The sequence below is a fragment of the Acanthaster planci genome, linkage group LG03 (assembly GCF_054643075.1).
Source record: "Acanthaster planci isolate LZ-2023a linkage group LG03, COTS_SCS, whole genome shotgun sequence".
NCBI classification, from domain to species: Eukaryota; Metazoa; Echinodermata; class Asteroidea; order Valvatida; family Acanthasteridae; genus Acanthaster; species Acanthaster planci.
This window is the reverse complement of record NC_141779.1, coordinates 10,580,803-10,724,981: the sequence shown is the minus strand read 5'-3', so window position 1 is coordinate 10,724,981 and position 144,179 is coordinate 10,580,803. Positions and strand designations below refer to the sequence as shown.

Sequence of the window (144,179 nt, the reverse complement as noted above, 5' to 3'; positions counted from 1 at the left end):
AAGAGCAAATTCACACCAGGCCAATTTACCACACGCCTTGAATATTGAAAACTGAAGTACATGTATACAGTACAAGTCTTACATGCATCCTTCAGTTCACGACAAACATGTACATGTACATGTAACTTGTCTTGTTCCAAAGCACATTATGATAAGCCTTTTTATAAAAAAATGTGTTATCACGTGCCAAAGGTTCAACTTTGGAGTTGACAACCCCCCCCAGTTTCTGGTCAGGCAACGGGCCTGCAACCTGGGAAAAAGATGCCAACAAGAAAGCCATCTATATGTACATGTAGATGTACATACATGTACAGTAATAAGGCAATTCCTTGGTAACAGAATTACATTTCAGAACAAAATTGACTGTTATATGTGTATTTTCCCTGTTATGAATTAGTTGTGTGACCTTCCTGATTGCAAACACTTCAATAAGGTCATGTTATAGTCCTACCATCAAATATTAAAATATTGAAACATCCTACATGAAGAAAAGTCCAAGGCCAAGAATGTTTCAGTAGCGGAATTACGTTAGTAAATATGAAGCATTTTTTTCTAACATAATTTTTAAAACAAATTCTATGAAATCTGTAACATAGAGGCCACAGGTACCCATTTATCTTTTTCCACTGTACCTACAGTATAGCTCCAACTTTATTGTAGCAACAGTTTTAGGGTATTATACTTACAAATATTCCATACTCTGTCATTTTTCAAAAAAGGCAGTGGTAACGGGATTACAAAAAATGGTAAGGGAATTACACAAGTGAAATGTACATGTACCTTGAAAAGTGCCAATTCTTGAACAACAATCTTTCTTTTTTTAACAATTTTTACACCGGTACATGAAGCAACAAGGGTGTATTGGAAAAGAGCATGAAATTTCCAACTTCTGAACCCCGAGTTGTGATCAGAAACAAGGCAGTTGCTTCAAATTACATCTGTCAGCTTCAAACTGCTTAATCTTGCTTTAGTTTGTGGGGTAGGACTTGTTCCATGTATCCAACAGCATACATTAAACATGGTCACAGAATTACACAAACCAGGAACACTGAATAACCTAATGTGCTGTGAAATCACAATATAATTGTCCATACATGTACATGTATACAAGTAACATGTATGCATGTACATGTACATGTAGAACTGTAATGCAGTGAACTACAATGCAGACATCTAGAGTGATTTGATCTCAACCATATTTAGCTACATGTACGTGTACAATGTACATGTACATGTAAGTCATTGTAAGTGTAGTTAACAACAGTTGGACTGAACATATTCAAATGCAATGTAGTTGACCATTTCTAGGTCAACCTTGTGGCACCAACATCTGGGCATGGTCCAAAGGTAAAATTTCAGTAGTTGAAATATAAGACTTCCAAAAGTAAACCAAAAAATTGCCTCAAATGTTTTTAATCAATCTTCCCATGTTTATGGAAAAACACAAACACGTTTTTATTTATAGCTTGGCGTGTACACTTGTAGATTTTGAGAGTTGACATTTGGTGCTTGATTTTATCTGTAAAATTACTCATCCAAAATAAATCTTGACTTTTGGCTGTTAAAGCAAATGCATCTAAACCTGTACATTGTACACCAATACAACACTAAACGACACTGTAAATATGTTCAGTTCTTTTGTCCAACTAGTCTTTCATTTTAACATGTCTTTGAACAGTGGAAACACTGGCGGGAAATTTTAAAATGGCGGCCATCTTGAAAAACATGTTCTTTTTACTTTGCCTTACTTTCAAAAACATTTTTGGCTCTGTGCCATTTGCACGTTTATTGACAACGTACAGTAAACTTTATTTTTATTCTATCAGCTTTAAATTTGCCATTTTTCTCAACTCCCATACGGAATTGCCCAAAAGACTTTGCCTAGGTACATGTACATGTCTCTGTAAAGTATTCAAAATTCCTCCATAACAAATACCCTGATAACAGCATTTGTGATTCATGCGGTACAATGGAAGATTTCATGCTGGAGTGTAAAAAGTTCACTCTTCATACACAGTCTCTCCAAAAGACACTTGGCTTGACAGATAATCAAATGACCCTCAAACATTTACTGTGAAAATATTACACAAGTTTCTTCAAATCCAAAGTTCTGTTCAGTCAAGTGCTGATGAAATGAAATCTGAATGTGTTGATGACACGTTGTACTTTGAGTTGATTGGTTTAATTGGTTTAAACGGAGATACCGCTCTTTACAAAAGAGTGCTTTAAATAAGTGATTATTGTTCAAATAAGTCATTGGATTGAAACTGTGATTAAAATCAGTGCTCAGGTGATTTTAACCAACATGGTTGGTTGAGATGCACAAGCCAAAAAAGACCATCCCTCTGAGGTAATTTGAACTGTTATCCACACATTTCTCAAGATGAGAAAGACAAGTTTGATGAATGGGGAACAAAGGAAAATTTGTGCAACTGACCAAAAATATATAAACTAAAACTTTTCCCTCTTATTTTCGTGACTGACATGACTGAGACAAAGGGAAAATAAACTTTCAGGATTCATGAATGAAACTCAAGAACTTTTCACTGATGAACTGTAATGAAAATCCTATACTGCTCAGGAATGGAAATAAACTTACCAATTTTTGGATGCATACATTGTAGCTCTTCTCTTATTCAATTAGTGATGTCGTCTTGAAAGGTTGATGGCAAAGAGATGAATAAGTAAGCACAGGCTTGATGTTAACTTCTTAACAGCTGTCTAGGTAGAAAATGGCAAATTACAGTGGATTCAATTATTTACTAAAAAAAAGATCATTTACCAAGATTTTGTAATCTAATTCTTTCTGAATACATCACCTGTACCGACTAGAATTGGATTTTGATGCGTTGTATTACAAATGTATCTCCTGCCTGTCAGTGTTTGTCCGTGTGTATCATTGCCAAAACACATTTTCATGTCTTGTATTGTCCTATGTTATAATATGTATGTCTGTCAATAGCTTAGGGTACAAAGGAAAATTTATGCTTCACCCTTTACCTACATGTGCATGTAAATGTTGTTCTTTAACGTGTGCTTTATCTTTCTGCTTGACATTGTACATTTTAAGGCAAACTACTGTAAAACTTAATTCATCTTCTACTCTGTAACCATGGTATGAACAACATTAAATAAACATCAATCAAACTATAAAACAAAGGCTAATCAATAAAGACCACTGGTTGTAACAGAAGTCTGAAGACCAAATACATGTAGTTGGCAACCAAGTCAAGACTCAACCCAAAAGACTGCAGGAATCACAGAATTTTTCTCAAAGATACCAATTTGTCGGTGTCTGCACTTCCTACATGTATATCTCGCCAACCCCTAAATGGTGGCAACACCATGACCTACATGTACTTGGTGAATGTCAGAAGTAGTTTAATAGAGGCAACATGGTCCTCTTGTTACATCACTGACGATTGTAACAAACCACAAGAATCCAAAAAGATGTTGTTCTGTGAGGGATGTCTCAATTGGCTCCATATTGAGTGTGTTTCAAAGGTTGGAATATGAAGTCAGCTGCTGAATGCCAGTCACTGGATGTGTCTGCAATGCAAGAGCTGTGAGACTTGGCCTTTGAAACCTTATGGTCCAGTGATAGGAATTCCTGCATGTACATGTACAGTAGATCAATGGGCATCACAAGAACTTCCTCTGGGAAATCGCCCTTTTTTAAGGAAGAAGGGGGCAGCAATCATCTTGCCCCCTCTGCGACGCAAATGCCCAGACTTGATGTTGTCGATGTCGGAAGGATTTAAAGCAAATTCAGTGGGGTACATCTGCACTGACTGAACTCTGTTTTCGAGCTCAATGCAGGAGCTGAATTTGTTAGTTCTTTTGTTCAAAAGAAGTTACAAAGAACTAATTGTTAAAATGTTGATGTGACATTTAAAATGACAGGCAATTCAATTTTCATGTAAACAGTTGTTAACGTACTGAAAGATCCTTCAAAGATGCTTCTGTTATCTCACAGGCTAATTCCCTAGTCACCCCCGGTGTCATGTAACTACTAATTAATTGCCTCTGCCGCCAATACGAATAATTCAACAGCGTACTTTAACATTAAGACTTACATGTATTTGTAAAATGAAATCACTTTTAAAATAACAGTTACATGTATCAAGTAGAAAGTTTCCTTATTTCTCTTCAGAGAGAAAAAAAGTTAAAATTTGCCAAGTGTGTATCTTGAATTGTGAACATTAGATTCTTTATCATACATTATCTTTTGGAATCCTCCAATGACCAACACTGATTGACAAGGAGCTCCATAGCAAGCTTCACGTTCAGTTTTATACATGTACAGTAGCTATAAGCTAACAAAATTCACTCTGTTTTGAGCAAGAATTCTAATGAAAGAAATAAATGAGGTTAATATCACATGAACAGCTTTTTAGTACTTCCTGAGTCTCTCATCTTTATGGCTCCCCAGTTTAACCACTTTACATCTCTACCCCCGTCTCCTTTATCCTATCCTTCACTGCCTCTCCTTTTCACCTACCTACCCAAAAAGTGTAACGTTTTACAATGTACAACAACTCAAAGTTACCTGTTGCAATGACCCTGTGACCCCCTGCCAGCCTGCCTCGATACATGGTTATTTTTATACCTTTTTAGCGCTGCCATGCACTGGACATGTACATACAGAAAACAACTGCCCTAAAATTTAATGAAGAAATGAAACAATGATTTCTTCTGTAAGAATTCATCCTGAATATTGTCATATTTGATAGTTTTTCAAGTTACAGTAGTTGGAATTCCATGTACATGTACATGTACTTTAAATAAAGTTCCAGGTCGTCCCATACATGTACATGCCAGAAATTGAGTTACATGTACATGTACCATATCATAGTTTTACATGTATATTACACAACATGTATTACCTTCCGCCTGACATGCTATGCCATAGAGAACATTTTACGGATATTTTGGTCGATAAATAAAGAGAAAAACACTTGTGACATTCATTTCAGACATTTTGTAATTTTGGATAATTTTTCAAGTACCGCATGTTTGAACTACATGTACATGTACTTTTACTCAACCTCCGGGTTGACCCATACAAGTGCAGAAATCGAGTGAAGAGTTGGTTGATTGCTAACTCCGGCCTGGCGTATTATGCCATTTAGGATGATTTACGGTTGTCAGGGTGGGTAAATACATGTAAGGAAACAAAATAACATGCACTTGATACATACATGTAGGCATTAATTACATGTAAAGAAATTCTTTGTCATTATCATAAGTTTTCGAGTAAAATCATGTGAATACTGTTGCAGGCGCAGTTGATTATACAATGTACCTCCATTCTGACACGCTATACAAATGAGGATATTTTATAATCGTTATTGTTAATCATTAATGAAGAAATAAAGTAACTTCTTTCTGTACATGTACCTCCGACTACCTCTGGCTACCTCCGACTTTTACCAACACCCTGTTTTTACAGTGGTGCATAACATCAGTGTAGTGCTATATATATACCCATTTGAATGACATTTTTTGCTAAGGTAGGTCTTGTATGATATTTTGTCTGTAAGGGCAGTATGGGTAAAAAAAGCCAGTCTAAGTAATCAGAAATAAAGGAGAGCACCCTAAATATTAGACTGTTAACATTTCAAATCATGGAAACGTACATGTACATGTAGTCAAATAGGCCCAGGCTACAGTAGCTGTTTAACCAAGACACTTGTAAGGTTACACATTGAAAATAAACAAAAGTTGCCATGATTGGTTGGTTCGGTTTTTCTTCCAATTAATGCATTTTGTATGGGTAGTCTTTAGCTCAGCCTCAGGTAGGATGTTGTCTTCATTTACCATTTACACTACTTCCAGAACTGCAAGGTTTATACAAATCTTGAGGAAGGTACATGTACATGTATAACACTCACATCCATTTCCTATTTTGCCGTCACACAAAACTGTCCTTTTTCGATTGAATATTGCTCTGTCCCAAAAAGCTATTCCAGCTCTTAATCAATTTGAGGCAAAATAAATTGCAGCTTCATATAATTTATCACCGTGGGACATTGGAGGATCCTTGTCACTACATGTAAGTGGGTCAGTAGTGGTCACTCACGGTTGTTTGCACAGTGATTTAATGCCTTGAACTAGTTACTGGTGTGACCTTAAGATGTTAGTAGCTCTGGAGAGAACTCCTGGTCACTTTTGCTTGAATAGCCGTGGCCTTTGGTTGGCGAAGAAAAAATCTGTCTGTTTTTGCAAAAGCAACCCTCCTCCAACCTGTTCAGTGCCACCACCTGTCAGCCGTAGCTTACTTCAATGCCTCTTTTGTTGCTTTGCAAAAGATGTTGATGCACTTTCCGTCGGAAGTCCACTCTGCTGATTCAAGAGTACCGGTAATCGACAGCAATCCGTTAATTCCTGTACTCGGTTGCCAGTTTTAAGAAGCTAGAAGGGAATTTCCCCCCTTTTTCCTTAACCCTAACAGTCCTCAATTCCCCAATTTTAATATAATTTGTACATACCCCAGGGAGTTAGGGTTGATGGATTTAGGGGGGTTTTTCCGCCCTCCTTAGAATTGGCAAAGTCACCGACCGGTGGATGTTGGTGCGAATTTCATTCAGGGACCTCAAAATTGACCTCAGTTTTTAAGTCACTGTATTATTATTAACGACGCTTCGGGGGATGTGCCGAAAGGAAACGCCTGACCCCTTCCTTTGTTAGGGGAAGCACTAGATTATTAGGGGCCAAATTACAAAAAAAAGCCATTTGGGGCTCACCATTTTCTGTCGTTTGACATAATAGTTGTTAGTGGTTTTTGAAAATGCTTATTTGTTGACTGATATTCCAGCAAGCCAGTGCAGGCCCAAGTCACGCCGCACTTCATGGAAATTGCTGTCCAATCACAGTGTTTGATATTGATGACTTAGGATGGTTGGCCCAAAAGGTATTGTATATTGGACTGGATCCTTGTTAATTTGTTCATGAGAATTGGGTAATTTTGTGCTCTGTAATTTGTAATTGCTGTTTGAATTTGCATATCGAAGGCTTTGTACTGCACAGGAACACTCCAAAAATGATTTACCACTCTATCTGCTTTGGGTGGAAACAAATGCTGATGATTGCTTTTTCGTACATTTTTCTGATAGCTTTATACATTTTGCTGATGTGAGTTGCTCCACGTCACCAGTTTCAGGAGGGAACAATCTCTGTACATTTTGCTGAATATCTATACTTTACCTAACGCATGTAAGATATTTGCAGTTCCGCTTCACCAGCTTTGGGTAAGAACCTGAAATGTGTCAAGTTCAATAAATGGCTGCTCAGGCCAATCAACAAAGTTAGAATGCGAGTGTCCACCTGTCCCTGAGTTCAGTTCCCCCGGTCTTGTTCATGTGGGGATAATTACTCTTAAATGTTCATAAGTCTTTCTTTCATTAAATGTTGAGATAATTTCAAAAATGTAGCTCCCTTCTTGCAAAAGCAGACAAAATCAGACCAACCAAATCCGCTGACCGTGGTGCGCGCTGCCATATTCACTTAAATGGCGCTAGATGCAGCAACTGGTACAATTTTGGTTTGCCTGCCCTCACTTGACAAACCAAGTCAAAAAATGCTGCCATCTACATGTATTGACGAGCAAGATTACATGTAAGTTGTACCACTCAGGCTTTTAAATTGTTAAGATCGGTGGCGGAAAAGGGTTTCTAAGGTAATTTTTGTCCTTTGTTTTTGCAAATGTTGACCAAATTCCTCAAAAATTTTATTTTTTCACAAACAGAACTTGCAGAAACGTCTTTAAATGCTGCATTCATGAACTTTTTGTTCTCTTTTACCAATATTTCCAGTTTTCCTTCTTCTGCAAGATCTCACACCGGGGAAAATAAAGCTTTGAAAAGAAGGCTGATGTGATGTGAAGCAGGCAAAAGTCGCCATTGCGGTTGTTTTAACAACCTTGATGTATGTTTTTTACATTCACTTTTATAAGTTTACAGCTACTTTCATCACATTTGTTCTTTTCCATAAGGCTTGAATTCCATAAGGCTTTTAAATGTCTTTTTATTCTTTCTGAATGTGTTTCTATACAAGTTTTTTAGATAACTTCTACTGACATAATATTGTATTGTTCAGCTTTGTATTTTCCAGTTTGTTTTTCTTTTTGCATGAACCATTTTTACATTTATGTGTTGTACAGTATCACGCTTGCTTTGGGGGTTTATTGCTTAAAATTGCAAAAATAATGGTAGACCCTACAAAAACTGACATCAAAAAGATTGCTTTGTTAATTTACTTTTTTTAAGTCGTTACAATGAAGCTATACAGAGTGTACATGTATAATTCTGCACAAAACGACACCAAAATAGTGAACACTCGGCCTTGAACACCAAAGCTACAGACTTTGAAAGTTTCATATCAAGTGATAACAAGTCCATATCAAGTGATATTGGAGGCATTGGTCCAGGATTGAGTTCAATGTCTCCACAAACTCGAAGTGGTTCATAACGAATTGGCATACAACTGAAGGCTGCCTTTCCCATAGATACACTCAGGAGAATTACCAGAAAGGTTCTGCAACCAGTACCTACACTAAAGGTACATGTACTCCCTGTCGCTTCACTTGAAGAATGTTGACATCGAGCTTTGGATGAATGTGCTGAGAAGAGGCCAACTCCGAGACGCCATACTTCTAAATTCACTCCCATTTTGATGGATGGTACCCAGCCCTGGATGGCAGTCAAAGTCTGTAATGGTAAAATAATTGAATCATACTGGTAAAATAATAAAATACAAAAATAATTAAATTGATTAAAAAATAGAACATTCCCATTTGCACAAGAAAACACAACCCCTGTCACTAAGAGTTCCTTCAGCCCAAACCAAGTGTTTTTAACAATCGTTCTTTCCCACAAGAGCCAGGGATTGGAATTACAATAATTGACCAAGTATAACAAAGTTATGTCATGGCGGAATGAAAATGATAGGAAAATGTACGCCTGTACCTATCAGAAAATATTTCTAGAGTAAAACAATTACTTCCAAAGATTTTGGAACTAATTCAAAAACAAACAAAAATAATTTTAAAATGTTTAATAAACAAAGCAAATAACTCCATTCAATAAGCAGGGAGTGAGCATACATAATGGAACAGCCTCAACTATGATGTTGGTGGGGTCTTACTAATGAGTGATCACCAATATTTTTAAATGAGTAACTACCACTTGCACAACATATCCATCAGGCCATGATAATCGAAAGTTGAAGCAACATAAAAAGAAACATAAAAATGAAGAAACATAAAAATCGATTGGGATCGCCTGCGATGTACATGTACTATACCCACGTGAGGTAAGCTGTTTCAAGTAGTTTCAATGCCGTTCTATTGATTCAAAATGCATTCATCGACATTCACACCACCCCTTTACCCTAAAACCAAGAAAAATCTAGTTCCTTACCTGAACATTGGCGTTTTTGGCTCAAAAATCAGCCGATTTTCATGCGGATTTCGATGTTGAACAGCTATCATCAATGTACATGTAGGACAAAAATACACCGCCACGCAGCGGGGGAACATCAAGCAATCCCAGAATGCAACAACGGAAACACGAGACCGCGAGCGCCAACATTTGTGAACGGGGAAATACATGCGCGCAGTTGTGATGCACAGTATTACAACAGTCCCTACAACAACAAATGTCCTGTATTGTCAGACATGTAGGCTAGCTATTCTTTCCAGTAGAAATAAAGTATTTTTAGTGTACCATTTGTGAACTGCATTTTAAACAATGCATGTGTACGTGGGTCTGCCTGTCACAGCAAAATGCCCAGCAGAAGGCTCTGATGACTTTGAAACTTCAAAGGGTTGTAACTTCCCATATAAACATTGTATGGCCTTACACTTACAGTTTGTACCACTGAATTTCTCTGGTTTCAAACTTTATCTAATTTTATACATTTTAATTTCTGGGTATCATACATGTCATACCTACTGGAAGTACATTTCCACTGTATTGTAATTTGTAGACATCCGCTGGGCTAGGTAACGTTAGTCCTACACTTTTACAAATGACTGGGATCAGGTCAACTCGGACCCAAACCAACTCGGACCCAAACCAACTCGGACCCAAACCAACTCGGACCCATTCCAACTCGGACCCATGCCAACTCGGACCCGCGCCAACTCGGACCCACCCTGAGTCAACTCGGACCCAACCCCAGGACTCCTGGCGTGATTAACTTGTTGAAAATTTTTATTTTGTCCACTTATACATTTTAGCAGTTTGGCATGGGTCCGAGTTGGTTTGGGTCCGAGTTGACTCGAAACCAAATGACTGACACCACACATTGTTTGCTCAATGGTTAACATGTACATGTATGTGCCTTATTCCGGTGCGCAGTAAACAGTAGGCATGCATGGTGGGCCTCAGCACCGACTAGCGACTAGGCAGAGTGCACCATGCTACCGGTACATTGTATCAATGCATGTCAAAACGTTAGCAAGTCCTGAAAACAAAAAGTGGTTTTTAACTTACCTGCATCAATTGACCATCTTTTGAGTTGTTTATGTGGAAATATGGTACCATAGGCTGTCCAACACTTCACCAATGACGTCCTTTTTGTGGTGAAAATCATGAAGTTTTTACAAAACGCGAAAAGTAAACCTTTGAACGCCGTACAATCATGGCGGGACTTAACTATGCACAGCGCCCTCAATCGGAATAGGCCAGTTGCGCCAACTAGACTACTTGAGCTTCAAGAACGTCCGGTCCAAGCATTTTCTCCTCCAGGTCTATGGTCCAAGTCACTACCCACGGCGTACATGTACACAGAGCAGTGACTTGGAGGTCAAGTAGTACAAGAGGCGCGCTCTCAAGTTCGTGCATGTGCACATGTTACAAGAGGGAGGGGTGTTCCCCATCTGCTCCTCGGGAAAGAAAGAAAAAGTGGGTGAAAATCGCAAATAGGATTTGGGACCGCTGTTTTGAAACTGTTTTGCGTTATCCCTGCTTTTGCCTCTGACCGGGGTTTCTTTGAACATTTTTCCAAATCAGAGAGCCCTCTATCTCATTTTGTTTCTATATCACAGTTTTTACACTGGGAAAAGTGAGTAAATCAAATTAAATTGCTTGAAAATACCTCAGCGTTAACACCCCTCTACCATTAATATTTTTTTAGTTTAATGCTGATGAATGCAGTGACCTCCCCATCCCGTTTCAAGAACCGTTTCAGAAAATGAAATATTTCTACAATATAATTCGATGTAAATCAGAGACTTATTTCTTTATCTTATTCTCTCATTCAGGAAAAACAATTTGAGCTATACCTTCTAAAAAACTTCATATTAGTTGGGGTGTCCTCATTAAATCATTTTTCCTTTAATAGCTTCTTAAATTTCTGGAGCACTTCTCAATGATGAGAGTAATCCATAAGGCATAACTTCCAGGTTTCTTACATATATACAAGTAACTTAAGAGGAACAGAAAGTTGAAAAAAAGGAGCAATAAAGTGCAGTTCACATCATGGACATATTATTTATGTCTCAGGCTACATATTTTATTTCATTCAATTAAAATCCTCCGACTATTACACTGATTACAGGAATTACAAAAAGTACATGGAGTACTCATCTAGACTTCAAAATCATTTTGTGCACAAAAATTCCCTTGGTTTGCCTCAAGTGTATTGACCTTGAGTGGCATAGAACAGGCCATACAAGATGAACTCTGTACTCTTTAACCCATATTTCTCCAAAATGTCTAAAAGGCAAAGGGCTTGTATTTATTTTACATAAGCCTGACACATAAACAAGCCCATTTTTGATTGGTGGACCAGTTTGGAATACAAAATGCTTAGACCAAAGGCACTTAGAAGTTTCCTGAAGGAGACTGGACCTGTTCAGTACTAAAGCCATAAGCTTTCTATTTTATTCTTCTATCGCAAGGTGTTGCCATCTTAAGACTCAAATCTGTGGCTTTCACGACCAGGTATGGCACATCGGATAGTGAATCTTCTGTTTATGGAAAAAAATCAAACTAGTGAAAATGAAGAAACATGAATAGCAATTTTCTTCTCAAATCTTCCACCCCTTTCCTCTTGTCCACTTGCAGGTAGGTATAATTTTTGGCCAAAAATTTCAACTCTTGAAAAAGGTAAGATATGGCCACCAACACAGCCAAATACCATTAATAGTGATTTACACCAGTCATTTGAAGAGTATTTGTACCACATATCTTACCACAACCTCATACTTTTCAACAATATGGGACATGCCCATGGAGTGGTACATACTACAACAGGGACATATATGCACTGCTGCCAAGTTCAAATTCAACACACAGTGTACCTTCACAGACTTCTCAGACTTTGTGTGTGCTTGAAAAACAAACAGAGCATTGACATGTTTAAATGTCAGTCGAGTTGATCGAGTCAAGGTATGCTTGAAGTTTGAAACCATTAGCTTGTAGGCCTACCTGTGTATATAGATGGCCAGATCATGGTTACATCCAAATTTAAGTGGATTTAGAAAAAAAGAGAGCATATCTTGTTTAAATACAGACATTCAAGAAAAAGGGACCTTCAAGTTTAAGAGTTGCTGTTGAACCTCCCCCTTCCCATTTCATTTGATTTCCCTTTGGCAAGCAGCGACCATATCAACATACATGTAAATATTCATTAGTCTGTTTTCCAAATTAGTAGTCTCATTTATTTTGGCAAAAGCTTTGTTCAAGTCATGATAGAGACAATAGGCAGGGACAGTTGTGTGCAGAAAAAAAAGATTTTTTCCAGAAGCACCTGAAATGAAGCTCCTATCAGAAATACAATTTTAAGCTTGAACTAGTTACATTTACATGTACAGTTGACGTCTTCATTCCGCATACCGAGATATGGAATGTTTTTCAAAACATAAAATTCACATTTGCATTACACTTTTATTTGTTGTTTGCTTCGTACAATTTTTGTTTTACATCTGCATTTTGTACACACTCCGAGTCAATTCATCTGCAGTCATAAAAATTGAACGATGATCTATGGGTGACACCACTGTTGAAATATGAAGTAAAATAAAAGCCTTCAGAAAACTACAAATAAAGAAAAGGTCTTGATTATTCAGTGATAACTTAAAAAGTTACAGATGCTTGGAATTGAAATAAAACTGTAAGTAGAAATCACACACCAAATTCATGTTAACCTGTGCACAGACTTCCAGTGAACCACAAATGATCAGTCTGTAATATGACCACATTTAGAAATACACTGAAGGAAACCTGGCCCTGCTACCATAAACAATACCATTTCCCCTGTGTAATTCCAACAATAACAATAAAAATTTTCAGCTTTATTTACTGATGATAGCAATATAATCTCCAGGATGGTTTTCAAATGGCTGCCAGTAACCACTTGAGAAATGTGACAATCTACAACTTCAAATTACAACTGCAAATATAAGGATAGTGTTCAGTTTAAGAAGTGGAAGGAAAAACTCCCCAGGATTATTATAGAGATGAGAAAAACCCACAAAGTTAAGTAAAGACTAAAAAATCCACAAATTAAACCTGGGCTGGATTCACAGAAGTGGAAGGTGACAAAAGTGTCACTATGCCAACCTGACGCCCCATTCTACCAGTCCACTTTTCATTGCTGAGCCAAAGCAACACTGACACCAAAATAACCCTTCAAGACCATATACATTTCGTAATGTACAGCATGATTCTGATATAATTTGGTTCAAAGAGCTACATTTTCCCAATGGACAGGTCTGGGCAGTTAGTGGGGAGGCTGTGGCTGGGACAGCTGCGCTGTTGCCATCGTGAGGATGCCTCCAGCGGCAGCATCAGTACCTCCTGAATCCTGCATCCTCTTCTGTCGCTTCTGCTGCAGCTCCTTCTGGATCTTGTAGATCTTGTCAACCAAAAGGTGATAGTACTCCTCCTGTGACAAGACCAGGCAGTAAAAAACGAATGAATTAAAAAGTGAGCAAGGGTGAATGGTTTGCCAGGTGATTTTCCTGCGATGGACACTGGTCTTCCTAAGGAGCCACTCAAAATTGTCAGTGTTTTTTTCAAATTTTGACTTTTTTTTAAAATAATGGGTGGATGGGTCAAGGAAATAAATTGAAAATCGAAATTTAATTTTCATATTAAAATCCAGAAAAATTTATTTCTCTGAAATATGTCTAGCGTGCACGCCACACATATATAGCTCAGCCACACCAGCATTCCAAAAATGCTATCTTTTTCACCTTCGTTTCCATATACAGACAGGTGGACCTTTCCATTACATTATTATGCAAGTGTAAAACATCATGGAAGGACTGAGGTGGTTTTTACTGTTAGACTTGGAAGCCGGGCGCTTGCAGTGGTGATCAACCACAAATGTAGCAGGGTACCAGAAGCATTATATAAACCTAATGATATACACAGTGAACGTTGAACACCAGTTGCTAATAATAGTGAAACATTCATCACCTTGAATCTAAGGCCAGACAGCAGCAAAATGCATCCAAATCTGTTGGCTAGAGCTAGGTCTACGTCTCTGTTTCAATAGAAATACATATGCATGTGCGTGGAGACGTGGTAATTGACTGTAGGTGTAGCCGTACCTCGGGAGATCCATTTTTGAGTGGATTGGACATGGCATGCTGTTGCGTGCACGATCGATCACGATCAGCTATTGCAATTCCAGCCATCATCTTGTCATACTGTGTTGCATTATAGATTTTCACTTGTATATGAATTTATGTCAAATGCATGTATAATGTACACGTACTGGATGAAAATTCAATTTTTTTAATCGGAATTTTAAAAACATTGAAAATTTTAAGTGGCCCCTAGTCCTTACACGAACCGTCAGTGGAAAGACTGATGAGAGCCTTGGCAAACACCTGCACTTTTCTAAGAGTAGGAAGTGTCCTTGTACATCATACAGAGTTACATGTAGTTGTTTGTGAGGCTAAGTTCAACCTTCCATAAAGTCAAATATTAAGTTTTATTCCAATTTCCAACAAACAGCAGCAACCAAACATTTCTGTTTGTTCATCTGAGTGGTTTTTCCCTCCAAGTTTCAGCAGAGGGATTTGTCTCCTACTTAAAGAGGTTCGGTCCTAATTGGTGATTTATTCCCTTAGTAACAGCAAGATCAGAAATCATGAGAAAAGGAGCACTGCAAGTCAGAGTAATTCGGCCTTATTGCTGGACATATGCACAGCTACTACGATGTATACCTGTATTAGTTTACACAAAGAAACTAGCCATGAAGTCAGAGCATGTTTATGCGCCTTGGAGCTTTAATTATGTCAAAATTGAGAGGGGAAAGATATGAATGCTACAAATGTGATCAGGTGAAATATGTAGAGCAACGAAAAGACTCAATACCTCTCATACTAAATGGCTGAATATCTAAATACCTACACGATTTGAATCATTGATTACTTACCAACTGATTTCTTGGAAAATTTAGAATTTTCGGACCTTCACTGTTAGAATTCAGATGGGAAAACATCATAATGCCCCAAATCAGATGGGGTGAAACATGTACGAATTTTCAAAGTTAAGGGTAGAGATGTGAAAAGACTCAATACCTCTCAAATTAAAAGGCCAAATTTCTAAATACCTCCTTGATTTGAATAATGGAATATTGAGGAACTGATTTCTTGAAAAATTTAGAGTGTCGGAGCTTTAGTTATGTCGGTATTGAGAGGGGAAAAAATTGGAATGCTGCACATGCGATTAGGTGAAATATGTACAAATTTTCAAGGTTAAGGGTAGAGCAACGAAAAGACTCAACACCTCTCAAACTAAAAGTCCAAATATCTAAATATCTCCTTGATTTACAATGTGGACTGTTCAGCACAGATTTCTTTAGAAATTGGAGCTTTAGTTATGTCAGAATTGAGAGGGGAAAAGATTGGAATGCTTCAAATGTGATAAGGTGAAATACATACAAATTTTCAAAGTCAAGGGTAGAGCAACGAAAAGACTCAATACCTCTTAAACTAAATGGCTGAATATCTAAATACCTGCACAATTTGAATTATGGACTTGGAAATTTCTTGGAAAATTTAGACTGTTGGAGCTTTAGTTGAACATTGTGAATTTTTGGACCTTCCACTATGTTAGAATTCCGAGGTGAAAACATCAGAATGCAGCAAATGAGTTAGGGCTGAATATGTACTTTTTAGGGGTAGAGGAGAGAAATGACTCAGTACCTCTCTAATTAAATGTCCACATTTATAAATGCCTGCTTGATTTGAATCATGGACTATTCAAGAATTCATTTCCTTTACAATTTTTGGAGGTTTAGTCATGTTAGAGAGATTCAGAGGGGAAATCATTGGAATGCAGCAAATGAGATGGGGTGAAATATGAACAAATTTTCAAAGGGAGGAGAGAGAAGAGTCAATATCTCTTGAACTAAACAGTCAAATTCAGAAAATTTAGATTTTTGGAGCTTTAAGTATGCTAAAATTCAGACGGCAAAAAGACCAGAATATAGCAAATAAGACAAGGTGAAATAAGTTTGAATTGATGAAATTAAGGGTAGAGCAATGAAATGACTCAATATCTCTCATTTGGTAATATCAAAATGAAATATTCTTCATTGGATATGTAAAACAAGACGAAAAATCAGGTCAGTTGATTTTCACTAACCACATAGTCACAGACAAAATGCTTAATTAGGATTAGTCCTTATACAGAGCCAACTTTGCTGCACAACCCTCCAATTATAAGATCAACTTACAAAGGAGAAATAAAAAACATGCAGAAACTGCCCTAAGCATTCACCTTTATTACATAAGCATTGAAGCTTTACGTAGTGGAGACTAAAACCAAGGCTTGTGGTAATACATTATGTGGACAGATCTCTCTTGGAAGAGGTAGGGTTCCGATAAGAACCGTTGAGCATGTACTTAACGTTTCAACCAACTGCTCTCATCATCTTCATGAGTGGAGTCCAAGCCATGCTCCAGATTTTACAGAACAACTGTACATTTACACAACTCAGGTACAGCTGCTTTTTTTTTCAAAAGCTGGAACATGGCTTTTATTATGAGGCTGAAATCAGAATACGATATAAAGTGCTTACCAAGTGAGTAGTGTTGGCAGTAGCAAATCCAGAAAACTGTCTCCCAGGGGTCTGGTCTTGTCTCTTCATCAATGCTACAACCAACAAAATCAAAGAAACTGTTTCAATCACAGACTGTATGACTACTCACCAAGGAGCCACCACAGAATTTTAGGCAACATTGAAAACAGAGTCAAATCAACAAAGATCAGGGTCAAATAACATTCAAGTAGACATCACTGGGACGTCATTTTCGTCTTTTCCTTTGTTTCAACTCTCGGCAATTGTTGGTTTGTCAGCAACCAATTCCTGAAAAGTCTTACCTCTCGTGCCTAGAAGAAGCCATTTACAACTCACACCCTTCTTCATTCTTGGGCTCTTTTAACAATCCCATAGAGTACAAAAAGGTCTGATTAAAGTCATCCCAAATCCTCTGATTCCAATATGATTTTGCACACACCCAAGGGCTTTAGCCAACCACTCTCAGCTATTTCACGTTTTACCTGCCATCCCCAATTACTATACAGGGATCACAGATTGTGCATAAACCATTTCCAAAGTTATCAATGGTATTAAATCATGGCTCTCCATTTGCATGTGTGTCACCCAGTTTTTGGCACAAATTAAATTTATCCACCGAGAAGGTCCTCCATCTCTGGCAACTTTGGGAAAAGCCAATAGACCTGTAACATAACATACACTAAAGCTGAGCCAAAGGTGGTAGTTTCTCCTGACAGCGAAGTGCTGATAGGATTGGACAGGGTGGCCACGTGTGTAATCAACAGAGCATCCTATCATGACATCCACTCAAAGGTGGCAGGCCCTATAAAGGAGTTGGTACTGAAGCTATTGTTAAAGTTGTGTACAGAAAAGAAGCTTGCCAGGAGTAATTATCATGGGGGGAAGTAGTCTGCAAAGGGGGGGTTGTTCTCCATAAGGTTTCTCTGAAGCAAAATGTAGAGCTCCAGGCTGTACTACCTCAAGCATGACGAGAGTTTCCCAAAGCCACAGTAGGGGACGTGTACACAAAAGCCCACACTGATGCTGTCAATGGCAAATGTTGTAAACTTGAAACCAAATTAGGCATGTAATTGTAAATTCTGAAGCGTCCTTGCCACATTTACTGTACATTGATGACAGCAAACCTGTTTGATACATTTTTGCCTTTGATTTTTACCAGCCTGTTTTATTAGTTTACTCACTGTACTTCCAGTTGTATCAAGTTATCCGGGCAGATGTAGAAAAGAAACTATAAAATGACTGACTGAACTGAATATGAAAATGATGCAGGTGCAGTTTTTTTATGTCAAATGATATTCTACTTTGAATTCTTAAACTTATTTTTGAGGAGTAAAACAATAAATTTGTAGAGCTAATTAAGGAAACCATAAGGCAAAGTATAAATATATTTTGGGATATAAACTCTCCAGGAACACGTCAGACCTTAATTATTATAGCTACCAAAGTTACGATTTTTCGCCAAAATCCCAGCAGGAAACGTTACTCTCAAGACAGCTCTCATTTTCAGTGTATTTTGGAAACTCTCAAAATGGCCCCGTGTGTGTTCCAAGCAATAAGGCGGTTATTGAATGCACTGAATAACCTTCCAATGGGTATGAGTATTGGGTCAAAATGCCCGGAAGAAAAGCAAACTGACTCGTGATCCATGGAAATGCAGTTTGTGATTTAATTTTAATGCACATATTTTATGGTTTTAAAAAGAAGTTTTTATTCAGCGAAATAAAAATTCTTTGGAAGCACAAAAAATGGCAGCAGAGTACGTTGGAAAATGGTTGAAATTACACGAAAGTCTTCGTCAGTGTCAAGGCGCAGGACGTATAACTCCTACATGTATACAACTGACATGTCTAGTTCCCGCCTTGATATGTATTGTACAATGCAAAGAATGGAGACTGTGAACCAGACAAATGCCTGAGATTCCCCCGCAGCCACAGAAAATGGGCAGCACTGTAATACAGGTACCAGTACATAAAACTTTTCTGAACGCCAGGTCGATGTCAGGAACACAAGGTAAATATACATTGTATTTTAAAAGGGGGACAACGCTGACAAGAAAGATGGGACACATTGTCAAACATAGCCACTGAAACTTCCCTGTTCCCCCCCCCCAAAAAAAACAGAGTTTAACTGTGGTTCAATGTCAGGTCAGTGGTCTTTTGTTGTTGAATGAATGTCAGTGAATGAGGTAATCTTTTCGGGTGGACAAGTCGCACCGACAACTAATCTTCAAAGCCCGCTGCAGTGAGCTGAGCGGCTTACACCCAGGACGCTTTATTAATATAACAATGCCGCGAACACAATAGCTTATCCTTAATGAGCTGTGACCTGGGCTACACCGCCTCACCACACTGCGCTCACCTAGATTATCCACCCCTAAGGCCTTGTATTTGGCACAGATGGCCGCTGATGGCTTCATTGACAAATAAGTTAGCTTATAAAATGAAATAACAGTCCAGATGTTTTATATGACACCTGTGGAACGTGTACACTCATCCTTGAATATGATTTGGATCCAGGAATGAGGACATTTATCCCTCTATAATCTCCACCCATCCCCTTTATTATTTCAGTACAACTCCCCATTCACTGCAAGCAGCCGGTGGATCCAGCTTCTGTCCAATTTCTGTTCAGTTTGTCACAAATCTTACAACCACACCTAACAATTTCATCTTCGAATTTGTTTCATTAAGTTCAACCCAGCCCAAAAGGCCGGAGATTCTCATTAGTTGAAAAGCTTATGAGACAAAGCCTGAGTTCCAGATTTACTAAACTGGGCATGTTATTATTACCATTAAGATGGACTAATATAAAAATATAGTGTAAGCTGTTTCCATACCTACATGTAGCTGTCAAGCATTGTCGAGAGTGATGAGATATCTCTGATCTGTTACACTTCAGAACACTTTGTCCTGCCACTAAAAAGCTTGTTCTTGTCTCACCATCACTGTTGAAACTAGGGAAACTAAACAAAGAGAATAGAGAGGGGAAAACGTCAGTATGCAGCAAAAGAGGTAAAATATGTACACATTTTCCAAGTTGAGGGTTGAGCAACGAAAAGACTCAATACTTATCTAACTAAATGGCCAAATATCTAAATACCTGCAAGAATTGAATCATTGACGATTGAGGAACTGATTTCTTCGAAAATCTAGAATTTTGGTTTTTTTGTTTATGTTAGAATTCAGTGGGGAAAAGATCAGAATGCAGCAAATGAGATGAGGTGAAATATATACAAACTTTCAAAGTTAAGGGTTGAGCAATGAAAAGACTCAGTACCTCTCTAACTTAATGGTCATATATCTAAATACCTAGACAATTTCAATTGTGGACTATTTAGCAAATGATTCGTTGGAAAATTTAGAGTTTTTGGACCTTGTACTTTTTATGGGTGGAGGAGAGAAAAAGCTCAATACCTCTCTAACTAAATGGCGACATTTGTAAATACCTGCTTGATTTGAATCACAGAGTATTCAAGAATTGATTTCCTTTACAATTTAGATTTTTGGAGATTCAGTGATGTTAGAATTCAGAGGGGAAAACATCAGAATGCAGCAAATGAGTCAGGGTGAAATATGTACCTTTTAGGGGAAGTGGGGAGAAAAGACTCAGTACCTCTCTAACTAAAACACCAAATATCTAAATACCTTCTCAACTGGAAGCATGGACTTTTTAGGAACAGATTTCTTTGAAAATTTAGACTGTTGGAGATTTTAGCAATGTCAGAATTGAGAGGGGAAAAGATCAGAATGTTGCAAATGAGATGGGGTTACATATGTATGTATTTTCGTAGTTAAGGGTTGAGCAACAAAAAGAATCAACACCTCTCTAAATAAATGGCCACATTTCTAGATACCGGATTAATTTGAATCATGGACTATTCATGAATTGATCCTTTACAACTGTAGTCATGTTAGAATTCAGAAAAAAAAAACATCGGAATGCAGCAAATGAGACGGGGCTAACACATTTTACCGCAGAGCAGAGCAGGTAAGATTTATTATACTATAATATTATACTATATTATTATATACAGAAAGGCCAGTGGTGAGTCACCTGAAGGGCTAACCTGCAGGATCGGCACAGAGTGCGTGTAGCACTATCATACGGTTGAGGTATACATATGGGAAGCATCATTGGTGTGCTGTGTGCCAAATTTTAGACCTTACAGATATTGCTGATGCGGTAGGAGCAATCAAACTTGTAAAAAAGATTAGTCGAGGCCGAGGAGGATCCTTCGGCAGCCAATCAAAGCAAGAGTCTTCGGTCACGGCGGGAAATAGAAACCACACCATGCAAACAGTTCAGGTAGCCTCATTTTACGTCACAGCTTCAATCAAGAAAATCAATGTTGAATTATTGCTCTAAATTTTCACATTATATCAGAGTTGTATGATATCTGTGCTTCCTCTTTCACTTTGTGTTGCCCACCAATGACTCATGGTGGAATCGAATCCAGTTGCTTGGTGTTCACCCCGGTATTTTTTGAAGGAGGCATTGTTGCTGCTCAGCAATATTGGGAAGGGCGTTGGTGCGTCTGGCAGTGCGGGAACCTATTGGTGTTACTGCTGGGAGTCACTGAGAATGATAAAACGTTCTTGCACCCGCATCAGCTCAAGTCCAGCTGTCAACATACGCTCGATTCTTGGGATAAATGGGTTACAGCATTCCATAAGTTCATGGCAATCTATTTGGTGAAGTTTCCTGCCCGCATTTATTAATTCCTCAAGTACACCAAAATTGTACGCACGACTTCAGTCCAGTTTCTGGGTTGTAGCTGGCGATTATACGATGAGCAATTTCGGCTTCTGCTAGAAGGTCAGCCTACTCGGTCATGGGGTGAAATCAATGTCAAGTTGTGGCTTACAGTTGCATCCTACGCTTGTGCACCTGCCAGGACTGCAGGTCAGCTCCCATAGCGCCCAGGGACCATTACTGGTTTGTGCTTCGCATTCAACGGTCCAACTGGTTGCAAGTTTTTTGGCTGTAAAGTATCAACATAAATGCGCAAAGTGTGCTCATTTGGGACACAGTGTTCAAGTGTGCTGAGTTCAAGGCGGTCACAAAAATTCCCAAATAATCAGGTCAAAGTTTAGTAAAGGAAAGTCGCACACCGACGCGGGTCCTAGCTATCCATCACTTGGCAACCTCGAAGGACCCCAAGGGATGCCAAAGCATAGTTTTCGTTCTCCCAACTTCAGTTAAGCTTTCGGTTTTAAGTACCTTACTTAGCGAGTATGATAATGAGGTTGACAAAGAAGTTTTGATTCAGGGGTGTTCCAAGGGATTTTCTCTGGGGTACACAGGTCTCCGGATTCGCAGGGATGCGGGCTACCAGTGGTCAGCCTCATCATAACCCACAATAGTCAAAGCGAAACTACAAAAGGAGATTCAAGGGGGCAGGATCGCCAGGTGTTTTACCCTCCCACCGTTTGAGAACTTGCGATGTTCGCCCATTGGGTTAGTGCCGAAGAAAGACCCAGGTACTTAAAGATTGATACACCATCTTTCCTTCCCTTCTAGTCTTTAATGATTTGATTGATGAGGAGCAATGTAAGGTTAGGTATGCCTCATTCGATATAGCAGTAGGATAAGTTCTTCGGGTGCAAGGGCACTTGGTTTAAAGTCAGACGTAAAGTCAGCATTTCGTCTGTTGCCAATATCAAAGCAAGATTACAAGTTGCTTAGTTTTTTGTTTGATAAAGAATATTACTTTGACAAGTGTCTTCCCATTTGTTGGGATGTTCCATTTTATGTGCTTTATTCAAAAAATTCAGCACCTTTCTTCAATTTAGACTAAACAAAATGGCAGTCGGTGGTTATGTAATGCATTATTTGGCATTCTTCAGTTTCTTAAGTTTTAGTGAGGCTGCAGTGCATTCTCGGTCCAATGTGCAGGACTCGGTATTGCACATTTCAGATCTATGTTTTCCTGCAGGGTGGAGAGGGAGTATTTCTCTCCTTGCATAGACAAACCAGCATAGCCCCCTGCAGCTTGTCCATGTGGGCAGATGGACTGATGCTTCTCTTCGTCCTGTTCAAGCGCTCCACATGTACCTATAGTGTCGCCCACCAACACTTGGTCCACTTTTTTGTCATATGGACAACCAGTCCCTAACACGCTATCAATTTAATAAGGTGTTGCAAATGGCATTATTAGGCTGCTGTGTTACCAATGCGCACTACCGATCCCACTCATTCCGCATGGGGGCAGCTTCAACGGCTTTGGAAGTTGGCGTTCCCTTTGCCGATATACAGTGCATGGGTCGATGGCGTTTGGATGCACTGGCCACCTACCCGTCCCTTTCCACCGGCAAACTTCATTGAGTGTTGAGCATTTAAGCTATGTCCATGTATTTGGTTTTTAGGTCTGGCCCCATAAGTGCGAGCGTGTGCCTGGATTGTCGGAGACTCGCTGGTTTGATAGGCTGCCAATAACATGGGTGTCCCATTTCCTGTTCAATGTCTGGGAAGGAGTGGAGCATGCATACACAAATTACCACAATTATTGGACACTATCGGGGAAGCGCGCATCATCATCATACATATTGGGACCAATGATTTAGTGCAGCTAAACTGTTTTGCGCTCCGGCAGACAATGGCTATAATGCTGGCGGAATGCAGGGAGAAGTTTATGAATGCAAATTTGGTCTAGTCATGCATATTGCCGTGGCTCTTTTACTATGGTGCTCAGTCCCACAAATTGATGGAACATGTACGGTGGGCAACAAACTGCTGGGCACGGTCGTAATGTCGCAAGCTAGGGATCAGTGTGTTTGAGCACCCCCAATTTCATTCATTGGGACAGGCAAAAAAATAATGTTGATTGAAGTGATCACCATGGGACATTTTGTGGATACCATGGGCACACCATGAGGCTTTTGTGATCAGCATGGGAACACCATGGGGTTTTTATACTCTACATGGGAATACAATGTGATTTGTATGTGGACACCACGGAAACACCACACAAACACTATTTAAATTTTTGCAGTCATCAAGAGAACACTGGGATTTGCATGGATATGGCATCTACGCAGGTACACATAGAGGCTTTGTTGTATTGTAAACCACATTAGCTGCTGCCATTAAAATGCATTGGCATGAACTACAGTACACAGTTTGGAATGGAATGTTGATTTGATGACTGCAACTTTGCCCGTCACCATGAGATGCACAGGACACTCACCATGGGATGCATGGGACAATCGGAATGGGACAAATGGGGCAACCACCATAGGACAAATGTGGCAACCACCATAGGACAAATGGGAAAATCACCATTATTTTGGGAGTTCTTGACGCAAGATACATTTATGGGGGTGAGTTTTGGTCCGCGTCTGTCTTTGTACTGGTCTGTTCTTCGGGGGGGGGGGGTGAATAGGAAGAGAGGTATTCTTTCTGGCCGAGTACGATGCCCTACAAAATGGGAGTCTGGGTTGGGTTGACTTGGTTCGAAGTCAAGCGTTGGGTAGACGGAACATGGGGAACATGGTTTGAGTACAAGGTGCCCTTACCTCCAGTTACATGCAGATCGTCCAAGGATTTGCCCTGCTGGGAAGACAGGTTACCCCTCTCCAAACTCAGGAAAAGTCTGGACAGTTTGGTGACCCGCTGTACAGTATCTGGCAACTGGTAGTATTCGCGATGTACCCGCAGATCGTTGCCCATGAAGTTGGCTAGAGTTTCAAGCTGATGTTCCTTTAATGCTAGAATTTACGATGCAGTTGCTACATGTTTACAGAGTTTGGTGGACCAGATGCTGGATGCATTGTCAAGGCCAGCCTTATCTGCATATGCCCTTAAACAGTCACTCCCTCGTATGTGGCCTCTCCCGCCATAACAACACAGTGCAAACAAGAAGTTGTTGTCTTGGGCTACTCCAGCTTCATGTCTCTTGCCGACAAGGGCACTCAACCACGCTACTGCCTCATTGCTTAGGAGCAAGGGAACAGTTATGCCTCTCTTGCCAACTATTTCGACAACACGGAACATCTTGCACAGCTGGCGCTCTGAATCACTCAACAGGCATTCCCCCTCCAGTTTCATCTTTGAAACCTCCCCCTGCCTTCTTCGGTTGAACATGATGAGGTGGCACAGACTGACCTCATTCAATTTCTGCCAAACTGGCCTGATTTGTCTGCCCCGAGCACCCTGCAGGAGTTGAAGTTCCCAGTTGCCAGCTTCATGAAGGAACGACGACAGGTGGACTACATCGGCATTTGTCGGGAGAATGGTAACTTTGGTGAAGCTGGCAATATCGTGGATGGCCTTCACAGTATCAGAAAGGTGGTGCGGATGGACAAATGATTTGAGTGATACATTCAACACAGCATCACAACGTACTTATAAGCACTTTCAGGTTCATGTGCAGCTCGGGGGCGACGTTCAAATTAAGGCCCTTGTCATGCAAAAATTTTGAGTCTCAATTGGAGAAGGATGCCACAGTAGCAAACCTGTGTCCCATGGGATAAGTTCATCGAATTAAAGCAATATGGGACAAACCTCTAAAAAAACAAACAAAACAAATAACCCCTCCCCCCAAAAAACAAACAACCCAACAAACAAACCAAAAACACACACGCACACACGTATACATGTAGACATGTAGACACTGCAGATGGAGGGCATACTTTCCAAACTAATAATACCCAATAATGAGCACACAACGACCTTCCCAAAGAACCTGACAATTGTACCTGTGATTATATATATTGCAAATTTTCAACAGAAGTTTCTTACACACACTAGCGTTGGGCTCACCGGCGATCTCGATGACTTCTCTTTGTTCCTTGTGACATGACTGGAGATGACGGGGGAGCTTGGCCTGAGGTACATAGCAGTAAAAGCAGAAGTGTTTCTTGTCCCATTTCCTGCAGCCAACCTCATTACTGGTTTGCATTATGGTCACACTACAGTTCTCCTGGACGTCAGACGTGTCATCACTTGGAGCAACAGATGTAGTAGGCATACTGCTGGAACCGGTGGACGAATCAGCCATACTGTCCAAACTCTCCACTTACGGTGGACGGGCCAGCTGGCAAGAAAACCAATTGAACATTATTTTCATTACACAGCCTGTCTTCTTTTAATTTGGTATGGACTGGTGGTGGTAGTGGGGGGGGGGAAAACAGATATCCGGGCTCCAAAGAGACACATCCACCCAAAACCCCCTTCAAAAAAACCCATTTTGAACACAATTAGGCCTAGAACCACCACATACTGACAACAGAAAAGTCTTGACTTGTGGCTGGAAAAATGTGCTGCAGGAACCTGTTCAACTGGATTATGTGACTGACCTTTTTGGACTGCATGCGTATACCTATTCCACTGGCACATTCACTCTAACAGGGGTATAAGATCTACATTAGCCTGTCAACAACATGGGGGGGGGTGATAGCAGCCATACTTTAACCACGTTTTAACTAGTAGTATGGTTCTAGCCAGCACTGGGACCATGAATTTAATGATGTAGTAAACCGTACCAAGATAGGGTCTGGTCATGCTCAACATTCTACTTCAAATTAAATCGTTTTTACTCACCATATTTTCCACTCGAAGAAATCTACATCTCAGAACGGCTACAGAAGTCCACAGGTGTGATGGCAAAGTGACGCTATGATGCTTTTGGACAGTTTGGAGGCTTTTAAATTTGTTAGGGTTATGCGTCCCCTGCACTTGACGACATTTATTGTGCTCAGCAATCCGGATTGGACAGGGTAGCAAGAGAGCTGCTAGAGAGGGCGCTATTCCATCCAGGGATGTGCCGAAACTGTCCATTTAGAGCAGGTGTTTTCAAACACCCGGCATGTTAAATGCGTACACCTTAAATACACTTAAATTGCCAGACATTTGTTTCTTTCAAATCTAATTCACCAATAACAGACTTTTTGGGGCACTATTGCATCATTCGGTAAGGGGAGGGGGAGGATGTGGGAAGATCAACGCTTCAGGCCTGATGCATAATAATTTAGGGGGCACCCAGTAAATAAAGTCCCACTGTGGCAGGTGATAAATTCCTCTACTTCAAACATCTTTTAATAAAGCTCACAACTCTAACAGGTGTTCAGTCTGCAGAGAAAAATGCTGATCAACGTGTCATGTTTCAGTTTTCTTTCAATTTTCAGTTGGTTAATGACCTTTTCAGAAATTCTCACCCGGAGCAGACCACCCCTAAAATGGAGGATATTTTTTTAAAAAGAATCCTTCTGCAAAACGGCTAAACAGTGCCACATCCAAATTGCTCAGCAAAGGAAGCTCTAATTCCAGGTAAGAGGTTCAGTGCCTTATTTCTTCAACTCCGTAACTGATGACGGATGAAAACTAGTTACGCGAGCTAACCTCAGGATTCGTCTTTGAACATCTGGAGGAGTTGTTCAAAAGTCCAGACTTGACCCCAGTCCTAGACACCATAGTGAGTGGTGGAGATAGGCAGTGCGAAATAGCTAACCTTCAGGAGAATCCACCTCGGATTTAGGTACACTTTCACCGGAAATATAAAGAAACAGCTTGGCAAAAACTTTTACTTCATGTATGGGGCCTGTGAATGTCCTCAGTGCACTGACCAAGATTGTACCTTCAAACCATAGATACAAGAATATTCTTATTCCAACATCTACAATTGAAACACAAATAGGTCACGTGTGCATAAAAATGCATATGAGCCTGTGTGCACATTTGTGAGTGGTAAATTCCCATCAAAGGGACCATCGTTGCTGAGTACACCCTCTCTTGTTCCTGATTGGCATGGATTGACTTCATGTGTGAACAAAAGTATCTTAAGACAGGTGAGGGAACAGTATTCTGAGTACATGTATTTCTTTCGGAAGATGTTTAAAGTGATCAGACAAATACATGAGTTTTGACTTTCACTCCAACTTATACATTACCATTCATCTGTGAGTATAAAAATGCATTGGTTCGCCAATGTCAATAAATCCTTGTGTCAACAAACCCAGCCTTGTTAATGTTTATTAAACAGGGTCTGTGCTTATCAAAGTTTAGCCAGGCTTCCCTCCTATGAACACAAAATGCATTAAGAACCCACAGGGAAGGTGAAGAAACCAATCTTAAAAGTTTAACCAGTCTAGCGGTGACTGCACTTTACTGCTGGGGACGTTCCAATCTCGGCTTCACCTCTGACTTTGTTTCAAACATGATTAGTGACATTGCAGGCCTGTTACAAAGTTAAAATAGCTCTAAAAATAGCGCAAAAGTGCACAGTTCAATATTGCTCAAGAAAAGTACAACTGTTTCAGAGCTGAACTCACAAAAATCAGGGGTAAAAGTAAAGGACTAAATGGCAATTTCAAACTCACCCAGTATAGCAAAATTTTATAGCTACTGCACAAAAGGTCACTTACTACCATGTATACATGTATACAGCTATTGTTTTGTACTACATTCATTACTTTTGCATAATAAGCAACCATTCACTCACTTTTTCAAAGGAAAAACAAAGTTGAAAGAAAATCAAAAGTTTATTTGTTTAATCAGTGTTTATTAGCAGAGCACAAATATTAAACCCATTTTTTGTAATATGTGAGGATCTATTTCAGAGAATAATCCCAAATGGGAGAAAGAAACAGAAAGATACATTTCTTACCATCATGACCTATTCCATAGAAATGTGTACACGTACACATACAAAGAAATATGTACATGTATATGTTTTAACTGCCAACTTTTTCATTTTAGATTTCATTTAATGCAATCATATTACATCAGGTACCTGCACTTGGAAAATTTGTGAAGAATCCCAAAAAATAGGTCCTTGGGCTGTGTTCAATAATTTGGTCATAGTTTGCATAAGAAAAAAAAAACAAGGTGAACTCTTTGTTTTAATGTGTCAATCAGTTTGGCATCCTGATGAAAAACAACAGTCAGTGTGGGTGTGACTCTAACAACTTGCGCTGAGTTTGTTGGGTTGGGTCACATGAATACTGTAAATATGTTTTTCCTTCACAGACGACCTACATTTTGTATTGCTGACCACACTTCTCCTTCATTAACACAATCTGATTCAGTTTGTCAGTGTGTGTGGGAAATATACAAGTACTGAATTTCAAACATCAGTGAAAACAATCTCATTATTAAAACTGGAAACAAAGCTTGAGTCAATACTCCCTTTCCATTTTATACTTGCCCAAATAAATATTGGAACTGGACAGGGCCAGTCAAACATATTACTAAGTTTACGAAAAATATTACAAAAGCAAGATATGAATTTTCTTTCAATACTAAAAAACTGACTAATACATGTATTTCAGAGAATGTTTCAGAAAAACCAACATACATCTCTTCTCTTCTGATTTAAAATCAGATTTACCCAGTACAGGACAGAGGTCATAAACATTATATTTGTTTAATTTGTTAGAACAGTAGCAAGTGCATCTTAAAACAAAGTCATCCCCTATTATGTGTCAAGTATTCATTCAGATCGACCTTTGAATGCAATAAAATACACAATACATTTATCTGTATATGTACATAATTAATACAGGTGATTCACAGTAGTCCCCCTCCAAGTGTTTGCAATGCCTCGGAAAATCATAATGAAAGCGCGAAATCTGTCAACCCTTTCAAAATGTGCATTGGGTCAACAGATTTCATGCATTACTATTGGCCAACGCGTTGCAAACTCTTGGAGGCATGCTCTTGTGAAACACCCATATTCAGGATACATTTCCAGAGGACTTTCAGGCAGCTGTTTTAAGCACACAGATTTGGAAAGCACTGACTTTTTTTCCCCTTTTTACTGGTCAAAGTCATATTCATGCACATGTTTATGTACGTAAAGTGGGCACTGAATACAAAGTAGAGAATAGTGCTAACTACAGTGTACCTTATGCACCAGGCTTTAGTACATCATCAATAATTTTTCTGATTTAAATTTCAGATATGTGTGATCATTGTTCATTGTGATTAAACAAGCAATACGTTGATGAAACAAAGAGTCAGGGGACTAGAACTACGAGGCCAGATTTGAACCACCATCATGCCCAAGGTCAAAAGCTCTGTCTTGAGCTGTGACTATGAGACTGCTGACGTCTCAGACTGCATCTTAGTGAAACTGCTTGATCTGTACTCTTCATGTCACAGAATCCCAGCAAAGCCCAGAAACGCCACTGCCCCTGCCAAAGTTGAATGGCTGGGACGGCCCACAGTTACCAGTACTTGCACCAGTGATGAGTGGACTTTACTTCCTAAGACGATTGGACAAATACGCAACAGCAACTCAAATCGCCAGCGAGGACAAAATCATGCAGTTGTTGGAATGCTGTGATGACGGCTTTCATAACATGCATAAATATGTCACACGCCCTGCTGGGGACATCTTAACAGATAAGGATGAAGCACAAGTCCTTGCAACTATGAGAAAGCTGGCTGTACATGAGGAGAACCCAATGGTTTGCTCACATAGCACTAGGACAGAGACGAACCAATCAGATCAGTAGCTGCCAGAATCTGAGGTCAAGCCAGTATATGCCACTTCTCAGAGGCAAGCCCTAATTGCAACACAAGAGTAGACTACACAGATTCCATCCTCAGACATGTTCTGTCCCCCAACTGGCTGACCCGGAAATCCAACTGAACTTCCTTGGAGATCCAAACCAGGCCATGACCCTCGAACAGGTAGTCCAGTTTGTCGAATCCAAGGAGACAGGCAAATGGTCCGCCCTACACCTCCATCAACCGCAGACATCCCAAACTGCCAGCAGTGCCTACAGGAAGGCATGGAGACTTGAACACAAGCGCAGCGACACAGAAGTATGTGGCTATTGTGGCAACAATGACCATGGAGTGAAAGCATCACCATGAGTAAGGAAGTCTGAATGCCCCACTTACAACCACACCTGTACCCACTGCAAGTGCCTGTACCACTTTGACTACATGTGCTGAAGTAAAGACAAACTGAAATGGCGGCAACCCCAAAAGACATCCCAATCACCAAATACCCTGAAGATTGAAGATGAGGTCCAGATATACAACAAAACAAAGCCTACTTACCTTGCAACTGATTGGTCAAACTCAGGAATTGGTTTCTGATTACTGCAAAAGCACTGTGACTGCTGGAGCACAATGCCATTTTGTTGCCGCACGGGATAGAAGATTACCTTAATAGCTGGCAGCCAGTTTACTCATGCAGCTGAGTCACGCCATTTCTCAATAGAGGGTGAAGCCCTTGCAGTTGCAGATGCCCTGGACATGGCGATATTCTTTGCAGTGGGCTTTCATGACCAGATAGTAGGTGCAGATCACAAGCCTCTTGAAAATCTTCATGAACCGCTCACTAGATGCCATCTCCAACACTAGACTCTGCCACATCAAGGAACAGACACTATGTTACTGCTTCCACATTGTACATGTCCCAGGTGTGACGCACAAGGCTTCAGATGCTGTGTCCTGCCATCCAGTTAGCCCCAACTTCCAGACATGCTACATCTGCACGTACATGTAGCAATGCTGGCCAACTTCCGACAGCTCCCCCAATTGGTGACAAATGCATTTTATTCTTCAACAAGACATCAGATCCTCAAACATAGCCTCCCTTGACCAGCTTCAGTCCAACACTTGAGATCAGATGCATTTGCTTACATCTTTCATCAAGTCTGGCTTCCCATGGCGCCACCATGAACTGCTTCCTCTGCTATGTGAATATTACCAGTTCCGTGGGCACTTATACATAGTCAATGGTGTCAATCTTTACAAGGATCAGGTAGTGACACCACCCAGCCTTCGTGCTGATGTCCTCTCAGCCCTCCACACTGCCCACCAATGGGCAGCTGCTATGATGGCAAGAGCTGAATCATCTGTGCTCTGGCCTTGCATCACCATGGCGATCACTGAGACTCACCCATCTTGTAATCACTGCAACCACATGGTACCATCACAACCTACCGGTAGTGCCCCTGCAACCCCTCCAGTACTACCCATGTACCCTTTCCAGAGCATATGCTCTAATGTCTTCAGCTACCAAGGTCCCAACTATCTAGTCATTGTCAACAGGGTATTCTAATTGGCCCATAGTAAAGAGGAGCTCCAATGGTACAAAAGGCCTCATTGACATTCTCCACTGAACCTTTATGATATATGGTGTTGGGTTGGGTCACATGAATACTAGTAAATATGTTTTTCCTTCACAGACGACCTATTCCTGACCACACTTCTCCTTCATTAACACAATCTGATTCAGTTTGTCAATATAACATGTGTGTGGGAAATATACAAGTACTAAATTTCAAACATCAGTGAAAACAATCTCATTATTAAAACTGGAAACAAAGCTTGAGTCAATACTCCCTTTCCATTTCATACTTGCCCAAATAAATATTGGAACTGGACAGAGCCAGTCAAACATATTACTAAGTTTATGAAAAATATTACAAAAGCAAGATATAAATTTTCTTTCAATACTAAAAAACTGACTAAAACTTGTATTTCAGAGAATGTTTCAGAGAAACCAACATACATCTCTTCTCTTCTGATTTAAAATCAGATTTACCCAATACAGGACAGAGGTCATAAACATTATATTTGTTTAATTTGTTTGAACAGTAGCAAGTGAATCTTGAAACAAAGTCATCCCCTATTATGTGTCAAGTATTCATTCAGATCGACCTTTGAATGCAATAAAATACACAATACATTTATCTATGTACATAATTAATACAGGTGATTCACAGTAGTCCCCCTCCAAGTGTTTGCAATGCCTCGGACAATCATAATGAAAGCGCGAAATCTGTCAACCCTTTCAAAATGTGCATTGGGTCAACAGATTTCATGCATTGCAATAGGCCAACGCGTTGCAAACTCTTGGAGGCATGCTCTTGTGAAACACCCATATTCAGGATACATTTCCAGAGGACTTTCAGGCAGCTGTTTTAAGCACACAGATTTGGAAAGCACTGACTTTTTTTTCCCTTTTTACTGGTCAAAGTCATGTTCATGCACATGTTTATGTACGTAAAGTGGGCACTGAATACAAAGTAGAGAATAGTGCTAACTACAGTGTACCTTATGCACCAGGCTTTAGTACATCATCAATAATTTTTCTGATTTAAATTTCAGATATGTGTGATCATTGTTCATTGTGATTAAACAAGCAATACGTTGATGAAACAAAGAGTCAGGGGACTAGAACTACGAGGCCAGATTTGAACCACCATCATGCCCAAGGTCAAAAGCTCTGTCTTGAGCTGTGACTATGAGACTGCTGACGTCTCAGACTGCATCTTAGTGAAACTGCTTGATCTGTACTCTTCATGTCACAGAATCCCAGCAAAGCCCAGAAACGCCACTGCCCCTGCCAAAGTTGAATGGCTGGGACGGCCCACAGTTACCAGTACTTGCACCAGTGATGAGTGGACTTTACTTCCTAAGACGATTGGACAAATACGCAACAGCAACTCAAATCGCCAGCGAGGACAAAATCATGCAGTTGTTGGAATGCTGTGATGACGGCTTTCATAACATGCATAAATATGTCACACGCCCTGCTGGGGACATCTTAACAGATAAGGATGAAGCACAAGTCCTTGCAACTATGAGAAAGCTGGCTGTACATGAGGAGAACCCAATGGTTTGCTCACATAGCACTAGGACAGAGACGAACCAATCAGATCAGTAGCTGCCAGAATCTGAGGTCAAGCCAGTATATGCCACTTCTCAGAGGCAAGCCCTAATTGCAACACAAGAGTAGACTACACAGATTCCATCCTCAGACATGTTCTGTCCCCCAACTGGCTGACCCGGAAATCCAACTGAACTTCCTTGGAGATCCAAACCAGGCCATGACCCTCGAACAGGTAGTCCAGTTTGTCGAATCCAAGGAGACAGGCAAATGGTCCGCCCAACACCTCCATCAACCGCAGACATCCCAAACTGCCAGCAGTGCCTACAGGAAGGCATGGAGACGTGAACACAAGCGCAGCGACACAGAAGTATGTGGCTATTGTGGCAACAATGACCATGGAGTGAAAGCATCACCATGAGTAAGGAAGTCTGAATGCCCCACTTACAACCACACCTGTACCCACTGCAAGTGCCTGTACCACTTTGACTACATGTGCTGAAGTAAAGACAAACTGAAATGGCGGCAACCCCAAAAGACATCCCAATCACCAAATACCCTGAAGATTGAAGATGAGGTCCAGATATACAACAAAACAAAGCCTACTTACCTTGCAACTGATTGGTCAAACTCAGGAATTGGTTTCTGATTACTGCAAAAGCACTGTGACTGCTGGAGCACAATGCCATTTTGTTGCCGCACGGGATAGAAGATTACCTTAATAGCTGGCAGCCAGTTTACTCATGCAGCTGAGTCACGCCATTTCTCAATAGAGGGTGAAGCCCTTGCAGTTGCAGATGCCCTGGACATGGCGATATTCTTTGCAGTGGGCTTTCATGACCAGATAGTAGGTGCAGATCACAAGCCTCTTGAAAATCTTCATGAACCGCTCACTAGATGCCATCTCCAACACTAGACTCTGCCACATCAAGGAACAGACACTATGTTACTGCTTCCACATTGTACATGTCCCAGGTGTGACGCACAAGGCTTCAGATGCTGTGTCCTGCCATCCAGTTAGCCCCAACTTCCAGACATGCTACATCTGCACGTACATGTAGCAATGCTGGCCAACTTCCGACAGCTCCCCCAATTGGTGACAAATGCATTTTATTCTTCAACAAGACATCAGATCCTCAAACATAGCCTCCCTTGACCAGCTTCAGTCCAACACTTGAGATCAGATGCATTTGCTTACATCTTTCATCAAGTCTGGCTTCCCATGGCGCCACCATGAACTGCTTCCTCTGCTATGTGAATATTACCAGTTCCGTGGGCACTTATACATAGTCAATGGTGTCAATCTTTACAAGGATCAGGTAGTGACACCACCCAGCCTTCGTGCTGATGTCCTCTCAGCCCTCCACACTGCCCACCAATGGGCAGCTGCTATGATGGCAAGAGCTGAATCATCTGTGCTCTGGCCTTGCATCACCATGGCGATCACCGAGACTCACCCATCTTGTAATCACTGCAACCACATGGTACCATCACAACCTACCGGTAGTGCCCCTGCAACCCCTCCAGTACTACCCATGTACCCTTTCCAGAGCATATGCTCTAATGTCTTCAGCTACCAAGGTCCCAACTATCTAGTCATTGTCAACAGGGTATTCTAATTGGCCCATAGTAAAGAGGAGCTCCAATGGTACAAAAGGCCTCATTGACATTCTCCACTGAACCTTTATGATATATGGTGATCCTCCCTGATGAGCTGTCATCTGACGGTGGTCCTGAATTCACCTCCTGTTCCTGAAAGCTTGGGGTGTGGCATCAGCCTCGAACTCTTCTGTTGCCTTTCCACAGAGCAACTGCACGACAGAAGCAGGGGTAAAGACAGTCAAGCACTTACTGACAGACAACACAGGCTCCACAAGACAACTACACACTGTCACTCCAATGTGCCATCCTTTCATACAGAAACACCCCTGACCCAGACACGAAAATCTCTCTAGCTACGTGTGTGTTCGGCAGACCAATTAGGGATTTCATTACCATCCCTCCAGGAAGGTACCTTCCTTACGTCAAATGGAGGAAAATGTTGGCAACCAGGGAAAAGGCACCGTCTCCCACCCTTGATCATGAAAATTCAGAACCAAACTGGCCATCACCCAAACAAGTCGGACAAAACTGTCACTGAGGTTTGTCAATTTGATCAATATGTCATTTCTGTCAATGGTTCTGGCCTTTGTAATTGCAAATTCCTCAGGAAGTTCACTCCATACCAGAGCCTCCCACCTCGATGCACCCTGATGGACGATAGATGACGCCAGCCCAACATACCCTCAGTGGCACCACGTCCACCCTTGGTCTAAGTTCCCACCGATGCCTCAGCGCAGCCTACTGTGGGACACTGCGGTGACCAACCTACCCCACCCCCTATGCCTCAGCCAACCACACCGACTCATTCTCCTTCATTCCCCTACACCACCAATGCTGCAGTGCCCTCCACCTACAGCACCACACTCTAGGGGTTCCCCCAGCCCTACACCTGGCATGTCATCAGAAGATACAGGAAAGCATGGAAACATGGAGAGGTCACTATGCCCAGAGCTGCCTTGTGATGATGGATCCCGTGATCGACCACTTCCTCGGATGCTGGCTAGGCTTCAACAAACCTGGGCACAATGAGGCACCTGCCAATTCATCAACAGCAGACCCTGAACCTTTTCCAGCTTTTCACCCTGCAACTCAAACTTCACAGCACCATTCCACAAGGCACAAGTGAAAAGGACACTACATCAATGCAATGTAATGACAATGCAAACGCGTGCATTTAGGTGTTCTGCATTTTGAAGAGTTGTTTAACGTTTTATCAGTGTTTTGGCATTCTAAATACTTTTTTGAATTTTACGAGTTGTTTTGCATTTTGTGATTAATTCTACTTTTGGACAGCTAACACCAGATCTACCATTGGTACATCCTTCAAAACCATCATCATGGAGTACTAACTTTATGTTATCAGTCTCCTCAGCCTTTTGCTCTTCCGATAAGTGTCTACTTGGACCGGTGGACACAATATATGAAGGCTTCCATAAACTTGGGGGGGATAGAAAACAGTGCCAACCACAGCGTACCTTTTTCACTGGGCTTTAGTATAGCATGGTTTTGATTTATTTTTAGATATGTGTGATCATATTGTTAATTGTGATTAAACAAGTGATCCATTGATGAAACAAAGAGTCACAAACATTGAAACACAAACCGCATTAATACAAATTCTGGTTTAAAGCAACTATGGCCTCAACTTTGCTATATATGTAGATGTACATTTATAGTATGTGCACAGTGTATGAGACTGGCTGTCCTGATACAAAATTTTGGTACAAGTAACATTCTGGAGAGCAATATTTTCGCTTGTTCTAGCAGTGTTCATGTTAAGGACAGTCAACTGTATTTGGTCAGTGCCAACCTCATTGCAAAGTACACAAATTTGTGAAGCAATGTTCCAAATGTCAGCAGCTCCACAACACTGGCACATGCTCTCCGTCCAGATAGAAGGTAGTGCAAACAATACTGTTTTTTAAACTGAACAATTACGTTTGAAGGTTGTCCTTCAGTAATATTTCATTGCTGCTGAGTGTTTCACCTTATTTTGAGTAAAAATATGTCTAGAGCAGTATGTGGCTGTTTTATTCACAATGGTTAAATTAAAAAACATATTAACATAATCCAGGTATATTGGTTGTACAAGCACACCCCTGGTGACCTAATTATTAAATCTGAAAGTCAGAACATCAGTGACAGGTAACATTTATAGATACAAACAAAACCCAATACGGCATGAGATCATGAAATAATACTTGACATGTTGACATTAAACATACTGTTCCACTGATATCTATTCTGAATTTTTATTTCAATGGCTGTCAAGTTTTCTCTTGAGATTTCAACAACATTTTCACATGTGCTCCTTAATCTTGCAAGTCTAGAACTTGCTAGTCTTCCTTGGACATACCTGAAAACCATTCCAATTTAATCAGAACTGTTTCGATATTTAAGTTTTAATACAGCGAAAAAAAGAGGGTGCTATCTGCTTCATAAAAATGGCAGTTATTATGTGTGTACATGAACATACACTGTCAATACATGTAGCTTTTTTCGCACAGCTGCATATTTTGCCATTTAAAAAAATGGGCCCTTGGTTTGTGATATGGTCATTTCAATTTCCGACCACCTAATGTTCGCAGGTACAATAAGTCTTTTAAACACAAATGGCGAAGACAAATCCGTCAAAGTGCTGTTTTAATTTTCAATAAATAGTCACTGTGGAACAGAAATCAAGTTCTGCTCAGTTGAGAGTCGAAAGACTGAATGCTTAGAATTAACAGGTAAGACCTGAAAAGATAAAGGAAAATCAGGTTACCTAATCTGGTTGCTGGCTGGTCATGTATCGAAGACTGATTCATCTTCAGAATCAGTGCCCACATGACCCAGGAGTCGGAAACTGATTGGCTGCATACGACGTGCCTTCAGCAGCAGTTTTCTCCGCCGGGTACCGATGAAAAGGACGATGACCATGGCAATAGCAATGACGACCGCAAGCAGTGAGGCACACACAACCAAAATCCAGCCTAATACAAAGTAAATATTAGTGAAAAGACGTATAAAACAACAAACTCTTGATTTTGAAACACAGTGATTCTTCAAAAATGGGCCCTTGGTTTGTGCATTCATTCATGCTCTGAAACTATTTTCTGTGCCAACCCTTTACAGATTCCACTTTGCCATTGTTTGAGGTAAATGCGCAAATCCATATGCTGTCTTGAGGTCTCTGGTATATGTAATCGGTCTGATATTTGGGATGGATCACTGTAAGAAAATAGACAAATTATGTTTTCCACACAATTGTCAGTGAGCAAGGGAAACTGAAGTCAGGTGCAAACATGGAAAACAAATGCTCCAGTAGACCTTAAACGTAATTGCTCATGCTTTGTTTACTTTCCTATGGATGGCGTCCCACCTCACTGCTACAGGAACATGTACACAAAGTGTGACATCATACAAGTCTAGTTGAAATGGTTGTTCTGTAGTGAAGCCTTTGATGAGGAATGGAAATGAGTGCAAGCGGAAAGTCATTTTCAGAGTTCCTTGGGTGGAAAGATATGGTAGATTGCGGGCATTTTACAGTGAAATAAGAGCCTTTATTACAAATGACTAGAAATGAAGGCAAATGGTATTTGGAAGTGGTGCAGAAACTACGGGTAGGTTGGAATGAAAAAAAAAACCTTGAAAAATAACACCACTCTCTTTCTCTGTTGGGCTTAACCCCTCAGCACCGGGGAGCCCAGTGCTGGAGCCGCTGGCAGTATATACATGGCAAAGGTGCCTGAAATCGGATAAAAGGAACTGGGCCTTTTAACAAAAGACCTAGCTCAGAACAGCACAGAGTGCTGGCATTAATGGAGGTAATCAGTCATTGTTTTGAAACAGCATATCACTGTTTGCGGCTTTCAGCGCCCATGGATTATCAGAGGGGACATAAGTGCTCCAGCACTCCAGCAATGAACAATATAATACCACTGCATGCTAATCTGGCCGCATCTGTAAAGACACCAATGCCATTCAGCAATGCACTGGGCCGATTTCGGAAACAAAGGAAATTACACAACACTGCCCAACTGTGGGCTCTCTTATTGGGTGGCAGACCTGGCTGCAATACCTGGGTATCAATGAAGGTTACCTGTCACATTATAGTAGCCATCAGACAGTCATTTGTGTGGGTGTAAGTGTCCAGTAAATGAGGTTATGAATTTTCGGAAGAATTTTGAAAACAGAAATCATGAAAAATCAATCAGCAAGTCATCCCACAGGTGCAAACTCCACTCGGCAGGAAGTGGTTAATCAAGTTCACGTTCATTTTTGGGGTGGGGGCAGTGCTGGTGAATTGAGAAAATTTTCGAGACAGTAGGCGAACCATGCTGGAATCGGGTAGAATCATAGCAGCACCGTGCAGTACTCTGACCCATTTGTCTGCAGCACATCAATGGCCCACTGTTGGCCGTATGCCAATTGTGACTCCTTAACATGTTGAGCATTTGGGTCCTACATTGTGAGAGATGATAAATACACCAGAGTTTTCCCATCTGCCAAATTCCTTGCAATGAAATTTCTTGTCGTTAATTACCCTCTATTTCTTATTGGAAACTCAATTGTAACATCTGAAGGATCAACACCGATTAGAAACTCCTTCCGTGGAGTGTTTATTTCTTCTTCCAAAAAGTCTTCCGCCTGACCAATGTCGCATTTTAATCTTCAAGATCAAAGCAAACAGTGGTGGAAAAAATAGGCCTACTTCATCACATATTACAAAAATTTGCTAACCTAAACAATGCAGCCCTTAGCCCGACATTAATTCTTCCTTTACCAAAACTCAAAATGCAAATAACTGTCGAAGCATCTGAAAATTCCCATTAGCCAGCTTTTAAAAAATTCCCCAAATCCCACAAACCTTGGCAGTGTAAACTCCCATAAAATCAGTGATACGAAGTTATTTAAAGTCAAACATTTCCGGGGTTTGCCAACTTAACTTGCTGGCAAGATCGGCAATGGCATCAGAACAGGAGGAGATCGGTGCTCATGCATGTTTCTAATAGTCCTGCATGCATCGAGATGAGTAATAGTCCTGAATGCATCGACCGCTCTCCACTGGTGCACGGACATGTGGCTGTGGGCAGACTGCAAGCATTTCTTTGCGGATGCTTCATGTTCAAATCTGTGAGATATGCACTATTTGCTCTACCAAACAGAAATCTTTGACTACTTTCATCCCTCATTTCTGCCATAAAGGAAAGAAATTCTACTCAACCTGTTGAGTGAATTGGAGGTCAAATGAGCATTCTCAAAGGAACAAAGTAGCTTTAGATTTGTTCAACAGCGAACAGGCACAAATGCTGCGAATATGTGGCACGCGAGCAGTCCAACTTTTGATGAAATTTACAATCAAAAGATTGAGAAAACTATAATAGTTCAACGGAAAAATTGAAAGTCGGCGGGCTACGTAGATTGATAATCTTTTCCCATAAATGGTGTGCTTCCACGAAGTTCAATTTCCAATTTAAAAATCTGTAATGATAATGAATCTTTTATGTTTCCGATGCAATAAAAGGGGATAATTTTTAATGAAACATGTGTTTAGGAAACAACTTACAAGTGCATTGTGCAAGTAATCTCCGGCATGCTGAACATGGCATTTGCACATGTAAAAATTGAAATCGATTCCGAGTGGAATCGCAATTCCTGGACAGAATCGGAATTGATTTCCAAAAATGCCAGAATCACCCAACAATACAAGATAGGCTTAATCATTCGAGGGCAAGGTATTCAATTTTTTCAGGTTTGCTTTTAATAATCCAGGTTCAGAAAATTCACATTCTTTCCTCTTTGGCATCAGGTATGCCATCATGGCAACATGCAGAAAATCTAACACCACCACATGAATGCAGAAAATCTAACACCACCACATGCACCACTTTGTTACACATTAGTATAACTAGTGCAAAAAGAGGATGATTAATACAGTGAATGTGAGCAAACAAGATGCAGTTAAAGCTTACTGTGTTCTACATTAAAATCGTTAGTTTTCAGATGAAAAAACCCAACAGCAATCATGCTCCTGTTTTTTTTTTTTTTTATAGCAAGTTTTTGCATTTCCACTCCGCAATGGCAAAATGAGACTGAGAACAGAAAGGTTGGATCGACAGAAAATAGACTCTCACATGAGCTGGCTACACGTTGGGACCGGTGGGGGTGGCAAACACACGGAGCTTGAAGTTGTTGTTAAGGTTACGCAGGAATTTACAGCCCTTCCGAATGCTGGCCAGAAGGACAACAATTGTGAGCAAGGACAGGACCAACAACCACTGGAAAGCCCGGCCACTGGCCGAGAAAGTTAAAAAGCCTGCAAAAGATTGACACAAAATGCGTGTAATTGTCACGATAAATTCTTTGCCATCTCTACCCTTTCCCATTTTCCCTTCTACCCTTTAAGAAAGTGTTAAATTGCAGAGAATAGGAACAGTTCACGATAGCGTGCACCGCAAAAATTAATCAAATCAAGTAAAAAATCTAACCAAAATCAGGTTCCAAATCGATGGTTGATACCGATTACATACACTGGATATTTTTGGTGAGCTGTAAATACAAATTTCTGTCTGTCAGGCCATTCGACCACCTGTCTGCTATTGAAGTTTTTGCTTGTGGGTGTTAATATGGGTAACAGTATGCCTAAATTGTACTTGTTTCTTTCAATCTTGAGTTTTGTTAGTATCAGAACTTTATAATGTGGGATTACAGAAATTGAACTCCCAAATGTTAAAGTTGATTGCTACATGTAAAAACTGTACCCTTCGATTTGTACTGAATGCACACATGTACAATGCACGTAGGTCTGTGTGCAATGATGGGGTTGGGGGAAGAGAGGAAAATACATGAGATGATGGGGTACGGGTGGAGTGGAAGATGCATGGGATGATGAGGTGAAGGGCTGGAGTGGAAAATTGATGAGATGAGGGGCTAAAGTGGAAGATGAATGGTGAAATGGGAGTGTAATAGGAGATGGATGGGACAAGATGGGAGGGGGGGTGGAGTAGGAGATGAATGGGATGATGAGATGGAAGGGGGTGGAGGAGGTGGGTGGTTTGATGGTATGGGGATGGAGTAACAGATGAATGGGATGATGAGATGGAAAGGGGTGGAGGAGGAGGGTGGTTTGATGGTATGGGGGTGGATAGGAGATGAATGGGATGATGAGATGGAAGGGGGTGGAGGAGGTGGGTGGTTTGATGGTATGGGGGTGGAGTAACAGATGGATGGGATGATGAGATGGAAGGGGGTGGAGGAAATGGGTGGGTTGATAGTATGGAGGTGGAGTAAGAGATGGATGGGATGATGAGATGGAAGGGAGTGGAGGAGGTGGGTGGTTTGTTGGTATGGGGGTGGATAGGAGATGAATGGGACGATGAGATGGAAGGGGGTGGAGGAAATGGGTGGGTTGATAGTATGGAGGTGGAGTAAGAGATGGATGGGATGATGAGATGGAAGGGGGTGGAGGAGATTGGTGGGTGGGTTACGTACTTGAGAAAAATCAACTAAAATAAACACATAAAATGTGCTTAAATTCTTTAAATTAATAACTTCCAAATATGGATCCAATTAGTGTTGCTCTTTAACTAGACTGTATTTCAATGTATACATGCTTGAAGCCAAGCCTTTTGAAGCATGCTTTAATTGACCTGACAGATACATTAATACAATCGTAGTTTTATAAAAGGCTTGCGGATAAGTATGGACTTGGATGTTAAGGCTAATACTCATGTCAGTAATTCACATTGAAATGAGTACATTAGTTAAAGAAAACATATTTTCCAGCTCGTTTAAACAAAGCAAACAATCTGTACCTGCAATAATGATCATTTACTTCATTCCAAGGGCTACACGCAACACTTTATGAACTGATATTTCATGTTCATTTCCATAATTATATCAGTTAGGCAATTTATTTTGATGGACACAGAATTATAAAAATATTTTAATTAAAACTGAGAGGGAGAAATCTCAAACATCACATGGCTGTGGTAACGTATCTGGCAATCAGCATAAAGCATTTACGTGCAGCGAGTAGCGGGCAGCAACAAAACAAAGCAGCAAACAGCACTATCAGCCAGACAACATGAATTCCAATAACTGTTAAAGTTTCAAAAATGCATCCTAGTAATATTAACGTTCAAGTTTATACGAAGTGCAAATGCTGTATAATGCTAACAAACGCTAACAATTTAAATACAAGGCATATCTTCACAACTGCAAGCAACAGAGTTACTAGCAATCGGCATACTGCATGTATGATAAAATGCCGATTAGTGATACCCTCACCTGTCTTGTTGACAGGAAATATAACACTAAACCCGAAAGTCTTCGGATGTACCATTAAAACGTCATGTATCTGGCGAAAACACTGAAAGCATGTTATAGTCATCAGCATTACTGCCAAATATTACGTATCATGCAATATTTACTTGCACCCGTAATGTTGACTAGAGTTGTGGAACATGCCATTTGAATTAAGATCATGTCTATTTTACGTCTTTCTCTCACCAGATCCATTATTTGAAGAATTGTCTCTTTCTTTATCTCAAAGAATCTCTCTGATTTTCCAACTGGCTCGGGGTTGGTACTTTAATAAGAACGTCTTGAAACGGAACCCATATTTCATCTGAAGGATGGGGCCATTAAACTTACAACCTTGTTACCACGAAAGTTATCTTTGTATCTTGATCTTCTTCATCAACCTCCCAAACCTGCCTATGTACCAGTCATTCAACTACATTGCAGCGACATGGTAATCAATAGCTGGCATGATCACACCGTTCCGCACTTGGCTCTCCTGCTGACTTGGTTGGAACGAAGTAGCATCGGTATTGGCTATTACTTCGATAGGTTCGGTCATCTTCAGGTTTAGAGTTCGTTTCACCCATCCGTTACACCTTTCAGACGCTTCAAGACATTGGTCACAATAACATGAAACACTCCTTGTAAGCAGATGTGTTGTGTCGACGGCAATCACGGCATGTGTCTTCATTGTCCCAGGGATCGGTTGGCAGTCCAGTGTAGGTAACGATCAAGATGCCTTGTTGTACTCCTTAGAATACATTATGTACATGTATGTAATTTCCTCCTCATGCGAAGATGCCCATGAGAAGAAATCATCCGCATCTTGAATGACAACCTTCCCTTGCTTTTCAGCTGCCTGACGTTTCACAGTGCCGCTGATACTGTCACACACACTTTTACCGTGACTACATTCAAAGTAGTTCCAGCAAGCGTTTACGCCCAACAGGTCATTTTGCCAACAGATCATGTTAAATATGAAGCAATTGCGGTACTGAGAAGAGGAGCTGTCGGTTCAGTAATGGATGGTTTCCAAGTTAGGGACCTGAGCTTTGAGAATGAGGAACCAATTTGTTGACAACAGTGATGACAGCCTTTGCACTATGGTCCCAAAGGTCAAACACAAATGCAAAGCGCTTGTGCTGCATCTGACCATCGGCATGGTTGTAGTATGCCTATTCGGGATGTAGGGTTACACTGGTGCTATTCCAGTGGGTGCTCTGGATTTCTTCAGCATTTTGGCATGTGAATTTTTCAGAAAAGTCCATCTGAACTAAAGGATGATTTGCAGGTAGGCACTTTTTCAAATCTGCCAGTGCCGTGTGTTGCTGATGAACTCTCTTGACATGAGCTAGAAAGGCACAGTAATCGCGTTTCATTGTCTCAATAAATTCTGCTCGACTTTTCTGCACCTTCACAACTTGTGTCTTTTTCATCTCGTTTATTTCGACCTTTTACCAGGCCTCATACTCCACTACATCTTCATAGATCTTTGGTAGCAGCTCCTTCATTTGGTCCTCCGTTAGTTTTACAGACTGTTTCAGGGTTTGCTTGCACGTTAATTCCCATGGATCGCAAATAGCTGATTTTTAATGCCATATTTTGATGAGTGATGCATAAGCATGTACTTCTGGAGAGCAACAATGTAAGTTTGACATACACTGGTCTCATTTTGCAGAACTGAGAGAAGGAGAGATGAATATCTTCATTTTTCACTACAAAACTCTGTGTGCAAATTACTGAGGTAGTCATTCAGGATGCGTGCCTGTGTTTTCTCGTTCCCTTGCTTTGTAGCATCTCGTTTGCTAGGCATACATCGGCTGACATCATCTTTCTTGTAGAAGGACACGACTCTGTTGAATAGCAATGTCCATGACCGTCGTCCAATGATTTTAAAGGAGCATCTCCTGATGCCAGCACCTTTGTGAAGTGCACTAAAGAATCTGTACTTCTTCACAACTCTTCCCGAAACCAACTTTATGAACTCCCTCTGTTTATCTTGAACACCTGCTTTTCTATCAGTCTCCTTAATTTGAGACAAAAGTATGTTTGCAAGCTCTTTTTTTTTTCCGAATTGATGTTGGAAAGGCAATCTCAGCAGTAGTTTTGGTTTTAGGTGTCATTTCCGAAATGGGCTCACTAGCAGACGGGACATGTCTTGTCGTACGAGCGAGTCTCTCGTTTCGTTTTTGAACTGTTTTCAAGCACCTTTTCAGTTGCCTATTCTGGTGGGACAACTTGGTCACCTTAGTGTTGGCTTTTCTTAGGGCTTTCAATCTTTTCTTGCCTGTTGTGTTTCTTTGTGGAAAGTTAAATCGCACAAGTAGTGGTGTTGAGGTTCTGGTTGAGCGCGATGTGCTTGGCTGAGTGTCAACTAAACTGGAAACTTCTACTGACTGAATCTCATTGTCAGGGGGAGGTTTTGCCACATTTTGTCCGTTTATATTTTTCTTCCTTTCTTTGTACTTTTGACAGTGTATTTTGCTTTGTTGTTGCCTCTTCTTCAAATCTTTTCTACTCAGCAGCAGGAAGACAATAATGAGATAGCAGTCGTCATTCTCTTTCCAAGAATGTTGGGTCATTTCTTTTCTTTTCTTTCTTTCTCGGTACTCTCTCTGTATCTCAGCCCATGTTTTCCCAATTTTTCTAAAAAAGACGAGAAATGCCGAAAACCAACGTTTCAATTGAATCGGCTGCATGATGAAACAATGAATTCATGGACGACTAGTGATCATGTTTCTAAATTATGAGTAAAGCAGCATAGACGAAAAAGAGATAAAAATATGATCCTAGTGTACATAGTGTCCTACAATGTCCCAGTCCCCCCCCCATCAATCGCCCATACCTCTCCAAACCATCACTGAAGCATCTCTATTGGCCAGAGGTATCTGCATGAACGATACATTTAAATGTACTTTCCATATTCCACATGTAAATGTAGCTCAAAGACACATATTGAAACAGATACGTTACTGAGTTGATCAGATATTTTACCAAACTTAACTCAGCTATTCAACTTAACCAGTTGTGATTTTCAGTCATCAAGATTTCTCACTGAATAAAACTCCTTTTTTTCTAAAATTCTGATCAACAGATTCCACAAAGTAATGATACTATGACAATAAACACTGTGTAATGTTACTCACCGCAAGTTCACAACTCTCCATGAGAATTTGAACACTGAAATTGGCAGTCAGATCACCTCTAAAACATAGCACCCTGGTGTGTTGTGTGTTAAAATGTATAAACATGTGTAGAAAGTGCAGGTATTTATCACGTGTCTCGTTTCCATGCACGTCAGCATACAATTTATACATGTACGTGAATATGTAACAGGTAATGTATCTGATGTAACGTATATGGGTGGCATCTATTATTAAAAAATGCTCATCTTGAAAACCTGCGTAACCATATCTACACATCACGTGCATTAAACAATCATCAACCAGCACAGCCTTCGCTAGTAGGCTGTACAAGGTCTGCTAATGTTACGTTTCTCTAGAGAATACAGTTACATAGGAAACGTGTCTGGTGCGGAACATACATAACACATGGCTTTTTATAAGTTGTTAGTTCTGTATTTCCTTTAAGCCAAATCCATTTACATCTATGTGGTACGAATAATTTCATTTCTGGTCGGCATGATGTTTTAATGTCTTCAGTAGAAATTTAACTACCAGCTGTGAAGATTTTTATCGTTGATTAAAAATGGTAACGTATCTGATAATGAAATTGGCGACGTGCTTTTAGTGAGCTCAAGTAATATTCATGCACCATTTTCCCCCGATTTGCATTTATACATAAATAGCACTTTCTGGGTTAATAATATAGAAGGGTAATAACCAATGGGGGCACGATGAAAGAACGAACGGGGGTTCTACATGACAACTCTGGCTGGCAACATGGGGAAATCACATAAAGTACCAACTTTTGGTCACAATGTCAAAACTTTTCAAAGTGTACAGACCCTCATGTCCAATGGCTTTTCAAACAAAACAAATTTACAAATGCAAGTGTTAAAGACAACTTTTCAACTTTTGAACAATTCAGCGGAGAATGGCCCTGTTTGATAGTATGGGGGTGAAGTAGGAGATGGATGGGGTGATGAGATGAGGGGGGGAGGAGATGGGTGGGATGATGGTACAGGGGCAGACTGGTAGATGAATGGGATGATATTAAGATGGGGGCACCTTGGAAAATGGGTGGGACGATGGTATTTGGGGCAGAGTAGAGGATGAATGGGATGAGGTGGATTAGAAAATGGATGAGATGATGGAATGACGCAGACTAGGATATTTGATGGGATGGGAAGTAGGAGATAAAATGGATGACAGAGTGTACAAGACCTGTGATGTAGCAAGTATAACTAGTGGTATGGTGGGGCTAAAGAGTGTCAGAGTTACAAAAATGAAGTTAGGGTAAGAAAAGTCATACAAATCTTACACAAATGACTCACAAAGGCTACCTGTAAAGTCCGCCAAAATACTTCACTGTTGCTAATACACAGTATTTACTGAGCTGAATCTTCATAAGGATTATTCTTCGGTACCCTTCTATGAATAGAATATGAGTAGTTCTTTATCCTCAAAGGAGCATAATGTGTAAATGACAAATGATGGACTGCACCTTTCAAAATGAATATAATGAAAAGGAGAGCGTTTGTTGTATATGTTGTTGGTTTTTTTTTTTTTACACCAATATTCTTGAAGTAAATATTTAGAGAAAGTGATAATTTGATCTTGTTGATGCTGTCAATGAATTTTTTGAGTACCCACAGACCTACATACCTGTGTTCCATGTCTTTGGAAGGAATCCTGATCTACCATATGATGACTTCTGGGCCTTGCAGGCTGCTGAGACGTCGGTGAGTAAAAAGCGCTGTGTAATATTGAAGAAATGATCCACAGTGCACTGCCCACTGGTACCTGGCAGTCGCAACTTTAGCGGCTCTTCTTTTGTGTTGTTTTTAAACAAAACGTCCACCGTGTAAGATCTATTGGGGTAGAACACATGACAACATAATGCAGTGTGAAACAAAGGTATGCGATGCACAAACACAGACACCAGCCAAGTTGTAGATGCATCAGTCATGAGTCATATCACTAGTTGGTCAGAAGTCTGGTTAGAAGCAGCCCAAAATAAGCAGTGACAAAAGAATGACACTGTCAGGGTTCGTCTTCGTAGCTTATAACTTGATTTGATACAGGATGACGTGTATAAATCAAGATGTCTCTGTGCAGTTTCCACAATTATACAGTAGATGGCAGCTGGTAGATCATGAGTGCAAGACAGACTATATGTGCATGTACATGTACATGTACTTCTTACAACACTTTCCTATAATAGCGTCTAAAGGATTACTTCAGAAACAAAGTTAGTCAGCAGCTTGTTTTAAACTGCCAGTTTCCTCTCCCACATTAGTGTGGGCCAGGTCTCCCTGTGATACTTACCCCTGCTTAGCCTACATATACAAATTTCCTATGTGCCTATTAAAATTTGCTGAAAAGACTTGATTATGCACACTGCCCCTTGACTTTCCACAATGCACTGCGATGTTTGTCCTTCTTTTTGAAGCAGTGAAATTTAAACCACTGGAGCCAAAGTGGGGAAGGGCAGGTGGGAGCGGCTGGGCAGGGGTAAGTATCACTAGGAGACCTGACCCACACTAATGTGGGAGAGGAGTCTCTTGCGTTCACTTACCCCTGCCCAGCCTACATACCCAGAGTGGCACTTTACCCTGGAGGTGGGTCAGTGACGGGAGTGTAGTTATTAATAGAACATAGGTGGGCGTCACCCCAGCGAACACTCAGCGGAAGAAAAAATCCTTAGGTTGAAGAATCCACTGTCCATCCCAGAACAGTGCTGGACATTGTCCAGACCGCCACAGGCTGTTACGTTCTACAGAACATCCTTCAAGTAGCCTCGGTGAAGTTGGAGGGAGATCTCCAGCAAGCCGCCTGGCAGATTTCCGCTAGAGGAGCTCCTCTGAAGTATGACCAGGATGCAGAGGCGGCCTGATCATCGTGGGCTCTGATGTGAGATCTGGTCGTCTCGTCATGTTGTGCCAGCCAGTCTCGGTTTGCAAAGACAATGGCCGAGACCATCCATCGGGCAATAGTGTCCTTTGATGCCTGGGTGTCGTAGTGATGAAGAACCGGGATTCTCGGCGACGCTTGGTCCTCGCAAGATACCACTTGAGAGTCCGAACCGGACACCATCTCTTGTCAGAGTCATCTCCCGAAAGTGTCAGGAACGAATATGTCTGGAAGTCGGAAGGTAAGCGTCTGGTTTTTCATCAAAAACTCAATGGCTGGGATAAGGCGAAACCCGTGCGGCTCCCAGCAGATGTGACCCTTGGCAATCAATAGTTAATAATTCGCTACTGCATCTTGATGTAACGACCTCAAGGAGGAACGCCAGTTTGATGCTGAGATAGAGATCAGATGCATCAGAAAGAGGTCCAAATGGGGGACCGGCAAGAACACGTAAGATGCTTCCAAGGTCCCAGGATAGAATGAGGTGTTTGACGTGGGGACGCATGACAAACATTTCTCAAAGGAGATGGTGGATGGCAGCATTGTCAGAGACTGTCAATCCATCGCTGAAGCCCGAATAAACAGCTGCCAAGGCCGACTGGTATTTGCGGATGGTGGCAATCTGGAGAATTGTGTGATACAGATACATGAAGAAAGCTATGACGGAACTCACAGGAGCTTCTGTAGGAGAAACACTGTGTCACACAGGCTCAATAAGTTGGGTGATAAATTGAAGAGAGACTATTACAATAAGATCATTTACAGAAATATGCAGAATGCCAAGAAAATGCAGTCTGCAAATTAAAGATGTGTTGCCAGGTACTAAATCTGTACTGAATTTTGTTAGTTAAAACGAGCAACAGAAAGTCGATATGGCTAACCGTTTTAATAAACAGCTTGCTGATGTGGGAATAGCTCACGATAACTTGTTTAAATAGGGTTGTGATTTCACTGTTGACAGTAGTAATACGATTGATCAAAGGTTTGTTTTTAGCACAGTATCTTCATATAAAGTACTCAAGTTATTGCAAAAAATTCCTATTGGAAAAGCTTATGGTTTGGATGGTATTTATAGCCACTTTTTGAAAGCTGGGGCAACAGTTTTAGCTGAACCCTTGGCTTATATTTTTCAATTAAGCTTGTCAAGTGCAGTTGTTCTGGATGACTGGAAACTGGCCAAAGTATTAAACTCCCATTCATAAAGGTGGCAGTACACTGGATTGCAATAATTATCGCCGAAATTCTATTATTTCAATTGTCATGAAGATCTTTGAACAAGTAGTTTACAACCAGCTTTCTCATTTCTTACTTGACAATAATGGTTTAGCTTTTCAACAGTCTGGTTTTAGACGCCGCCAATCAACTACCACTACTTTAATCAATGTTTCTGATTTTATGTTAAAAGCTCTTGATTCTGGCATGTTAACAGGGGCTGTTTTTAAGGATCTGCGTAAAGCTTTCGATACAATTTTTTCAATTATTCTATTTTACTCAAAAAAAATGAAATCCATGGGCCTGGATGGAGTGGAACTTCCTTGGTTCACCTCCTACCTTTCTATGACAAAACAGGTCCCAAAATTGGTGATGTCACTTCTGATACACAACTTGTTCAATTTGGAGTTCCACGAGGCACTATAGGTCTGTTGCTTTTTCTTATTTATGTTAATGATTTACCTACTGTGATTCAGCATTCCAAGGTTGTCCTTTATGCTAAATATTTGCCTGTAAGGACACTTACAATGTAACTTTCTTGCCAAATCACTTATTTTTACTCAACTTGACTACTGTGACCCTGTGTGGTGTAATGCAGCCAATACCTTAGTGCAACATCTCAATGTTTTGTTCAATCGAACAAGAAGGGTCATCTCGAAGGTTCCACCAAGAACACCTCGTGATTTGTTTATAACAAGTTGGGATGGGATAGCTTACATGCCAGACATGTACGCCATCTTAATATAATGGTTTATAAATGCTTAATTTGCCTTGATCCAGATTACCTTAGCACTTTATTTCTTACGTGAGCGATCAACGCTCTGATCGTACAAGGCATTGTGTGGAGGATAATCTTTGTCTCCCTCACCCAAGGACAGAGTTTGGGAAGAGAACATTCCAATTTCAAGGCATGAAGGCTTGGAACAAACTGTCAGTGGCGTTAAAGCACCCCATCCCAACAAGTTTAAGTATTTTTAAGAATCAGCTCCCTTGAATGTTTTATCGTAATATTCATAATTGATACTCTGCTTACTTTTTATTTCTAGGTTTCTTTCTTCATATTATTTTAATTATTCTTTGTATTTTATCTATAGACATGTAGTTTCATCTGCTTCAATTTTAGCTCTCTTGTTATTTCTTTTCTTATGACTGTCCACTGGGACTCATGGGAAAACAGTTTTTTTTTACGAACTGAATGAGTTACCCAGTATTAATAAGAAATAAATAAATAGATAAGAAATCACTCTTTATTTCGTAAACAGAAATCAAGTCAATTCACAAATGCAAAAGGTACAAGAACTCTACACTCCGAAAATGCCATAAAAGACACATCCGTAAACGATAGGTGCTGAAAAAAGGAGGACGAATACAGGGGCAGAATCGCAGTGCATTGTGGAGGGTCAAGCGGCAGTATGCGTAATCAAGTCTTTTCAGTAAATTGTGATAGGCACATGGGAAATTTGCATATGTAAACTGGGCAGGGGAATGTAAACGCAGGAGACTGCAGTATTTCCCAGAATGCTTTTGGAGCCTGCATGCATTCCTAACTACCCACATCGTACACAGCAGAGGGAAGGGCTCATTTCTAGGGGTTGCATGATGAATTTTTTTCAAGGCCCTCACCTGCTGCACAGGTCCACATTTCTGTATGTGTATGAAAAATGTACACAAATTGAGGCAGATAAAGGGTCATAGATATTTTACTGGGAACATAATTTATGCAAATCTCTACTCCTCCTAAATGTAGGAAAACTGTTTGAACTCCTTCACTCTCATTGAAATTTAAAATTATCAATGCTTTTCTGACAAATGAGGGAGCTATTAATGGGATGATGTCAATACAGGAAGATACGTGTACCAACCAAAATTGGCTTACTGAAAATATTTATATGAAAACTTTGTTGAGAAGCCTCCTGTTACTGGTAACACAGAATTACTGGAGTACATGATTATTTTAACCCCTTGACAGTGGGAATTTCTTGCCGAAAACCGACTCCAAGAATTTCAGCCTTGCTTGGCCACGAAGGCTACCTGCCGAACCACAAATTCTCTGTTTGTGGCCCTGCGTGCTCTGCACGCTTTGAATTACACGGTGAAAAGGCTGATTGTGTCGGACCATAATTATACGTAAACATTGTCATGTTCACATGTGCATAAACACGTGTTGGTTTGTCGTTTTTCTATTTTGACATTTTTCTATTTTTGTCACAGCATGACAACTAAATATCGCTAGACATGAAATAAACCCGGTCTTACTTATCTCCTTCCTGGTACAGTTCAATCAAAAGACAGCTCGCTGTAGGAGGCATGAGATTGTTGAATACATTCAGACATCGGAGCGCCCATGCCACATTATCATCATGCTGAAATGATAAAAGCAAAAACCCATTTCTAACAGCTACTAAGGTGCACTGCATACAGTACAGAAGAAATGAGATAGAAAGACTGGAGTGAAGGCAAGATAATTTTCCAAATCCTGAACCTGGGTTTGTCTTCATCTAAAACTTCAGAATTGTTTTTGAAATGTATACTATAAAACAACTGACAAAACTCTAAACTTCTGGGCCAAAAAATGGACCTCCATTGATTTCCTCCCCCATAATTGATTGTGTGGGTCGGGGTCTACAAGAGAATACCTACCCAAACAGTCACTACATATGCAAATTTCCCATGCACGCATCGCCATTCGCTGAACAAGACTTTATCATCCGAGATGCCCTATGACCTCCCACTATGCACTGCGCTCTTGCCGCCATGACCGTCCTTCTTTTCGAAAGCGACTAAAGTCGTAGCCTAGAGGGGAGGACGGGCGGGAGAGGACTGTTTGGGTAGGTATTTTCTAGTACACCCGACCCACACAATCAATGTGGGGGAGGAGTCTACGGCGCTCTACCTACCCAAACAGTCACTACATATAAAGAGTGGCACTGTTACTGGTGGTGGGTTGGCTACTGAGCATGCAACAGCCAAAGAGATAATAGCCCTTTGTAACCAACTGGCAGAAAAATGTAATAATATTAGTGAGAGGTTCTCATGATACATGTAAGTAAAAATATAACCCTAGTGGGATTCCTCATGAGCTTCGTTGTCTGTCCTTGTTGCCGGAGTTCATGCTACAAGGAGTAAAACCGTCCAGCCATGTACAGAGTCATTACGCAGGACGTCCCTCAGGTAGCAGGATATGAAGGTAGAGGGAGACTTCCAGCATGCAGCTTTACATATGTCTGCAATGGGAACACCCCGAAAGTAAGACCATGAAGTAGAAACTGCTCTAACCTCATGAGCCCTGATGTAGTGATTACCTTGCTCATCAGGTTGTGAAGGCCAATCAAGGTTAGCAAACTTGATGGCTGCAACCGTCCAGCGGGCTATCATGTCTCTTGCTGCTGGGCAATATGGGCTCGTGGAGGTGATGAACAGTTGAGTCATCAATCCTCTGAGACCCTTAGTCTTGGCCAACTACCCATTTCAAGGTACGAACTGGACACCAGAGTTTATCAGCATCATTCCCAGAATGCCAGGAAATCGTAGGCACAAAGATATCCAGGGGCTCGAAGGACGGAGTTTTGTTCTTGGTTACAAAACCAACAGCGGGGATGAGGCGGACTAAGTGAGGCTCCCAGCGCAGATGACTGTCGGCTACTGAGAGCGCTTGTAATTCACAGCCTCTTCTAGATGTGACTGCCACAAGGAGGAAGGCCAGCTTAGGTGCGACATCCACATTATTTTTATAAGCGCGGCGCGGTCAGCCGGCCTGCGCTGCACATGCACGCACAGCAGCCTCCCACAGCCCGCCGATATGCGGTGCAATGCGGCACTGGTAGAAAGCATGCACAACAATGGTTCACTGCAGAACGAATTTTATGACACACACTGACCGCTGCAGCGTGCTGTCACTGATTTGCCTTTTTTATTGGAGACAAATTCTGCACAAAGCCGAAACACAGGAAAGAAAAAAAAAACAGTTTACTATTGACTCATCGTTTTGGAAAAGTCACAAAGCTTGTTGGGGGACCTGTGGTGTGGACCTGCAGCTGATCCTAACAGTAACACACCTGCCTTTAAGAATCTATTACAAAGTACATGTAGGCCTATCCTGTATCTACCGTAATTTTTGGACTGTAAGCAGCACCTTTATATGTATGATTCTCACACTGAAAAATATCCCTGGAGCTTATACTCTGGGCCGCTCACAATATTTCAAGAATGAAATCTGTAACGCTGTACCGTGCCGTGCCATGCTTCTGCACCTCCCATCATACCTCCATGCTCTCATACAGCCCGTGCCGCCAGCTGGCTAGCCGGCCATACACGCAAGCGGTACGGTTTCACGCTCTCCGAAAACAAGTCGTTCATGTTTTCATTGGTTGCCATTTACAACTAGCCTACTCACGTGTTGGAAATAAAGGAAACCAGCGCAGAGAGACATAATAGACTTGTAAATTTACCCAAGTTTGTGCCGTTTCACACCACTCAATTCGGGTTGCGCGTCTGTTTGTTTCTGTTATTTACAGCTGTGTAATCCGTATTATTTATCTTTACTGGTCAGTTGGTAACTGTTCCAAAAATTAGAACAAAAGAACTACTCCACAGCCCACCCAGCGAGGACTGTAATCCACCCTGCAATAATTGGTAATTTCTAGGACTTGGGGAAGTTTAGGTTGAACAGGAACAATTGTTCGCGATTGCACACATTGGGTCGTATCAATGAATAAAAACTAGCAAATGCTATGAAGTTCAAGCAATCAGCAAAAGCATTTCATGAGAAGTAAAACGATTAAGAATATGAATGAAATGTTTCGTTTACTATTCAGCATCTACTAGTGAAAATATCAGCAAATGCTTTACCCTTGTGGCTGACTACACAGCCGAATGGTTTTACACAAGAGGGCTTCCGTTGTCTGGGAAAAAAATTAAAACTTCTATCTTTGTAGGAAGACTTGGGGGCAGATACATTGATCGTAAATCCTCAGCCAATTACTAAGTTGATACTTTGTAAGTAAAGCAGCCATTGGTAGGATACACTTGCGCAGTCCCAGAGTTATGCCACTGTTGCCAAGAAATAGTATCACCATTGCAACAACTTCCCCTCCGTTATCTCTCTCTTTTTTGGAAAGTCCTATGTCATCAACAACAGCACACCGGCATACACTCGGATAACCACAAATGCATGGTTGTTAAGCTACTTACTGTACATGCATTAAAAACTCACTTCTTGGACGGACACAGAGCTGACATGCGGCGGCTTTTATTTGGGGGGGTTGGTCAAACGGTTAAATGGCAAATTAAAAAGTTGCTAAACATTTAGCAAATTAAACATTAATTCTGACCCTTAAAATCTGTGAAGCACAAGTATCGTTGAACTGTTTTTTTAAATTTGCAAAGGCAGGAATATTCTTTTTGCTGGAGGTGCTCAAAATTAAAGAAATGTTTTTGCCTAGATCTCAGTGACAGAACTCTGAAATGGTAGAATAAATTTGTGAAGGTGATAATAATCTCTGATAGGGAGGGATACAACCTGGAATGGAAATAATGTGATTGGCAGGGCTCAAAACCCTTCCCCTAATTCTAGTGCGAAGAGTGCTGACATCGTATTGAAGGACTAATGTTTTTTTCTTTAAGTTCAGTATTGGCAGGCTCCACATATCGAAAGAAAATAATAGCGCGATCGGCAAACCTCACAGGCTGGAAAGATGCTTCTACTCGATAAGAAACACCTCTCAAAACATTATTTAATGTATATTTTTTGTTGATAAGAAGCAAAGTATTGCTTTGTGGAATGCAGTGCTTAAGTGCTCTACTTCAGAGAATTAAAAAGAAATGTCTTAAGCAGAAGAGTGGCCCAACATTTAATTTTCCCCGCCGTTCGCCAAGAATTTTATTTCCTATCCATGGACGGTTGTTCAAACACAATTCTTGTTTTGGGGCCTTCATATTTTCTTTGCACAGGTTTTGTGCCACCATGAGGGCCACAACATCTTACTGTGTGCACAGACCGTGATGAGTCTTTAGTTTGAGGAACGCGAGGGCCGTTCTCACACACGCAAAGTAAAGGTAGCTTTAACAAAAGAATGAACATAGCAATAACTAGGGTACAATAGGCAGTTTATAATGAGCTCCAGCCTAGAATTTTGTGCTGCGCTGCGCCAAATCCACGGGGGAAATTAGAGGGGCAAAAGAAGTGCTGTCAAGAGCTGCGGTGGACTGTGGCTTGCCTATAAAGCATAATATGGATGTCTTGCCTTAGTACTAGTGTGTAGGAGGGATGCGTTATTCAAGGGTTCAAAGGGTGGACCAGCCAGCATCCAGAGACCCTTATTTAAGTCCCAAGATGCAACTAACTTCTTCGTAGGGGGACGTTCTATGAATATTCCACGGAGGAGGTGGTGCAGTATCAGGTTGGTGGAGATATCAGAGCCATCCTCAAATCCAGTGTGGATGGCAGCCAGGGCTGACCTATAATTACGAATCGTAGAAACCTGGAGTCCAGACTCGAATAAGTGTAACAGGAAATCAGCAACGGCATTCAGAGGAGCATCAGTTGGAGCCAGAGTCTGTTCTTCACACCACCTAGTGAAATGGCGTATTCTGCCATGGCTGCAGTGTGGCAAGAAAGTTCCGCCGAGCGGAAGAATCATTGAACAATGTCCAACAAGTTAAGTGCAGATCCCTTGGAACTGGATGAAAGATGCCAGAGTTGAGCTGGTGAAGGATGCCTGGTCTGTTGGGAAGGACTAGAGGACGACGGACTAGGATCCTCGTCAGTCTGGGGAACCATGGTTGGTGAGGCCAGAATGGAGTGATTAGGAGTATCCGACAATGTTCACGCTCGACCTTGGAGAGTACCGTCGGGATCAGGGAGATAGGTGGAAAGGCATATCCCAGGATGCCCGACCAGTTGATCTGCAGGGAGTCCGAGGCCCAGGCTTGGGGGTGCGGAGATCCCGTGCAGAAGGTCGGAAGTTGGGCGTTGGAGGGAGAGGCAAAAAGATCGATGTGAGGCCTCTCCAGCATCATGAAAAGGGTTTTGACGACCCCTGGACGAAGAGTCCATTCTGTCAGGAGTATCTTGCCGAGGGAGAGAGCATCTGCCAACATGTTGTCAGGGCCAGCGATGTGGAAGGCCTGCAGATTGATTGCATGTTCTCTTGCCCACTGCAGGATCTCCCAAGTGAGGACACACAACTTGTGGGATCAAGTGCCGCCCTGGTGGTTGATGTACGCCACGGCTGTAGAAGTGTCCAAACGAACCAGGACATTCTTTCCCCTGACGCATGGTAGGAAGCATTGCAGAGCGTGGAATATTGCTTGCAGCTCCAAAACGTTGATGTGATTCACCCGGAAAACAGGTGGCCAAGATCCCGAGATCTAGTGAGGATGGAAGGAAGGCTCCCCGCCGTGAGATGACGTATCGGTTGTTATTATCACGGCCGGTTTTGGTCGAAGGAATGGCAGACTGGCGGTTAAGTGACTTCCTTCTAGCCACCAAAGCAGATGACGTCGAACGTCCTCCAATACGGGAACCACATGACTGAAAGGATCCCATTTGGGTCGATAACAGGAAACCAGGTGAAGCTGAAGGGGTCTCGTGCAAAGCCTGCACCAAGGTACCAGGTCGACCATACTTGCCATCAGCCCAAGGAGACGAAGCCTCGCACCGGCCAGGGGGACTGAGCTGAGCAAAAAAGGGATACACATTGCCGAAGATTGGCGATGCGATTGGCTGTCGGGGCAATGATACCTCTGCGGAGATTGAGTTCTGCTCCAAGGTGAGCCAAGGCGAGAGAAAGGTCGTAGGTTAGACGAGTTGATGCTATTGTCTCTTCTAGGGTGTGACCCATGATTAGCGAATCGTCCAGGTACTAGAAAATGAGCATGTCCTGCTGGCGTAGATGGGCAGCAATGGTCTTCGTGACTCGAGTGAAAACCCTGGGAGATGTTGAAAGACCGAACGGTAGGGCCCGGAATTCATAGACTTGACTTTTGTACATGAAGCGGAGAAACTTCCGGTCTGTCTTGTGGATGGCGGCGAAGTAGTCCTCTGGGTTCTGCGGTGCCCGGCAAGTTCTTTCTGGAGGCACCTTGGATTGGAGAAACATCAGGCAGTCCTGACCCAGTGGAGCACAGGGAACCTGTCCCAATGTCATTGGTATGAGGCCAGCTAGTTCTCGGGTCGGCTGGCGCTACCGAGGATGTGGCCTTGCATGTAGCAGAGCTACAGCAGCCGGAAGCTGTTGCGAGTGGTGGGGGAAGAGGAGCCCTATTGGTATGCTGGATTACGGAAAACTCGAAAAATTCAAAGATGTCTAAAAGACACATCCATTGCGATATGGCGCTGAGAAAAGAAGGACGATTATGGCGGCGAGACCGAAGTGCATAATGGGAGGTCATAGGGCATCTCAGATGATAAAGTCTTATTCTGCGAATGGCCATATGCGCATGGGAAATTGGCATATGTAGTGACTGTTTGGGTAGGTAGAGCACAGTAGACCAGGAGGTCTCGGGGTGGGGGAGGGGGATTTAAAAAGCTGAAGGCCCACTACAAAGACTGAGCCATGATTTGCAAAAATCTTGAAGACAGGCTAAGATTGGCACATACAGAGATATGGTGAGAGAAAAGGTGAGAACGACTGTGAGAGAGACAATTCAGTGGAATTGGAATGAAAGATTGGAGTGGTATGTGGAGAAATATGTGAACAACACACCTTGTTTCTAAGTCACAGTTGAATATTTGCCAACTGGTGGTTGATAATTAATACAAAGACAAAAGAATATTCACCAAATGAATCCAAAATCTCAATTTTGACTACAGCTCCTAAACACCGATTGAAAATTTCCCAGGACCTAGGCTACCCATGCAAGCTGGCAGCCTATATTTGCAAAGCAAAAGAAAGGTCTGTACATGTTGAGAAGCTTCAAAGGTGTGATATAAGGTCAGGTCATCAGTAATGCCCTCTATATTTGAAGTATCCAGAGTATGTGCAATAATCACATGCCCACATTCGTCTGTTTATAGCCTTATAACTATAATTTTATAAAACCCTTCGTCAACAATGAGTATTCACATTTCCCTGACACAAAAAGTACATCTTACAGAAGTGAGCAACAGAATGCCCAAGTTCTGGTTTCTTGATGGAGGTAAACAATTGCATTTTAGAAACACTAACTTTTGTAAACTCTTAAAGTTTGAATGCCAAGGGAAAACAAAAATAAACGAACGGAGAGAGCTGACTTACAGCGCTGTACATGTACATCTTTGTAGAATCTGTCCCTGCTATTTTATCCTTGAGGTGGGTGACGATTTCACTAACAAAACCACCTGTGCGATGGAATGCATATGAGGCAACAGCATGAATTAGTGAACTAACTGTGGTACGGTTTGAGCAGAAATGAATTCAGACTGGGTCCTCGATTTGGTCTCTGTTGTCTTCAGCAGTAACCACAGGGCTTGGCATCAAAATCAAAGGGTCAATATGGTCAACTGTGGCCCAGGGCCCAGTTGTTGGTAGAAGCAAAGAAAACACATGCTTGGAAACAGGTGGATTACTGGCCAAAAGATCACACATCAAGCACTTCTTGTGAAAGAGCTGATTTTTGCTGACACAAACTTACTACCAATCAAGCTTGACTGGCCAATGCCGGCTTTGCTCGAGCAAAGCTTGATAAGACTCAGGCTGTGGTCTTTCTCTTACCCTGTCATGAATTACTGACCCAATTTGTGGTTTACATGAGCTAAGTTCAATGAAATGTAGACTGTCGTCTTTCGCTGACCTGATTAGGAATGAATGAGTGATTGGTGGTCTATCTGTGGAATTTCAGTGAAATTTTGACCCCTATCTAGTGAAGAATGAGGGACCAATCTCTCTACCTTTGCAAAGAAACTATATGAAAAATGTTCCCAGGCTTTCTCTTACCCAACTGAGGATGATGGACCACTTTGTAGCTTTATACAATGTACACGTACCTGAGCAAAGTCTGAAGTATTCATCACTTAGTTGAGCCTCGCTGCTATAGGAAAAATCCTGTAGAGGTAGCAACCTGTTAAGGACTTTTTTGGTTGCCCAGAGTGGTAACGTCCGACCATCAGCAAGCTGTAATGCATGAACAAAGAGGCTGTAGATTCCTGGGTGAAATGAAATGATTGACCCAGATACAAAACAGTGACTCATTCCTACTTTGATTTGTGCATGTGATATTTTACTGATAACTTTCTTGTCTGGTGTCACAAAATTGAAACGCAACACATAGTCAACAGCTCCTACAAGCTGACGTAAGAAAGCCAAAGGATCTTTATAACAAATAGAATTCAGTGCTTCCTGACTGCATCCTGTTAGAAAACAGACACAGCACTGAAGCTAATATACCGGTTCCCGCTAACCCTAACCCTCCTCAGTCCTCCAAAATCTTTTTGTTTGTTTTCAAGGATTTTGGAGGAATGAGGACGAATGGCAAAAAAGTGTGACCGATTGTAAAAGATGCATTGTGTCAAGGTTGTAGGTTTGACCTAGTGTTGTTTATGATCAGCCATGCATAAATTCATTTCGAGATTATACATATCATCCATACTGCTCCAGGATACCATTCACACTGCCTTTATCACAATGACAGGAATTACCAGAGGAGTTTTGCAGCCCACTGTGCTATTTTTAGCGTGCCCTCTTCCGATATTATAAAGGCCATGCGTTGCACTTCGCGTTACCGCGCGTGATGACAGCCATGTTTCCTGATATTTTGCAAAAGTTCTGACATAAAATATTCATATAGTAATCCCAAATCAATGTGTTATAATGGTGTAATCTCCAACTTATCCAGCAAACTATATTGATTCTTTGCATGTGATTATTGGCTCTCATGTGAGTTATAATTATTAGAAAATATCATGATAAAAATACCTTCCTGGGAAGCCAATGGGTCTGTTTGTGTTTCGTTCAAAGTTCCGGGGGCTAACGTAGAGCATACCATCCAATGCATATCGGGACCATGTGTACATGAAAGAAGCGTAATCTAGATATGACCAACTTATATCAAAGCTTTGTAATTTTTAAGTAATTTGGCATATAGTGACTGACAGGGTTTCTGGTGGTTGGATCGACATGTTACACGAGTTATTCTTGTTCATGTTATAAGTGTGTTCTTTATGTGTGTTTTTATGAGGAGAGATACATGTATGTCATGTCATGTCATGGCATGTCATGTCACTGAGAAAGTTTTCAAGGTCATGCACGCATATTAAGGAGTCACCAACCATGATGCATATGGAAGGGTTTGGCTATGAATTTGTAGCTGTCACTTAGTTGGTACCCCTAAATTCCAGGTGTATTGCTGGACTCATAATTTCAGTAAATGTGTACGGAATGCCACTAATATGTTGGAGTATAATTACTTCATAAGTTTGTTGATCTGTGGAAAGAGAGCATTTGTACATCATTACATGTACATGTATACGGTGTTTGTTTTATTTGGCTCTCAGCACTAGGCTTTCAGTAAACCTCACCTCTGTTGGTGTGTGCTGAGTTAAGCACTGGATTTCACAAGTGAGGCAGCACATTCAGCCTGAGTGGTGGCTGTTGATGTAACGTGCCGGAACTACATGTACAAATGCATGTGCAAGAGCCGCATGTATGTACATGCACACAGTGTGGACTTAGCAACTGCCTGATAGGTGTGGACGGTTTGAGGCTTCATGTTGGCTGCTTCTGGCTGGAGGGAGGCTCATGCCCCAAGCAGTGTGATTGAACCAGCGAACTGAACAATAACTGAAAACTGTTTCAGATTCAAAGCAGGGTACTGCTTGTTGTTGATGCAGGAGATCTCATGTAAATTTATTACTATACGATTGCATAAATATGCAAAAATGCCAATGGTCACTCTTTTGCATGTGTTTTCTATGCGCAACACAAATATGCACTGCTTCAGTGCATGTGCAGTTGGTTGCCAGCACAAAATGACACAGACTCCTTTTCTGCTGTCCTTATCACTACAGTTGGCTTACTGCTGAAACTACAACTACAGTTGGCTTACTGAAACAGTGAGGCACAGTTGTTGGACAGCACAATGTAGAATGTGATAATCCTAATACATGTATGAGGGATAGTTAGTGCACAATATGACACAGCTGTGCATCTTTGTGCTGCTTTACCAGCTAACCCAAAGAGTGACTTTGAACAGCATAGTGTGGCTGAAAAAGGTAGATATGTAGACTTGTGTTTACTCTGGGTCATTAATAATTCATGTGCGTCTAAATCATGCATTAAACATACGCGCGACAACCAATCAGAAGCGAGCATTACCTTAGGTCTAGGCGCTGGCTGCGTGGGTTGCCAGGACTCCGTAAGATGGCAGCGTGCTAATAAGAGCTCTGCGTAGTTGTGGCGTCTACTGAGCGTTACTTATCTGACCTACGACCGCTGGTGGTTGGGGATATACCTCAAGTGTGCCTGGTGCGATCGGTTATGTGGTGCTCGTACTCAGTTGCGGGAACTGCCGATTATATGAAATCTTATTGAAGATTGGGGGATTGTTAGACAGTCCCATTTATTTAAGAAGTGTTGGATTAGGATTAGGAAACCTGTGGGAACCAGTTCATTGGGGAATTAGCGAAGCTTAGACTGGAGGGAACACATGCTGTTGTTCCATGCTTGTTGGCAAAGCGACGGTTGATTGCAGTCCAGGTCTGAGAGCTTGCTTTTCTCGTTGAGGTTTACTGGGTGCAGGTTTCTGTTAGAGTCTGTTGAGGACTATTATATTTGCCTTCATAATTGACTGACCATGTTTTATTTCATAATAACTTGAAGTGGGTAAGGGTAGTCACCTTGAACCTTGTTGTAGTTTGGGAACTGTGTTGCTTCGTAAGACAGTAGAGATTATTGTAGTATAAGTGTACCCTGTTGTGTTGTACAGTTACGAAGATTGTAATTGCTTGTACGGTCAAGACTTATCAGTTATAAGCCATCAGTAGATTATTTATTTAGACTTGAGGGTTACCCTGATCACTGTGAGGGTTACCTGGCTATTGTGAGGGCTACTCTAGAGTAGGAGGATAAGTTTCTTAACTAATCACGTTTGTGGTGCAGTTGACCAAGTAGGACTAAATACCCGTGAGGATAATTTTGTACATAATTTGTGTATAAAGGATAATTGCCTTAGAAATCACAGGTCACTGTGAGATGTAGTCCAGTCCTGTATCACTTGTATTGACATCTATTGTAACCTTTATTGACACTGGAATCAATTACTTAATCACGTACAAAGCGGTGGTAAACTTCCACCAAATGAACAGCCCCTAAGGCATAGTCCACCGTTCACTAACTGATATCCCCCCTTGCGTTTGAACAGCTGCTCATTCTTGCATAAAGTTAAGGCCAGGTCCATTCGTTCTCCAATCAGGCTAGTCTGCTGGTCCGCCACAAAAGGTGTCAGTTGTCCCGCCACAATAGGAAGGTTGAAGGCAAAACGCCCTTCCATATCTTTAAAAATCATTTGTCAAAACATTGCAGAATGGATGAAAGTACATGTATTCAACACTTTTTACATGGGAGAAAAGTGCTAGTTACTTTTCTTGTTTCTTCTGTTTTGTTTTGTTTTTTACTTTAGTCTGTTTAATTCGACTGAGACACATACATGTACAGTGTACATGTAAGTAGGCTAACTTACCTCAAATTGCATGGAATCTGCTATTCTTGTAAAATTGTAATATGTGACATTATTGGGGTCAAACCCTGCATGTTCTGCAAGATAGTTGAAGAAAGTCTGCAAGCAAAGAGAAGAAAAGAAACTCAACTACACGTACATGTATCTATTTACCATTTACATGTATACACAACCTGACCATCATCACATCAAACTTGTTTATACATTTGCAAATTTCTCTTCTGATATAATACAAACATTTCAATGATAGTTCCAATGCAAAGATTAACACTGATTGAAGACACTGAAAAATGCTCTCTTACTTGGTTTTTGCTGATGTATTCATTGTGCCATTTCCCCAGTTTGGCTCGTAATTCCTTCAATCTTGGGCATGCAAAATCATCTGTAACAAGTAACTGAAGGTAAAACTAAACATTAAACCAAAGTCACACTGGGCTATCATAGACGAGAATCAAAATCCTCCCCCAAAGGAATGTGGGAGAGGTTTGCTATTGAATACCTACCCCAAAACAGTCACTAAACATGCAAATTTCATTTGCATATGATTCAATTTGCTAAAACCTGATCAACCGTAGTGCACCCTCTAGTCCCATGATGCATAGCAGAGTGGCCACCATGTTCGTCTTTCTATTCCGGTGTTAAACTGTCCGAGTCAAAAGTGGGGAAAGATGAGAGGGAGGTGACTGTTTGGGGTAGGTATTCAGTAGCAGACCTTTCCCACATTCCTGTGGACGAGGAGTCTTCTGCTTTCAACCTACTCCAAACAGTCACTATCTCCAGGAGAGGGGTGCAGTGAGAATGCACCACATACAGAAAGTGTGTAAGAGGATATAAGCCTCAGGTACTGTAGTGCGACTCACGAGGTCATTAAGTTGTTAGGTAGTTCCGGTGGTGGTCTGCCCTGCTGGAGAGCCCTTTTGCGATGATGTGACCGATGTCGGGACAGCTCTTCCATGTGAGGAGTCTCTCTGTAACACATCGGTGAGGCCCATGAAGTCGAGACTGCCCGGATGTCATGAGCTCTGATAAGGTGTTGAATCTGATTGTCCGGGGAATTTGGCCATTCCAGGTTGGCAAATTTAATGGCTGAAACTGCCCACCTGGCTATAGTGTCTCTGGTCACTGCTCGATATGGCTTTATTATTGTTGTAATGAAGAGCTACGACATTGTACTCTGAGCTTTCTAGTCCTAGCTAGGTACCGTTTAAGAGTTCGGAGTGGGCCGCAAGGCTTGCCATCTGGGGTCCCAGTGTGTTTAGTAATGTCCGGTTCAAAATATCAGGAGGATGGAAGGAAACAGACTGATTCTTGGTGAGAAATGAGGCGAACACCATGGGGTTCCCATCGGATGTGGCCATCAGCAGTGGATCATGCTTTAAGTTCACTGCCTCGACGTGAGATAGTAACTGATAGTAACCACTGGAGGGGGTGGATGAAGTCTGTTATAGGGACAGGGAGGTTTACATAATGGAGTCCCACTTTGGTCTGTAGATGGCCAGTAGATGAAGCTGTCAAGGCCATCAGTCCGAGAAGGCAGAGCCGTGCATGGGTGGGAGCCGACAGCTAATGGAAGAGAGGACCTTCACACAATCCAGAAGATTGTTGATGCGATTAGTCATAAGCGAAACTATGCCCTAGTAGAGGTTGATAACCACTCCTACATGTAGGTAAGTCAGACATCGAGTGGGAATGGGCTTGGACTTCTCATGATAAATAGACCATGGGCCAGAAATCATAGCTTACATGTTCATTCAGAGTTTTGAGAGGCAACTTACTTTTTGCTCAAATAAATACCTCACATACTATGAATCAATATTTTGTCTGTTGCCATCCGGATGTTTTGCTCTTTAATGTGAAAAATAAGGGTATGAAAATGCGAAAATACTTGTGTTTTGTTCGCCTTTTTACAATGTGTCGAGGTTAGAGACAGCACCCTCTATCAATTTGAGCTCATGAAATACCACTGTGCACCTGGGGACGAGTGCCACTCAAAGTGAACATGGTGCCGTCCGAGAGCATACAGGCGTTTGCTGTGTTTACGAAGAATCAGGAGAAATTTCACAATTTACAGAGATAAGTTGGTGAAAATACATGTATGACATGTTGCGAGAATTGGAAACAGTTTGATGGATAGGAGAGAGATGTTTCTCTGGAAAACATAGAAATAGCGAAAAACGAGCAATCTAAGCGGGGTGTGGCTTCTCGGCCTTCCAAACATGCCAAAGTTCCATGCCCAGCATATCACATGCCAAGCGTTTGTCAGTCATGTCAGGTTGTGCTTCTCCTTTGTGTCCTTGGGATCTAGGTTTCTCTGTGTCAGTTAAAATACTAATCATAGTGCTGATTCTGATTTAGGAAGCAGATGCAATTTCAGGAAAAAAGAAATTATTTCTGTAATACTTATTTCTACAAAAAAAGTCAAGTTGAAATTTTTTTCGGGGGACGGGATTCCACAGCATTTCCGTGCAAATATGGTGAGTCCTCCTCACAGGCATGGGCTAGGTACTCGGAGAAGAGAGGCAGAAAGGCAGTACAGCGAAGGCCATGGCATGGAGCTTTGCCAAGCCTAGCAAGGGTAGCAAGGGTAGACTTGTCCTTGTCTTTGAAAGGAATATTCCCGGTAGACCTCTGAGCATCGGAGGACAGCTTATCTTTAGCAGCTGTCAGGGACGGCGAGAAAGTTCTCATAGTCGTCCTTGGAGAACTGGAAATAAGATGCTGACCTGTTCGGGAACGGGCGCCAGTGTCTCGCACCAGTAAGAACCTTGAATATCTCGACGAAAGAACGGTCTAGCAGGAGCTCCAGGAAGAGTGGTGCCGATGTCTCCAGTCTAGCAAGGTGGTGCTTGAAGGAGGCGTGCAATGAGGCCTCAGCCACAGGAGGGTTAGCAGGCACGCCCAAGATCTGGATCATATCCTTCTGCAGAAGACGGAAACATGTCTCTGAGGGAGTTAAGTTGGCTGCGGAGGTAATGTCTTTGTCATGTGAGGACAAATCATGATTGGCTTGAGTGGAAAGGGAGACGTCATGTATTGTGCCATGGCCCTGAGTTGGGGCACAGTGTGAACCGTAGACGGAACCCGAGCCCGGATAGGTTGAAGGTTGGAAGCCATCATGCGAGGGTTGGACTAATGGAGTCGGATGCAGAGGCGGATGCAAAGTCAGATGCAGATGCAGGTAGAGTTCTGCAGGCAGGGGATATGGATCCGGAGCAGTCACTGGGGCAGTTTGACTCAAGGCGGCTGGCTATTTTAGACAGAGGGAGCAGACTGCTGTCATAAACTCAGCTGAAGAAATGTCTTGCTTAGATGAAGAGCGAGACTTCTTGTGCTTGGACCCCGTAAAAGAAGACAAGGAGTGTTTACACTTCTTGTGTGTGGGTGATCTGGCGGTAGAACTGGCAGGTAGAGTCTGAAGAGTTGGAGCGTTTGAAGCCCATCCAGATTGCAGATCGCACTCAGCTGATAGGGGCTGGGGTATTGTCGGGGAAGCGGCGTCAGGGGCACTGTGGCCAGAGAGACCCAGCAGGTAGCGGAAAGACAGAATGATGTATGGAGTTCGGAACCCACAACAGCGTAGGAGGCCCATGGGCTCTGCTGCCCGGGGATGCAGGCAGGGATGAGCCTGCACAGCACGGTGCTATATCTGTAGAGGCCGCCCCAAGGCAGGGCAGCGTCCAAATCATGCCTATGTGTGCCTGAAGGGATGTGTGAAGAAAATGGCTCGTGGTGGTTGGTGCTGTTGGCATGTGTGGCTTGGGGCCGTCCCTGCGCATGGTCTCGTGTGCCATACCAGTGGGTAGGTGTCAGCTACGGTAGGCGCTGATAGGGAAACCGCCATTGGACCTCAGTGCTTGGGAGCTGGGCATCGAATGTTTGCACTGCCCAGACCCAGCTGGCAGAGAAAAAATTTCCCTCCGAGTGCAGTGCCACTCTGCACTACCTTTGACTGCAATGTGATGTGGTGGTGAAGGGAACTGAGCATTCCAATACTGCCCGCTCTATAGCTCAGACCCTGAAGTAAGGCGTGGTGAACCCTGGACTGGACAGGGAATGGTTCTGCCAGCAAGTGTTAGCACGGAATCTCAAGTACAGCATGCAATGCCACACGATCATCCACAGACCGAGTCCGGTCAGTTTTTAGGGGAGAGTGGCGCCATGGAACGACCGCCGTACAACCTCATGTGCCCCAACAGTCCCAAGGTCGCCCCATTGACCCTATGTGTCTGCTAGAAAGGTGGTAGATCACGGAACGAATTGCCACACTACATGTACCTCACAGAACCCCAACTATCCCGGGTCACCCTGGTGACCCTATGTAGAAAACTTGGTGTTAGAACAGCATAGAGTCAACATGGAGCCAATGAAAATGCACACAAAAAATGGAGCCTATGACAATGCACACACAAAGGAGAAACAAAATGCCACAAAACACACACTCAATCATGAAAAATAAGGAATGTAAGTTTATTACAATATGTTAAGGTTGATCAAATTAACAAAGGAATGTGTAGGGAAATGGAAAACTCGAGAATTCAAAGATGCCAAAACTGACACATCCCTTTGGAATCATGCTAAGGAAAAGGACGAACATGGCAGCCGCTCTGCTACGCATCATAGGACAAGAGGGCGCACTACGGTTGATCAAGTTTTTAGCGACTAGAATCATACGCACAGGAAATTTGCATATTTAGTGATTGCGTGGTGACTGTTTCGGGTAAGTTGAAAGCGGAAAACATATGAAACGGTGATGACATGCAAGACAAAAAAAAGAGATTGTGTACAAAGCAACCAGTCCAGTATCTGAGTACTTCATGTGCCAAAAATTGTCAACAAAGACAACTACATGCATGCATGTATGTGCATGTGGTCTCAAATTTTATTCATCCATTTCAGGAGGGATATATGAAATTTCATTTCCAGGGAATGTGCAAATTAAAATTCGAGAAGTGAAGAAGTAATGCCGCCAAAGCACTAATTTACATTACAAAGTTAGAAATAAAGCAAATTTTGTCAAAGGTCAGAAATTTCAGTTACTGGCTGAATTCTCTAGTGTGATGTTGCGGAAAATTTTTCTTTGGAAGTTGACTTGAATTTTTCAAACTTTGCTTGCCACTCTGCCTCATGGAAACATTTGAGAATTTTGTCAGCTGCAGTGAGTAAAGTTTTGCCTCATTTCAATTTTTTTTGCATGTTTTTTGGCACCTAAGGTTTCAGTCTGATTAGGGTGTGTGAGTTGTCGGGGGAGGAGGGGATATATGTAAATAATGTGAGAGAATCTCTGCTTGGCCAGAAACTCCCAGCCGGAGATTTTGTCACTTACAAAATTGTTGGTCAATGGCTCTGTGAATATGGGGATGGGCTGCCATGCCAACTGCTCCTTCCACACCTGCCAGCCCTCTGGGGGGTACAGTCCAGCCAGATTACTCTGGGCCGACATCAGGGTCCGATCATAGGCTGTGCTGCGGACTTTGATCTCGGCTCGGATGTAGGACGAATTCAGCAGTTTCTTGTCTGTCACGTAGCGCTGTCTGAACCACTGGCCCAAGTCATAGTGTTGCCGCATCCCTTCCTGATAAACACACCAAAACAAAATATCCATTTCAACTGTAAAATACCAATAGAACTATCTGGAACCACCACCAATAGACTACGTTCTAGTGTCAGCCATCTTGAACTGAAATTAAGGTTTGCTTGTCATTTTGGTTACATAGAAAAAAAACAGCAACAAAATACAAGGTCATTACAAATTCATGCCAGCTTATGTTTAAAATAAATTTTAAAATGTGATGTATCTAAAAGTTTAAGACACATTTAAAGCAAAAAAGTGAGGCTTGGAACCCCAAATGGTCTGGCGCCACCCCATAACAGATTACATTCAAGGTATGATTCAAGGGACAAGATAAAAAAATGGCATCTGGTGAATAAGGTCTACCCTGTGGTCAATGAGTCATAAATGTGACTGAATGCCACAGGAAAACCATTTAGAGCTCCTGTGAAAAAAGGAACCACTGATGTTATTTTGATACATCAGTCTTATGTCCCAAGAAATATGAACAATGGATGTGGATGAAACTAGTGATACATGTAGTTATCATTGACACAAGATTCTTTTTACCGGCTGCATACATTTATCAACATAGATTTTGTTGTTCTAAGCAGCAAATGAAATACATCTTCTATCTTTTGTACTGATGCCTGGTGAGATCGACGATTGTATTCAGCTTGTTTCTGTTTTCTTTTTGGAGGGGGAGATTTTGACATTATTTTCAGGGCATTTTTTTTTACTTGACAACTTCCTCAATCCTACAAAACTTTTGAAACCTCACGGCTATTTCATTTCCTTTCCTTCTAAAAGCAAGTAAAAAAATAAAGCTACACCCCTCAGGGAGGACATAAGAGGTTTCATAAAAAGACTTAAAAATGTTTGGCTCCTCCCCTAAACAAAATGGGCCCCCTTGAAAAGTTGGTTCTGGATCCACCCTGAGACAGTGTTGTAGTACTTGTATATTGTATGCCTAGTCAGGGCCTTCAGTAAAGCACATGCAGAGGTAGAAATTGAAGGAGTTGGAACGAAACAAGGATCAAATGTTCAGTCTCTGGAGTCGTGATTGTAAAACCAGCAGGGCAATAACTTATGTAAACACTGATCATCTGTTCAACTAATTCGATTAGCACTGAAGTCTGTGCTCAAGGCCGGTCATGTTACGTGAGGTCTTCCAATACTGTAGGCATTTTAGTGTACAAGATGGCCGCATACAGCTAAGAAGAATTATATTACCGGTCCGATTTTAGCGATTTCTCTGAAGACAATGCTGACTTGAATGAGCTTTCAGATGTAAGTATTGGGTCAGATGAGGAAGAAGACATTCTTTGCTACTGTGTGTGTAGTCTACCAGCTACTACTGACATGTTTGTTTGTGATTCCGGTCGATGTAAAATCAACTGGTAACATTAATAATGTGTCAGCTTAACATTGGCCTCTATTCTGGAGGGTTCCTGGCTTTGTGAAATTTGTCTGGCAAGTAATAAACAGTTGAGAAAGAAATTTGACATTTGTGTTTATAAATTATACGCTCAGTCCATGGTTAATGTTATTCTGTTGTAGGGCGGAATAATGCCGGTTGATTCAGAGATCTACGCCAACCTCTCTCCCTATGCATGCCACGCGCCCACATGCTCCATGTCCCCAGTTTGTGAAGTACATGTAGGATGGTATTGACTTAAGGAGGCTAATAAATTTCCAGTTATTTGTTCTGTACTATTTTTAAGTTATCTTGAAGAGGATGTCATAAGAAATATATTGATATATGTTTGGATTCCATCTGACCCTGCAAAGCAAAAACAAAACGATTTGAAGTGGGGATGTTTTGAGATGTTTTTTGTGTATGTGTAATGCAGAGCAAACTGTGATTATTTTGTACACAAAAATGAGTGTAGATAAAAAACAGAAAACCTCAAAGCTCATTTTTGTAAAATCTTTGTTCCTATCTGTGCCATATTTCAATAATAGGAGCACTGTTAATACAAGATTCTACTCATAACAAAGAAATTTGTAGGTCCCAATCCTTTGTTTTTCATTTTTTTTCCTTTCATGATAATACAAGATTCCTGTTATAAAAGGGTAACTGCAAATTGCAAAGGACCAACCTCCATGCTCTTATTAACGAGTTTAACTGTACATCAAAAAAGGGCAAAATTAAAAAAAAAAAGCCTGACTTAAAAACTGTACCTGTAAACCTGTCAGTTTTTAAGAGTGCATTTATTTCTTTTACAATTATTTCTTGATGCAGAGAACGAACAGGTGCTGTTATAAATGGGAGAGGGACTTGAAGGAGATGATGAAATTGTAGCAAAATTATGGTAACCAGTAAGGTGTCCTCTGGGATTTATGTGTTTATTAATTCATGACGTAGTTGCGTTGCTGAGTGGCTGCCAGACGTCTTCCAGTGTGGAAGATACGGGCATGTCGCACAGCCCCTGTCTGGACCGCACAGCTATATAAACCGGCGTGTGGTGGCGGGAAAGTCAGTCTCACATGAGGTGTTCGTTGCATCTGTAGTCTTAGTCGTTTTACTTGGAGAGTCTTGGTTGGTGATAGTGTTCATCTTTCGTAATATCAAAACAGTGTTCGAGTCTTTTCTGCAAGCCCCTCATGTCAGTCCCATAAATTTATCTAGTCAGTTGCATACACAGTTTGTTCATTTGGTTGCTGATCAAAACGCCCGAAACCTGCCTAAGCGTCATTTAACAGTGATTTGAATAAACACACATAAAGAATAAGCAAGTTTAGTTTCTGTTCAATGAATGCTGTGGAGAGCGTAGGATCCAATTGTTACTTCTCCCTGTGCTGTCCTGAAACCCCGTTCATGTGTGTGTGACCGGAAGCAGCTGCGACCACCTGACGGTAGACTTCCCCAGAACGGACCTGCACCCCTGGCCTACTCCACAGCCATTCGTCGGGTCAAGCCCGGGTGTCGTCAACTTGGAACGCCACAAATAGTGTCAGAAGTGGGATAGGTGCCGCAGTAAACTTCTGAGCACAAAACACAGCCGGGAACACACCTTTAGCAGAAGTACACACACTGTACATGTACATCTTCATGCAAGACAACATGAAAGTTTTGATCTGTGTGAATGCACAATTTTCATGTTCTGGGTCTACTGTACATATTAAAATTAGGCAATGAGCATGTTATAAATCGTGGGTCAATTTCTGTTACTGCATGCTTGGTTTAACTGTTTTATTAAACATCATATACATGTAATTCTCTTTCTGCATTGCCCAAATGAGTGTAAGCTGTCACTTATTTGCCCTCTTTACGGTTCCATAATTTTACATTTAAACCAAAGCAACTTTTACATTTTTTTTTGTGCAAAGTTAGAACTTGCGCTTTATAACCTTGGTATTTTTTGCTTGGAGTATCCTCAAAAGATGATAAGGCACTGTCTACAGCATAACTTGCAGGGGACACATCCCAGATTTGAACATGCGAACTTGTGTCACAAATGTTTAACTCTTCAAATAAACACGGAAGTAGTTTCATGTGTAGATCTTTTTCAACTGTCAAAGCCATATTAATGCAAAGCCTCTGCATCCACAGTGTACACATAATTATGATGCACAATACATTTGTTGAAATGGTCTACTAGATTAAATACGATGTTCCAAAGGCAATATGAGAGGTACATGTACAGTAATAAAAATTTACTCATTTTGCAGGTATCTCCTGTTTAATGTTTCTTTTATTTTTTCTGTCTCGGGCATTCCTCAGAAGATGATCTTTGGACGGAGCACAATACATAACCTGCATGACTGTATGTACAGGTACATGAGAACTCTTGTTATGAAACAGCAATGCTGACAATCACATTTAATTGAGTGGTATGTCATGAACAAATTTATTTTGGGGGGGGGTGGTGCATTGTCTATTACGGTGTCTTCAGACTGGTTTCCTTTGTGCACGTTTCCCTGCTTGGAAGCCTTTGCACTAGTAGAAGCGTCACACAGCGAAAGCATATTGTGTCTGAATTGTTCCACTGTTGGGTTGTCCCAGCTTCCCCCTGCAGCCCTCTGTTTGCTGAAGTACTCCTCGGAGGGGTCCTGGTTTAGCTTTTCACTGAGGACGTACTTCACACCAGAACTCAGCAGAACTTTTGCAAGTTCCACAAATGAGGGGACTTCAGAAACTGAGAGAAAATAAAACTGAATCAAAATTAAATTTATAACCTTGATGGCTGGAGCATGAAGCTATGAAGCATTTCTATGGGAATGCAAGGAGAGAGGGGAATTTTCACTCAGCTCCATGTCAGAATTCGGATACGTCTGATCATTGACCACACGGTGCACGCATTTGAATTGTTGAGCTTACTGGAATCTTTCATTTGGAATTATTATCTCCATATTATTTGAAATTAAAATGGCTTATTATGACAAATTAAAATTTCTTCCAAAATGACTGTATAAATTCATCAGTCATGTTTGCCCTTCTTCCATTACTATGGAGGTGATAGTCTGGGCAATAGTGTCCTGATAACAGCCTGGAGCTGCCAGGCTTTTTTGATGGAGATCAGTATCAAAGCTACATGTAAAAGGAATAGCACATTTCAAAAGAAACATGTATTACCTTGAAACGCCAGTCCTCAATACTCGTGTATGGGTCTAGGGCAGTTTTGCGTGACTGCATTCCCTGAAGTGGGTTGCTCGCATTTAGATAAAGAATTGATCCATCAGCCTGATAAACTTTACAGTGGATGAAGTTGCAGATGGTTTCATTGACTCCAAGGAGTAGTAACAGTGGAACTTAATACCTGAATTCATGGCAACAATGACAGGAAAATGTACAAGTTTATACTTAAAATTTTATTTTTTACAAGAAAAAAACCTCATCTTCAATGGAATCACAAGACTTAATTTTCAATAAAGGGTTGTAACAAGTTTACATGTAATAAGATTTCAACTAATTTTTTCAATGATTAATTTGGAGGTACCGGTACCGGTATTAGATCTGAGCAAATCACTTGCAGAAATTGTACAGAGCAAACATTATATCATAGGATGATCCAAAAATAAAAACACATTACATGTACTTTTATTACAAGGCAATCATTAATGAGCCAAAATCTTTCATGGCAGATAAAACATGTTTAAAACATTGTTTACCTGACCTGCCATGTACACCCTCATTTGCAATGATGGTGTCAAATGGATATGCTCTCGAGAGATCTTGTGGGGATGGCGGAGGCCCGCTGAACTTCTCGTCAGGCCAACGTCCCATTCGTATAATTGCAGGAATTGAGACCAGCTGATGCTCTGCTTGTCATACTGCACATACAAAATATTGAAAATATCATAAGCCTAAAATTTTACATTACAGTACTTTAAAACGTGGATAAACCTTCCTAGATAATAAACATGCACGTTATTTTCTAACATCGGAAGATTATGAATAAACTCATGGAATATTCTATGAACAAACTTGACATTCATGGTCGACAGAATCAGCGTGAAGTGGAAAATCTTATGACATCTAGCTTTGTAAACTTACCAGTACACTTATAAAGCTTACCATTAGATTTCTTGTCTTGTAGTAGACGGAATTCTCCAGATTGCTTAGAGTGGTTTCATCAGGTGCAACACGTCGCAGATGAAGTACACCTTCCTTGATGGATCCGCTGGGTTAGGCGTGGTGTACGTCGGAGATGAAGATGTGCCATTGCCATGTAATCTGAAAAACGTCCTACTGGGTGATGCCCCATCACAGACCAATGACCGGACCTCAAGTCCTGCCAATTCAAGATAAATGATGGCCTCAGAAATGCAGGGATATAGTTGGCTGCTGGACACTCCTTTTGTGGGATAATATCCCACTGCCACATGAAAAAGTGCACAAGCCCTGCACCATCAACACCAAAACATGACTGGCTCGACATCACCCTTACATTGCCGCTCAAAATTAACACTTCATTACTGACCTCAGTGATGTCAGTGAAGCCAACAGTTTTGCCTGGCCTTACTGAGTACACTTGCCCAGATTTGATATTCACCTCGTCAAATAGGAGAGACATATTTTTCTCCTCTTCACGACATGCATCTAGATGAAAATCTTGGTAGATTCTCTCCACCAGTGAAGCACTGAACCCCGATGAGGAATCTGTGAAATGACCATACGGGAAAAATGTTGACAGACCAGGGAGCTTCATAAAGCCTGATTCACGCATCAAATTATAGGCAGCAGAAGACCACCCATGAAGTACGATGCACAGCCAGATTATTGACGGATGCCATTGCATTTGCTCACCTTTCAGAGCTGAATCTCGCGGTTGTTCCAACATGAGTTTAGCTGGAGATCCTTTAGGAAATGCTGCCATCATCTGGCTGTCACATTTATCAATTGTAGCCTCACCATCTCTTCCTGCTTTGGGTCAAGGAGACAGCCTCACTCTCTAACAATACTGCAGTCTAAACTTGAAGTGTAGCACTCTTTCTCTTCAGAATCCGCCTCTCAGCTTGGACACTGTAGTTCCCGAGATCTCATACATGTACTCTTAAATACTAATTATAACCTTTGTTTTGTTTACATCGTACATTTGCATGTAACCTTTAATAGATACATGTACCTTGAACTCTCGGCAGTGAGATTTGCACACGGAGCATGCTACGGCAAAGGATCATGGGGCGATCTTTTCACAAGTGCGAGACAGACAAAGAATGGAGTGCGACAATCTCAAACCATCTTTTACCTAATCCTAAATGAAAGCCTGATTGAACGTACATACATGTATATGTAAGTCAACCTGGATCAAATAACTCTGAAAGCCAAATTGTATTATTTTCACCACCAAGATGTTTGTTTGAGAAACCGTTTCATTAAATACATTCATCATTCTGGTAGATCTGGAATGAACTGTGTGATCATTATTGTTTGTGTTGGATTCAAGACTCAAGAGGCAGAACTGTGAGTTATTACTGAGTATTTAGGGTTCGAGTATGAAGACTAGATAGACCTCAGGATTGAAAAAAACAGATAATAACTATGGACATAATATTCTCTGCCTTTTGCTACAGTTGCTCAATAGACATGCTGCTGTGTAGAATTTCTAACGAAGCAGTCACCACACTTCCCTTCTTGTTTCTCATACAATGCAGCACAGCAGACAAATGACAAATCAATTCTGTGAATTAAACACACATCGCATCTTCTGAGGTCAGTTCAGACAAGAAGATGGAAACTCACATGTCAGATGTTGCCGCCTTTTACAACATCTCGAGGAGTGGCATAAACGGGAATCTGCCCATCCGGCCCCATTCTTCTGATCCACCAACTCTTCAATGTCATTGTTACCTTTACAAACACTTTTGTTGGCAATGAACTGGTACAACCGTCCACAATCATCGTCACCAAGTTCAGAGGGAATTCCCAAACCAAACAAATCCCCACCAACAATGACCTCTGTAACTATGAGATCCATGACAGAATTTGAAAGATTGACAAGAAAACAACTGGATGGCCATCAGAATTTATCTTCATGACCTGGAGGCAAACACCTGTAAACAATGGCAACAAATCATACATGTATTTGTGTGCCTGTGCCTTGTATTCAGCAAGTTGTGAGGAAACTGGTGTGGTGCACGTTGTCTTCCTGCAAACATCTCATTCAGCCTGGTCGAATGATGCCAGTCGAATATTACGCACAGCCTCCTTCATATTCTTCTCACTGAATTTTAGCCACCATTGCCGCAACTTTACCTCAGAAACTTTACACATAAAGCTGGATGAAGCTTCACAATGTCATCCCCCACACCAATGTCAAATGCGGATTCATTCTGCCTTGCAAACTTTTCCTTGGGAATGGGATGTCGACCTTCAACAATGGCCCGAGCCTCCCCACACGATCTACTCAAATACAGCTTGACTGATGAATACATGTATCCATGACATGGAAACAGCCAGGACCTCTGTTTTGAAAAGAAAGAAAAGGTTGTGTCTTTAACTGTATGAAGGCTTGAAAGCTGTAGCCCTAAGCCTACAAGTTACATGAACAAATGTAGGCCTACATGTATGCTGACATGGCTAAGACCTAGGTCAAACTGCCAAAATCCTCCTTAAAATACAGTTGATTGAAATGTCAAAAACGAATTGAAGATAAGCCAAGTTTTGAGTATATTTTCTTTGGGAAACAACGCTAAGACATTTTGGACAAACCACAAAAAAGCTTTTTGAAAACACACATACAATTGTGTAATACATGTAGATCGTAACACTATCCAACAAAAACCAATGACAAAGGAAACAAAGGAACTTCGTCGAAAAACATCACAGGACATCACCGGAACATCCCCAAAACCAATGAAAATTATCCTCAGAATTCACTGATATTTCATAATTCTTAAAACAATCAAACACATACAAACCTTTGAAAGAAATGTCCAAATCTGACGTTCAAACTATCGGTGGAATGGTTATTTCTTTATCGATTGAATGGAAAACATGGCGCAAGCTTAATCCCCTTCAGTCACTACTGCGCATGTGATTTTCATGTGTTTATGCTTGACGCACTCTACTCCAATAATGAAATGTAAATTTCCGTAGATCCTGAAAGCACCTGAGCACTCTATGGGGTTCGTGATTGGGAAGGACAATAAGGACAATGATTTCCAAGCAAACTTGAACCCTTGATCGCGATTAGTCCATCCATGGCATACAACCATGATATAATGTAGCCACATGTAGGTCCAAAAATCGCAATCCATAAACTGGGCTAACCCAAAGGTAAGTTATAACGCCCCTTAACATTAAAGTGTAATTCACTGTGATTGTGAAAGTGGGGCATTTGTACACATTTTTTATCTTCTCGCTCTCAAGGAACATAGAACAATGCAACAAGCCTGGGTTCCTTTACCACTTGTTTGGTGTTCTACTCATGTTTGTGGGGTAACTACAGTGTACAGGCCTCGAAATACATGTAGTACTAGCCCAGCGTACAAATTCTAGCGAAAAATGCTCCGCGCTACATAAACTTGGTTCCTTGGTTGCCCGGTGGGCTAGTGAAAAATTCAGAATAAGCCTTCCTGTTAAAACTTAGATCAAAATATATAATGCTCGTCGTGATAATAAATACAAGATCGCAAAAACTGAGTTGTTGTGGATGTGTTTTTACTTGTGTTTTTGAAACGTGATGCTCGCGCGACAGGGCGATAAGCGACCATGAACGCAATGAATAGAGTAGACTGGTGGGTTGTAATACTGGTATAGCGTAGCACATGGTACGGTGCGATACCGCACGTGCACACTATTCTTGTTCACTATTTAGGCCACTTCTGCTTCTGACTACATGCCTCTCAAAAATAGTATCGGTAGGTCGGAGTTTTGTTGGGTCAATTTTTTGTGCTGATGTAATAGCCTGAATGGAGATGAAAGCTTTCAAATATTGTCTCAAACAGTGATAAAAACATTTCTTGATATATTTAAAATTTCTGCAGTCAACAGATCAAAAGAATTATGGACAAATCACACAATGTTAGTCAGGTAATCACAACGGCAAACTGGCCAGCAATGTGTGTGTATCGCCTGGTAAGCGTACAAGATGCATCCAGACAGGCGATAAACTACGTGCCATGGCAGGAACTTGTGAGCACAGAAAATAAATACATAAACAAGAGACCAACTTCTGTGAATTAACTTGAAGAAATCCTCTTGCAACATTGATGTTTTTTCGACCTGCAGCTGTATGGCTGCATGCGTGTACGACACTGATGTACATGTAGTTTTAATTGACTCTTGACCAGGACGTAAAGACTGGTTAGCACATTTCCATCTCGCGTTCTTTTGCATGGTTCTTTTGCGTGGTGGGAACCAGCGCAGCTTTACTTTCATGAATTGAACTTTGCGCACAAAATTTCACAACTGCGACTGCAAAACGCGAGTGGAACTCGTGAAAATGACAGTCGTTTCTTTTAAAAAAATGCAAATGAAGTAGGAAAACATATAAAAACAAGCGTTTTAACATGAGAAAGTGTTGTTGAATGGTGTTTTGTGAAGACAGAAAAGACATTGGCATTAATTTTCTTTTTTTTAATTTTGTAAATTTGTTTTTCTAACTTGCCGATAAAAATGTTAGGGTTGTGCCGAAAACTGACCACAGCTAGCTATACTGGGCATTGCAGGAGTCCTTGAAAGCGTTTGATACGAAGTATACACAAAGCCGTGTGCAAACAGCACCCTCTTCTGATTGGAAAAATTTTTCTCTCGTTCACCGCGCACGTGCGGAGGTCAGAAAGTAACCAAACATTCCCTTTTTTTGCCAAACGTAAGCAACCCAAATGAGACGAAAGACGGAGCAAAGAGATGATTTTGATCCCGGCTCCGTGACCAGTGACTCAAGTGACTTTTAACTAACATACACGCCTCTTTATTATTTATACCATCAGCCTTTTATTTTCCGAAATGTCAAATTCTGCATTGGTAAGCTGATACCAAATTTTGGGTTTTTAACATTTTTTAAAATATGGGCTAGTAAAATATCCATTGAACTAGCTCAGTGGGCTAGCCAGGAAAAAAAGCTAGCACAAGGCCTGGTGTAGTAGAAATGCAATGCAATGTTAGGGGTGCAGCAGGATAAACAGTGTCTTTAAAGCACAATGTACCTGGGTGAGCTGTCCAAATCCCTGCGGCCAGCTGTCCTCCTGGTAAGGATCTGTCGGGTAGGCTTGGATGGGAGAGCGATTCCCATGCCTGAAAATCTGCCAGAAATTCCAAAAAAGGCATCACATTAGGGGGAAGTACAGAGGTTTGGCACTGCTCTCCTCCTGAAAACTGCAGATTGAAATCACGGTTAACCACAGTGACATTTGAATTAAGACTGCATTCACTACAACATGTTGGCAATGTACATGTACCTCTATAGTACAATATGCATTGCCAAGCTACAAGCACATAAGGTTTAGAATTCCCCTAGCCATTCATGCATACATGAAACCCTTGAAAATAACAATATGATATCATCTTTTTTCATTCTTTGGTTTTCAATCAAATCCAACATTTACTTTTCATAGATTTTTTGTTTTCTTATTTTTCTGTTTCTTCTTTTTTTGGGGGGGGGGAGGTTCACACCCCTACAGTTTTTTAAAAAGGGAACAAAGTCCGCGATCCATTCATTACAGACTGGTCTGGTTCTTGTTTCCAGTGCAAGAGAAATAAACAGTAAAAGTGCTGTAACTGCGTGTATTGTCACAGCCTGATTATACCCCTGATAACATAGTCAAGGGCCTCAAAAAGTACAAGTCAACTTTGGCATTAAGTGATTGTGCACACCTAGAACTATGGGGTAGGGGGCCCACACTTTTTTTTTACAGAAATTCTACATGATATAAAATACAGGAAAATTGGAAGGGGAATCATCCAGCAAAATGACAAACATTTTACAGCCTCTTCATCTTTTTTAGAAAAAGTCACAAGTTTTGTCCTCCATCAAGAATGATGTCCATGCCATCACTGATGCCATCAAAGAAAACTAGATGACCCACTGTGAGACAGGGGCAAAATCCTGCTCCATTTTCCAAGCCTGCTTTACAAAGTGTGGCAACATGGAGCATACTTTTGTATAGGTTTTCTTACCATGTGCAAGTTAAAGTCTGGCAGTGGAAAACTGACTGCTGCATCCGATACATGTAATAATATACATAAATGGAATCAGACTGCCAGTTTGCTTGTCTCCTTGCTCTACACTCCAACTGACTGTCCAACATACTGGTGTAGACGGTAAATCTGTCCCCCGGTAAAACTGTCTGGGGGGGGGGAGATTTACCTAGGTAAGTGTTTCCTCTGACCCGGTAGATCTGTCCCCCTCCAGGTTATTCTGTCCCCTCCAAGTAATTTTGGCCCTTCCCCCCTCATTTTGCCACACAGAAGTTATTATGTTTGTGTTAGATTGATGAATTCAGTCCATATGAAACACAAGTTGTAAAAGAAGGGAGAATGAGATTTAAAATCAACCAGGCTGTTTCTGTAAGAAATCAGTTAAAGGAACAATCAGTTTGAGTTGCACAATCTCCTCATCGAAAGTTCCACAAAAAAGTGAAGTTTTCTGCAAGTTTTTATCTGCTAAACACAGGCATTGTCTCAAGTGGCATTTTAGAGGCTTTTTTGAGTCCAAAACACCTTAGAAAAATCGAGGTTTTAGATCGTGTGAGTAAGTGCATTTGACCACTGAGCGACGAAGTGCAGTGTGGTTTTCTGAATGGCCACTGCCGGGCTTGTGCGCTTGGCAGCCAGTCAACATGGCGTCTGCGCGCAGTAGCCTCACATGTGCCGTCGTACACTGGCAGATATGGACTTTTTTGTCTATGGTGTCATGAGATCATGGATATCACTAAGCGCTGTTTTTTTTTACTGTAATTTCAAGAGAAATAACAAGTATCACTATATTTACTAAGGCAAAAGGACTAACTTGCATAATATTGGTACTCAATTCATCCACCCCTTGGGGAGTACAGTACTCTCCCTCTTATGAAGAAGAGTGCAATACAAAACAATACTGAGGCCAAATGAGTACTGTGCTCTGCTCTAACCCTAACAGTCCCAAATCTTCCGATTTTGATATGATTTTACATACACCCTAGAGGGTGGGATTTTGGAAGTGGGGAGGGGGCAGGGATGGAAATGTCAGGGCATAGTATACACGCTGCATTGTCAGGCTAGCTGTTTACACATGTTTAACATGTTGAGAAATATGTACTTTAGGGAGAGATAATATTTTGCGAAGATACGGTTGTGAAGTTGTGAAATTAATAAAGTGTCTGTTTTCCATGTACATGTAATACATGGATTTATTTATTGCAAAATGGTCAAGCCGATGTGTGATCAGTGTGGTTCCCTGGCCACAGATTTCCCAGACGTCTCTGTACATAATCTTAACTTAAGTAGTTGGAATTATCGGGACTGGTATCCAAAGCACCATAAACGTTTGTTGCACGAATACGCTGCACCTGTTTTTATCATGTGACATATGGCCACAAGAGAATGCAGGTGTGTAGGGATCACCGAGGGATAAGCTGAGAGGTGAGGATGGTAGAATGTACCTCATTTTTTGCCAGTAACATGTGAAACGCTACAAAATACAATCGATAACAGTAGTTCCATATAGGTTAGCTACTATTAATAGGGTCTTTAGGGGGAGAATTTGCTTTAAAGCAAATGCAAACGGATGTTTTATCTGGTAGGATGACTGGGCGGCTTTCAAAATGCCATAGCGTGCGTAACCATAAAAAAAGGTGGAGTGCAGTAAGGTCGATGCATGGGGGAGTAGGCCTATCTTACTGTTCAGGAAGTAATTCTGACATGTCTGAATCTAGTACTAGTACTGGCCTAGTAGCCTAGTACTACTAGTGCTACGGTACGACGGACTAGGCCCTAGGCCTACTCAGCATACTCAGGGTAGGCCTAGGCCCTACAACCAGAACAAAAAAGCTAAATCTTCAAATACAAAATCCCCAAGACTTATTTACCACGTGAGTAAGTTTCAGCGTTCTGCCTGAGCTGGAAGCACTGTCAAACAATGAAAAAGCTGTCAAAACGCCCGCGACGAGGACAATGAGCGCAGCCATGTTCTAGACCGATTGCAGACAACTTCATGAAACAGCGCCCTCCTTCGTCTGCTTTGGTCAACGCCAAATCCTGACGAAAGTAAAGTGTGTAAGGTTTCTTGTGCAGTAAACCGTGTCTACAAGTCAGTGTAGTCAGCGACAACGAATAGGTCTTCAGAACCGTTTGGGAACTTTGCAGCTCTTTATAAATCCTACAAAACCAATATTTGGAGGAGAATAAAATATGTTATATTGAGAAGCCAGACTTCATTGAACACGATAAAAGAGAGGAAGCTGACCTTTCGGGAAGAGAATACTGTGGCCTTGGAGCAGCTTCGCCTTACCCAAAGAAAACTCGCGCGACATAATGCTCTAGTAATAGGGATCATTGTACAGATGTGGAACTTTAATTAAGTGGCCTGGCAAAAGTGGTTGGTTATATCACCGATTTGTGCCGTTATTTCAAAAACTTATGAGTGTATATCTGGAGTGTATTGATGTATTGGTGCAAGATGTCTTTTATGTCCACTAAGCAAATTAAGGGCTTGCCCCGAATCACGAAGTATATATAGCAACAGTGTCTTTAGTACAGAGACTTCAAATTGTTGTATTCACATGAATTCAAAGAATTCAGTGTACCAGATTCAATGTGGCTCGAAAAGGTTTATTCTCGTCCTGTACGCCGTACGCATACTATTCCCATTCCTATAGCTAAACTGGACCAAATCCAGTAGGCCTAAACGCCCGAGTTAGAAAAAACTTCATTCGCATTGCTGTTATATCCGTCAGCGTGTGTTAGAATGCTACAGCTACTTCCAATCATTTTATTATAAGAGAAAAAAGAGGAGAAAACAAAGACAACACAGAACAAATATAACTACAGTTTGCACCAATGGGCCTCAAGACCCGCGTTCCGGTTTCGGCCATAACTAAAACCAAGACCTTGACAAACCTAAAAGGAATGGGTGCCATCTGCACAGTGATGCGGATCGATTTCTCAGCTGGCATAGCGACGGCTTCAGGGACTCACTCACACTGATGGAAGATAAGAGGATTGACCCAGTAAACAGCTCTTGGCCAGTCTGACTATAGCCCGACCATGGTCTGACCCCCGTCTATGAGGCAGGCGCCCTCATGGCTCCCCTTTCCCACCCCTTTCGATCATTCCAACGATGACTAAGGATCTCTTCCGAAGGTGGGAAGAACCCTATTGGGAATAAAACAAAACGAAGCAAACAAGACAAAAAAGGGGAGGGGTGTAGTGGTATCCCCAACTCATCGAATGCTACTTTGATGCATGTGTACGATTGGTGTAACTAGGCTTTCATGGAACGTGGACACATACTGTACACAGAAGGCTTTGGCCGGCTACAAGGGTACAGTCCACTAATTCAAGCCCCACTGAAAACAGTGTAAAATCAGCACTGTTCAGGGCCAAATAGCATGGACGCCAACACCCCTGAGATTTCTGAAACACAAATGAAATTCTTGTCTGGTCACTTATCTTTCAATTTCTTTTCAATTTTTGTGGGTTAACCAATTACATTTTTAATTATTCCCACAAAACCAAATCATCCCTGAAAAGTGATTTTTGCGAAGTCTGATTGCAGCCATTTTTCAAGTGGCAACCCTCAACTTTAACGGGCACTTAGGACCATTTTTCAACCGTAGTTTTTAGCCCTCCTGCTCTCATATGAAAGCTCAAAGACCCAGGGAGTTGATCCCGGCAACGATTTTCACAATCTCACCATTTTGCGGGCCAAACAATCTCCTTTTTCAAAAGATACTGTGGGAGGCACTTTTAATGCTAATGAGCTGGTCAGAAATTCTCACTTGAATTAGTGGTCTGCACCCACAAGGCTGCAAAACACACGTGTGACCGTGGGAGTCGCCCACATGCGACTGCCGCCATTTCCCGTGCGTGTAAATGCCTGCGGTAGCCAATAATCCAGAGACGACACGCAAGTTAAACTGGAGTTGCTAGAAAAAAGTTGAGGGAGGGATACATGCCCCAACGAATGTCCAGGCCCACGGGTGCCCCTCTCCCCGATTTCAAATCTAGCAACGAACAAAACCCACATACAAGCCACGGCACACTTCATGTGAAAAAAATATATTATGCGCTTCCTCGAATAAGCCCTTCTTCAGCGAATTCATTGGTTAAAATCTGTTCAGAACCGACACCGACTACAGCGTTTGGCTGCGACCTAAGGAACAAAGAAAACTCACTGGGTGTGTTCGATTGCTTTCTAATGGAGGCGTTTGATAGATATTGCCCAGGAAATAGAATGGGTCATGTCCTAAACTCGTCTTTTCGGGAAAGATGAAATTTTGATGACCGTTTGTTTAATTATGCTAAACCTTTAATAGGCGGCTGGTTTAGCAATTAACTAGGTTAAGAAACCATCAAAATTCCATCGCCAATTTTAAATCAATTAGGTGATGAATCAAAAGAAATAATGGTCTCCCCTTAAAGTAATCACTGGACCTCGAGGTTGATGCCTTCGTGGAATTGATGATCTCTCCGAGTCTCCGATCGCTTTCAGCCCGATCACCGCACCTCATCATCGGCCCCTGGGGGTAAGCGGCCGTGCGTGCCCCCCGGTATGTCGTCGGCGGATCGCTCACTCATTTCGCCCCTTGCTCGATGAAATACAATAGCCCAGGCAATAATCCAGGCTAACACGTACTCATAAATCTTCCACTAATTGATTTACCTGATTTTTTGGATGGGGCGACGAGATTTTAAAAACTGGGTTTTCGTCGGCGCTTGCCGTGTGAAATCGAAGGGAAAAGGCTGCATCGCCTCACGTGACAAAGCCCACCATTGTTTTCCATTAATTTCGGGCAAAGAGCGTGTGTTTAAATCACATTTTAAGATGTCATCTCTAAATTCCATGTCATTTCTTTTGTTAAGTGTATTTCATAGAATGCATATTGGTTGTGTAAACATAGTTTGAACCGTCTAAACAGAATTGCCCAAATATGGAACTGTTATGAAAAAAGGGTTAACATTAAAATTCAAATTAGTCAAATGACTTTGTAGAGTTTGATGGCACCGATTAGTACTCTGACATTACGTTTTGAATATTATTCAGAACTTATAATTTTTTTCAAAAGTCAGAATACTTCTCTGTGTAGGAGCACTACAGATGTTCATTACCTAATTGCCCAAGCGCTAAGCGACAGCCACTCGAGAACCAATTTTATGCCTTGTGCAGGACATGACGTTTGGCTGGTAACCTATTTTGCTAAGTAAGAGTTTTCGGCTATCACTTAATTCTTGTGGCTTTCATCGTGTTTCGTGAACTCCCCCCCCCCGCGCCATACGCGTATCAATGGGAAGCAGTGCTGGAAGGCCGACCACGTTCCATATCCAGCGCCTACATAAACCAAGAACCTAAAGACAGTCTCCTGTATCATTGCGAATGCCAACTGGCTTTGCATTGTATGAAACTCCATGGTATTACCATGGTACAACTGATGTTCTGAGAGGTTGACTGTGGTCTTCTACGAATGGGGTAGATTTGAGCGGGAAATTGGAGGGGGGTGGTGGGGGTGACCCCCCATGGAAATTTGAAAACGGGTGGGCGGGCTGACACCATACGACATTATATAGGGGGCAATGTTCATGATACATATGTACATCAGCGTACATTCCTGCAGAATCTTTTATCAAAAGGGCATTTTATGACTGTTTAAATTACTTTCCGTATAGCCCTTTTTGAGTGTTATTGAATACATTTTGGTTGTTGGGAAGTCCACCTCGTAGTATGATTTAAACGATGCGCTCTGCAATCTTTCGTAGCAGCATTCCCTGACACGTATCTTCAATTCACGGGCGTAATTTGCTTGACGAAAGACGGGCTAATAGTGGACTTGTAACGACACGTCTAAACACCTTACAAATACCATCTGATAAAAAAAAACACCAGGAACATTCCACCAAATTTCGATGTGATTTTGGTTTGGGAAGAAAAAAAAGTACTCGATGGATCCCCAACGTATTTGCTGACAGACGTTTTATTGACCCACCAGTCGACAAATCTTGTTTTCAAATTTGCTTCAGTTCGTTCAAGCCTGTCTGAAGGACATTGCCACGTTTCATTCCGATCACGTCTGTCTCTGATTAGACTTCAGACATTTGGGCTGTTCACCCTTCGTCATGCGTCGTTATCCTCGGGTTGCTACAAAAGTTTTAAAAAGTAAAACATGTAACCACATTGGTTCGCTACGCACACAAAAACATTGAATCATTGTGACAGATATTGGCCGCTCCTGGTTCCCTGCAGGGTATTTGTTTACGGCACAAAAATTTACCTAAACCTTTTTTTTTTTTTTTTTCGACAGTGTAAAGGTAGAGGCGCACACAAAAATCGACGTAATACTGGTAGAGGAAGTATAACTACAAATAATTTGCAGGATTTTCATTATTACCAGTAATATGAATGATATCAATATGAAAGCTAGGAACAAGCAAACAAAACAGAGAAACAAACACAGACTCAAACGAACAAAAACTCAATGTCTACTGACGAGCTCAATAACTTCCAGATTGTTAACGTCACACAAGCAACTCTTTGTGCCTGTCAAAAAAGATCGAAATCTTCAGTTAGAGATGATTCAAATCGGAGGCGAGCTAGACATGGCGGGTTTAATTCCCCAGCCCAGGATAAGAGAGGTTTTAATTTTTGGTCATCATGCAGAAAAACGACGCTACCCCCAAGGTTGCTCCCAGGCCCAATGCACTCTCTTCCCCAGATGACACCAGGCGCACTCGTCTACTTTCCAAGATGCGCCGGATTACGCACCCGGTCATGGTCAAGGATTCTTCAATTTATAAGCCTGCTGAGCATCGCGTTAAGTACCTGGAGGGGTATGAGAACCAGTCTCTGAGCGACGGAGGGAAAGCTACGAGATGTGATCCTGATGGCGAGGGGACCTATTGTCCCTGGGATTAGGCCCAGGCGTTGGGGCATCACGTCCTCCAGAGTTCCTCGCTGTCTGCGGGGTTGGTGAGCGGACAGCCATGGTTTCCTCATCAGCACGACAACCGCATCATCAAATCAAAAAGGGGTGGGTGGATATTGAGATTACCGTGATGCAACCTGGAGAATCTTTGGCATGAAGCAAAAAGTCTTTATTGGGTTCGCCTATATTCATTTCCAGTGTTGTAGGTCCTTTATTGAAGTTATTCCCAAGCCCCTCGTGGTGGGACATCAAGACTTGAAAATCAGAAGTACATTGTGTATGAGAGGACGCCTTCATTTTAGCCAGGACATTTGAACTAATATCAGCGAAACTAGTGTGCTGTACGTCCATCTTTCAGTGGACGGCATCGAGTCTGGGAATACATGTGCAAAATGCTAAACATTGTTAATGCGTGGGAAGGCTGATTCTGGGTGCAAAATGGTCCTTGTAATTGAACAGCGGAGTCTTAGCCTCAGTCTGGGGACTTTTTGGTGGGGACTAAATCTCGTAGAGAAGGGGGAGGTGGCAATAACTGGCCTCCTACATTGGATCGAGTCGATTGAGGAGTGCTTCGGTATACCCATGCACGTACAACAGGGAGCAGCTGCTTTGTGTCAGATTTGGGGACGTTTGTCTCAACTTGGCTGTTTGAAAGAAGACCAACACCTTGCATTATTTGGAATGCGCGCTTTCTTCTCCTGCCGCATCTTGACTCGCACGCCTTAACTTTGTTTTATGACATTCAATGTTACAAAATTCAGCCTATCGCCGTGAGTCAAGTCAGGCACGGGGGGGGGTATGTTAAACATTTAGCCATAAAACTGATCTTGAAAATAATAGGGTATGCGGGTTCTCCCCGAAGAAATCGGCTTTCCTGGGATCGATCTTTTTAAAACATGGTACGCATGGCAAAAGTGTCATTATGAGTACAAGTACATATACATCTGTGCAGTTGCAGAGCATTGAGACATAAGATTTTTTTTTATGGTGATTTTGTAGTTCATGGCCTCACGCGAGCATTGAGCACGTCAGTGCGAAAAGTTAACTTTTCCTTAACCTGTATCGGAAAAGTAGACATTTTGCGAGAACGGTATGTCTGATGGTCATGAAATAGTGTCGAAATGATGGAAAGACGTCCCTGGAAAACGACTGAAGTCTGGGCAGAAAGAAAGATGCATTGCGACGATATCGGAGAAATATCAGGGTACGGAATGATTCTGCCCTCAGAAATTCAAATTTCAACACACTATGCTCCAAACTGCCAACACGTTGGGCAACATAAAACACAATGTTCAGTAATTTGTGTCTCCAAGCAAAGTGATCGTCACAGAAATGAAACTGTGGTCTTCTTTTGTGATGTGCAAAAGGCAGATCGGGTCTTTGAATGGAAACATTCACAGTCTAATATTTTCATCGGCATCGTTCTCACTTCCACAGTGACAGTGTTCAACATGGCCGTTTCATTGCAAAGTTACAATGTTTAATGATAGGTCTGTATGTTGTGTAACCCCCCCCCCCATCGAGCGCAAGCTGTAAGTTTAATCCATTGCAAAGTGATTGCAGGGAAGCTTCACAAAAATGGCATAAACATCCTCTTCGCCTGTTTGTGGTAAAACATTTAAAGATATCGCCGTAGCACAGATCGGCTGAAATTTCAATGGGATACTGAGAGTGTCGGCAAACACCTTTGAAGTTAATTCCTAGACCATTAAGTGTCTTTTTCGTGAACTTTGCCGTTTTCAACTGAACCTAAATCAAAATAATATAGTTCATTTCCGCCAACTTTTCCCAGTTGCGTGACAAGTTGTTTTGTGACAGTTACGCTCTGGCTGCAATGCCTTTGCTGCTTTCGGCCTCGCTTTGAAGTCTGAGGGAGGAGATTAGCGAATTTATTTCGTAGGCGGTAGAATCGAGCGGCGTCTCCTTCTGAAGAAAATGTGCTTCAAACATCTTCACAGAAATCTCGTGCATAAGCCGTTTAAGGTTTAGCGATAACACTCGAGTTTAATGACTCTACAGGTTGTTCCCAAGTACGTGAAAAACTAACTTGTTAGCAAGTCCAAACAGTTTCTGTTTTGCACATTAAAGAGCCCTTGAATTGCACTGTTGTATGTTTCAATTTAATCTCATTTAAATTTCTGGGTTTTCTCTAATTTAATCTGTATTTTGGAGACTTTTGGTTTTTACGCTGATAGAAACTTGCATATTTGTGAACAAAACAGTAATGTTATCTCTGGCTCTGAACCTCAACGTAACGTTGAATACGGGCGTTTCACAGCAGTGCGCCCCCAAGATTTTGTAACGCGTTGAAATGAGTTGACGGTTGACCCTTTCCAAACGCGCATTGCCTGTAGACAGATCTGGACGTGTCAACCCATTCAAACGCGCATTGCGTACTGTGACCACTGCGTTACAAACTCTTGGCAGGGCACTGTTATGAAACGCCCGTATCAAATTGTGCACAAAATCTGTTTTCCTGTGGTAAATTTCCATTTCTTTTGTCAATTGCCGTTGTGTAAATACATTGCAATAAGCCAACAAGCAATCGCTTTCTGGGAATTTTTTTCAGAGAGCAAATTTGGGGTTAAAAATATAACCATGCAAACATATCACTTCAAAACTATGTGTCTTCCCTGATTTACATCACAGCAACAGCACCCCCACTTGTCCGAAAAGGCTTCTACAATTTTTTTATGTTTAAAAAAATGCACTTTGAAATACATTCAAATCCAAACGGATTTTCAAACAGTTTATGCACTGAAGAAGAGTGTAAAGGTGTCCAAAAAATGAGTCTAAGAAAAAAAATTAATCGGATCCTTAAACAAAATCAAATCAGAAAAAAAAATTCCGTCACCTAATAACCTAAGCACTGTATATAAAGAGGCAGGACTCGAGAAGGGCAAGATAAAGTCTGAAATATCTGCATAGCCACAATCGTTGATTTTACAACCTTTTTTACCCCACAAAAGGGTGTTCATTCTGGCCTACTGGTTTTCAGCTCGACTTTTTGAAAGAATTTGAATGTTCTCTTGCTATGGGTGTTGGAAATAATCCAGAGTTATTTAAGTCATTAAAGATCTCCTGCCTGCCTCCGTCGAATATTGGGTGTGATTAGGCAGAGGGCCACGCAGTCACGCGAGGGTGATTGAATCCACGAGGCTGGCAGGCTGGCCCTGATTGGAAGCCCAGCCAGGAGCATCTCTAAGGCGCAGATAAGGCTGGCCTGGTGGGGTGCCCAGTCCAACGGGGCGCCCCGCTAAAGATCAGAGAGCGACTCGCTTGTAATACTAATCTACTGGAGGGAGACTAACTAGCATCTTTGGAAAAAGGTTAAAGCCGCGCGCGTCATCATATCGGGAGAAAAACCATTAAATCCTCAACATCAAGTTCGAATATTCTGAATCTTTTGAACACGAAAAATATGCCCCTGTTATACCAGAGCTATTAGTGGGGTTGTGACACTTTCGCTCCTTCGGACACGCCATGGCGTCTCCCATCAGTGCACACTCTATGTACTAAAACAAGGGCTGTTTGCATCCCCACGCGTAAGGGCCATTTTGTGTCCAGGCATCTAATAGTGGTTGTCGTAATTATCTGTAGTTCTGATTCTTGTTAGCCTGTACTTCTTCCACATGGATTCGCGGCATTTTTTTACATTCTGCAAAGGGCACAAGGTTACTACAGAAAAGATATAGACCAACAATAATAGGTAACGACTTATTCACTTGACTTACCGACGAGAGAGGGCGGGCATTTATCATTGGCACAACACACTGGGGGAAACCGACTTGAATGAACTGGGCTTTAATCATGGCCCCGGGTGATTTTTTTTTTCAAAGGGAAGTCGGACTTTCAATGGGGGAAGATTCGAAAAGGCGCAAAGACTAGTCTCCTCTCAAGACTGGCAATAAAACATGTTCCCATATAGAAAAGTACACGGCCTAGGCTGCTAACAGAAAGTTGTGTTATAAAAATGAAAAACCGAAAAACAAATTAAAATAAACCAAAGTCACAGGCAAGCTGGGGCGGTCCATCCAATGTCTTATCACTCTCCACAACACCTTTAAAATGTCTCGATCGACACTCCTGAGACTCCCAGTGAATCTCAGCGTGCTGGGCAAGGGCAGCATCATCTCGCTAATCAAGAAGAGGACAGATACAACAACAAGCGAGGTGATAGCAGCACGGTGCAGCGGCCCAATCTCAGCAAGTCTTGAAAGAAAACCTCGGATTGCTAGTAATCAAGACGGGGAACTCGGGAGCGGGGCTGGGTCAGTGGATCGCTCGGCGCGCTCGCCGGATAATTGGGCGGTTGATGCCTTGCCAGGGCGCACGCTGATCAGCCGCATTTTCCAGCAAGTCCTCCATGCAACTCCATTTCTAATATCTCTGGGCAAAAAGATTGAGGTGTAATCGCCAGAACTTAATTTGGAAACTTTTAAAACATCCCGGGTGGGGGAAGAGAAAAACGTCATGACATACCAATTAACGGGCCGAATTATGCACCCCAAGTGGGAATGGAATGATAGAACTCATGGCGCAAAGGGAGGTAGCGAATGGGACATTCCATGGGGAGCAGACGCGCTGATGCAGTGACCATTTAAAGAAATGAAGAAAGTTGCGTTATCATAGTCGACAATAAATCCTGTTAATTGTCTTTATCTTCAACGATCCTAATTCCTAAGATAACAGTTTGTGAAAGCGAACAAACATCCTGGGCGTGATGGCAAACCAGACCCTTAAATTAAAGACAAGAAGTTGGTGTTGAAGTGATTTGAAGACGTAGGCTACGGAAGTGCACAAGGAGTTCATGGCTGGCTCTGTTACGCGATGGGATACGCAGACCAGCGTGCATGAAAGCTGATGTTTGTCTGCTAACGCCAACAATGTGTAAAACCAATTTTAAATCTGGTTTCCCAGAGTTTGCGTGCAACAGCTTGTTATGATATTAGGGCGAATTGGATACGTGTTAGTTTGAGTGACAGGTTCAAATGAATTTAACGCAGTGTTCGCCCTAAATGAGAATATTATATTGATTATGAAAAACGAAGAGAACTTAATGAAATGTAAAGAGAACTGTTAAAATATGAGAAAGTGGGGGTTTAACAGAAAGTTAATTTCAGTTTCCTGAAAATAGTTAAATAGTATATTTATGAATAGTACCCCTTTTAAATTTACTGAACACAAATGACACCAGGGGGTGGGACTCTCTAAGGCTCACGGTGATGTACCACCTTTAACTTAAGGGAGCGAGCTTATCCCACTTCAGTGGTATGGGTCTCGCCCGTCCACTTTAAGGGTATAAGTGCCATCCTGAATGGTGCGAGTTCCCTCCTTAAGGGCAAAAAACCCATCCAGGATAGCCTCGTCATAGTGAATCCTAAAAGGGAATGAGACCCAACCCCCTAACAACACTACAAAGTCACACATTTCACTTACTTTTAAAATAGCTGTAAAATCGCTTTGGATTGAAGTGAGCAACATCTCCATAAGCTTCCATATACCAAAATCGAGGTCTGTGCAAAAACACTGGTCCACTCTTACGACGCAAGAATAAAGGATTTTTTAGCCACAATCACTTAATGGAAATTACTTAATAAGTAACCCAAAGGATCCCCACCCAACCCCCCCCCAAAAAAAGATCGAAAATTCACAAACGGGTGGGTGGTTTTATTCTTTAATATTATATGTACTGAGCTGGGCCTAAGTTGAATTTGATTTTTTTTTCTACTCACAAACTCTACACTACCATGGAGGACACAAACAATACTAACAACTAGTGTACATTTACGCGTAAGCAAACCCTACCAATTCTGTCTGTAGAATTCAATCGTTAAATTGCTGTCTGTCGGCTTGTTTGGTTACTCGTCAGCCGCGTGGTTAATTGTCCTTGTCGGTTTTTATCTTCACGATTGACTGGAGTTTTGAGTCAGTGCGCGTGGCCGCGGTTTTCAACCATTGGATCCCTGGTGTTCTCTCGATGTTCCTGGTGGAAACCCCTCTCGGATGAAGCTCAGCCTAGCCCCTCAGTCCACAAACCCTAAGCCCTGTGATATCAAGGCCTCGATGTGGGTGCGCGCGCCGAGTCGGCCTATCACACCGCGTGACGCTTGCCTGTGTCACCGCTGGCCGCGCTATATAAATCCAAAACACATGCTGGGGCTAGAGTTTACGATACGACGGAGCGTGATCCGGTACCCCGATCTGACAGTGTACATGTCGACAAGAAGTGTTTGTGTTGACAGTTTGACTCCGTGTTTCCGATTCTTACACACTGTTTCACACGGTGTGAGGAGCCAAGCTGACCGTTCTCGTGTGCACACCAATAAATGGATCTTGGGTCGAGGGTGACCGACAATTTGGTCAGTCCATCAGTCAGACCAGGCAGGACTGGATCAACTACAGCTGATTAATCTTTTGAGACATCATCAACAGAGATCGCCTGCAGCCGCATCAGCTGTATCTTCAAACAATACTGAACCCATTCGCACTGAAGTAGGCGTGATGAGTTTTCCCCTCAATGGCTTCATTATCTCACCGGATGTTTCATGTTTTTGGTCTTTGAAAACCCACCGAAAGGAGGCTGCCTATTTTGACTGACTATAAAAATTAGAATTTTATGACTTTCGATCACCATGGACCAGTCTCGGAGCAGCTGCAGATACACCGAGATGCAACCGATGTCCTACTATGACAACTACCCGGCTGCGAACGGCGACATGGCTCACTACAATACGCTGTCTCACTCCATGTACGTTAACAACGGCTATCACGACAGCCTCCACAACGGGGCCGCGTCACCACTACGGGGAGGGGGACACTGCTATCCGACCCCCGACGGCTCAAACTCCTCGGACAGTTGCCGGGAGGAGGATATCGAGCACGTGCTGGCCCCAGGCTACCCCGGGGGAGGGGAGAGGCGGTGCCTGCTGTGGGCATGCAAGGCCTGCAAGAGGAAGAATGTTGCGGTGGACAAGCGGAAAGCGGCAACGATGCGGGAGCGACGGCGGCTCCGCAAGGTGAACGAGGCGTTCGAGGCTCTGAAACGCCACACCTCGGCAAACCCCAACCAGAGGCTGCCCAAGGTGGAGATCCTTAGGAATGCCATCGAGTATATCGAAAAACTGGAGAGGTTGTTGCAGGTGGAGAAAGGCAACGGGGACGGCAGCGAGATGGAGACGGCCGAGACGAGCTCCAATGCCTCCGATGTCATGGTAAGTAGTCTAGAGATGGATTCTCGCTTTATCTAATCCGTGCTGACCAAACTGACGGCTGACTGACAGATGTACATGTATCAGGCTATATGTCGTATATACTTACATAACACATATCGTTTATTTCCATGAGATTGTTGGGAGAGACAACAAGTTCGTTCACTTACCAAAGGATGCCGCTGTGATGGCTTGTATGTAGCCATGTCAGTCACGACGTTCGCGTGACGTGTGTTAAGTACATGCACATGTACATGTACATTTACAATACATGTACAGTGTAAGTTATATACATGTTTGTACTGTATATATGCATGATGTACTCTACACCATCTCCATTGTCATTCTGACGCATGCTGCTTGGTACGATAGACTGTTTGACGGTCGCTGAGCATTGGACGATTTATCCATTTTTGTATTGATTTATCTGTGATTTACCGTGAAACACCGTACACTCAGCATGGAAAATAAACAAAAAGTGTCATTAAACGTGTCAGGGTCCATTACTGGGTAATGATATTACGAAAAAGATACTTCAAATGAATTAACAATACAGACGTACCGAGAGGCGAGTCAAACATGTCGAAGCAATTGATGATACCGTCAAACCTGAGTTTGAACGGAGGCCCCTTAGCAGACAATCCCCTTCCCAGTAAGCACAATAAGCTTTGTCTAATGTCGCCAAGAAAGCTGCCAAATCTACGTTTATGATTTCCAACAGGTCAAAATCACGTTCCCTAAGGGGTTATTAAAATGGAACAAAAGTAAAAACCAAAACTGCATGAGGGTAATAGATTTCCACATAAACTGTGCAATGTGCCATGCTTTGGCAGGCACATCGTCATTGTCAAATTTATGTTTTTACCAATCCATCAAATTCCTATTAGGGATTGAAAAACTTAGCACTGACGGGTTTACATTGATGTACTGGGTGCTAATGAACCAAAGATAGACTGACGATCAACCGATGAGTCTGATTAATCAGATAAAACAGAATTTTAAGGCATGGCATGCATAGCAACGACAGACTGCATATGTCGTAACGCCGATGTTTTATTCTCGTCTGTATTCTCTCGAGGCATATCCGAAGAAATTTTGGTCTTAACACTGGACAGCTCCATTAAGGTGTATCCCTCGAGTTGGTGAAGTTGATGGCATTAACCTGACCTTGGAAAACTCTACCAGGTTCCATAAATTTTCACCCTTTTATCGGAGTTTGGCTTAAGTCCACCGAACATGTCCATGTATAGAAAAACACAAGGGAAATACGACCAGAAGCCGCCCGGTGAGTCAGTGTATCTTTTGAAAGTACCGGTAGTCAACGAATCTGTGTTTCCTCACCGAATAAAGAAACTCGGGAATATGCTTACATTTGTTACTTTAAGCAATTTAGTACTACGTACCGTAATTTGTTGAGACCGATTACAGACTCCATGTCATGCGCACCGGAAAAAGAGCTCGTCTTTCTCAGTTACCTGCGGTTTATGAATAATCAATGAAGGTGGAACTAGAAAAATTAAAAGTTCAACCGATGATCAGGGTGTGACATCACTCATGCGCAAAGGCGTGGGACCGGGGGGAGGGTAATCTTTCATGATTCAAGTTCACCTGGAGTCCAACATGAGTCAAAAGATTACTGACGGTATGCTTAAGCACTGTACAAAACTGGGCCTTAGAGGCAGGAAAAAGGCAACCAGGAGGGTAATTAAATGGAAAGAAGGTCGACACTAACGAGAGGATATCACAGTTTCCATCTTTTGCAGGGATAACTTTATGACTACACTACTGAGTAGCCTTTACTCGTTATTCGTGAAAAGGAAGTGCTGTTTTAGATATTTTTTCCTAGGAAACTGCTGTTCTTTCTCTTCAAGTCAACGATGATTTTACTTGAAGAAAAACATAAAGCCTTTTTACATAATGTTTTTTCAGGACTGAAGGGTCATGGCAGTTGTGGAAACCTCTTTTATGGCATTTACTGTGTTAATTCCTGTTCACCAAATCCCTGTCATAAATCGGTCAATTTCGACCAAGGCTTCCCATTTTTGCTTTGATTGAATAAAGAACCAGTTGATTTGAATACCCTCAGACCTTAGACAGCACGAAAAACAATCTAAAACGATCTTAAAACTTCTCTCCAAACTGTCACCTTGATTTCGAATTTATAACTCTATTTAGCCCCCTGAATGACGTTTATGCGCCATAAAAGTTCAAAGGTTATACAAATTAAGCCGCGGGTCCCCTGCACCTTCACACAGCCCGGAGGCACGTGGGGGTCGCCCACCAGTGACACGTGCTGGGGAGTAACATGACAGATAAGCCGTTTGTCACGAATCTCGATGAAACGCAACACGTTGAATACCTCACCTGCAGAACAGAGAGCCAATGATTTAAGCGAAGTTTGGCCGCATAAAATCGAGAACATGAATTGTATGGTTTTCTGACAATCTGTATTTTATTTGTTTTGTGAAAGAGCAGCGAGGGTGCTTGGTAACCCCTCTTTCCTACAAATAGAACATTTATAAATGGCTCCAAGAGCTACAGATCACATAATTTTGTTGTTCATTTTTGATCTCTTAAGTAGCAAACGCATTGTAATTAATATACCTGCCATTTTAAGTCAAGTTAACTCACAGTTTTAGCCTATTTTTAGAATTAAAATTAATTTTGTGAAGAGGATGTCAACGTATGGTAATCTCGTTTGAACAACCGGAAAACTGAAAGTTTGCAAGCATTTTATATTGTTGCTCATGTCCAACATGCAAACATACAAGTTTACATGAAGCCTTTTTGACTTGATAAAACATCAATTTTGAAGAATGGCTCTGTTGCCAATTCCATAATACGACCATAAATAAATAAACTGGAAAATAAAAATGAAACAGGAAAATCTGTTATAATGACCTTCCTGTTCAACAGTTAACATATAAAAGTATATTGCATCTCGCTACTTATGCTATATGTTTCTAAGTCACGTCTGGGATGCAATTTAAAAGCCGAAATAATTCGGCTCTGGCGAAGTGACTGTCAGCTAGAGTTAACTGAATTGAACGCTATATAGCTCTCCCTGGCCATCCATACCCCGCCCGCGAGGTGGGCGTTAATAGGGCCGTCTTCGGGGACCGTCAAAGGAAACAGAACACCTGAAATACAGACAATCTCAGTGCACGCGGTGTGAACCTCAATGTCTACCCCCACCTGGCAAGAATCGAGGGCGAGACACATCCCGTGTCGTTTACCTGAACCCATAAACTTATAGAGTGCCCAAGGGCTGGGTTATAAAGTTAGGGAAACTGATACCAAATCCGTAGGCCAAATGCTACGACTCATTCTGTTCAGTCAGAATAAAAAAGCAAGAATAAAAAAAAATGTACTTTGACTCCGGTAACCAGACCAAATATTTTGATACATAAAATTACTTCTCTTGCCTCGTTCAGAAGGCTGAAAGTAGTACACTGCGGTTACGTAATTGGACGAAGTACGGGGGAAATGCAATAAATTAAGTAATACCAGTTTGGGATGAAGAAACAGAACGCCTGATTTTCTGAAGTTCATGTGAGAATTCCGGATTTCACATGTTGAAGTATGAAATTGATTATTCGATAGTCTCCAATTTGGCCTAGTTTCTCGTCCTGGTGATTTGAAGCAATTTGTAGCATAAGAACCATCATTTAACAGCCAAAATTCGGACAGATTGAAAACTCGTCGGATGAATTTAAAGGTCGTTAGAAATTAACGCCTTCTCCGAGAAATTCTGGCAACAAGATGGAGCATTTTTTTCTCCCAATGTTGACCTGCCTCCATAAAAATGATTACAATTTACTACTAGTGCATCCCCGAGTCGATTCTCACCCGCATGCCGAAGTGGGGCAGTCAGATATGTTTTTCCCATTGGTACTGAATGACTGTCAGAAACGAACAATAAGTGTGATTCTAACTGACAGGTCCGCGCGCTTGCCATTTTTACGTCCGATCGGCTTTTATGATTAAAACATCCCCTCAGTGTATCAACGCCCTACCCTGGCAAATTATCGACACTTCTCTTGTTCATAACTGCCTTTCCATATTGTATTTTCTTTCTTCGTGATTACATGTCAGCGCCCAATCACTCCCAACGATAACAGAAAAGGCAATTAAATATTTTTAAAACATTACATGAACAATATAATTTATGCTGTCGCCACTTGATCTGCGCTTACTTTATGTTATGCCACTCAAAGCATTTGAAAGAAAAATGTCAAAATTTGAAGCAAACCCTACTTAGGACTTGAAGGTTTTCATAGTGAAAGAACTATAAGCGTGAAACGATTGCGGTTGCACTATGGATAAATCTCTTTCATGAGTATGTGTGGTTCTGAGAAGAACCGGGAACCCTACTTATTGTTAAGATACAAAAGTGTGTATGTTCATTGAACGTTTGTTTTGTTTTGTTTTAATGGTCTGCATTCCTTTATTTACTGTTGACTCAAAATACACTGTACTCACAAACAGAGGCATTTTTCCAATTCTTCTCAAAGTATTCGTCTTATCCAACCCTAGAAATAACCGACTGCTATTTTCTACAGAAGTTCCTTGGACCTGTGTTTTGGGTCAGCCTGCGAAGTATTGGCTTACAAAATCAACCTGGGCTCGGCCGAAAACATGTTATTTCTGGTCAGTTTTCGGCCCAGTGATACGGCACACAGGAATAATATCGCTTTGTAAATGAGGAAGGGAACGCAGAGAGGGTGTGCATTGATGCAGTGTGAGCCAACCGCGAACGCCCACGACAAGAACGTGCGGCGCAACAACACGCCGCAGGGGCCTACCCGCGGCGAGCTGCCCCGACCACCGCCGCTAAGGCCAGCCTCACGGGGACTCGAGTAACTGGCGGCCAGGAATCTTTCACTTTCCTCTCATTTCGGGAGTTTAACTGGGTCCCGTCGTGGGTCCCCGGCCCTAGGATTGGATCGCTCGAGCTTTTTTTATACATCCTGAGAGAATCTAATCTTTGATGAGAATGAGAGAGAGAGAAAAAAAAAAACATGCGCAGACCGCCTTGCGGTTGTTTGTCAGTTTGCTGTTGGGAGATCGTTTGGAATTCGGCATGGGGTTTCCCGAACTGCTTGGATATGATTAGTATGTTTTGCCTCTCCGTCTGTGCATGTTTTGATCACTGGTAATACGACCACATTACACCCTCGTTGGAAGAGTGAAAAACACTATTTTGGCTAGGACGTGAACATAATCCGTGCATACTGGGTGCTGTTGGCCAGGTAATAAAAAGGAATTATTTCATATTGCAGAGCAGTGGTTGAAGTTTTACCGACGAAGTTGTCACTGTAGGGGGCAAAACCCACGTCGGAGACATGGAAGCGGATGGAGAATGTAGGGTGGGAATTAAACCTTTTGAAAAATTTTGGGGAAGTGGCACGGGATTGTTTTTAAGTTGACTGAGGTGGCTCAGTAGCTGTGGTCGATATTATGAGTATTTTAGGGATATTGTGGGTCTCGAGCTGAACCAAGAAAGGGCGCAATTTTCTCAGCAAAGGAGGCTCCTATGGTCGGAACTGAACCTCGCTGGTTCACGAACGACTAGGATATGCACGGGTTACGGTCGCATCGCTATTCGCTACCAACAAAATGAACACCCCCGACCAATAAGGCTCTTTCAAACCGATGCCTCTGCTCGAGGCGGATAGAATAGGCCTAAACGAGTAACGGAGGGTGGGCATGAAAAGAATTTTTGCTTATGTAATCCTCCGGATCGTATTAGACTTATATCGGAATCTGACTCGCCATTTTCGCCAAAAATTGTATCTGCTGCGGGAAAAAAAGACCGTATGTCTTTTCTTCCACCATGGTCTTTCAGACATTATCATAATGGTGAATTCTTGATAGAAAGGTGTATCGTTTGTGAGATTTGGTTTCCTCTATCACGAACAAAAAGGAACAACTTGGGATTTTTAAATCATTACATGATGTGCTCAGTTAGTAAACTGAGTTTGCATGTGTGTATGACCAGGGAGGAATGGGTGTTGTGGTTCTTGAGGCCTATTAAAACACGGAGGAAAGCCTAGACGCGACGGATTGTGGATTTTGTAAGGAGATTGTACATGGACAAATTCAATAGCGTTGCATTAAGCGTACATAACACAAGAGACTTGGAAATATTGATGAAACAAGCTTACAATGTGTGGAAAAGATTCAGAGTCGACAAGGAATTATTCAAGACTTGTTAAGATGAGTAAGAGCATGGTCAGAGAGTAAGATTGCTGTACGGTGAGTAGCCCTTGGATTTGTACGGAAGCTTTGACTGGCGTCTACTCAAGCATGAAGTACAGGTCAAGGGCCGTTCATGACATAGTTCTGGCTATCTTGGTTCACTTCATCTCTTTCCTCTGTGGCTCTTGTCTTTTATGTTTCGGACTCTTTTTTCCCTCACCTTGGCCCGACCGGCATCTTCTCAGGTACAGGCAAACCGATCACGAAGCCATAAAACAGCTTTCCTCCCAGGCTGCCGGCTCGGGGCCCCCATAATAACCTGGGCCAACTCCCGAGCGACGAATAATTCTTCCAGCTTGGCTCCCGCGCTCCCGTCCGAGAGCTGGGCCGCTAAATTAGACAATTATCGGCGGGGACAGACCTTCGCGCGGCCGCATAGCTAGGCTGCATGGCTTCGGTCTCGGCGGTCCTCCGCCTGGCGCCCGATTTAGGTAGAGATATACGACGTCGTATTAAAACATGTCTGCATGGGCCTACGGTGTGCTCAGGCCAGAATGCAGGTTATGTGAGTCATCAACCTCTCAAATATGCTACTGGGAAAAAAACTAGAGAAAGAAAAAAATATAATTAATGGGCGAATTCGCACCTTCAAAGGATCCTAAAATGTCCCGCAATTTTTGAACCCCATCACTTCCCTTAAAATGGAAGGAAAATGCATTCGTGGATCTTTTTTCTTGAGATCTGGCAAGTCGGAGCATTCCCATTAACGAAACGCTAGGGACAATGTTAAATGAAAAATTATAACTTGACACTCCTATACAGGCAAAGGTTCTGACATTTTTCTTTTGGCACCGTGTGCACACTTTTTTAAAAAGATGTTTGTACTCAGAAACGTGCCGTGAAAAGAAGACTCCTTTTTCTACAGTTATTCACACAGTACAAGGATTGGAGTCAGCATCCTTACTTGAGAATTTATACTGTAATCAAGACATCACCACAAGGCGAATATCAAGATGCTGACTTTTCTCACACTGTACGTGGAGAAAATAGGGTCTTCACCCCAAGCAAGAGACACTGCATGCCACCGTGAAGATGCGGCAATTGCACAACCATTAATTTACTGTCAACCACTTGCCAACATTTGTACGAGGGAAACTCATTAAATAAACTGCCAAAGAAACCATTGATTCATATTCTTTCAATAACTTGTTTACTTGAAACGGTTTTTGTCATTTTTTTTGCGGGTGCATTTTTAATGAGATAATTGATCGGCAAACTGAGCTTATTTCACTCCGATCGAGATCATAAATAATGAGGTATTGAAAGCTTAAGTGGAAAACAACTGTTTTGGACAAAAAAAGTTGATCCCTTAGTTCACAGTAAAACAGTTGTCTAATGAAAATCGACTTGAAACATAGAGAGTTGGGCTTAATTTCTTTTCGCTTTGTACAATACAATGTATTATAATTCCCAGCTTTGGGCGGCGGTGGCACTGCGTTGCTAGGTACTTCTGTACCATCATCACACACTGAATCGGTATCAGCAGCAGACCCAGAGCAAACCAAAACATGACCCTTGATGAATTATGAAATACGGCGTGCAACTGCAAAATGAGGTACGAGCCGGGATCTGGGACCTGTCTGAAGGCCCGCAAATTGCAGAATAATGGGCCAAACCTGGCGCGCGGCGGCGCACGGGTCGCAGCCGGCTCGGCAAGGCTTGGTCCTACCGGCGCCCCAGTCGTTAGTCCCACGGTCTGTTAAACTACTCAGCACACTGCGCTCCCATGCTAGCACAGCGTACGATGCCCCGACACGCCACGGCAAATCTCTCAGGAAATGCCCCCCAAAAATACACCAACAAAAGGCGACATCTCTGCTAGAGTTCACGGCGATTTTTCCACTGTTTGAATGCCTGGTGAAGGAGCTATATTATTATCGACCTTGTGAGGAATGTCCGTTGGGAAATGTGTGGTTTGTACACAAAGCTACTTTAAATCTGCTTCGATCCCCGAATAAATTGTGTACGGCTTCCATTTTAAGCCCACAAGATTCCTATAGTTACCCTGCTCATCTTTTCAATGCTTTATACCGCACAATTTGGTCAGAACTTTCTACTCAAACCATATGAGGCTGCTTTTGTTTAAATTCTGAAATTGTATACAGCTAGATAAAGCTTGTTTACGACGACCGAGCGGTGTCTTTTCTGTATGTTATCCTTGTTTTTGATAATTTTGTGGCTTGCGGCGTAAATCGGTTCTTTGATGGCGATAATGGAAAGCACAGTTATCGTTATTTTTGGGGGGTTGTGTGTTTCTGTATCGGCTCAAATTTAATTTTGCTGGGAACAAAAATATTTCTCTCAGAGAATGTTTATTTTTTAATATCATATCTGCCCCCTGTGGGTTGTGCACAATAAGAAATCGAGTTGTCTGGGAACTAAATTCCGGTGAACCTGATTTCTGGAGTTTTAGTAAGTGGCGCGCATGACCTTTTTTTTTGGGGGGGGGCAGTATTAAACTTAGGTACTGGCTTTAGTACTTTCAGTACGCCTAACATTGAAAACAGCTATAATCTGGATATGGTCGGGGCTTTTTCGTTGACCTGTTTATATTGTCTGGTCTGTTGTTTTGGTTGATGTCTCTGCTGCTGTAAAGATGATGTCTTCGTCGGTGGTGGCTCTTTGCTTGATTGTATACACATGCCGGCTTCGATACATGGCGTCTGCATGTAGACTAACGATATACCACATTTGCCGAGCGCAAAATGTCACGGGAAAGACGCCAGCAGATGGCGGCGAATCGGAAATGAATTTTGCATGATTGATGACCTCGTCATAAATTCATGCATCAAATGATTGAGCGGTTGGATTTTAATATCTATCCCCAGGACGTGATTAATACGCAGCCCCTTTAAGTAAAGAATGGATTCTGCTGGCAGCCGCAGGTAGAATCACTTTTGTCACGATTTCAAATTAAACCTGTAGTCCTACACCTTACAATGTACATCAGTTCAGTGACTGATGAAGAATCTGAGAGGCACATCGATCTGCATTTTTATTTTTGAGGAAGCAATGAAAGCTATTACTCTGCGAACAAATGTGGTGATAAAGGTGCTAAATGGGCGTCAAATTAACACGCCATTATTGGTATAGACAATACCGGACTGGCGTTGTCCTGTCTTAATACCGGGGATGTTAAAATTTCACCGCATTTTTGCATAGTTAACTGCGACTTGTCAGAGTTTTAATTAACAAATTGGGGTTGGCACGATCAACCATAGTTAGGTCACTGCATTGCTCGACCTTGGCCTTACTGCGACCAATTGTACAGTAGGCCTAAGTAGTGTCCTCTTCGCGACATTACCGGTTCTTGTTACTGCTTACCTGCTCGAGTAATACGTGCAGATTTTAATGTGTGCAGAAATTATGATTAAGTTGCTCAGACATTTCATGACAGTTCTGCAACTGAATTTCATTGAAGAATATAACCTTGTTTGTCGTTGTGTGAACCGTATAGCCCAGACGAAAAACAAACCGCCCGTCTCCCAGGTATGCCCGCTGGGGTCAAAGTTCAAGTTCATAGCCCGCCCCCACACGGTATTTACACTTTACACATGCACACATGACAGAGATGTCGATATGCGTGTACATGTACATGTACACCAATACAAGTTTGATGTTCACACACTCGTGGGAGAATGTTTCGTGTGGTGCAGAACTAAGACGAGTCACGATTCGGTTTCCAATGGGGGGGGGCTAAAATAGACATTCAGCCTACAAAAAGCTGAAGGCATAGGGAATTGCTCACTTTGGTTTCGATCGTTATGCTTGATAATCCAAAAAATAGTCCTCTGAATCGGACGCGGAAGGAAAGATTGCTCCCACGTAAAGGGGAAAAGGTTAACGGTGACGGACATCGAGCGAGACGCATTAGGGTTTGTTCTGAATAAAACCTCCACTGCTTCGGTTTCCGACAACGCTAGCAAACGCCTTGCCTTAATTACCTGTGCCTTATAGGAAACTGTGAGATTTTGTTTTAAACGCAAACCAGATCCTGCTAATGGCTTTCACGTTTCGGAAGATGCAGCGCCTCCGCGCTACTGATCGAGGGATTTACAACTAAACGATCTTGTAAGTTACGGCTATCCTAGTTAGTCAACGGAAATAATAAAGCCTCGGGAAATTGGGAGATTTCCGATGAATTCTCACGAGAGGACGTCATCCACGTCTTTATGTGACGACAGGGCGCGCTGCAGTCACGCACTGCACGGCAGTCGTGATATCTTCTGCAATACTTGGCTTCGAATTCCTTATTGAGATTTGATTGATTTATAACCCGGACGGACAAGGGTATGTGATGCTTTCTCCCGTCGTAATTGGGATGGGGCAGGAGGAGAAAAGGAACGTGACATTAAAGGATAATTACGTTCCAACTTAACTTTCGATGCCCTCATACTGAATCCAACTTATGAAATCACAAAAAAAGGTTTTGATCTAATTCGCAAACAGCAAGACCACGCCCAATAGTCAGTTTGTCATAGTATAGTCTTTGACATAACCTTCAAAGGCTGCAGGACTCAAAGAGTCAGGCAGATAATTTATGCCACAGTTACATTTTAAAAAAAGAAAGAAAGAAGAGCAAAATGCAAAAATTTTGAAACAGTAATGGCCATGAACTGACCACCAAGTGTATGTGGGTGGAGTTAACGGCAGCATCAAGACATTTCCAGGATTGGACAACAGGCTGTCATGTCATTTACCCTAAATAAGAAGAAACAAGTTGGGCATCCAATTTTGTCTGGCTACTTTTCGTCGAATGCCCCCACCCGCCATGAAACAATTAAACGAACAGTGATGAAGTATACGGAGCATTCTAGCGTCACTTAATTCGATAAAAACAGGTGACAAGGGACGACTCACGGTTTGTTGCCGCAGTGTCAAACTCAGTCATGTCGAGTACGACTCAAAAAGATCAGCCAAGTTGTGAACAGGGCAAAAATTATCGAGGTGTGTCACTCAAGATGTTTCCACAGAACTAAGCGCGTGATTTGGCTGCCGTCCAAAACTCATTTGGATGTCTTCGGTTCGTTCTTTTTAAGAGTTTGATTGAGGTGCATTGCGGGTTGCAGCAGGACCGGCGCGGTTTTCGTGGCGTATAAAGCCTGAGTCACGCAGTGCAACAGTCATTTATTTTTCTCCGAGCCAACTTAAATGGTCCACCACGTGTGTACACTCACTCCTCGGCTGGCAAAGTACAGCTGACCTCCGGCCGTGAATTTCCCATCCGGCCACCGCCAAAAAAAAGTACACCCGCCCTGCTTTGCTGCCGACCCTCGGAAACCGTCTTCAACTTTTCAAGTACGAACTTGAGCGCAAACATTCTTCTGACAACAAGCATACTTCGTAATCAAATTTAGATTTTTTTTTTTGCTTTCTCTCTCTCTTTCTTTCCCCGTGTCCCGGCCACCACTGCGGTGGTGATGCAGCCCCGAATCACGGCATTATCATCAAATAATATCCCTGGTTGGAATCGAAGACAGGTTCCCCCCTGCCAGTCTTATTAAGGAGCGTACGAGTTGACACATGAGAGTCGACAAGCTAGTTAGCTAGCAAAATACGGTGCTGTGCTGCGCGCAATATGTGGGGGCTTTCCCGCCGTGTTTTGTGCGCGCAAAACATACCGGTCTCCATATCTTTTTATATAGTGGTGGATATTGTTTTTCACGTTCACGACCGAGCTGATCTCTCTAGCCTCAACGTCAAACGCTCCAGTTTCTGCTTGACTCCGATTTGCCGCTGAACACACGATATTGTCACTGTATTTCGTTTGCGACTTCAGGCTATGGACGTTCGTTACCATTTTCAAGTTAGTCTAGAGCTTTAGGAAGCACTGTAACGGTATACCAAGATACTGTGAGGCTCATGCTACGAATTACGATGCACAAAGGAAAGTAAAGTGTCCCCTGAGGAATACGGGGCAGGCACATACGTGACCCGTCTGGCAGCCCGCATTACAAGTGCTTTCGATTTTGATTCAATATTTGAGATGTCACGTGGTGTCGGCAAAAGGAAGCAAAAGGCTAACGGGTATGCGGATTCGAAAGAGCTGGAACCTGAACGTAAAACTAAACGGACATGGTTCTGCTCACTGACGATAACTCTTAGGCGGCCAATGTGATCATCAGCGGTATTATCTGAACGGTCCAACAGTGGAGCCAGGGCCACTGAACGTATGTTGTGCAGAAGCCTGAAATATTGGCATGCTTTTTCACACTTTTCCTTTTGGCCGAATTGTTTCCGCGGTAAAATAGTAATTACAACATTCTGCATGCTCTTTCACATTCCTGGCCTGTAGGGTGGTAAGATGAGTTGAGTCACCCATAGCTTTTGACAGAAACGACCCTCAAGGCAACAAACTTCCTGATTAACCCCTGATTGGTTCTTATCAAGCTCTGCACTAATCACATTACAGAAGAGATGTCGCAGGAATTTATGTCAACTAGGGGTGCAGACCACTAATTCAAGTGATAATTTCTGTCCAGCTCATTAGCATTAAAAGTGCCCCCCACCGTATATTTTGAAAAAGGATATTGTTTGGCCCCCAAAATAGTGAGATTGTGTAAATTGTTACCAGGATGAACTCCCTGGTTCTTTGAGCTTTGAGCAGAATGGCTAAAAACTACGGCTGAAAAATGGTCCTAAGTGCCCCAAAAAGTTGAGGGTTGCCACTTGAAAAATGGCTGCAATCGGACTTCGGAAAAATTACTTTTCGGGGGGTGATTTTGTTTTGTGGGAATAATTAAAAATGTAATCGGTTAATCCACAAAAAAATTGAAAAGAAATTGAAAGATTAGGGAATACACAATAATTTCATTTGTGTTTCTGAAATCTCAGGAATGTTGGTATGCATGTTATTGGGCCCTGAACAGTGCCGATTTTACACTGTTTTCAATGGGACTTGAATTAGTGGACTGTACCCCAAAGATCCCGCGAAAATACATGTGCGCCAAGTATCCACTTTGAGGCAGCAAAAGAGGGCGTGTTTTTTTGGTACTCACCATTGATCTCTATTATATAATGGAGATCAACGGTACCCACCACTTAAGCGCGCGTTTTAATGGAGATCTTGTACAGTACTCACCACTTAAACGCGCGTTTTAATGGAGCTTATTGGCGCGTTTGACGCGGAGCACGCTGAGTACGCGTAACGAATTTATTCCTTAACGTACGGTCTTTGCGTACACGCAGAACGCGTGCAAGAACCCGCTTGGGAAACTTACTACAATCTGTCTTTCTTTTGCCGCTTGGGGTGCACTTTAATTCAGGGCGGTATCCGCCCAGAGTCGAAGTGCTCCCCCAAGTTCGTGTATTATTTATATACATACATGTGTCATCCAATTATGCCGAAGTTTTACGTTGTGTCTTCTTTGAGCATTATGTGGGTGGATAACCTGTTGTGATGTGTTACACTACGTTGAACTTTTGGTCTTTTGTTGAGGGTCACAGGGTGTTCTGTCTTTCTGTTTTGTGTGTTGGGGGTTTTGTAAACTTCTAAGCGTGTCGAGGACTTTTCTTTCATTCACTGGCGAATAGTGGCTTTTGAACAAATTGAAGGTATAGATCTTTTCCCTAGTAAATTAATAATTATGCACGCATGCGCATAAATTGCCTTGGCGGCAAGGACCATTGAGGATGTACAGGGTTGCGATTTTGATCATTTCTCTAAGGTTTTCTGGCTTTGTGCAGTTTTTCTTCAGAAAAGCCCATTAAATCGATTTTGCTATTAGTTTTTAACCTAAGAGTGATTTTTAGTGCTCTTTAAAAAGACTTTACAATCGTAATTTTTCCTGTGCACACGAGATTAAGCACTGAAAATTCCGCTTAGATTATAAACTAATAGCAAAAACGATTTAATGGGATTTTCTGACGAACAAAAATGAACAAAACCAGAAACCGAGAGAAGATTATCAAAATCGCACCCTCTTCAGTTTCAATGGCCCTTACCGCTAAGGCCATTTATGCGCATACGTGCACAATTATGAATTCACTAGTGAAAAGATCTATTGAGTAATCACTCTTAAAATGTAAAGAGCGTGGCATTTGGTCATGGTATTTCAAACTCACACGTGGCGGTGTCTGAAAAGGCATCCATGATCATAAAAAATGCTTACACCATCAAAATTAATGGGGAAGGGGAAGAACTGTGTCCTCTCGTCCCTCAGACTACGAAGGCAGCTAACACCAACCCCTCGCTTCAAATCCGTACTCTCGTACGCATAATTCTATTGCCTTTGCACCTTTTTCAGCCAGAGGTCGCGCTAACATGTTTTTCTTTTGATCCCCTGTGATGGACACGGTGTATTTCCTTGGCCAGAAACATAACAAGGCCTGGACGTGTTTATCATCTGCTTCATTACGAACAATTACCTGGGCGATGGGTATGCGTGCCGACACCGTATCAAGTGCCCCACTACCCCCGCTGACTGCGAGCTGGTACGGAGAGCTTGTCAACAGTCCGATTTACCTTCATTACACCGCGCGGTCCGTCGGAGGTCTGCGGCGGGGCTGGGACCCAGGCTGGTCCTCGGTGAATTCACACCTCCGCGGAATTAACGGCAGGATATTCGATTACACATTTTGTATTATTTCAAATTTTACCTGGTGTATACCTTGGTAATTGTGCGACTTGGGGAGGTCCGGCGATAAAGCAACTGTACTTTTCTTCTGCGGTTCGGATATTTTGCTGGATCGACAAGGTGCAATACTTTAATAGTGAACTTTAAGCGACCCTAAGCCTAAGCGCCTTCTTTTGGTAATTGCTTATAAGAAAACTTTTCAACTTCATTTCAGGCTTCTTCTCAAAACCAACTACAGCTCAAGCTACAGTGGTGACAGTTTAAGTAAAGATGCATTTTTGAGTAAGAATACTCTAATCGTTGTTTCGTGAGTTGAAGATACAATTTTGAAATCGAAGATCAAAGGATGTGCGGATACAGAGTTTGCTTCAATAGACCCAATACTGATTCCAACATCAACCCACGAAAACTCAGCCAAAAATCAATCGCTGTATTCTACAACCTGACACACTGAGGGACCTCGTACACTAAAAATGAACAAACGGAAATCTTCCCAGTATAGCCATTAGTTGTTCAACCCAAAATGTTGAAAACCACTGCAAATGGGGTAAAACTCCCAAGGAAAACCTTTAAATTTAAGAAGCAAAGGTAAAGACAAAAAACAAACAACATAGCATATGCATGTATTGTGAGCCTCGACAGTCCTTTGACTTCTATAAGAATTTACGGGGAAAGGGTTGGAGACAGAAATCCTACAAACCAGGCATTCGACATGTCCAATACGCGAATTAAACCCACATAAAAGAAAATTTACGATATTTTTCGAACCCCCAAAGCATCATCTACTCGTTCTGAAAGTGATTGATGTTGGTGGTGGAAGCAGGACCCATCTGATTTTCCAATCTATAATCCCAGCGCAGTAGTTGTTGTCACGCTACTTTTTGCCCTTCTTGGGGAGCAGACTACAACTACAAGGTAAACTCATTATGGTGTCTCCTCCAATCATGGGGTACGTTACTCAATGTCACGGTGGGAGAGAGGTCTTTTATTTAGCTGCCTCGACGAGTGCTATGCCTGAGTGGGAGCATTCTCGTCATTTTCGTTCTTTATTTATGAAACGTCAAGAAATTCCGTGCTCAAAGATATATAAATGACTTATCTTTTGTCAGTGTCATCTAAGTTGATCTAACCGCTCTCTCTTTCCTTTAAATGAGCCTGTTATTACACTTTCTGTGTAAGGGAGACAATAAGGATCCCCTTTTTGTCCAAATTTAGATTACTGTTTCCTGAGTTGTAATGACTCGAGTCGATGACTCGACTCGGTTCGCGATTTCTGGCTACTCGACTTGACTCGAGTCCTGACGGGTAAATGACTCGACTTGAGTCACAAAATTTATGCTGCATTTTACCAGTAAAGAGTCCGTGTTTTACCACATTACCTAGACAAACACCGGAGTGAAATCCCAACATGTTGGAACTAGTTAATTCAAGGTGACCTGTAAATTGTTCTTGAATGAACTGACTAGAATGGACTCCATAGGATCAGAGTGGGAACTGTACAAATAACACCGAGGACAGTTAAGCCTTTTTCACTGGAGGATGGCTGATAACTTCCCCGCAAAAATTTTGCCCTCCATAATGCCAGCTTGAACAATCCTGTGCATTTGAAGACATCCATGCCCCATGCATCAGCAAAGATTCAATCCAAATCGGACACCGACTTTGGTTATCGAAGAATTATGTGTTCTTCCGAAATCTTGGTTTTTCTTGTTTACAACGCACACTAAGATCCGTTCGCGGTCACTGTGACCTTGCATTTCAGCAACAGAACTCGCGATAAGCCTCGGCGTCGTTGTCGCGGTAAAATCAGACAGAATGGACATAGGAGGAAGGTTATCTCACCGGACATTTTAAAAGGCGTGGTTGGGGGGGAGCTAGGGGGCTTTCATCCCAATCTTTTGAATCAATCAAGTGAAAAAGCAGTAGAGGAAGTTAAAAGGTGACGTCACGTGCGAAAAGTCTTGCTTCCCCCTCCCCACAAAATTGGCTCTGGGACCGCTCCTCCATTTCAAGTGTTAAAATGCCCTAAACTGTGGAGTACAAAACTGTGTTCGCCTACCTGAACAGGGGCGCATCCAGGAATTTTTCCAGGGGCTTAAGTCGGAGATTTTGTTTCAATGTCTCATTTTAGCGGACATCACATCACATGACACGTTGTTTACAGTGGTATTGGTACACTTACTTTTGCACGCTTTTTTCAGTATTTTCCCCTTTTTTTTACCTTTCTTGTCTCAGAGCAGGGGGTCGACACCCCCCTCCTCGGATCCGCGCCTGCCGAAGTAGGAAAAAGTTTGCTTTTCCCCCTTACATGCCTTTGGTTTCGAGGATTGAAATCGAAGGGTTGCGCTTCCGATCGTAAAACCATCTGGTGCGTCAGCAACGGTCAAGATCGTTCCCAGGGGCTCAGCCCTCGCCACTCGGTTTTAAAGCTCTGTGGCGCAGCTCACACTGGTTTTGGCGCGTTTTTGGCATATTTGTTTTGTGTACCCATTTCCCGCACCCATATGTGCCCTACCTGTTTTAACTTTTATGGCCGATTAAAAAAATGGATGCGTTTGTTTCGTTAGCAACTGGCCAATAGCTTTGAATGACAAAAGCCCATGGCTTGGATACCCAATGATAAATGATCCCCATTCTCTATCAATTGTTAGTTGAGACTTCCACAAGTCCACTTCCCAATACTAAATAAAACGTTGCTTGGCTGGGTTTGCTTGCTGTTCATAGTTTGTCTTTTGAATATCCGCATAAATGCATCTTAGAAAAAAAATGAAGCCTTTGTACCATAATTTTGTCACAAATAGTAGCAATTTGTTTGCTCTTTGCAGCCCCTACATTATCCACCAAGTAATGTTGATAGGAAAGCCAGACTGGACAGAGCGTAACCCAAAGCAAACTCTGAGATTAAGTCAAATTTCCGAGGATTTCTTTGGCATTAGTTCTTCAAACTTGACTCGGGGCGTCTTGTTTTCGCTCAACTTAAACCACGGCGCATTATTCTCGATACCACGTTGATCCGATGTGGGCTTAGCTCGATAAGTACACGCACATGTGTGCTGTGGTCCTCTGGTTTAAGTACCAGGCGCGCCATTTCATTTTATTTCAGGGATGCAATTAAATGCTTTAAGTTTTAACCACTTAGACAGCCTATTTAAATTGTTCTGTCTTTTCTAACTTCTTTTTTTAAAAAGTAATATTTTTTTTTATAATTTCTTTGCTCTATTGACAGCGAAGCGTCAAAATATATGTTGAGTGTAACAGGCGATCATCGGTTCTGAATAACGAGTGATCCATCCAAGGTGTTTGACAACTTCCGATTGGTATAGATCCCGCGGTAAACCACACGCTGTGCAGGGCCACGGTGTTTATTAGCTCACCAGCCCCGCCGGCTAAATTGCGTCTGGGAGCGGGCACGCGTGTCACACACCGCGCCTGACTGCCGAGCCGCGGATAGGGGTGTGTTTCACGCCGGCGCTCACTTGCCCGGTGCGAACATCTGCGATACTCAGGAAAACTCACGTACTGCTTAATTGTTGCACAAACACTCCTCGTGTTAAGGGGGTTTTTATCTGTGCGCTTTTTCGTTGAACGGCAATGGGGAAGCGCTTAACTTTTCCGGCCTTTGACCCCACGTTCCGCTTGTTAGTTGCTAATGAGTATTTTCACATTTAATTCAATTATGGCCTGTTTTTGTTTGAGTAGGTCGTGACATACCACAGGTTTACCATTGATCATAGAACTAGCTTCTGATAAGTTCAAGTGAAGTAGTACTTCTAACTTATTTCTTGAAGGAATCGTACAAGAAAGCCAAAGATACTAGTCACTGTGCTATTGGCTTTTAATTCCGAGCTGTACAGGCAAAGTTAAGGACGCTAAAGCGAGGCGAAATTAACGTTACGAAACATTTGAATGGAAAGTCGCTTAAAATTTTGAGTTGAGAGGGAATATACATTTTGATCTGGTAGCACAATTTCGTGTGTATGTTCACTTTTCCATCAGGTATTGTGAACATCTTTACGTAAAAGTTCAACTCAAGCCTTAAGGTGTTTGGAAAAACTAAGAGTAGAGAAGCGTGCGCGCGTACTGCGCCAGAAAAGAAACACACTGGGGCGCTGTTCTATAGGTGAGCTCTCCTGGCTTCTGTTTAGGTTATCTTGGTGAGATGGTGCGCTCGAATTGCACAATTTGCTCTTGGGCGTTGTTCAAACAAGACTCCCAGTGATTCACCGCTGACGACGATGATGATTATTTTGTAATCTTGATGAGCTATTCACGACTGTGATTAACCGCGTAAAAGATGGCCCTTTGAAGCGTTCGACTAAAAGAATGAGGGTGATCGCCTTGATCTGCGTTCCGCAGCTTATACGATCGCTAAGTTGAAGAGAAAATTTGAAAGAATGAAGACAGCATTTCCTGTAATTATACTACAGTGTCCTTTCCGGTACTTTACATATTAATAATTCGGATACCAGGCAAGAGATGAGATTCTTTATTGTAGACATGTGATCACTTTTTGTTTCACACACTCACCGACACCAACACACAAACGGTTTGGGCAAAATACTACGAAAGGATGGCGCGAATTATCGGCTTCTCCAAGGCCCGCGATTGATGCGTTGTTTGCAGCGCCCTACGATCGTAAAAACTTACTCTCCGACTGAAGAGGTCGGCGACTCTTCTGATAAACTGCAGTCATATTGTTAGGCCCATTTCACCGATAACGGCCACAGGCAAGGCCTAAGCTATCTGTTTTAATTAGGAAGTAATTACCAGAAAATGAACAAGGCCGCATTGTAAGGATTCCACGGGGACCACAAACAAGTAGCATGTTGTAGCCATGCAACATTTGTTGATACCACCATGATACGATTTATTACATGTAACAAAATCCATAAGTGGATAACGCCTTACCAGAAACCAATAGGGGTGCTGTCTTGCACCATACCGGTACTGCGGTGGGGGGGGGGTTAAACCATATGCTTTTCATCTTCCGTGTTCGTACTGGCAAGATGCCGGGGTGTATCAACAAAGCTTTCTTTTCGTTCCTCCTATACATGGTTTAACAAAGTTAAAGGCGTGTCGTGGTAGTTGTTCGAGATTATTTTCTTGAGCGATTTGAGCCGATGGAACCTTTTTTTTTTGTACGAGGAAATGTCTGCAATGATGACGGCAGCAGACAACCAGAATTTAATACCATCACTGCGTCAGAATCACGCCCGTTGGCAGGTGGTAAACACTTAAGCAGTGAGTCAGTTTAGCAATTAAAAAAAAGTAAGGTCATTCAGTAACAAAGCACGCGCGCAAGTCCGCATAGGGCCTCGCTGCTAGGACAGTCCTCGCACGCGCGTCCAAATGACCTCGGACGCACTTCATTTGGGGCATGCGCTGTTGGAATACCGAACTGGCTCGTTAATCTGTGGCGGTAGAATGGCGTCAACGCAGCTTGTGTAATGTTTTCCAATCACAATTTGCATACAATATACGTAGGACGCGGAAAATCTGAGCCAACCAAACGTCAACCTACAAAATTCTATAGCTAGCTCAAAGGTGGTGGTTAACTCTCAAACGGTGAAAGGTCAGTTAAGTATCCGCCCGGAGCAGAAGACCCCGTCATCAGTTGAAAAAAAGCATGTAAGTGGGAAGTGTTTATTTAGTCGGTAGCAACGCGACCGCGGTGCATGTATTTCATACTGTAATCGTGCGTGCACAAACCAAGTGCAGTTACCACAAAAGAAGCCTCCGTTGCTAGGACAATTGCGCCCTCTCTTGATCCCGCTCGGAGCCCACAGTGACTTTACCAAATGCATGCGCACCTCAAGTTTATGTACATGTACGTGCGAATGAGTGTGTGGTGCCACCGCAAGTTTCCCGCAAAGTGACAGCTAGAGTACATTGCACAGCCTTTGACGAGCCCTTAATAAACGTTCGCGTAACAGCTTTTAAAAAATGATTTTCAGCAACCATTGCGCCTTTCTCTTAACGTATATATGGGAACCTGACTGATGCGAAAAATGATCTATCGTGTGCCACTCGGGCCTCCTGTATGTTCGAATTCCCTGCTTTCAGGAAATGCCCAATTAGTGCCGCAGGAAAAGTGCACCACTTAGGCCTCACATTTTATCTACTTTGACATGTGACTGAGGTTTCGAGGCGCCTGTGCATTTGACGACGCCTTATTTTGCAACTCATCGTGACTGCAAATTCAAAACAATACTTACAGCGCCCCCTGTAGGTTAACGTAATCGAAAATATGCCATTCAGTAAAAGCTTCTTCTTTGAATATTTAGTCCATATCCAGCAAACACCAAGATTCAAGTTTTCAACAATAAAATGTTTTGAAACGTTCTTACCTGAAACTGTAATTTTGAGACGGTTGCAAAGAGTCATGCTAAGAATCACCCGGGAGTATATCTTTTCCTGGAAAAACAACACCAATTTTTGATGATCAGAATTTGCCTAGGCAATTTGTATGAACCCCATCTCATAGCTCAACAGATCCAGGGTAGCTGAAAAATGGGCTAGCCGCCGGCCATGGTGGCACAGTGGTTACAAAGCAAAGCTGCTCATTATTATGCCAGAGTAATTTGACCAAGTGGCTCAATATAAACTGGTTTGGGAAATCGCCACTACTGCGACAACACCATACTGACGTGCATGTTGCAAGCAACTCTCGAACTTGAGGCGCACGTGTATTTTGGCAAGTCATGACACCCTGCATTGGTCATAAAGGTACTGAACGCGCGCGTAGAACATGCGTGTGATGAGTGTGATACCCAAGCACTAATGGCTCCTCAATCTGACTGCCGGATCACAATGTGGAAGTACACACATTAACATCATATTCTTCGTCAGCTGGGAAAATGACGTCACCTTCTGTAAAGGTTCATTTCGGTTTTATGAAGATCCACTGCTGAATTAAAATGTTGCATTGCCCCCGATCTTTGTGGAACTACGCTGTGATTAAGAAAAAACCTGATAGTGGTTATTGGAAGAAACCTAAAGTTTCAACCCTTTTTAGTTTACTACTACTGCCTACCAAAGATCGAATGATTTTAATCCTTGTACCTCGGACATTAGAACTTTGCAACCTTTTGCCCCGCGCAAGATCCCCATTCAAGGTGATCTTTCTAAATTTAGGCTGTGACTTCAACCAACGTTTTCTATCTTTGATGTTAAATCCGGAAATCCCAATTACCGACACTTTTCTCGCGCAATCCCAAAACAGGGATGAGCTGTGTAGAGATTTGGTCTGGTCAAGACGTTTGGACACAGTTCAATTTTAGGTGTAATTGTCACAGTTTACGACGAAGACGACATACCTAACACAATTTATTTTAAAGATTAAAAAGCACTTTAAATGATCAGTGAACAAATAAATTCATAGAGAAGCCTCTTTAGGCTGATTGCTAGAACTGAAACCCAAATAAAATCCATCAATATACTTTCATTTCTATGACCGATGGATCAACCGCAGAAGTAACAAGCGGCGTATGCCCTCAGAAGGGGGGGTGCAGTGTACACTTTTTGACAATTTGATACTGTATCTCAAGACGTTCGTGGAATATTTGTTTTGTTCCTAGAAGTTCTCGCTTTGTTTGAGCGATTCCGTATAAGTGTTTACAAACCATTTGAACCAATTCATTCTTAATGGCTTACAAAACAATAATTTAAAACGTGCTTGAGTTTGGCGTGATCAGAGAAAGAAATACCTGCGTGTTTGTTGTGTACACGACGACATAAAAGAAAGGATTACACCACAGGACGATAGGTCCTAGGTTGCCAACCTGTGCTCGGTTGGAAAGTTTGTTCTAATCAACTGAGGTGACTCGAAAAAGCTAATGCATGATCAAAACAGGACTCTGAGACAAACGACGGGACGTCCATGGTGGACAAACATTGGTGGCGCAAGCATGGTTTTGTACTCGTGCGCCTATGCGACGAGTGCGTACCAAATTGCAAAGGACTGTCAATTTCATTTCAAAACACGCCCTCTTTTGTTCCTGCTCAGAGCTGATACCGTCCATGCAAAAGTTCTGAGCAAATATGCAGCGTCTAATGCTGCAGACAGCCGCTGCTGTATTCACTACGCACTTTAAACAAAACCCGCTCCAATGAAGGGCTAAATAACAATGTCCCCAATCACATCACTTGATATTCCAGGAAACAACTGGAACCAGCTTTACACTTACAAGGGTTCCTGAGGTAAATTGACTGAATTTCCTGCCCAAAAATTATTAATCCCTCCCAAAACAAGCGCCACCCCCACTTTTTACGCCCACCCCAGGAGAATGAAAAGAAAAGAAAACTGGGGATTCAGGGACAAACTCCGGACATGCCGATTGTATAATTCGGTTTCCTGAATCCCTGGGATGATGCCAGAGTGTATCCCTTGGTGACGCCACTTGGTACCCTGTATGTGTCAACGCTTGATACGTGCGTAGCCAAACAGGGGATCACCGTGGATTAGGCGTAATCTGATTTGACGCCTGGCACTCAGACCAATGTTGGTCCCCGCTAACCAGGGCGTTTAACGAGAACCCAGCAATAGTGACTAATCCCTGAGGACCTGTCACGCTGTATTCCAAATTATTTCTTTCCCCCTTCCGCGGGCATGGTGTAATATCATTATTTCCAGCCAGGAATTAAAGTGTGTGGGACGATATGACATCAGGGAATTGGCAACCCGGTGTATCGTCTATGTGACGGGGAAGTGAAAATACTCTGCTTGTCTTTCAGCGGCAATCGCATGCCGAGGCGCCACGATATGTAATTCTGTATCAGCCGGTGTACATCAACACTCGGCTACCTCACTGGCCCCGGGCATTTCCCCCCAATTTGGTACCCTTCATAAAATGTAATCCCGTGTTTTGATTTCTGCTGATGCAATTTGTTAGCCAAATGTTTGCTCGACAAAAATGACTCGCGGGACTGTCATCCAGCGCGTCTCCACGGTCGACGGCTGGGTGTGTGATAAAGTTTTTTCCCGCACAATTATCAACAACCAACCACTGTTGTATCGCACCAGTGTTATCCTCAAACTGATCGGATCTTTTCCTTTCTCTGCCCTCCTCCTCTCTCTATTCAGACAGACGGCAGCAGTCCCGGGTCCTTCTCATCCGACAAGATCCACAACTATGGCGACAACTACGATGTCACATCCCCATATGGTGCGTATCGTACAGTCTCGAGGGAATTTAAACACTCATTTACACTTCGACACAAGACACCACGAAATTCATATTAAACAAACATAATATTAGTCTTTTTTTTTACTACTGGAAAAGGAATGCGCATATAATCCCCAATATTCTGGCGATGTGGTACACTAATTAATAAAAGTCGTAATGGACACGCACTAGTCCCCAATCGATTTCGGTTGGAACAGAATCCACCTCTGCATTTTCCATGAACTCATCTGACGAGATATTCGCCCCGCGCCGTTTCCAATTTAAACTGCAGAAAACTCATGGCATCCCATAAGATACATAATTTAACAGGGTCCCGTGTACCAGACGTATCGGCTTACTAGAAGTGACAATTATTGATTGCGGTTTATTTAACCTGAAAAAAAATCTTAAAACCCCGAGCTTAACGGAAGAGACTCCTGGAAATGCAATCTGGGGAATGTTTAACCACGCCTTGACTGGAACTCAACGTCAGTCATGTACGCGACAGTGTCTGGCGTACCAAGGGGCCTTCCAATATCTGTGGAGCAAATTAGACTTGATCATTTTTATTTTCATTCTTCAGTGTTATTGATAATTTTTCTCTGTGACCTCGTTCGAGGGGAGAGGTCAGGTTGTGGACCTGCACATCCAGTCGCCGTCTGGGCTGTGTTACCAAATCGCATTCGTGTTTTCTCCGTACAGCCTTATCACATATCAGGGTTTTATCAGTCTAGTTTGGGAGTCTAGTCGAGTTTCCCACAGTCCCAAGAGAAGGTTTCCGGAGGATTTTGATTCCTAACTGTCATTCCCCCTCTCGCCCACCCCGGCGGAGAAGGGAACAAAATGACAAGTCAGTCTCGGTGGGATTGTATAAATTAATTTTCAACCTGATATCTGCGAGAAGTCAAATTTTTGTTCAGGCCCTAATTTGATGAAGGCCCCAAGGTTCATGAAGGTGGGGCGTGTCAAAATGACTGGAAATGACTTTCAAATCCGTCTCCGGGATGTGGATCAACACATGGCAGCGATTGTGCGCACGACCTTCGAAATGTAGAGCGCGGGACAAGGATTCTTCCGCCCCTATCAAGCCCGTCTTCCGATCCCCCGCACCCCACTATTGAATTAGTGGAGTGACCGAGTGAGGCTATGAGACATCAGTAAGATCTGTTTAAGAACGGGTCGTGCAGGGGCCAGTGGCCTTTATTTCACAATTCCTCATCAAGACTTCCCAAAACTGTTTTTCTTTTTTAACGAACTGACAAAATCGTCCCAAGCATCATCTTTAATATTGCTGAAAACCAGATCGTAAAAGACTGTTTGGCTGAGGCAAGCGTCTGGACCTTTGTCATGTGCTTTTCAATAAAACGTTTCTCGTAGTCCAGTGAATTTTTCAGCTCATATTGTTTGTCAACACCTCCGTGTCTTCCTTGGTCTCTGGTCTACATGGTTAGAAACGTTGAGGCCAAACGCTTCAAATAAAATCTTTTATGGTAACTCCACTGGCATAACCAGGGGAAGGGGCTGTTGCAGTGCGCATGTGGGAACTACCCGCCCCCAGAAAAGAGCTTGGCTATGTAGCCAAGTGGGCGGGAGGGCAACTGCCCTGCTGTAGGAACTCCTGCCCACTCCTCTTACCTCCGCCAAAGAGCATGACTACGTAGCCAAGGGGAGTAACTCCCCCTTGAGAACTCTTGTTCTTCTCTGCCCCACTCCAGAGAAGAGCCTAACTACGCTATTAGGTAATTCTCGTTACGCCATAACTTGAAACAAACTATAGTGATTCTTTCTTTCTTTATTTCTTTGGTAGGTTTCCAGTGCACAAACACGTCCAGTCTGGACTGTTTGTCGTTGATCGTTGAGAGTATCACGCCCACAAAAGGTAAAGCGATCACGTCGCCCAAGAAAGCTACCTCTGACGGCTTATGCATGTGCTGAAACCTGAACGCTGGAGGATGGACTAGAATCTTTGGTCAGCTAGCCTTGCCAATTTCAAATGTTTTGCTTCGATGCTCTTGCTAATCATGAGGTTTATTCATCTGATTGCGGAGGTGAAAGGTCTACTGCAATCATGGAAGGCAGCTGGATTCACGATGTCACAAGGTGGCGCTGTATGTAATCAGTCAACTCTCATTCGCTGGAAACATTGGCATATTAGGGATTTTTATGCGACGATAACAAGGTTACCGGCAGTTTCACGACACTATCGGATGTCCGCTTGACTGAGACTTGTGAGGGACGCTGTAAACTGGTGCACGTGCCTTTGATGACAAATCAAAAGGAGGGCGCCATCTGTTGTTAGCGACAAAATTTAATAGCCTTGTGAACACGTTCTACATGGCAAAGGCTGTGATTGGACAAATATTTCTACACCTGCACAAATGTGCTGCCATAGTTTTGCTTATCATGCACAAGGCTTCCAGTTAGAACTTTGGAGACAAGTTCACAACAGTAACCCCAAATTTCTTGTTGAAATTCGACAGTGTAAAATAATTCTGAACACTTCGTGCATGGGGAGTAATTTATCTGCACAGAAAAGTGAAACTAGCTGAGTGGATGAAGGAATTACCGAAGTTTGAAGTAAACTTTGAGCAAATGATACGAATATTTCAGGATTACTAATATACTTACTAATCAAGAGTGAAGCTGAACGATTTATTCAACTGATTCAATACTTTAACCTTCATTGACTGCCGTTTTAATACTTAAGTTCAGATTTTGCATGGAAATGTCCTTTTGAAAGTGCCAAATTAATGCTTACTACAGGTCCTAGAGAGGCAATCTTTGATCGATGTGTATTAACATTTTAGGCAAAAAAATATTTTTAAACATTAAATCGGTTTCCACTGGCTGTGAGCCACATTACGTTTATTTGTAACAGCACTCTGTGCGGTTTATCTGCTGAGGTCAGGCACTTCATAAATTATGTATTAGTCTTCTCTTTCAACCAATGGGATGTCGGCCTGATTTAAACTAGACTTGTAACAATAGCATCAGTCGTTCGAGCGTTTGACACATTCTGAAGTCTATAAACAACATCAGGGAATCCCTCTCCGAAAACACATTTTACGTTGTTGCAAAACCAACGACGCAAAGACTTGTCACATCTTCGTTTATTTCACTCTCTCCCCGATATTAATGAAGCATCATGATATAAAAGGTCATATACCAATCTATAGCATCGTTTGGTAATTTTAAACTGTACGGGACCATGTTGAATTTCAGGTCACCTTTTGTGGGGGCGCAAAGTACCTACGTTGCACAGAAACAAGAGGCATATATACCGTCCTTTTCGTCCGTCCATCTGCAGTATTTATGAATTGCGTAACAGAAAAACTACTCGAATTATGAGTTGGTGCAAATTTTCTTGTGTCAACTTTCCTTCTAAGGTTCTGTGCGTATATCTGTCTTGAGAAGGATAACTTTAGAGCAGAATAATTCATTATTCTTTAAAGTGAGTACTTGTCACAAGCCATTCTGTCTGCTGTATGCATTGCCCTCGATCACCGATGCGTAACCGAAATTTGCGAGAGAGGAGTCCGCCGAGGAAACATTAATTAAGGTGGAATTTCCAAGGGGAAATATGCTATTACAGTGGCTATGTAAACGTGTTGGTTCGAGTTTAGGAAAATCCCCCAGTATCGACTCGACAATCGAGGCACTGTTCACGGAGCCCGTGACAAAGACGGTGACTCAAACTCACTTAATTTCGGCAAGTTAAATCCCCATTATTCTGGGGGTACAATTTTTTCTCATCACGTGCACTCGGGAGAGGGGTTGGGATTTTTTGCGGGGGAGGAGGTGTCCTTGGCCGCGTTAAACCTGTAGCGAATGTACATGCATAGTTAGAAGCATCCGAGGCCACAGCAATCGGAAAGTTAGACGGGGTTGACCTAGGCAACCTTCACATTACCCGTAATCTACCCACTCATCAACAGTAGTTTCGCGTGGAATTTAGGGAAACGTTCGTTGAGGACTTTTTGGATATCTCTGATTGTATGAGAACTTTGTACACCGAAGCTCATCTTCTGAAATCATTAAGTCTTCAACCCAGTATTTTTACATAATATTCAAGGAAACCTTTCAGTGCTTGTTTAATATAGTGTTATTAAGTCACTCATGGAGGCAATATATACATACACCTATCAAGTTAGTCCCACCTCGCAGATTGATTTGGAATTATTTTAATCATCAAACTTTCTGTCTGATGTTCTGTTAAGTGTTCGACAGTCGCAAGTGTATAAAGTGTAAATATAATTTACTTTATTTCTATAGCAACCAATCGTGTATTTATTACTCTTAACCATGTAAAAATATCGATGAAATATGATGTTTTGAATTTGAATATATTAAAGGAAATCACAGTTGAGATTTAAAATTTTGTATTAAATTTGTCAATGCAATTAGTTTGAAAGATAGGCTTTCTAATTACAGCTGTTCATATTACTGCGCAGTAAAAAACTTTAAGATTGCGAATCAGTTACACAAATCACTCGTAAGTGCACCCTATTTCTGTACAAAGCGGTTAAATAACGAATCCTAACTTATCACGCATGCAAACACGGAAACATAACAATAACTGTGCAGTCTTTCAGGAGTGTACTTCGCATTAACTACAGGCCCTCCACTTGTGTTTCATGAGATCTGAAAATAATAGGTAATTCATGGACAGCCTGCAAATAAAACCGGATAACGGTGCCCCGAGGTGAACGTAATGGTCACTTCCAGGCCGAAAGTGATACCGAGAAGCGCCAAACAAAGTTACTCACACACATGCGTTTCTCGCTGCCTAGGCTAAATTATTCAAAGATATGACAAATGAATCTTTTATCGATTTTCACGAATTTCGAGCGCGCGATTCACCCTTCCCGGGCCCCTCCAAAAGGAGTGGAGTGGAAGCGCGACAGAATGCATCGAAAACAGACAACACCTTTTTTTTTTTCAACATGGCTTCCTGTAATTCGATCCAGAGGTCCGGCAACTTAATTCGGCGGTTCTTCTCGCGTCCCCCTGCTGTCTTTAAATAATAAAACGGGAAGTAAAAACCCAGCCGTCGTACGTTTGCAGTCACTTTGTAAATTTTCTCAGTTCAGTATCTTTTTTCATGACCGCACATCGTTTTGACGAGAAAATTAAAAATTATCACAGTCGCCCGAAGCGTGCCCCTATTGCAATGCCGAGGTAAGTACATGTACATGTATCTTTGAAGAACAGATGCGTTGCCCGGGTTGCCGAGGCGACCTTCTCTTCTTCAGGTGGCACTAATTATTTTTCCAGGGTGAAGGTCATCATGTTGAAGTTGTGAATTGCATGTGTCCCCTTTAATTTTCTCGCCCAGGTCTATGAGTCCATTAAACAATTCCCATTCCGTATCCAGTTCCTTGCCAACGCTTCCGTTCTTTTCTTGATAGAGTACGAAAGTGATTAGGCCTACGTCACGCGCACAGATTTGTGTGTACAGGTATTAGCGCGAGAACCAGCGAATGATCCAACACGCGCGCTTGTACTTCATCCATTTGCACAATACTCATTCAAAATAACGCCACACTTCGGTACCCTGACAAAGACGCTACGGCAACAGAACCTTCGATCCACAGTTTTTACGAAGCTCAGTTAAATGCATAGCATTATCACAAGCATGAATTCTAAGAACTTCAACATGCACCAGCAAATGCATACATAGTGAAGCAATTTACGGTCCTTGAGTTTTGTTTCCAAGGAGGAACCGCCAGATGGACCGTTGGATGTTCAGACGCCGACCCGGGGCGGCGGACGGGTTGGAAGTCACCCATTGCCTCTGCTCATTGCCAATTTTGATTGTTTATATTTATTTATTTTTAGCAGCCTACGTTTAAGATGCAAATCCCATAAAAAGCATAAATCTTGTACAGTGATAAATGGCTTCAGCAACGGCGACAAATACAGTATCACACGACCCCCCCTACTGGATGTTGCTGAGACAGTCGGAGAACACCGACACTCAGCCGTGACAGCGGGTGCGCCCTGCGCGGCCGTTTAAAAAGAAATCAAGCTGCCTTGTTTGCTTCGCACATACATACCACTTCAGCCGTTTGCCCCCTACTGCTACTGGGAAACAGGATAATAACAAGTGACACTGGGAATATACAATTCAATTAAATGCCCTTTTTTCGGTCGTAACTCGCCACCTGAAAAAGTCGGCATTCCGGAGGCCCGTGAGATTGAAGCAGGCAGAGCAGAATCAGACCGCCTGGTTTGGTCGGTTTGTGGCCGGCACATCACTTTGGTGAAAATCATAAATAGACATTCTTTCTATAAAACGAAAAAGCAGGAAAACAAACAGCGACACCGCCTTTCAGTTTAAGGTGAAAAATCCCGGCATCAATAAAACCGAAAACAGAGTTATACATGTCTAACAACTAGCAAAAACCTACAATTGATCAAAATAAAAGAATTCAGCGTTCAGCGTATGCAACGTTTTAAGGAATAACGTTTACATTTTTCACCACACCGCCAAACAATAAACAAGAACGAGCTGATGCTTATAATTTCAAGGGGGCATAACGTCTCACGAATTTCGCGTGAATAAACAGCGAAAGGAGAATGAATGGATAGTTCAAAGGGTCATTCCGAAAAAATGGGCCAGTTTGGGCATATAAGGACCTACCCAAGATGCCTGAAAGTTGTAAAAGATCTTGGCGACAAAATCGTACGCCCGTCGACGACTTAAGGGATACTTAAAGACAATGGACTTACTTATATACATGTATATATATTTCATACCCCCTTGTGACTCATCATCAACTGAAATTTTTAGGAAGTTTCACACGGTTGATGCGTCCAGAAGCAGGGGTAAATGTGCGTAATCCCCCGGGCAGAAATCTGAGCTTTTACATTGCGGGCAAAAACAACTGCACATCAGCAATTCTGACATCTTCAGGAAGCCATATTTGGTAATGGGTGGTGTGTCTCAGTCCGGCATTTTTTTTCGAGAACAGGAGTTCCTGCGAGAAATGTACTGGCGACGTCCTTTCTGAACAACTATCCCGAGAGCGCCCGCTGCATAAAGCCAATGATCCACTGAGAGTCTGTTTCAAGGGTAAGAGGTTTGCTGACAGCTATTTTCGAAACCAAAAATCCTGCTACGACTTTGATGTTGTCCATATCTCGGAATTTAATTTGACACAATAAAACTTAAGAGCCGGCCGTATCGCATTTCGATCCCAAACAGACGCAAAAACGTCAGGGGCAACTCGGCAGCGGAAAAAAAGTAAATGAGTTGCAAATTGAAGATAACTGTGCGTTCATTGATCGCGCTGAATTGGTCCCCAAAGACACTCTTTACCGCTAAACTTTTGCTCGACCTTTGACTTCATAGGGAGGGGTCATGGCCCGCTTATCCTCAGAGGAGGTGCTAGTTCTGCTTCCGAGACGCGGCTATACTGAAAAAAAAACATGCAGAGTCGAGCTTGGATGTTTCCCACGTAGGGATACAGTGAGTTCGGCCATAAAACGGTTTGATGATTATTGATAGAATGATGGAAAGTAAAAACGTTATCCCAGGACAAACAATACCGCAAATGCTGCGCATGCACAAAAGACGCCAATTGCGCATAAGCAGCATAGTCAAACCTTTAAAAAAACGATGCAAAACGACCAAGCTTTTTCCTGATTTATGAGAATTCTGTAATAAAGTCAACTTATAATGCTGAAATGATGGCCACGTAGTGCACGTGGCACCGGTTTAAGCTAATAAAGAATCGCAATGCATGCACAAGAAAGGCTTGCTGATAATCCATAGTTTTCATACAAAACGTATGATCAAGAAAAGTATTCAAGTCCCCGTTCATAGAAAGGCTTCATAACTTGTACATGCAAAGCAAACGTATTTCTGGGCCTTTTAAAATTCACATAGCTGCTATGGATATTTCATAGACACGAGTTTTCTGCAATTTTGCACTCTTTGTCAATGTATGGAAATTCTTTTGCACCCCTACTTGCATTGAAGGGGTACGTTTTTAAACACTTAAAATTAAACATGCTTTCCTTGACCGCTGAGGGCGCTGTTGAGATGCCATACAGGAATAACGTAGTTCAGAGTATAGCTTTTTTTGTTAAAATCGTGAACCCAGAATATACTTCCCGGAAACATTTCTGGGAAAGGGGTTGGGGCTTGGTTACTGCTTCGCACAGAAATAATGAATCAAAAAAGAAATGACAAATTTAGCAAGGCAAAAATCTACAAGAAATCCACGAACGTTTTGTGCACAAACAAATGTAACACTGAGGTTTTCTTCCAAGGATGACATCACAGATTTGATCACGAATATGGAAATATTTATCAAAATAAAATGAAAAAGGCAATAAAATGCAGTTTGACATAGTGAAACAAAGTTAAAAATAAGGTTTACAGAGAACATTTTGGGAGTCTGTATTAAAACAAATTGATTGTAGCTACCCTTTAACACTGAGGGCGCACGCACATCATTATAGATAGCATTTTGGGGTTAGACATTGACAACTTTTCTCACAATTTGGTTTTGCACAACCGAGCATATTATTGTACAAAGCATGAATGTTTACGAGACTACTGCAGAGGTAAGAATAACTTCATAAGCTGAACGGATGGAATATTCAATATGATTTGTCGAAACCAAGTGGAGTGGAAAATTCTGTCAAGTAACGAAAACAATTCTTTTCACTTGAATAATTCAGTGTGTGTGGTCAAAACCAACCAATTAGATGATGGGGATTTATTCAGGCGTTGTACAAAATAATAGATATATGCTTGCTTAAAAAGTTATTCAGACAGAATGGAAATTCAAATAAGCCTTTTACGGGTTAAATTAAATAAAATCTGGTACACTGAGTTCTTTAAATTCAGATGAACAATTAGAATTCTCCACGCTAATACTACGTTAGTGAAACCTCGTGATTAAAGGCAGGCTTTTCCTTCAGTTACATAAGAGACGCCTTGCAACAACACACAGTTCTCAATGGATAAAAAGGGGACAAAGGAACCAATCCATGGTAGTCGCTGTGCAAGAGCTTGCTTCATATGTGCAACGGTGTATTTAGTCTGAGGAATTCAATTTTTTATGTGAAATCAGATAACTCAATATACCAGATTTTATTCAAATTTAACCAAAATGGCTTATTGGCTGCATGCACAATGTTGCAGACCAAAGAAAAACAGAGAAAAATGTGTACCTCGAGAAAGACAACCATCACCGTAGGCCAGATCCCGCGGTGTCGAGCCGGGCCTATATTTCGGGCGGCGAAGTTCCCCAAGGCCGCCTCCTTGGCGATCCTGACGCTTTCAGGTTACCTTCGTAGGTGGTTGGTGTTCCAAGGGTTCTGTGCCAAAGTACTGGACTGTAGCCCAACTGGCCATGTCTCTAAAGTCCCAAGCTTCTTGGACAAAGACGCCGAAACGGGATCCGATTTTTTTTATCACCGCCAACCTTGCATTCGCGAGAGCAGTTTGTGTACCACGCATCGCATAACTCATTCGTCTCCAGTTTATTTGAAAGTGTCCACATGAAATTTAAGATTTTTAGGGCCTGAATTGGCGTTTGAACTTTGGTCAATGTATTTCCTTACGATTCCCGAACACCACCAGCTGTATCGCTGACGCACGTGCCTCTGTGGTCGACATAGCCAGACAACTACAGCAATCGCAGAACAAAATAGGTATAGCAGTATTTGGAATACGTGCATGAGCCTGTATGCGTCTGCAGAAAAAAAAACTATAAAATGTATTGTTATCCTAATTACCGTTGGGGGAAGAACAGGGAATACAATGCAGTTACATAAGAGGAATTGGGTCTAAACGCCAGGCAAAGCTACGTCGTTCATTGATTTGTTCATGCATGTTAAAACAGTCAAAGCCACAAAAGCGACGGGAAGGAACAGATTTCCACGAGCTTACATTTCTTAATGAAAAAATGAGTGAAATCCAATTCAATATTGCATCACCGTCTTGAATGTTGCATTAGATTCCCTTTAAAAAAAAGAAAAAAAGGAAAAAACAAACAAACACATGCTCAACTAATAATGTCGAAGTATTGAATGGTTTTGAAGGCGTTGTGATTGGCGCCCTCTCTAGTTGACAATGGCCACGTTTTATCTTCGCTCGTCGCCCAGCGCCCGAACAGCTAACGACGCACAGAGCTAGAGCTTTGTGGGTAAATTTCTACCAGGCGCTCGCGTGCTCAATGTGGCAAAATATTTTCACAGCACTCTATTAATTCATCCAAACTTGATCAAGATAACCAATGATTTGAAAAATATCGCTACAAGACGCGTGGGTCAATGATACTTAGTGAGAAGATGAGTTACCGTGGTTGTACCAAGGTCATGTTTTTATCTTATAAGCAGACACTTTGACCTGTGGCTCAGCATTGGTATTGGCTAACCATAAACTTGAAATGACGCTTCGCTCACAGGAAGTGATAACCTCGCGGTCGGAGGTCGTGCACAAAGTAGCCAGTCACATTGTAAAGCCATCAGCCCTTCCGAGCGCCCGGCTTGGGCGCTGGGCGACGAGCGATGTTTTTCTCATGCAACTTCAGGTTGGGGTTGGGTTCGTATGTTTAGGCGCGTGTAGCCGAGATTTGTTTGCCCGTTGCTAAATAGAACTTTCGTCTCGTTTTTAATATGATGAATTACACAACGAAACAATGAAGACAAAAGATAACAGCAGATTCCGGATTACATTTGTGACGAAGTAATCACTGCATTTGTTGTCTATCTTCACAATCCCTGTGTTGCTCTTTAATTAATTAAAAACTGATTTCGCAGTCCCTATTTTGTGCTTCTAACGCATTTTCCGTCCCAAGTGAAATTTTCCTCAGTGTCCCGACTTTTCTTTCTCAAGCCAGTTACATTCTACCACTCTGAAATTCACCTCCACTATTCGGTTTGGTTTAGATGCAATATGGTGATGCGGCAGAGTCAACATTTTTTCATTGTTCCATGACAATTTAAAAGGCTTCTTCAGAGGTAACTTCCAGTAAACATGAGCTCAACCAGAGACATGGCTCCTTTTTCATAGCTCCTGGTGCTCCAACATACCCTCCGCCCCACCCCGGCTGATAAATCCACGCGTCATGTCCCCCTTGCCAAAATTGTAACCTTTTCTCCTGAGACATTATTCCCGTGCACATGGACGAAAATAGGAAATCGAGTTCACGACATTTAGAAGGGGATAGGGTGGATAAACTGTACTTTGCAGGGAACACATGGATTTGAAAGGTTGCAAGAATCATAGTATATTGCTCAAGATCCAAGCAAGAATTCAGGCGAGGAGAGAGCCAAATCATTGTCAGCGCGAATCAGGCCCCAGCTCGTCAGTGGGGGATGGTAATCGACTTGGACGTACGAGGGAAAGGGGGAACAATCGCGGGGAAAAGGTCCCATAACGGAAAACTGAATTAGAGGCGAAGGCCGCAAACCTGCCCGGATCGAGCGCAGATCAGCGGCGAGGATGACTCCAACAGCAGGTGTCGGCCGGGAGCATGAGTCGACAAAAATCCAAAACCCGGGGATCCACTCGCGAACATGGAGTGCAGACGGAGAACAATCAGCTATCTGCAGTAAGGGGGGGGGCAGGGTATCTGTACAAGGGGTGAAGAATACCAAACTTATAGTTCTCATCCAGAACTGACCGTCGCACGGTCACTCTAAGCACTCCACACAATGTTGAAATACAATCAACGATACACGTATAGCTATAATTTCGTTCGAAAATGAAATGCACACTCGGGTATCACTATAAGCAATTCAGTCCTTACTTTGGGGCTTGGGGCAGTATGATTCTGATATAGGATATATATACGAAATACTGCACATATTAAACTGTCCGTTGCTGGTGCTAACCAAATTACCTTGTTTAACACGGAAACTTGTAGAAGGACTGGACTACAAAACGCCAAACGAAAGAGATTGAGTGTTTTTGACGTCCAAAGTTGCTCTTTGTAACAGTGTTTTAAAACATAAAATATCTGGGGCGAAATCCATTTTTCCCGATATCGTCGCAATGCATTTTTTAATAAATCCAATAAGGCTGTTGCCAGTTTGGCACTGTTTGGCAACAATGTGTGTTAAGGAAATGTGACATAGCGTTCCCACCAAATGCTAATTTTCCAAGACAGGTTTGCCCCTTGTAAAATTTAACCTAAGTTGTATTGACGGGAGCTCAACAAAACAGACAGGTCGACAAGCCTGAGAGCGTGAGCTATGAATGACCAAACCCTGTGTAGTGTTGAACTGGAACTCCATAGAGGGTCTTATAACTGCTTTTACATACATGTTATGTTTTTGGTCGTGAGACAGCCGAGATCTTGGAGGCCAGCCAAATCCCAGCTCTTTGAGGCTTAAGAGTCATTTTCATTTGAACAACGTGTCATATTACTGGTGGCCCACTGACCAAATACGTCAATTTACCGAGCAAAAATTTGGCGTTGATTACTGACCCATCAGGCCACAGGACATGGAAAGAGCATTAACTCAGCTGGTCTATTGACTTTTGCTCAATAAAAATTCATTTGCTTATTAGAGTTCGCTATCAAACAGTTCTCTCTTGGCCCTATGTGAGCTAGAAACTGACGAAAACGACACAGTTGCGGGGACACGTCAGGAATTCCAGTTGTGATTTCCTCGTGTTGCCCACTCCCCGCGTTCCCAGCCACGAGCGTTGCCCGTGACGAGCTCGTTTGCGTCGGCAGGAAATTGTTCTTGACGTGCCCATGATTCAATTTAGTCCCGGTGGTGCTGGAGAAATCACACACAGACGAGTCACAAGTGACTTGAACAGCGGTGACCGATGACTAGCGCATTACGTGTGCACGGTTGATGCGCCACGTCATCTCGACATGGGAACGTGAAGGGGGAGCACTTCAAGTGCGTAACACCGAAAAAAAGAGTTAAATTCGAAACAAAGTACGAGGACTATGTCTCTAGCTGGTAAATGCAATTGTCCCTGTGTGTTTAAAAAGACATCACCTGTCAAGGAGTGCACGCTGAAAGACAATGTTGACAACAGGTAAGGTCGAGTGCACGGTATAGCTCGACCAATAGGCCAGTCAACGGCTTTAGCAAAGTGCGCACACTATACATTCCCAATCAAGCAACCCTTGTCAGATCATTTGTGTGAAATCCTATCGTCACTCATATTTTTTGGCAAATTGGCTGCATCTGTCCCTGTGTTCATAGTGCCCCATCACCCGACGCAATTATTTTCGCGTCGACGGTTCCCTCTGTACTTAACTACAACTAGGGCCACCGATCGCCAACGACTCAACCGTGCTCCTGGGTTTCGTCCGAATGGTCGACTTGACTTCTCCGACCACACGGTTCGGGTGACATGGTTAGCCTGATGTGGTTGTCGGACATGGCAGGGCATGTTGGTCAAGTATTTTGTGGATGGCGATGGAGGAGGGTCTTACAAGCTTATATTAATCTCTCGATAGCACAGAGTGTATTCATGTGCCGGCCATCTAGAACTGAAACTGAGTTAAAACTCTTAATATTGTGAACATGAGAGCTAAAATAACACTGACAAAATAAAAGTACAATTAAACAAATCCATGCCAACTTTTGTCAAGCTTAACGTGGACTTGGATAACTTAGATCTTAATGTTTTAAGCCACATTTAAAGAAAACGAGTGAGATTTGGAACCAAAAATACTCACACACACTCACAATACTCACCACACCACAGATCACTTTGATTGTGGCAGATTCAGGGAACAAGATAAAAAAAATGGCTTCCCTGTGAATAAAGTCAATTCCCAAATGTCATCTGTGACATCAAATTCAAATCTTGCACGTTAGACTCTCAAGGCAATCTGCCGCCAAGGTCCATCTCAATCAACAAACTACATCCAAAGACTGAAATCCATACAACACTTGAAATTAACAATTGAGTGTTATTATGTATACGAGATATTTCATCAAGAACAAATTTAAGGAAGCATTTAAGATTTGAAAGGACATGAGAAAAATATGACCTTTTTATTTTTGCAGAAATTGTTTATGGGAAAAATAAATACACATCCAAGATAACTCTGCCAAGGCCAAATGGCAAGAGAAAAACATTAAAACCATAATCACGATACTTTCTAAGTTGAAAACGTAACGTTGATAGTTTGCATTTCAAACAGAGCAAACTACATTCGCTGTTCTTTCAGCTGAGCGCCTACACCCAAACATTCATGAATGGACGGACGTGACCATGTGATCAGGTCAACATGATGAACAGGACCGGGAGGAGACTCGGCATGTCCAAATCCGGAAATAGATGTAGGTGGCTGCAATTCGACTTCACGAATGCCAACAAGGACGGAGATAGGCCCGACGTCCATATCTGCATATCCAGCTACATTCCACGGGCATCACCTTTGCTTCTCGTCAATACCACCAGCACAAATAGCGAAAAAATATACAGTAAAAGGCATCTTTTTTTCACCAAAAGGTATATAAATCTCACGATGAAACTCCAATAAATAGCTTATGTACATAGTGTCTCGATTCCTTGTAAATATTTATAGCCAGAAATACGGTTCCATGTTCGCCGACCTAGGTTTTCAAGTTACTGGCGAAAAGAATGCAGTGCAAGCCCAGTGGAACCAGGCTGAAAGAATTAAGCAACTCAATCCTCGAATGTAAAATCCGAACTTTGAATTTTAAATACATGTATCTTGAACCTTGAACCAATGAACTTTGACAGCAATAAGGAATCACTTTACACAATTGGTTTCAAGAAGAAATTCACTTCCCAGTAGGGAATTTACTCCGCAAAGTATCAAAACTCGTTTCTCTTGGCCCGCTCTAAAATTCTGCCTTTGGTTTTCAATTCTACACAAATCATATGGGCGCCCTCTGTTGACAACTCCTTCCCAAGTCAACGAGTCCAATTCTGGTTTGCGGCTCTGTTGGATATAGACTGAAGTGAAAAGCGCCCCCTTATGACACCTTTTGGTGCGACGACTTGCGGAAAGGGTCCACATAATGAACTCTTTCATGTCAATACAATCACGGGTTCACATATTCTCGTTTGCGTTTCCGGGTATAATGCACAGCAATATTGCCACAATAAAAGACTTAATTGCTGCATTAAACGGCGTTGGACAAAACATTTAAAAACCAGACCTGTGGATTAAACATGGCCAGGTCATCGCAACGTGTCGCGGTGCAAGCAGGGCTGTAGTACCGCGTCACTTCGTTCGCAATCACGGAGATTCCAGTTCTGCATCTGACGTGGATTCCCTGTCTCGGTCGCTGGGGGCGGTAGACAGCGAATATTTGGGTCCGTAATTGGTTGGAGTGATGCTCTCGACGATGAGTGAAAGATGGTCCAAGCTGGACACACGGCCGTCTGAATCTGAAAGGGACGACACGAAACCGTCATTTCAACGGGAAAAACGGGACAATTTGAAATTGTGACAGAGAACCGGTTTATAATGGGCATATAATAGTATACAAATATAACATGGTTAGAGGGTGGATGGTCGATTTTGGCCTCCAGGTATCGAAAGTTGACATAATCAGTTCCCAGGGCGGAACAAATGTTAAATTGTTTTACCATACCTCACACATAATTCAGTTGCCATTATAATTTGAGGCACGCTTAAAGCGCCTTTCTATATGTACGTTTTTGGGCGCGTTGCGTACACGATGCGTTTTTTCACTTTCACGGACACAAAAATCGACAACCATTAACATAACACACATGTGGGTAGGTTGCGTTCGATCGCACCCTGGGCGATTTTGACGGATACACAACGCTTGACGCGTGTATTGGCGCGAACATGGAAAGGCGTCTGAAACCCCTGACCAACGTACGCGTGCCGCCATGTTTTCGTGCATACACCACCAAGGCGACAAGACAAGATAGCTGGACTGGTCCCTGTAGCTCGCTGGCTTCTGAAGTCCACGGTCGGTTTAGCTCTGCGCATGCGCATTTGTCTATTGATATAGATGGAGTGTACATACATGTACATACGAGTGAAAGCCGAACACGTGGCTCTCGGGAAAACTTCAGAAAAGGTTTTTGCCCTGTAGTGCAATTGTGGAAGCGGTTACCCCTAAAAAGCAGGGAAATACTTCTGAAAATTGTGTTGCGTGCGGAAATGACTCAGTATATCTAGTGTTAATCCATTCTAGAAAGTCTTCCATAATTTTGTGACGTCACAGTGTTGCATTGTGGGAACAGTTAAATGTCAATTTCCTCATTAACATAAAACTGGCAAGATTGCTCCGGAATCATTACCCGCAAAAGGTCGCTACGCTTGGAGGACGTCTGTAGGACGTCTGGAGACTACGTACTGGACAGGAACCAGTCTACAAGAAAGCCTCCTCAAGCACATGCTTAGTAAAGTATTCCCGGCAGAAAGTAATCCAGCATGCGTATTACTTTGACTTGTGTGCGGATCCTAGCGTGGCGTGTGCACGTGGTAAACAGCAAACATAGCAACTGGCACGTGTGAGCAATGGACCAGTGGGAATGCCGCCCTCGATGATGAACATTAAGTATGGTAACGCTGGATATGCGATTGAGTATAATACCATTCCCTACACATGTACAGTTTCTTTGATGAGCACGATACCAGACAAATCCTTTAATGTGATCAGTATTTAAGCCATGATTTAATGTGGTGTCAAATCTTTCTTCACGAGTCTACGTACTCCTCGCCATTTCGTGAATAATTATTTCACCGTCCTCGTAGAGGTGTGGCTTGAAATATCACCCCCGTCCCCACTCTATATGTATCCAAGTATAATGATAAGGACACTACCAATCTCGTTGTCATACTTCTCACTGTCGCAGTCTCCAACTGAACGCCACCAAGATGACACAAAGTACAAAATCCTCAACACTAAAAAAAATCAAGATGACCGATGCATATGCCATGCATCTTTGAACACGCACAAATGGAACCCACACTCTAGAAGCAATTCACACATTTTGCACAATTACTTTGCCAGATTAAAAGTGCCTTAACTTCAGACAGTCGGTGCGGCAATCTGGCAAATCTATCTGCTGTAGCGAACTGCAAACAAACAGGCTTGTGCCGTAGGCGATTTGTGCCAGCACCTTTCTGCGGGGCTGGCCGCGAGACGACCCGCGTGTTTGCACGGGCGCACGGGGGTCAAACTCGGTTAGCTAGATCGGATCCTCGGTAGATCGATCGGGAGTCTGGCCCAGAATAACTGCTCGACGAGAGTAAGAACTTTAGTTTCACGACAGCTATACTTCCATTGAGCATTACTTAATTCTGCAAGTGTATTCGATTTGTAGCACAGCGTTGGATGGGCAGGGCAACTGTACCCGATGAAAGGCAACCTTCCAATGCTTCAAGTCATTTCAAATAATATTATTAACAAGATTTACAATTTGGAAGACAAGGAATAAGTTCAGTATGGGCATGCACTCAAATTATCTTAGATGTATCCAGAAGACAGTCTGGCATAAGTTATTAGCTCCGAATAACCACTGAATTTATGTAATGAGTCGAGACTCGAGCTTGGGGCTATGAGCCCCAAGCGCGACCAAGAGAGGGCGCAATTTTCCAAGCAACGGAGGTTCCTTTGGTAGGAAGTGCACTTCGCTGGTTCACTATAAAATGCATGTGTTGCGGTCGCGTAGCTACCAACAAAAACGAACACTCTCGACCAGCACGGCTCTTTTTCAACCGATGAGAGGTGCTTCTGCTCAAAGCGGATAGCTTACAATACTAGAGATTAACAAACGTTACAGTTCGTTCTGAAAACAAAAGAACAGCGAGTTGATAATGACGGTTAGTCTTTATTGCATTATGACGAGCCGTAATACCACTCTCATTTTTCTCATCTAAGAACTAAAAAACAAGCTACGGAAAGCCAAATGGGATCGTGCCCACCACTTTCTTAAATTAAGAGAGGGCGACACAGGCATAAACAGTCCAGGCCCGTTTCCAGAGATACATACAGCTCTGAAAACCAGAATGCATTGTTTCCACTATAATCCTAAATGCGTTGGCATGGAAGCGGGCGCTACCACCACATGACGAGGCCGACACACATGGGAATTAGGTTCCGTTGCACTTCAAACGTATTACACAGGCTCCCTAGAAAGACCTAGCTGCCGATAAAATAATACGGTGTCTCTCAACGTTGGAACGGGTCAAAAATGTCGCGTGGCCCGTGGAACTGCCCCTCGGGGTCCACAAACCACATATCTAACATGCAAGTTCAACGGTTGCTAGAAATGACTAGCAAGGGCCTACAAAGTATATACTTTAAGGTGTTGACATCGAGCCGTAAAAATTTCAATAGCTACTCTTACGAATGTTCGTCAGTTTTAACACGGTACTAGCATTCAATGCAAAGCTAGTTCAGAAACAAAAGGATTCAAGAGGTAAGTCCTACTCATACTGTGCCATTTCCGAGTTCGTCTCGTTACAGCCTACAAAACAACAATTATCAGCATCTATAATCTCCATGAGTAGTTTTCAGAATGTTAAGAATGCCATCAGTAGTACATGTAGATTATTTTGCCATAACTCTCAGCAACGAATTCTACTTGATTGGCACTGTGGAGTTTACAAGGCTGTTCTGTCGGCATCGATCTTCGCATCACTCGCTAAGCAGATAATTACAGCATGCTACCCTACATGTATAACTAGAGGTGTTGTTGAAGAAACAACATCAGGGGGAAAAAACTAAGAGAACAGAAAGTAAAAGATGCAAAAACATCGGAAAAGTCATTTCCGCTGGGACCGTGCCAACCTAATCCTAGCCTGCGGTGAAACTCGCGGAAACTACGGGCACACCAGGCCCACTCCTAACTGGGCGGTCAGCCGAAATCCCTGCCGCTCTCCCACGACACGCGGGGTACGGGTGTGTTTGGATGGTGTTAAATAGGTCATCAACCTGAAAAGGGGGGTGGGGGTGGAGGAAAAGCCACGGCTTGCTGCAGAGGTTACAATTTAGAAATTTCAAACAAGTGAAAAGATTACGTCGAGCGAGTCGACAAAATCTCGTAAGCTGTAGCATAATGTGCTTTTTTACTGTGTGATATTCAGATTAGCTCTCCACGGTCGAGTAGACCGCCTTTTTAGAATAAGGTAGTCATCTTTCAGAGTAAATCTCTCTTCGGGAAAGTTAACCCTGTCGGGCCAATCTAACCTTTTTTTACAAGTTAGATGTGCCACAATTTTGGAATCACTGAAATAACTTTAGGGCATCACTGAAATATCTTGCCTGACCACCGCACAATTACCGGGGAGAGAGAATTATGTTAATTAAGGATCTTTATACCGCAACATCAACCAGGCAACCTTTCACATGTTATATTTGCCCATGTATTTACCCATTTTGGGGAGAATTTTGCTTTTCTTCATTTTAAAGAAATTGCTAAAGAGTAACTCACAGAGCAACAGTTCGTAGCTTTAGTTGGATACTGCACCAGAAAGGCCTTAGTTTAGACTTGAATTTGAGGTAAATGACCTGATGCCTGCACAGTAGTGCTGTATTCGAGCCCATCACAAGTCATTCAGTCTTAAGCCATTTCACAAGCTATTCAAATGAGCTTTGACAAAAGCATTCCTTTGTCATTGTCCACCCCGTTACTTATGACTGGCCTTGTGAAAGATATTGTGACGGACTCGGACACAACAGTGCTGCCCAGTGCGGCGAATCATGTCACACCATAATCATAGCCATGGTGTGTGCACGGACAGATTTGTCGCCAAACTTGAAGACCGATTTGCCAAAGACTAAAAAAAGTTCAAGATGATTTAAGTTAACTTCACCTCGCTTTATAGAACTTCGTTTATACGCAAGGCTCCGACCGAGTAGCGTTTTATTTTCCACCCTGCCCTCCATTTTAACTCCTGGCGCGGTCACGTATTGGGACAATGCACTTTGGCCAAATGTTTACTATCGATCGTATAAAATGCTGCATCTCTCAACAGCAGCGGCAATAGCGTGCAAGACGGAAGCCATAAAAACTCGGCCGCATCATGGCCGTTCTCTTTCCGCAAGAACAAACCACAACTCGAACACACGTTTTCAACCGTGGACAGTACTCAGAAGGCACTGATGCTGCAGCGACAAGTTTATCCTTTCCTGGTAATGGTGATCCATGTTCCAAGTTTTTAAGTTCAACTGAAGCGTAACAATGATAAAAAAATTACACGGTTCGCCGAAAATGATCGCAAGACTCGACATAACTTTTCACGCTGTCGTGTCATGCTTCCCTTATTAATTTTCTATAATAACTCTACATGGTCATTAATCTGCAAGATTCTATTAGACCATAAATTTCAGAACATTATTATGTTGAGGCCCTCACTGATGGCATTATGTTGTAACCGAATGCATGCGATAGGGATTTATCCGGGAGATGTGTGCAAAGGACTGGGATCATGGGCTACATTTCTCAGTCTGTGCAGGGAATAGCATTGGAAAAAGCCAGCGGTCTTTTAAAATGTCGGCATAGAATGCGTGTATACTGTACCTAATTCGAGGTTGCTGGCTGAAAACTCTCCCGGTCTTCACAGCAACAAGTTTCAGATGTAACAGTCTCAAAGATGTAAGTTTTATGAACAGAGTAGGTGGCTAGCTGATGGTGAAGTTTACTTATTACACAAATTTCATATACGCAAAACGCCATTTGGAAACTTCAAATCGAGTCATTCAAGTCCAAAAGGGAGCAAAATGAAGTTTTCTTCGTCACCGCGACTGCATATACCGTGAGAGCGGGTCCATGCAGTTGCCTGCACTGCGTTCTCATAGGAACTCACCCATGGGTGTTCACCCACGGTGGAAAGGGAAGGGCATTATGCGTAACGAGACACTCAGCCTCAGTGATGTAAGTGAAGGGGATGCCGCGCCGGTCCCTCGGGACGCATCCCAGGTAGGGATGACGACCCTCTCGCGCGCCGACATTACGAGCTTAACCGATCCAATCCAGTTGCAGTAGGAACACTGCGGCCCGATTTCGCGCTGAAGCCAGACGCACTCGGAGTGCGAACAGGAAGCCAGGTGAGAGCACAGGGGGTCACGTTGAGCAAATACGACCGTTCGGGGTAAACAAAGTGATTCTCTTGTCAAGCGAGGGCGCTGTGGGGTCATTACGTGCCATTTTTTTCTTTGCAAGTTGGGTTGGCATCAGATGCCAAATACATGTACATTGTACGAGGGATACATGCATGCTTTTGCACTACACGATTAATGTACATGTATTCTCAGAAAAATATACTCATATCAAGCTGCGTGAGAGAACGAGGCTTCAGAAAATCATGGGCAAGTTTTTTCTCGGTAGGAGCACTGCATTCCTTCCATGTTGTCGTTTTTTGTGGTTGTCAAACTCAGTAAAAAGGATTGGCACAAAAAATCTCATATTTTAACTATAGACTCAACATCTGGCTTATAATTTCACCGTCCAATTATCTAAATTGGCAATGCCAAATTCTTCTCGTCCGTTATGCATTATGTGTGCATTGTATATCGGCTCAGCATGAGATTTTCCGGCCGTGTTTCCGAAGGGAAATGAAATAGCGGCGTATTGCGCAAGGCGCGCCGGCGAGGTACGGGGTGCCCCGACCTCTCAGTCCCGCGTAAATCTAAGCTTTTCGCACCTGCTAATTTACGCTGATCCCGTATCGCTACCACGGCAACTAATCCGCGTTCGAAATACATTCACTTTACCGGAGACAACACATTCAAGATTTAAGTAAACAGTTCGCCAATCTTCAGACATGCAATATCTAAATTTTCATCGGCTTCGAATCACAACAAAAACTGTTTTGGTCTATCGATTTTTATTGGTTTTTTTTTGTAGCTTCAGGTCATCAGAAATGGAACTACATAACAGAACAAGCTCTTTAAACTGCACATAATCTCATGAAAACTCTTTTTAACAATAACAACAATATATAAATTCTTCAAAAATCTTTGTTGCCACTAAATATCATCATAGTCAGTCTTCTCCAGAACGGTGTCATATTTTGCATATGACCCGTATAAATTGTTGAAAGTTGAAACTACGTTCACACCACATGCCCGACGGAGATATCCAGGGTCCGGGTGTTTTGGCAGTGAAGTCGATAACCGCATTATCAGAAACGGCCTTCGAATAATTCCAAGCATTTTGCGCGAGAGAAGGGGGCAACTGCACAGTTCATGTTTAAACCAACCCGCCCTAAATTCGATCATTTACGAGCTCTTTTATCCGGGGTGTTAGCCAAGCGACGCATAAGCACTTACACAGACGGCACAAGAATGTAGCTGGAAATATGATACGTCCACCGATCACCCTGGTGGGTAAGCACATCGGTCAGCCCTGGTTTAAAGTTTTCATTCCAAAGAAAATCCACACAAGTCAGTGATTAAATAGTTTTGATACAAGCTTTATTTCTAAAATCAAAACATAAAACGCATAAGAGTCTACATAGTGTGGCTTCTCAAAACTGATCACTTCAAATTAACAATACATAATGTTACTGATTTTTGTCATAAGGGCCAAACAGGTAGGCCTATCAGTTGAGTCGATGTAGGCCTACTTCTTCACTCCTTGAACTGACTGGAGTGGGAAATTCGTAGAAATTTCCTCCCCAGGCAAGCGGTTGGATTGATGGCAGTAAATGACTGACTGTGGACCATTCACTTCAAGTTGTTACTTGAAAAGGCGTGCCCAACAGGGTCTCGCTTGAGAGAGTTTCTTTCAAAAAGCAGCACTCATACCAAGGAATACAACTGCAGCACCGACTACCAAGAGCAACAAACAGCATCAACAGGAAAACGAATGAAAGCGTAACAGAACGTGTGCTGCAGCTACTACATCATCAGCAGCATCAATCGAAGTTGATTTGACCGTACAGAGCCCATCGGGGGAATCCTACCCGTATGAACGAGTCAAATGAGAAGAGCAGCAACATCATGGACGATGTTGGCATCAACGCAGTATAGTACAGGGACAACATTATTGATAACAGGACCGGCACCGTCAATATCTTCGATATCAGCATCGCAGCGTTATCATCGAACACAGTGCGCCTACAGCAGTAACACTACAGACGGCACGACGCCAGTTGCAACAGCGCGATCAACATGCAACAAGCAACAACGATACTGGCACTAAAAGCGGTTCTACAGCAGCGACAAAACAGTAACAGCAGCAATGGAATAAGCTCAATACATCGACATTATAATGCCATTCAATTTCTACGGTTATATGAACCGCTCATGTAACATGGAAAGCGAACTTCCTTTAGTACTCCGTGAACCAATCTAGTGGTTCTCACCATTAAGCGAACGAAGCGCAATAAATCTGGCAACATTCGCCTATCGCCGTGCGCACCCAGGGAATACGGCGCCAGTAACGCAACACCTAATATTGGACAACGTCTATAAATATTTCCCCGCCGAATTTCTGCGCATATCCCGCGTAAATCAACCAAATGTGTCGGGAAGATCTGCCAAAGTGTTGCATTTCTTTCAGCAACGACTCCTGTTTGCTTTTATCTGGGGACTTTTTTGTTTACGCTTTTGGAGAAAAAAAATAGGAATGCCAGCCAAGTATCATGAAGTTTACTAACTGGTCTTGCTGACTGAAGGGGGTATAAAGTAACTATTGCGTTCTTCTCGACATACAATCAGCAATGGATATTGAAAGAGGAAACTATAATTTGCCTTCCATCCAAATATAAAAGATAATGCATTACGGTTAAATGAGTCCTTATGACTTTCAAATAATTCAACGCGCATGTTCAAATGCACTTGATGAACGTATATCATGTTGTGGGAAACTACTCCAAAAATTTTGTGTTTAAAAAAGGAAATTTAAACAAATGTTGGTTGAGATTGTACAATATTTCCAATTCGACCTCTCGTAGTGTGTCCATGCATGGAAATTATCAGGAGAAGTGACGTCACGGTGGGTTGGTTGGATCCTTTCATGCCTGACCTCAACAATGTTTCATCATGAAAGGCGATCTACGGCAAAAGCATATAACTTGTTCCTCGGACTACACGTGACACTAACTGTTTGATCATTTTCTCTTAAACACAAAATCAAAGTCGAATTAAGTTCAGAGCTTTGGAATGGCGAATGTCACATACAAATCTATCCCAGCAAGTATTCTCATTATCAAAATGATGTACCTGATGAGTGAACACAAAACCAGGAACAAAAGTTATCGCAAACAGTGCAGCGACCTCGTTTGATCGCAAAGTTGAAATGAAGACAAGAGGACAACCGATGGTAACTGATTCAATAGCCACATTGATAAAAGACAAAGTTCAAGAATACAGTCCTCACTTCTCCCGCATCACCGTCTAAATCAATAACGCGACGCTTGAATTTTCCCTGGTAGAATGCTGGTAGAATTCGGGAGGTCATGGACAGGTGACGCAAAATGTGTGAAAAACAGACACACCACTAACATGGCATAAATCATAACGGCGAGGTCCCTAGTCGACAGTAGCAGGAGAGAGCATGTGATGTGCGCCGTGATGAGGCGCGGATCTAGTTCCCATGGAGTGTAGG

At 42.2% G+C, this 144,179-nt stretch overlaps 5 protein-coding genes and 1 pseudogene across 14 annotated transcripts in view; 1 reads left to right on the top strand and 5 right to left on the bottom strand.

Moving 5' to 3' along the window:
* The window catches only part of LOC147799634 (uncharacterized), a 79,972-nt gene extending 69,207 nt beyond the window's left edge, over positions 1-10,765 (bottom strand). Inside the window, exons 1-2 of one of the 8 annotated variants that reach the window (XR_015424667.1) lie at positions 10,497-10,747; positions 2,600-2,721 (exon numbers count right to left, since the gene is read on the bottom strand). The gene's annotated coding sequence lies outside the window, so the exon portion shown is untranslated. Of the gene's footprint in view, positions 1-2,599; positions 2,722-10,496 lie in introns of all 8 variants that reach the window. The other 7 variants (XR_015424666.1, XR_015424665.1, XM_087134154.1 and 4 more) reach the window with 7 other exon arrangements.
* Positions 10,766-11,475: 710 nt separating this feature from the next.
* On the bottom strand, positions 11,476-25,464 carry LOC147799633 (histone acetyltransferase p300-like). 2 transcript variants are annotated; one of them, XM_087134107.1, is made up of 4 exons: positions 24,561-25,464; positions 19,887-20,008; positions 17,047-17,120; positions 11,476-13,893 (listed from the first exon to the last, which is right to left on the bottom strand). In XM_087134107.1, the coding sequence occupies exons 3-4, from the start codon at positions 17,113-17,115 to the stop codon at positions 13,729-13,731; spliced, it is 234 nt and encodes a 77-aa protein (XP_086990233.1). In that variant the 5' UTR covers positions 17,116-17,120; positions 19,887-20,008; positions 24,561-25,464; the 3' UTR covers positions 11,476-13,728. The 2 variants fall into 2 exon arrangements, with proteins under 2 accessions (XP_086990233.1, XP_086990232.1); XM_087134106.1 differs by having other exon boundaries at positions 19,883-20,008; positions 24,561-25,462.
* Positions 25,465-27,836: 2,372 nt separating this feature from the next.
* On the bottom strand, positions 27,837-83,545 carry LOC110988281 (prostatic acid phosphatase-like). 2 transcript variants are annotated; one of them, XM_022251642.2, is made up of 11 exons: positions 83,408-83,545; positions 80,549-80,644; positions 69,725-69,973; positions 64,704-64,796; positions 64,405-64,500; positions 60,716-60,842; positions 59,988-60,070; positions 53,008-53,114; positions 48,292-48,497; positions 41,335-41,516; positions 38,050-38,190 (listed from the first exon to the last, which is right to left on the bottom strand). In XM_022251642.2, the coding sequence occupies exons 1-10, from the start codon at positions 83,504-83,506 to the stop codon at positions 41,344-41,346; spliced, it is 1,329 nt and encodes a 442-aa protein (XP_022107334.2). In that variant the 5' UTR covers positions 83,507-83,545; the 3' UTR covers positions 38,050-38,190; positions 41,335-41,343. The 2 variants fall into 2 exon arrangements, with proteins under 2 accessions (XP_022107333.2, XP_022107334.2); XM_022251641.2 differs by lacking the exon at positions 41,335-41,516 and having other exon boundaries at positions 27,837-38,190.
* LOC147799632 (uncharacterized) lies at positions 41,523-48,285 on the bottom strand (annotated as a pseudogene).
* An 11,094-nt stretch (positions 83,546-94,639) lies between the features above and the next one.
* LOC110988296 (transcription factor SUM-1-like) lies at positions 94,640-124,043 on the top strand. The gene is made up of 3 exons (XM_022251664.2): positions 94,640-95,670; positions 119,587-119,668; positions 121,476-124,043. The coding sequence occupies exons 1-3, from the start codon at positions 95,092-95,094 to the stop codon at positions 121,601-121,603; spliced, it is 789 nt and encodes a 262-aa protein (XP_022107356.1). The 5' UTR covers positions 94,640-95,091; the 3' UTR covers positions 121,604-124,043.
* Positions 124,044-133,555: 9,512 nt separating this feature from the next.
* Positions 133,556-144,179, bottom strand: part of LOC110988283 (transcription factor SUM-1-like) — a 20,459-nt gene continuing 9,835 nt past the window's right edge. The window contains exon 4 of the mRNA XM_022251644.2: positions 133,556-135,029. Coding sequence (XP_022107336.1) covers positions 134,878-135,029 — 152 coding nt within the window. The 3' untranslated portion in view covers positions 133,556-134,877. The remainder of the gene's footprint in view (positions 135,030-144,179) is intronic.

Bases quoted from the DNA above. Each gene is read 5' to 3' on its own strand.
- LOC147799633 (XM_087134107.1), bottom strand. From the start codon at position 17,115: ATGAAGAGACAAGACCAGACCCCTGGGAGACAGTTTTCTGGATTTGCT. The intron at 13,894-17,046 runs GTAAGCACTTTA...GTCTTGTCACAG, and splicing joins CTGCCAACACTACTCACTTG to GAGGAGTACTATCACCTTTT.
- LOC110988281 (XM_022251641.2), bottom strand. From the start codon at position 83,506: ATGGCTGCGCTCATTGTCCTCGTCGCGGGCGTTTTGACAGCTTTTTCA. The intron at 80,645-83,407 runs GTAAATAAGTCT...AATTTCTGGCAG, and splicing joins CGCTGAAACTTACTCACGTG to ATTTTCAGGCATGGGAATCG. The intron at 64,797-69,724 runs GTAAGTGACAAA...TTTTACCTTCAG, and splicing joins AGCCATTGACCAACAATTTT to TTACTTGTTACAGATGATTT.
- LOC110988296 (XM_022251664.2), top strand. From the start codon at position 95,092: ATGGACCAGTCTCGGAGCAGCTGCAGATACACCGAGATGCAACCGATG. The intron at 95,671-119,586 runs GTAAGTAGTCTA...CTCTCTATTCAG, and splicing joins CCAATGCCTCCGATGTCATG to ACAGACGGCAGCAGTCCCGG. The intron at 119,669-121,475 runs GTGCGTATCGTA...TTTCTTTGGTAG, and splicing joins CGATGTCACATCCCCATATG to GTTTCCAGTGCACAAACACG.